Here is a 120247-nt window from a genome sequence, read left to right on the forward strand (position 1 = left end):
TTTAGGCACCCAGCTTTGAGAAATAGACTGATAGTTGCTATTGTAACTATTGTTTGGTGATTTGCTACCTGGGGGCTATAAAAATAAGATGGAATGTAGTAGCAGTGCTGATGGGCTCTGAAGACATCCAACCATCTTCATCCATAGGAGGTTGCCATGATGTGGGACAGAGACCTTTAAGCTTCAGGGTCTTAGTCTCACATTTTGGTATTTGACATGTATCTGTATGTGCCAAACTCTTGTGTGATGGGATGAATGACCACAAAAAATAGTAATTGAAATATCAGAAATGAAACCAGAGTTGAATCCCAAATAGAGAGAATTGCCAGAGATACAGAGAAAACTGGAGGGGAAAGGAAGAGAGAATTGTACATGGCATTTATAAAAATAACTTGAAAATTCCAATACTTTACAAAATCAAGAAAAGGGAAATTGAAATTAAACATCCGAAAATAAATGGAATGCTACACTAATATTTATACACTGTGTATGTCAGAAAGCTGGGATGATATCAAATGAATTTGCATTAAACAAGAAAACAACTTCAGGAAAAACAAAAGAACAATGGCATAATTTAACGAATCTGTATTTGGGTTAGTGCCAGCTGTAGGCGCTTTCAAAAGGATTTCGTACAGAATTATTTTTAAAACTCATTTTCTGGGAAAGTGTAAAATTCTGTTAGTTTAGAATCTCACAGTAAATACTCCAAACATTGAGGGACATATTAATACTATTAATTCTCCTAATTTTGTATAAAATTATATATAAATGTAAGCTGCTTTGCAACAAAGGTTTGGAGCTCTGCCAGTGAGGCTACATTTAATATGTATTATTTATGACATTACAAATGTAAGGACTTGAGGGTGCGTCTTATGGGTGGAATAACTACCATCTCCTGTGCTAAATACCCACAGAGTCTGGGGGCTGAGGAATTTCTTCATCCTCACTGAATCATTATCACTGAATTAATGGCAAAAACCATCAAGCCACTCTATTGAAATATATCCTCCAACACCTCCCCCCCGCTGCAAACTATAGTGATTAGTCACTAACTAACAGGCTCTTCCCTTGTATGTCTAAATGTGTCTTCTCCATACCCATTCTCTGCTGCCTTTGACAGTATCAACCAGCCATTTCTCCTTGAAACCTTCTCTGCCTAGTTTTTCTCTACACTACATTCTGTAGATTCTCTTGGCATTTCCCAAGGAGCTGTTTGGGGCCCTCTCCTTTTTGACCTTCTCTGCACTTGTCATCTGGTTGCCCTCCTTCACTCCCAAAGTTTTTTTTCACCTACCAGATACCAACAGCCCTCAAATCTACTTTTCCCGCTCCGTGACCTCAGCTCTGGTTCCCATTTCACCACTTTCTTAGACTTAATATGAAAATTGAACTTCTCATTTTTCCTACAAAAGCCTCTTCCAATCATGCCTAATTCTCCAATAATTTAACTTTCCACTGCGTTGATACAAGAAAAATCCAGGGGGGCTACATTAATAATAACAACCAGTGTAGTACATCTAAGATATGTCTTCTGTCGTGTAATAGATGGATTTTGCATGTTTAGGCCTTGCTGCTATTTTTATCTTCTAGTATCAATACAAAAGTCATATTAGTAACAACAATTATATTAAAATAGAGAAAGAAAAGCATCAAGCTCACATGTGGGAGAGATTTGCTTTCTACACTGCAATTCTCAAGAGCCAAGCTGGGTGAGGTAATACTGTTCATTGGACAAACTTCTGTTGGTGAAAGAGACAAGCTTTCAAATTACACAGCATGTCTCTTTCACCAATAGCAGTTGGTCCAACAAACAATATTACCTCACCCAGCTTGTCTCTCTAAGATCCTGGGCTAACACAGCTATAACACTGTAAATGATATTCCAAAGGACAGATGAAATTAGATACCCAGAAAAAGCTACTTGGTTCAGAAGAGAACACAATTTTCATTGACTGCAACTGAGTTTCAGTCAGCATACAGCTGATTTACACAAAGGATCTGATTAGTTTAAATGGTTCCATACCTCTATCAGTAACCTCAGTGAAGTTTTTGTTGGTGTTTTTTTAAAAGCAGCTTCCTGATTCTGTACATGACTTTCTTCAGCCATTCATGAGCCAGGATTTTCTACCTGTACAATAAATTTACCAAGCCCGGCAAACTCCACCAGCTTTACACTTTCCTACAAATTATTGCCCTAGCACACTATAATTGGCATAATGTATTTCCTCCATTGTGGTAGAATTAATCTCATCACCATTGTAACTGTTAAAAACCAGAATGCCACACATTGTCAAGGTCTCCAGGTCACTGGTATTATACTTGCCACCCCTACTCCAACAGCTCTATGTCAGTGGGTAGCATAACTCAGCCGAGCTAAAAGCCAGTACCATTCATTTCAGTACTTTAAAGCAACATACCTCATACAGATTAAATAATTTTTTAAAAAAATTTACAGCTGTTATTTTTGGTGCCTGGTCCCTGGTGGGCTATAAAGGAAACGTATGAGACTGGATAGATCCTAGTTGGGAATTCTACTATGTGAGTTTTACTGCTTGGAATTTTGGTCCAGCCAATCTGATTGTTATGTTTTTGCAGCCCATTCTATTATGATGAAACAACAATGGCTGATAACATTTCCTTGTAAATGCTCAAGTATTCCCAGCTGACAACTGTATTTTGGAACTGTTCATATTGTTGCAATGAAATCCTTATCTTTGAAACCATGGACCTGAGTTACAAAGGTCTCTTGTGCTAATGGACTTTTCCTAATATCCAAACAGTGTGAAACTTTCCCAAAGGACCTTTCACCTGGCCAAATTCTAGACTTTGCCTAGAATCTCAGGGTTTCAGCATATTTCTCTGGCTATCTAGCCTCCCACCACAGTCCAATTTTTTGGTTCACCACAAAATCTTTCTTTTTAAAAACTCTTTGTCTCTCTGCCATTGGAGGCACTTCCTGGTCTGTTGCTGGAGAAGCAGAAGGTCAGCAGTACTGAAAATTCACACAAAAATTGTAGGAAAAAAGAAAACTACCTATATATACATTTGAGGGAAATGTTGCTAAAGTAAATGATGATGAATATTCTCAGTGTGAGGAATCAAACACCAAAACAAATATCTATCTGGCTGTTGGCTGCACTGGATGTGTTGTAACAACTCCAGTCTTCTCAATACGCTCTTTGTTCTGTAACGTTGAACGTAGGAGACTGGTTGTATCATATTCTGGGCACCTCCTTCTAGCTGCTTCATGCCTTCACTTGACAATGCACTGAGTGCACTCAGCTCTTGTCAGGGTGAGACCCGGAATAGTATCCCTTCTCCACCAGCACTTAAGAAATGCCCAAGGAAGCAGGCAGGCCAGGTGTTAAGAAAGGAACAGATAAGACAACAAATGAGAGATGGTTCAGTGACCTGAAAGAGGCCAGACAGAAGCTGAAACTTAACATTATAAACAGGAGGTTATGTAGCTCATCTAAAAATAATCATTCTATTTTTGTGTCTTAGCATTCCCAGCTGCTGCCTGCTGACCCAGGAAGAGAGGGCCAACAATGGGAAAATCAAGCCCAGCTTCCCCTCAGCAATGCAAAACACAATACCCTACGCTGGTCCCAATGCCACTTTCTAGACCAATAGGAAAGCTGTTTGCAGGCAGCTAACTGTCTTCTAATTGAATGAACTAACCCGGATATTAAATAAATACAACAAATCCTGCAGAATGACAAATAATCATCAGCTCTGGCTACAGCTTCCCTGCTGTCCATATGACAGTCAACACACAGCTTCCGGTGCCATTTTATAACAAGAAATCTCTAGGGCATCTGACCCCATCCTTTACCTTCCCTTTCCTCCACTCCATTTTATGCATATCATCATCATAGTATGCCATCCGACAACTCAATATAATTGATAGTCTCTGGTTGAGAAGATCCCAGAACTGGAATAATAGTTGATGGTGCACATCAGCGTAAAACAGCAATAGCAGTTATCTGGGAAAAGCCTGGATAAACACGCCAGCACTATGACCACCTTTAACCAGCTCCAAGAGACCTTCACTTTCACGGGTACTAAATTTTCTCAAAAAACTGAGTATCATATTCTGCTATAGAGGAACGGCTGCTGCCATGACCAACAGTTTCAAATGGTTTTCATACTTTGTTTCATGCAGATTGATAAAATTAAAGATGACCCCAAACCAAAGAATTTAGATATCATATCAAACCCACAGCCTCATCCCAAAGATGAGAGGTGCTTGGAACATTTGGGGTTGTTCCAGCTTACCCAGGAGAGAAGGGGTAACCACAAAAAGCAAGATCCAGGACTTTGGTTTGGGTCCAATCAGCAGCTCACATTTTTTCTCCACAATAAAAGTTTAAGTAGCCATGAGTTAGTTCTGTCTTTCCTGGCTGACTATTGGCTCCGTTTTAAGATGCCATGCACACTAAGGGACCCCATACAAATGTTGAACCACCATCATCATCACCAGAAGCAGCAAGAGCACCATTGATTCATTTTAGGGAGCAATCTGTAGTCTTTTGAACCGTTATCCTTACAGAAACATTAATTTAATAAAAGAAAAATACTGTATATCACCATTCTCAAAATATCAGTGTTAATATTGTATTGGTTATTTGTATTCAAGGAACACTTAGCATTTATACATAGTACTTTACTTACTTCAAATCACAAACATTAACTAATGGATGCAACATCATGCTCAGTTTGTGCGGTAGTTTTTGTGAAGTGTGAAAACTGCAGATGAAGATTAGATTCAAACTCTTTTCTACTAGTGAGCCAAGGCTGGATTTCAACTCCAGTCTCTAAATGGCAACAGCCAATGCATTTAGCCTAACAAACAGTGAAAGAATATCAAATAGTAAAGCTGGCTAACAAGGAGCCACCATCCCACAAGATGAAAGTGTGTCTTGTCTACATTATATGAAGCTGTCTCCTATACAGAGTTGGCTCTCAGAGACCTAAGGAGGCAGAAACACATTACCAATAGAAATAATTTTCTATTTCAGCTTTGTTTTTTTAAATTCAGCATATTAAAAGGAAAAGATCTATTAAGATTAAAAAATGTCAAAATACACTCATGTCGCTAATCCCATTCTCCTTGAGAGTCAGAAAGCAAGCATCGTGGCTCAAAACAGCCAAACTCAACACTGACAATCAGAGAGGTTAAAATAATATAGGAACAATAAGAAATGTGCTTTGAACTGTCAGCCCCTTCACTTCGTTAACTGCACTTAGGATTTTATTTACAAATAGAGAAATATGTCCTGTTTCTTGACATTCCTAAAACAAGCAGAAGTACCAACACTAATGAGTTGTGAAAAATATTATACCAGGGCGATCCTAGGCCAATAGGGGATCTGGTACCCTGCCGCTATCCCCCCAACTTCCTTTCCTCCCAGCAATTTACCGTGAAGGAAGACAACTGTAATCCCCATATGTCCTCCAGACTCCTATCAGTTGCAACCCTGGTTCACTGGCACGTGATATGACAGTCAATACAAAGGATTATGGGGCACATCTAAGACCAAGGGGCTGCCAGAACTGAGTTCCATCCGCAGCACCATCCTGCTAGCAGAGACTCGAACACCAGGATCAGTGTTTCAGGTTCCCTTGTTGCTACTGCTCTGGCCTTCATGCCATCTATTCCTGGTCCCTCTGAAAAACAAAACCCACAGACCTTTCAGCAGCATGGCTGTCTATCAGAAGGTGGGTGAAGAGCTGATTGGAGGTTTTCCAGGATAAAACAGCTCAAGACTTTTACCTGATTAAAAAAAAAAAAAAAAAAAGTCACCTCAGTAAAATCCAGTCACTTTAATCCATCAGTATGATGGCAAATGGTAACATACTGTAAACTTCCGATGAAGTGAGCTGTAGCTCACGCTCAAATAAATTGGTTAGTCTCTAAGGTGCCACAAGTCCTCCTTTTCTTTTTGCGAATACAGACTAACACGGCTGTTACTCTGAAACCTGTAAACTTCCAGGGGCTATATTCTGTACCTTTCTATTTCATTTTAACACACATTCCAGGCTAATTGTGGAAAAACCTGTAACTCTGCTTGGAATTGCTTTGTTTCTGTTAAGTTTTTTTGTGTCTGTTTGTTTTAAACTAGAATCAAGATCCTTGACATGCCCCAGGTCATAATCCTTCCCTATTGCACAGCAAGCAGTAAATGCCAGCATGATGATTTAACATGCTTATCTGGAGAGTATGTGATTATAGCCACTTTAAAATTAGTGCAGCTTGGGTATAAAATACTTTATGATGGGTATATTACCAGTGATGCTAGAATTCAAAAGCAAATTTATAGCTTCCAAGGCCAGAAGGGACCATTGTGAATATCTAATCTCACCTCCTGTATAACAGAGATTCATAGAACTTCCCCAAAATACTCCTAGGGCATATCTTTTAGAAAAAATCCAATTTCAATTTAAAAATGGTCAGTGATGAAGAATCCTTGATAAATTGTTCCAATGATTAATTACTCTCGCTATTAAAAATGTGTGCCTTATTGCCAGTCTGAATTTGTCTAGCCTCAACTTCCCAGACACTGGATTGCATTATACCTTACTCTGCTAGACTGAAGAGTCCATTATTAAATATTTGTTCCGCATGTAGATACTTATACACTGTAATCAAGTCACTCCTTAACCTTCTCTTTGTTAAACTAAATAGATTGAGCTCCTTGAGTCTACCACTGTAAGGCATGTTTTCTAAATCCTTTAATCATTCTAATGGCTCTCCCCCCTGCACCTTCTCCTATTTATCAACATCCTTGAATCGTGGACATCAAAACTGGACAGAATACTCCTGCAGTGGGCGCACAAGCGCCAAAAAGAGAGGTAAAATAACTGTCTACTCCTACTCGAGTCCCATTTATGCATCCAGTATTTATGAAATACAGTAAAATATTCTATATGAGCTTTAGCTGCAAGTGATGAAAAAAAGTTATAATATCAAAAGGGACTTTGGATAGTTTTTCAATTCATAGAGACAGGTTATAATATCAAAGTCTAGGATGTGTTGTATTAAAAACCGGATACAACTATTTTTGCAATATACACTAGACTACAGTTTTATCCCAAATATAAAATCATAGATAAAAACAAGTGCAATGCAGATGAACTATAGAATGACCTTGTATGTCTGAATGAGCGTTACAACTAGTGCAACGAGTTCAAGCGGCCTGTTAAAATACTCTTGAAAATATTCCAGTCAGATAGGAGCTCCTGTATTCTATATACATAAGGACTACTTCCAAAATACCCTTATATAGTTGCTATGATGCCAGTTCATTTAAAAAAAAATTAAAAAATAACAATCAGAGTTTAGGTCTTCTATCTTTGCCAAACAGAAAGGAAAGGAGCATTTATAAAGTTAGGGTTGTTTATCAACAGTTATATTATTTGCATGGTGGTAGCACTTAGTGTCTCCAAGCCATGTATCACAGCACCATTGTGCTCGGCGCTGTAAAATAACACAGTTGCAGGACAACAGCTGAGGATGACAAAGTTCAACTAAAGTTACTTATTCTACTAGTGTTACTTGAAGTGTCAAATAGACTAAAAAGACAAGGAGGTAGAAAATAAAGCATGATTGTGTGAATGGGTTTGGGCATCAATTATTAATCTCAACCAAGAATTTTATTTAACACACACCACAAAAAAAAAAAAACAAAAAACAGAATGCTTCAAGGTGCAGACAAATTAAAAAAAATACAGACTTTCAAATTACAAAGGAATACGTGAGGGGGCAGCATCTATGTTTAAATATTCAAGCGTCACCACTGAAAGGGATTCACCTGTGTTACCAACAGTGGCTAGAATGTACAAGCTTGATTTTCAACCTTTTTAAAAACTCACCCCAGTCTAAAAATAGGAAAAGGTTTCAGGCCCCCCAGGCTAGCCATCAAAAGAGGTTGGGTGTGATACCCTTAGACCTGATTGTGACCCCTGAGTTGCGAGTCCATCATGATCAGTGCTTAGGACAACAGGACAGGAGATATAAATTCTTGGTGGATCGAAAGAGCTGCTCCCGGCTTCTCCATCCCCCACAATTCCTCTTTGTGCTTGGGGGCTGTGTATCTCCTGAGCAGTTCATACCCCCTAAAGTGCCCTTCTGGCTGGGGCCTGGGAACCCCATGAGGGCTTCTTCCCCCCAGCTCCTCAAGCAACTGCCAAGATTTCCACAAGTGATTGTGGGTGCCTGGTTTGTATGAAAAGAGCTGGACTTGTGGGGGTTGGGGAAAGGGGTGTTGAGCCCTTGCTTTATCAACAGGCCCCTTTTGTGGGGGATGTCTCATGTTGGGACACCAAAACTGAGGCATCATAACTCACTCATCACTGCAGAAGGCCTTGGCCACTTGTTCTAGGTTCACTGGGGCTGGAACAGTCACCTCCCTGTCCCCAGTTATTCTGGGTCTCTGCCTTCCCAACCAATTCAGTTCACCCCCAACATCATTTTCCCCTTGCAGCGCCCTGACTTCGACTGGGAGTCAAGAGGAGATGGGGTGCTCCTGCTTTGCCTGGATAGGCTACAGGCTGTGGCTGCTGCTGGGCTCAGGGAGCTGCCCTCAACCCCTTGGAGCCCAGGCTAGGCTACTGCTGTCTGGCTTCAGCCTGGCCTCACCTCTCCCCCTTGCTGGTCCGCAGCTGTGGCCAGCTGGGCTGTACAATGTACTAGTGACCATGAAGCGACGCTGTTGTGCAGCTCTCCGGCGCAGCTGCAGCCACACAGAACACAAGGTGGGGTAGGACAGGAGCAGCCAGCCCAGCAGAGCAGAGGAGAAGTGAATGATCAACATTAATCACACTGGTTATGGCTCAGACTAGATTTTGACTGTTTCAATAGGTTTCTGTAGCTACAGCTCTCGAGATGGGGGGGGGGGGTGAGTAATACTGTCCAAAAACGGCAGCTTGGAATTTGCTTTCAAGTAGAGAGCCCTTAGTTCAGGCTGTGGTCAGTTATGCCCAAGTAATGCCCCACTGTTAGGGACTGTTGGTTAAATAATTATTAGACAGCAGGCTGTAGGGTTTTCTGAGTCCCAAAACTTTATTTTTTTTAATAGCCCTAGCACTACACAAACAAGCCTCAGGTGAATGCAGTAGCAGGGGAAGTGCATGTAACTTACAACTTGTGTCAGTATACCTCATATTCCAATTAACTAAGTAGCAATGCTTCAGCAGTGATAAAAAGGTCCAGCAAAAGACTCCTGGCACCACTGAAGAGCACTGTAAGGAAAGAAGGTACATTGCTGCGGTTGAATAGTCAGTATGCTAGGAATGTTATTTCTAGTGCAGTATATAACCATTCCCCCTGCTTTATCTTCCTTCATAGCCCATCACAGACATTGCTGTCAATTACCGCAGACACTAGCTGGAAGCACATGTAATAAACCAAGATTATATACCTATCTTAGGTGATCAGTCACTGACACTAAATGTTTTTAGTAAGCTGTGTCAATCAAAGCCTGTCTACAGATATATGTATGGCAACTGGTTTAGACAGAAGCTGTTTTGTTTCTAAACAAAACTATTTTTGACATTTAAATAGCACAAGCAAGTGCAATCCACACTACTGAAAGAGCTATATTTTACAGGATAAAAATCCAGTATGTTGCAGTTTAGTAGATATGACTTGTCTTTTGCATACCTATTTCTCTCCAAGGATAATCTTTTCCGTTCCAAAGCATATTTCTAGCAGATTTCATTATAACAATAAAACTGTACAGCAGCATGGTGGCAAAGCCTCCATCACCATATTAAAATTCTAAATCAGATGCGGTGCTCTTCCTTTCAGTCTTTAAAGCAAAGAGATGAACATCTGAGGGGACAGAGAGAATCATTTGCAAGTGGCAACGTACTATCTAACAAGTTGTGTTTGGAAAGTATTCCAATTACCATTGAAGGACTGCGTTTCAAAACACCAATTTGTAAGGAAATAACTGTATAATGAAAACAAAAGTGCACAGTTGATCAAAATGTGGAAAATAACCGTATCAAGATGGCTCTGGAGAAGTAATTAGTTCTGCATTTTGCATATTTAATCAAAATCAACAAAATGATCTTGCCCCATGTTGTCACGGGTGAAGGTCAAGCCTACTTTTCATCATGTTTTTATACAAATGCAATAGTGTCTTCATGGCAAATAGATGGCTCATAATTTCTGGGATTAAAGGCAAACAGTTAAATTACCAGTTTCACACAACCAAAAGAGCACTTCTGATCTTTCAGCATATTAGTGTTATGTTGAGAACTAGATTGTGCTTTGGGAAGCAACGGGGGGGGAAGGGGCGCTTTTATTCAGTTTCATAAACAGGAAATATTTTATAGCTTAATTATTTGTTAGTGATTGTAATACATTAGCCCCTATGAGACATACCCAGCTTCTCACAGTGTATTCAGCTACTTTTCCCTGAGCCAAAAAGCAAATTACCAGATTATAGGTGCTTAAATACTGTACTGGGGATGAATTTTGTGAAACCATCAGCGTGATCGTTTCTAGGTAATGAATCCTCGAAAAAATCCTTCTGCACAGTTACATCTTTGAAATGTAGCATGTTTTTAATCTAGTGATTTAAAAACAAAACAAAAAAGCCCGCACCATCCTGCTGGTTAGAACCATAGGTCTGTCTCAGGCTTTGAAGCCCTAGAAGTATTGTTGACTTTTCAAAGAATAATTTTAAAGCAAGTGCAGTTTTCAGCCTAAATTTAGCAAAAGTATTTTTTCAACCAATTATAATTTTGAGTCACAGCAACATGGCTTTTGGGGGTTGGTGTGAGTTTACAGACCCTTTAAGGTGTTGGCTTAACAGTCCATCTGCCACACAAGAAGTTCAGTTGGGCAACATTCCCTGCACTGTCCATTGAACACCTAATCGTGCTAACCGCTCTCGAAGTGAGGCAATAGTTCAGGCTCCATGAACAGTCACACTTTTCTATATATTCAGTGGCTAGTAGCTTTTGTGATGGGAATGCTTATCTACTGGGAACTTGACAGAGCAATCTGATCATTTACTCTTCGCACCCTGAACAGGATTTGAAATGCAACTTGCAGGTGACATGCTCCACATTAGTTACAAATAATCAGCAATTCTAATGAGAAAAACTGCCAGAAATAATTGGTATAGCATCTTATTTCCAGTGGACATCAATAAAATTGAGTGCATAATTTAGATTTATAATTCTGAAATCCATTAACTGTCCAGACAGATAACACTTGTATTTAAATGAAGTGGGTTATGTTTTTTCTTTAAATGAAGAGGAACACTTCAAGTCAGTCAGATTTTGCTATCCCATTTTCTCCCTCAATCCTATCTATTCTATGTATTCCACACAATTTTGAATGAACACTGAATTTCATACTAGTCTACATCATATGTACTGTCAAATGTCCTTTTAAAATGCAGAGGTGCCAACATTAAACAATACTAGACTACTGAAGGCATTTCATTAAAGTGGCGCAGAGTTTTACCAAACTCTATAAATAACACATCAGAAATACTTACATTACAAAGATTTATAATTATAATATGCATAATTTCTAACTTTCCAGCTGCATATTTTAGCATTTTTTCATACTCCTTTAATCATTCCTAGGGTGTGCACCAAATAATGCTTAATATTTTATGTACATCTTTTTCTCAAGAATGTCACCTGATTTTCATGAAGTTGGCTCAGAATCAAGGGGCCTAAAAATTCATGTCCAACTGTGTACCATGTCTGTGTACGCTATTACCACTACTGCCTGGAGAAAGAGGACATGGATTTCAGGCACACTTAGAGTGTAAGAAATTAAACCAAAAGCATTTGTAGGATTTATAAATTTTATTTACACATGGGCCAAGGCTTCTAGGACCCCATACGGCAGGACCCAAGGATTGGTATGTAACCTTTATCCTCCACAAACAGCCTACCAGCATGCAGGTCACATCCTGAGGGTCTGTGTATAGCTGCAGCCTGCCAGCCACACATCGGTCACACTGTGGTTTTCCCCAGGCTTAGTCACCACTTGCAGGGTGACCCCAACACATTCCAGTCCCAGATTTCCCCCCAAAACGTGCATTCTGCACTGTCTAGCCCTCTCCTGGGCAGTCCAGATATATTAGGTCCATTGTCCCTCTAAGGGGACCAATATACAACAGTTTGCTACCCAAAATGGAGTTACCCAGACACAGTTCACAACACTGGATTAGTTTTGATTAAAGAATAAAACAAATAATTTAACTACAAGAAGATAGTTTTTTCTCCTGACGTTCTCAAGCTGACTTGTTTTTTAAAAGGTAGAGAAAAAACACTTGAGACGTACACTGTACATGAATAACATTAAAAAGATGATGAAACCTCAGGTTAAGATTTTTTGTCCAGTTTATTTTACTTAAAGGTCCCAGCTTATAACTTGTCTTGTATTAGGAGCCCAACAACAGAACATGCTTATTATTTTTATTTAACCCTGTTTTCCTCTCAACTATAAGTATTGTTTGCACTATGGCAACCCTAGAAATATCAGTTATATTCCACTAAATCTCTCGCCAAACAATTAAAGTATCTTGTCAGCAATAAGTGTAAACTTCAGCAATTTTTATTACAAACATTAGCAGTTGAGTAAATAGCTTTTTATATCCAAGTGCATAGAAGCCAAAACAAGATATGTTCCTTCAGCTTTCAGCCAAATGTCCATATGATGTATAGCTATCCAGCTGCAACATTGGTCAGCTCTCAGAGTGTTTTGAAGCATTAGTGAGCCTCTGCCGCATCTCTTCAGCATGTGCCCTGCTCTTGGCTCGGTTTTCTTGGTACTGTAAAACAAGGAAATAAATTAATAATAAATAAATTATGTCACTGAATTTAAAATGCAGTACAAGTTTATCACTTGCAAGAAAACAAATGTTTTTGCTTGACAAATTATTAGGGCTGTCAAGCTATTAAAAAAATTAATTGAGCGATTAATTGCACAGTTAAACAACAATAGAATACCATTTATTTAAATATTTTTGGATGTTTTCTACATTTTCAAATATATTGATTTCAATTACAACACAGAATACAAAGTGTACAGTGCTCACTTTGTATTTATTCTTGATTACAAGTATTTGCACTGTAAAAAAAAATAGTATTTTTCAATTCACCTAATACAAGTACTGTAGTGCAATCTCTATATCATGAAAGTTGAACAAATGTAGAATTATGTACTAAAAACCGCATTCAAAAATAAAACAATGTAAAATTTTAGATCCTGCAAGTCCACTCAGTCCAACTTCTTGTTTGCTCAAACAAGTTGCAGCAGATAACGCTGCCCGCTTCTTGTTTACAATGTCACCTGAAAGCGAGAACAGGCATTCGCATGGCACTGTTACAGCCAGCGTCGCAAGATATTTACATGCCAGATGCGGTAAAGATTTGTATGTCCCTTCATGCTTCAAACACCATTCCAGGAGACATGCGTCCATGCTGATGATGGGTTCTGCTCGATAACAATCCAAAGCAGTGTGGACCGACGCATGTTCATTTCATTATCTGAGTCAGATGCCACCAGCAGAAGGTTGATTTTCTTTTTTGGTGGTTTGGGATCTGTACTTTCCACATCGGAGTGTTGCTCTTCTAAAACTTCTGAAAGCATGCTCCACACCTCATCCCTCTCAGATTTTGGAAGGCACTTCAGATTCTTAAACCTTGAGTCGAGTTCTGTAGCTATCTTTAGAAATCTCACATTGGTACCTTCTTTGTGTTTTGTCAAATCTGCAGGGAGTGTTCTTAAAATGAACACCATGTGCTGCTATAAAATACTATTGCTTTTATCAGTTTACAGTGCAAATATTTGTAATAAAAAATACATTTTTATTTCAATTACAACACAGAATACAATATAAATGAAAATGTAGAAAAACATCCAAAATATTTAATAAATTTCAATTGGTATTCTATTGTTTAATAGAGCAATTAAAACTGTGATTAACTGATTATTTTTAATCGCGATTAATTTTTTTTAGTAATTGTGTGAGTTAACTGTGATTAATCGACAGCCCTACAAATTATGTTTGCATTGACAAAATTATTTTCATTATTTCATGTTTTTATTGACTCATTTTCTTTAAAATTAACAAAGGGTCTGTTTCATAAAAAAGAGCATTTTTTCGGTCTGAAGTGAGTACAAAAACTGAATAACAATTCTAGTAAGAGTACAGCATACTTGCTTATGGGGAAAACTTATCTACCAAGCCAACTCATGGATGAGAAATATAGCTATCTTTGGATCATGAAGATACTTAAAGAGGTGCACCTGTGTAGAATGTAAGCACCATGCCATGTCACTGCTCTAGAAAATTCCTCCCTAATGCTAAGATGTCCAGGATGGCTCCTCTACTTTCTGCATCTACATGAAGTTGTCCTCTTTGTAACGTAAGTATCTGTGATCCACGCATATCTGCATTTCTAAACCAAACAGATAAGAGAGCTTTATGCTCCTACTGGTATATTTTGTCAGACAGATGATGGTTATAAATTAGGCTTGGAAAGATTAGATTTTTATTGGTAACTGTCGGGAAACATCCATTTCACCACACAAACAGGTTGATGAAAAAAATTATTTTCACTGATAACTGAAATTTAGAGATAGGCAAAGTAACAAAAATACTGTTGGAGCACTTCGTCTGATTTTAAAATATTTACTTTTTATATCTGGACATGTGATTATGACAATTTGTGTTTTGTTATAAAGCTTTAACTTTTTGAATCTCAAACTATATTGTCATTAAATAATTACTGTCTGACCCCACCTCAATTTCCTGCAACTGAAAATTTAAGTCGAATAGAAAAAAATGCTTAAAAATAAACATTGTTATGATCTTCCAAAATTATTAAAAACAATCTAATTCCACCTAGCCTAGTTATAATGTTCCTTTAGCAGCCCAATGGCTGAGCAACACATTCCCTCACAGCATTTTGGACATTAACAGGAGCCAGCCTGCTAGAACACGCTATATTAACAGAACCTCCCCACAATGACATCTAAAGCCTTGTTTTCATCTTAAAAGATCCAATGATCATGACCAGATGCCTGACAATGTCCTGTTCCAAAAAATCAAATTGGAATAACCCCATGAAGTTCATGAAGTCTGGAACAAATGCACAAGAGATTTGGTCATCTTCAGTGCCTTAGATGACCACAACAGATAGTCTTGGTAACTAACATCAGAACTGGCAAGAGCTCAGTAAGCTCAGGTAGGAACTTGTAGCCTACACGTAATTCAAATTTCATTTTATTCCAGAACATTCATTCATATTTAAATAAATCCCAGACATGTCTGATGATATGGCACAAGTAAGACCACACCTAGAACACTGTGTACATTTCTGGATACCCCAGCGCACAAAGATTTGATACATTTCAGGAAAGAACATCATCATCAAAAGATTGGGGGGTTGGGACAGGAGTGGCAAGGCATTAGATATAATTTCTTCATAAATCAAAACAGCATCATTTAGCACAATTACAAAACCAAGTAAAAGTGATAGTTCTCTGAATATCTGAAAAGTATGAACACCAAAAAGGGGGAAATTGATTAGGATGACTAAAGGAGCATAGTAGAAAGAAAGTGAACAAAGGAAACTTTCCCTTATTCAGCCCACACTTTCTTAACAGCTACTCAAAGGTCTCAATAGAGAAAGACTCAACTGTGCAACAGTCTGCCAAAGAAGTGATGAAAACACTTTCACTTGAGGGATTTCATACTAGATTAGACAATGTACTGACAAATATACTTTTGGGGACAGTCTTCAGCATTAATAGGAGTCTGGACAACTTGACTTAGGTCTTTTCCATCACAGTTTGGGCCCAATTGTGGAAAACAATTTTTATTTTCATGTTAAATTTTGAAAAATGCAGTCTCTGTTAAGCAATTGCCTGTATCTGCAAAGCTTTTCTAACTTTCAAAGAGTAACAAATTGTTTTCTGCTACAGGAGTTTCCATACAGCTGTAAGTCTAAGTATTGCCAGTTTTGTGTTATACATTTTAAAAGCATATCCACAGAGGGTTACTGACTACCAATACCTAATTAGAAAGTGCTTATAGTAAAATGTTTTTTATATTTCTTAAACTCAGCCCTGGTCTACACTAGACAATTAGGTCATTCTAGCAACATTGGTCAGGGCTGTGAATAATCCGCACCTTCCCGAGCTGTGTAGTTAAGCTGACCTAAGTCCCTGTGTAGACAGCACTAGGTCACTAGAGGAATTCTTCCAATTGACCTAGCTACTGCTCTTGGGGAGGTGGATGTCCTACGCCGACGGGAGAATCCTTCCCGTTGGCATAGGAAGTGTCTGCATTGATGTGCTACAACACCACAGCTATGCCGCTGTAGTGTTTTAAATGTAGACAAGCCCTCAGACAACAGTGAAAATCAGTGCAGCTAAAAGCCACTATACAAGTTATTCAAGTCTGCAGTTACTGAATATTTTTGTTAGTGAAAATAAACTATGCGCAAAGATCTCGTCTAAAGGCCCTATCTAAGGAACTCTGTACACCTCATAGCTCCTGCGTGGCATGACACATTAGTTCTCTTCCCAATATTAAATCGGATATCTTTAAAAAAAAGACATTGATGACATATTTGCTATGGATTTCGTATCAGAGGCAACAGCTACTCTTCACCTAAAGGAAAGCACAAGTGTGATATTTAAACAAATTTCTCTTCCAATATAAACACACACTGGGTATCAAGGGCCAATAAAAAAAATATAATTTTCTTTGGATGCAGTCCTTAGGAAGAAGGATCCTCCCAGAATTTGCCTCCACAACTAGTACTGCAGCAATACGTCTTAACAACAAAAGCATTTTGGTTTGCCCCAAAATAAGATTTTGATTAAAGTGAAGTGCATTTATAACAACACAAAACATCACACTGACTTAGATAATATTACATGCAAGTGATATTTGAACAGTTTCAAATCACTTCATACATGATTTCTCCTTGTGTAAGATGTATATTCCACTCACAACCGTCAAGGGACTAAAACAGCTTCCTAAATGAACTAAGACTAGTACCAGAAGAGTTACATTTTAAAAAGCCAACAATGTTTGAGTTAATTTGAAAGATTTTGAAAATAGAAAAATGGGCCTACTTTATGACAGAACATTGCTTTTTACACCTGGCTACCACCGAGGAAATCATGGACCCGGACCTCATTTGAAATCAACAAAACTCCAACCCCTCTCCAATACTAAAGAAAACTATGGCAAATACTATTCCCTCACCTCAAGTACATACATCTTTATAGCATATTGTTTATATTGAGCTTCCCATCATTTTATGTTAGTTGTATTTTTGCTTGAGAAGAGAAGCTTTGTTCTTAAAGTACATTGTTCCTGTTACTATATGCTTATGATTCATGTTGATAAGACACAAGAAAAAAAAATACTATTCTCTGGTATAGTACTTAGATTCTGCTGGTTCTAAAGTACATACTCATTCACAAATGGGCTTTTTTTTTGTTTTTTTCCCCCCCATGTATATTCACAATAGTCGTTTCAAATAAGATATTTTGAAATTGCTAACTGATTACACCAGCAAGCCTTTGACCCTTTCAGGGTGCTACAGTTACACTATTATATCACTGTAGCCATAATTTAAGAGAGCAGATACTTCACAGCCTTTTTTCTTTCAATGGAAGAAAAAATTAGAATTGTACTGGAAAACTGGTAAATTATAGACCTCAGTTGACCTGTGTGTAACCTCTACATTGCAATGCCTCTTGACATACCTTTAATCCGGCCAATTCAATTGTATGTGGGTATCAAAGGGATGTTAAATTGGCTGGGAGACATAAGCCCATTCACCGATGTTGATAAAAAATCAAGGAAAATGTTGTTTGAATGTTTACATCTGTCTATATCCTATACTCAATTAGCCTTAAGATCAAAGATGGATATACACTGCATGGAACTATTGACTATTTCTTGTATTGTCCTCACTTATCTGTCCATGTTTTAATGAATGGCCAGCAATTGCCTAATGTAAATCGGTATAACTGAACTATTTGTGTATGCATGAGAAGTAGGTAGTTAACTTCATACCAAAGGTCTTTGGTTTAACAATGGAGACTCACAAACTGTCTGCATTACCTATTCTTCGTCAGAGAAAAACCCATGCTGTGGCAGTAACCCTCACTGAGCTACTTTCAGCTACAAATACTGGACCATTGGAACAATCCTGCTATCTCTGATTCATTTCTGGACTGCTTGAACTCTGGCAGGGAGAGTTCTAAGCATATGGACAGAGATTCCTGGAATTGATTTTTGGGAAGCCCTAAGGACTTATGAAAAGGATTCTAAACAACTCTATATCTATGCTTTAATCTCTTTAATAACTCAACTGATTAAGAAAAGAAATCTTTGGTTAGTTTACCAAGGAGTGGCTAACAGCTGTTTCTGGTGAGGTCCTAAAGTATCCAGTGACTTGGGGTGAGGGACTGGTCTTTTGGGACTAGAAGAACCCAATGTGTGGTGTTTTTTGGGTTTAATAACCTTACATCATACAGCCCAGGTTGTCTGGATGACGATAAGGGGCTGGAATGCTAAGGAGCCTGTATGTGACTCCGTGGTAAAACTAATATAGTGATCCAGGGGTACACTTCTGTTACTGGCTTGGTAAAATCTAACTGTAGAATATACCACCAGTTTGGGTGTGTCTGTCCTGTTTTCTGACAGCTTGTCCTGAGTTTGGCATTCTTAGCTGTGACCCACTCTAGGCCCATGACAATATCTATTCTTATTTTTCAGTTTTATTTCACTGAGTTTGTATTATAGTTTGAGAAGGTTTTCTAAAGCATGCCATTAGAGTTCAAGTAGATGAGGTGGCATTCTTACAGATTGATAATGTAGGGCAAGCTATTCTGGCTGTTCAGCATTTGGCTTTTCAAAGCCACATTTTCAGAACATGGCCACTAACTTAGCACATACAACTCTGCGTTTGCACAATTCTGCATTCTATCATTTGACACACACAAATTCTGAATATACCAGTTCTCTCATCCAGGCATAACATTACAAGTGTAAAGATCAGAGTGGATCCTGTTGTGATACCTGGGCCTACAAATTTACCCTAATTGTAAGCTCAAGTGTAAAGAGTATATGAAAGTTCATAAATGTTACAATAACTTATAACAACAAATGTTAATAGAAAGTAAGTCAAGTAGCTTTCAATAATGAATGTTATAAACAGATGCAAGGGAACCAGACAAAGACTAAATTAATCTAAACAAAAAAATGACCCCAAATTTGGATCACAAGCCTACCCTGCATCTCCATGAGGTATGCCAAGTTTCAAAGTTAGCTGAGTAATCATGCAGGTTTTGGAGCACTTAGACTCATCCTTTAAACAGAAAGAGCTTCTCAACCCTCACTACCAGAGAGTTGGTGCTCCACTATGATTATTAACTAAACTTTTTCATTTTTCTTTTATCTGCAGTACAGTATTGTAATGAGCAGAGTCCTGAGCAGGAATGTTATACCTATAGGAATCACTTAAGGCCCAATTCTGCGACTCACTGAATAGTTCCCTGAAGCTAAGAACTCATGTTAAGTCGTGCTCAACAGACAGAACTTGGTCGTTACTGTTTCATGTTGTATAATGCACAAATAGGTATCCTATGAAAAGCAAATCCCAACGAAACTGGCTTTATTTTTATTTTTTTTTAAGCAGGAACAATCTGTGAATTGTTAATCAGTTTCTGTTTGGAAACATTTTATTTTGTTAGAGATGCGTGGGGGAGAGGGGGAAGGTATTACATATCTACCTACTTTTGGATCTCTAGAAAAGGCTCCTGCCTTTGGTTTAAAAAAAAACCAAACAACATTGGAGTGGAAGAGGCACTATTTCTTTTGAACATGTCATCACAATGACTTCTGTTTTCATGTGCATGAGAGCTGCATTAACATTTCTGCTGAAGAGCGACCAATGTACTGTCAAGCTTAAAAACACTTACAAAGCAAGCAACAGTGCAACTGCCAAACAAGAGTGTTAATGAAAGAGACCTTTCTGGGTGATATACGGAATGGAAAAAAGTACTATAATTATTTGTGAATCAAAAAGTACATAATGTACTTCTAGGCTATTTAACAGTGCTGCTAACCCAAAGTAAGGGTAGCAAGATAGCAAACAGATAATTACTGATTCAATTTTATGGAAGAATGAATAATATTCTAAACTTTACTTACTGGTGATTTTAACCAGTGCTTTATATAATATCAGAGTCTACATTTAACTGAAAAAGTATCCAAGTTAGGCCACTATCCTGCAACTGGATCCACAAAGGTGGACATCTATGCCCTTATGGCACTCTGTTGGCTTCAGCAGCATTCTGCGCAAGCTCAGAGGTCTGTCCACAGGGATCCATTTTCAGGATTGGAGCCTACTACTGATTACAGAAATAAGACTCCTGGCAGAGGACTTTGATTCGGTATCTTTGCACAGATGGGTCCTAGCCTGGTCTCTCACTTTGCACATACTATTTTCCATGCACAGACCTTTGTCACAACAAATTGTATACTAGATAAAAAGGACACAACTGCACTGTTGCTATCCACTTTAATATAACCTTTGAAAACTTTAAGTATTTCAGTTACATTTTAAGTTAGTACCTTACCTCCTTCTTTAAGCATTTCCGCATCTCACGGTCAAGGTCATTGCAGTGGCCAAAAAATCTCAAAAAGTTGTGCTAAGTATTTATGGGAGAGAAAACACAATTTGCCATGTTATATAATTCAAAGTTTCTGCTTGAAAAGCATTACAGCTTCTTAGAAATTTATTTGTAGCTTATATTGTGTTCTATTCTTCCTTTCACTTCCTCTCTTGTAGAAAAGTCGTTTTGTAATGGATTTGATTTTTTTTTTTTTAAGGTGTGCTGAGTTTCAAGAGAATTTACTCTATCTAAAAATCAGAGCTACTTCTTTGGAAGTGTTGTTACTCTGTTAGGGCCCAAACTTTGGTGGTGCTTACCCTTCTATTTACTTTACTGGGAGTTGTACAACATGCGTTAGAAGGCACTCAACACATTTCAGGATCAGACTCTTAAATAAGATATACAAATTGAAGTCAGACGCATGGCTCATTGGCAACATATTTAAAGCATGTACTTATTAACTTGAAGGCCAATTCTGTAATCTTTACTCACCAAACAGTATAGCTAATTTCAGTGGAACTGCTCGTGTGTGTAAAAGTCTCTGGAACAGATTCTTCCGACTAGAGACGGTTGCAACCATTGCGGAGGGGATGTGCTCAATCCCCAGGATAAGGCACAGTGTACACTGCTTCTCCTTCATAGCTCTAAGAAGTGTAAATCCAGAACTACAGTTTCAGATTAAACTGCATACCATCCTGACCACATAAGAGTGTGCTGCTTGTCCAAAATATCTGCAGCTGCTATACAGAGGGAGACTGGTACTACAGAAGTGGCCATAACCCAAAAGAGAAGAGAAGGTAAGCCCCTCCAACCTACCGTTCAGATCAGCCCTAATTTCCCATTTCATCAAGCCCATGACTTGAGACTGCATTCTCTCTGGTTAGGAGTCAAATCACGGTAATTTCTGAGGCTTCATATATATTTAAATCTTATCTCATTTCAAAGATACTAATGGGGAAACTATGGCCATTGTTCTGATTGGCTGTCTATAGCTATCTTCCCCAAGTAAGTCAAGTGTCTGCCATGAAAGTAAGGCACCTAAAAGAAAACACTTTTTGAAGCAATGTCACATCAGCCAAAGAGCATTGTCCAAAAATATGCCCACAACTCCTAAAAGTGCCATTTTCACAGAATGATAATCAAGATGACAGTACCAAGTGGTTTGGCAGTAGAATGCTACATAAGACATCCAAATTACGCAAAAACCTACAAAAACTCAGATTCAAAAATACTTGCAGCTATAGGCTGGACTGAGTCTGCTTGGTCCACCGTGTGCAGAACACATCAGTAGCAAAATAGAATGTGAAGCAGGAAACAGAGTACAAAGAGGGTTTGGTACACAGGGATGGCTCTAAAAAAAAAAAAAAAGACTGGTCTTTCCTGTAACTCCCTTTTTACCCCAGCTTCCTTACCCATGCCATTCAATATGGAGGTGCTATAAGGAGCACAGAAACTGAAAAAGTATGGCGAAGTCCATGGTATTTTAATGAAGAGCAATACATCTCTGCTAAAGTTTAGTATGCATATATTAGCCTGTATGTGAGTGGTATATAGAGACCATGTTAAATGTTAGTATAAATCATGTTAGTAATTAGTTTTACAAAAATCAGCTTCTATGAAGAAAAAATTTTGACTGTTGGACTCTAGGCTATTTAAAATAGAAACCAGACACTTGCTTCTCATTTAAATTGTACCAAATACTTTTATTTGCATTCCTGTGATTTATAAGCAAACATATTTATACATATGTGGGGTGGGATACCATTAATGCGTGCGTGAAATTTCAGCCAGAGTTACAAATTTCAGAGTTACAGACTCCTGGGAATAGGAGGGGGTAATGAAGATGCTGACAGACACTTCACTGTAGCAGTGCTATAGTTAATTAGCTTATACCTCTGTATTTAATAGGAGGACATCAGATGACACCACATGCAGCAATTGCATGTGAAAAGCCCTCACTCTCCCCAATTTGTACTCTACTACAAGCAAATCATGTTTAAAAAGAACGTTTTCATTTTTAACTAGTACAGACTTTCTTTCATTCGTAACAGAATATACCCTATATTTGCACTTTGATTTTTATGTGAGCTCTCATACCAGGCTTACGCCATTCTTCCCAAGGTGCACTGCTGCAAGCTATTATTCAACATGAATATTCTGCAGAGCATTTAAGATGCAGTAGTTCACTCACACTGTCACCTAAAGTCTCTTCCTTTCATATAAACATTTGGTTCACAGGGTTTCCAACTAAGAAATTTAGTTGACAGACAGAATTAATTCAATAAATTTGGAATGATAACATTTCCACCGAGCCTTATTTAGGGGGAGGGAAGGAATTTGGAAATATTTCACATAAGTGTGTTATGTTACAATACCATCCACCCCATATATCCATGACATAATCCCTTTAGCAAAAGGAATTCTCTTTCTTGTGAATCACATGAACATGCCAATAGCCAACCCTCCCTGAATCCGTCCGCCCTGCAAATTGTTTAAGTAAAATATGAATGGGGAGGAAATGATATCCTGTTTGTGTCTGACTATCACAAGTGAACACCTCCACACACAAATGGTAAGAAAATTCATAGGTCATGACTGCAACTGTTACCCTTAACTCGACACCTTTATGTTTAGAACTGGACACTACAGTTTACCTCACCAGTATAAAATACCACAACAGCAAGCAACTCATCACACAGTATAAAAGGGCCAATATTTAGCACATAAATTAAGCCTTCGTAGGGATGTAAATTTGTTTTAGCATGGTAGTGCGATATTATAGTACCAAATAGTTGTTTACAGTATGTCAAAAATAGACAATATTTTACAAGTACAAAAATGTTATAGATTTACATTTATATTTAGATACAGTGCATCATCCAAGTGCAAACGTGTGCTTACTGTATATATGTACATACATGGACACCAATTATCTCCCAGAGGCTTTTGTCTTCCTGAATTAGAAGAATTCAAAATTCATTTTTTAAAGTAAATATTACACTCCTCTGGCTAGTCTTTTAGTGTTAGCAACCATTTTTTCCAGTATGGGAAAGAGCTAAATTATTTCTAGTGAAGTAGCACAGAAATATTTCCATGCAGACACACTGATTGTCAAAGTTTCAGCCCAAATGTTTTACAACTTCTGTACAACCATACCTGCCCATTTAGAAATCCAAGCATCTATTTTGCAGTTAGCACATTTTAAGTGTGAAACAAAAAAAGGCTTTGAAAAAAACAAAAAACAAATACTGTTCAACTATTAACCACTGTAGATTTTTTGACATGGTACAAAACATATTACAAAACTTCAGTACAGATTCATATTTTTGTATGTCTGTACATACTTTTGATTGAAACACATTAATCCAGTACATCCTCACTTAAAGTCATCCTGGTTAACATTGTTTCATGGCTGATCTATTAGAGAACATGCTCATTTAAAGTTGCGCAATGCTCCCTTATAACGTTGTTTGGCAGCCGCCTGCTTTGTCCACTGCTTGCAGAAAGAGCAGCCCGTTAGAGCTAGCTGGTGGGGGCTTGGAACCAGGGTGGACCGGCAGCCCCCCATCAGCTCCCCACTCTCCTAAGTTCCCTGTGCAGCAGCTTCCCAGCAGACTATCAATTGCCAGGCAGTTCAGCTGTCCCACCCCCGCACTGCTGTGTGCTGCTCCTGCCCTCTGCCTTGGAGCTGCTCCTGGGAGCCTCCTGTTTGCTGTGCAAGGGGTTGGGGGAAGAGGAGTGCTGATGTCAGGCTGTCCCCACCCCACTCCTTTACCTCATCTCGACAGAGCTGGGGCGGAAGGGGGCGGGAGAAACACAACAGGGCTCAGGAGGGAGGGAGCTTGCTGGCAGCAGCTGCTGTCTCAACTTGCTGATCTACTTAAAAAGGCAGTGTACTTAGGTGTCAGCATACTTAAAGGGGCAATGCGCATCTCTCACACATTGTGTGTATCTCTGTCTCTCTCTGCCATGCTGTCTCCCCTCCCTCCATTCCTGCTGCCTTGTAGAGTGTGAGGCTAATTAACAACATGTTAACCCTTGAAGGCTCAGCTGAATGCTAGTTCATCATTTAGCAGTAAAGCATTCCCTGGGAAATATCCCACCCTCTGACTCCATCACCTCAACCAAGCTTCACGATCATTGCTGTGTACAGTATTAAATGGTTTGCTTAAAACTTATACTGTGTGTGTGTGTGTGTGTGTGTGTGTGTCTTTTGTCTGGTAAAAAAAAATTTCCCTGGAACCTAACCCCCTCATTTACATTCATTCTTATGGGGAAACTGGATTTGCTTAACATCGTTTCGCTTAAAGTACCATTTTTCAGGAACATAACTACAACGTTAAGCGAGGAGTTACTGTATTAAAGGTAATCTCAGAATGTAGCAGTTGCAGCATATATCTCAGCCTTATTTAATTATAGCATGCAAGTGTGTGCTATGTGCCTCACAACACAGATAAAGATTGCATGATCCCTGCCTGGAGGAAGCTTACTAATTTCAGACACAATGCAACAAGGGGAGTTACAAGGCATAGAAAGAAGAACAGGGGTAACATCAATAAGATTATGTGCTTACTCAGTGAAGGCTAGTGTATAGCATGAAGGAATAACAAAGCTATTTTTAAACATATAACTAAGATATGGGACTTATTTTATTTCTTGTAGGCATCATACAAGGACTGAGTCTTCACGAGGGATTTTGGAGGAAAAATGGTAACAGCCTTATGGACCGGCTTGTGAAGTTCATTCTATTTGTTACTCCTGGGGGAATTCTACGCCAAAAAAATTTAAATTGTGCAAAATTCTACATATTTTGTCAAAACAACACAATATAATCACCCAGTTTCAATTATTTTGGTAATTTATTTCAAAATACCTGTCAACAAGTATGTCAACAATACAGACAACAGCAAAAAAGATTCTCCCAGGAGTAGAGAGTTAAAGAAACCCCTACAACAACTCAGTTCCAGTTGTGGGGTACTGCAGAGGGCAGTGTGGGGTCCCCAGAGCCCAGACACCTGCATTCCCATCCCCCAAGACCCCAGTTGCAGGGCACCCCCTGGCCCAGTCACCCACACCCCCTTCCCCTAGAGCCGAGCCACAGGGCACCCTCCGGCGCAGAAACCAACCCTTTTCCCCTTCCCCACAGAGCCCAGCTGTGGGACAGTCCCCAGACACCAGCCTCCCCTCCCCACAGAGCCCAGCCATGGGGCAGCCCCCAGACCAGGCACCAGCACTCACAGAGCCTTTAGGATCTCTCCAGGGGACATGGTGTGGTGCAGCCTTGCCCTTCCTCACCCTTTGCCAGTGCTGGTTGGGTCTCCCAAGCCCTCTCCCATCCCCGGAGAATGAGGACCAAAGAGCATACAGCCCTCAGCCCCGCCATGCTGGGTGCTCCACTCACTGCAAGCTGCATTCTACAGAGTCCTGCAGCCCCTAGTGGTGGCCAGAAATTCTGCAGGAAAAACAGGGAATTCTGCAACATTCTGCCTTCTACAGAGGCGCAGAATTCTAACAGGAGTAAAAATGTGTGTAGAAGAGCAGCTAGAAAGTATGGAGACAGCTGTGTGAGAGAAGAGGACAAAATGGGCCCCAAAGCTGGCAACACTGGCAGAACACAAAGTGTGACAGCAGTATGTGAAGGCTGCAGTAGCTGAATCTAGAGCCTATCTAGACAAAGGCAGAGTAACCTGGGGGGAAACATTTAGAAAGAAAGGGATAAACCAACAAATATATTAAAGAAAGAAAGAAAGCCATTTTAGCAAAAAATATTATTTCAATGGGAAAAATAAATAAAGCCAAAAAAAGATTAGAGGATGACTATTATCAGTCCTCTATGGGGGAGCACAATGAAAAAATGACCAGAAAAAGTGAAACCAGTGAAGAAGAAACTGCATGCCACAAGATGTCTGGACATGTTCTCTCCACAACAAACTTCATGCTCTTTCAGATTCATCTCCCTTAGTACATGTTTCCATAGATCTAGTATGAATTATTAATGGAGAGCAAGACATTGATAGGAAATTGTACTCTGTCTGCTTCCGGATATTGCAAATAAAAAGGGGAGGAAATGAGTAACATGAAGTCAGGATAAGAAAAATGTTTCATATGAAACTTCACAATTTCTTTTTAAGACTGCTTACCTGAATTATTCTTGTTTCACAAGTGAACCTTTTCAGGTAATAACAAGGAGTCCGGTGGCACCTTAAAGACTAACAGATTTATTTGAGCATAAGCTTTTGTGGGTAAAAATCCCACTTCTTCAGCTACATGGAGTGAAAATTACAGATGCAGACAAATATACTGACACATGAAGAGAAGGGAGTTACCTCACAAGTGGAGAACCAGTGTTGACAGGGCCAAGATCTTTATTAAGCATTCTTAAAACTACAATACCCACCTGGGGAAGTGAGGAAACAGATTGACAGAACGAGACAGGTACCCAGAAATCACCTACTACAGGACAGGCCCCACAAGGAAAATAATAGAACACCACTGGCCATCACTTACAGCCCCCAGCTAAAACCTCTCCAGCACATTATCAACAATCTACAACCTATCCTGGAAAACGATTCCCCACTCTCCCAGATCTTGGGAGACAGGCCTGTCCTCGCTTACAGACAGTCCCCCAACCTGAAGCAAATACTCACCAGCAACTACACACCATACCATAGATATACTAACCCAGGAATCAATCCCTGTAGCAAATCTCATTGCCTACTCTGTCCCCATATCAACGCTAGCAACACCATCAGAGAACGCAACCAAATCAGCCACACCATCAGAGGCTCATTCACCTGCACGTCTACTAATGTTATATACGCTATCATGTGTCAGCAATGCCCCTCTGCCATGTACATTGGCCAAACCAGACAGTGCCTACGTAAAAGAATAAATGGACACAAATCGGACATCAGGAATGGTAACATACAAAAGCCAGTGGGAGAACACTTCAATCTTCCTGGACATTCTATAAGAGATTTGAAAGTAGCTATACTTGAACAAAAAAACTTCAGAAACAGACTTCAAAGAGAAACAACAGAACGAAAATTCATTTGCAAATTTCACACCATTAATTTGGGCTTGAATAGGAACTGGGAGTGACTGGTTCATTACAGAAGCAGCTTTGCCTCTCCTGGAATTGACACCTCCTCATCTATTGTTGGGAGTGATCTACATCTATCCTGATTGAATTGGCCCTGTCAACACTGGCTCTCCACTTGTGAGGTAACTCCCTTCTCTTCATGTGTCAGTATATTTATGTCTGCATCTGTAATTTTCACTCCATGCATCTGAAGAAGTGGGGCTTTTACCCACGAAAGCTTATGCTCAAATAAATCTGTTAGTCTTTAAGGTGCCACCGGACTCCTTGTTGTTTTTGTGGATACAGTCTAACACGGCTACCCCCTGATATTTTTCAGGTAACGTGCACCTCACTTCAGTTTGAAAGATGTTATTGTACTCCCACAGTATTATTTTATACTATAGGTATGCTATATGCTCTGGAAACTTAGGGGTGAGAGCAAGCTAAAAAAGCAGAATTATTCTTTCCCCTCTCTTCCACTAGCAATCAAATTTATTTGTCAAATAAGACTGATCAAAGAACATACCTTGTTAACTTCTAAACGTGTACAGTTTCAGCTTCACTGTAATATGAAAAGGCTGTAGTCATAAATGACTAACTGTTTATTCAAAGAAAAGGAAGGGTTCCATTACAGCTGCAAGAAAGAGCTGGATGTAAGTGTGTATGTATTCTACCAAATTAAAGCCAAGTTCGTTATCCATCTGCAGCGTAATCAGAAGGAAGTGACATGCTTCTCGCTGCAAATGCAAAAAGAGATCAAACAGTTGCACAAAGGGTCTGAGAGAGGCAACACCTCAACTCTCAGAAGTGAGACTATGCCTGCTGTATATGTGCACTTGAGATATTTCTTTTCTGGTGCAGCATCCTGCCAGGGACTTCATTTGGACAAACAGTAATGAATCCTAATCTTAAGATCTATAAGTATGCCATCTGCAAGCCCAGCTGAGAGACAGAACAGCAAGGGAAAGTTACAAAAATAGCAAGAGTGACAGGATGACAGACCTGAAGACAATGTGAAGAAACTCCCCTGAAAGTATATCATTTCACGTGGAGCCAACCCTTTATGGAAAGTTAGAGGAGAGTTTAGAATGTCTCAGACTGGACATGAAATTGATGAGAACAGATGAGGTAACTAGGAAGACATCAGATTTAGTCATCAAGTATAAAGATTTTGAAGTCAACTTATTTTTATAGATTCAGAGAATGATTGAGGAAATCTGAAATCCTGGCTTCATATTATGGAGTTAAACAGCTTATCAGACCAAGCATGTACCATCCAATTAATGGATATTGCTGAGGAAGACGTGCAATAGAAAAGTAGGATATATTCTTTAGTCATAGATTTGCATGGAATTTGACTGTTACACCAGTTTAAAACTTTGGTCTTGGTCTCTCTTACAATTATTTATCAAACTTCAAGATACATTCAAAAGAAATGCATTGTCATGATAAGCTGAGATGGGTCTCAATCAAACCTTTACGTATCTTCTTTCATATACCATGGAGTCTTGTATTCGCTCTAGAGACTGATTACATTCATGACAACTTCTTGAATTCTGAGATTTTCCTTACGTTTTAAAGTATACTTTGTTGAGATGTTTTGGGATCCACTATCTATATAAAATAAGTGGATTTTCAAGTTTAGTGAGACCTATTATATTTAAATTCCTTGAAGCTGAAGCACACCAATGGACATTGTGTAAGTGAAATTAAGTTCCAGCTTGAAAAGAAATTTTACTGCTTTAAATCTAGTTAACATGGAGTCTGCGATGAGAGTAAAACGCCATCTTTTTTATGGGTCAACTTATGGAAATTCAGTTTTTCCAGGATGGGTGTCACTCTCATAATAGTGAAGTGCTTGTAAAACCCTATGTTCTATAGCTGACAGTTGCAAGAAATACAGGCCTTTTTAAAGCTCTCACTTGGCACAGCAATAGTTTATCTTTCAAAAGTGTCTAAGGTAACATTGCGCAAATAGCATGCTTGACAGCTTCTATCCAACAAATATGAACTTCGTACAGTAGACATGCTTCAGGTCAGCAATGAAATACATTAAACTGAGTTCTGTGGAGATGTTTAACCACACTGCCCAATTCAAGTTATCACTTTTAAGAGTATTGAATTCAGCTACATAGAAGCTTACACTCATGGCAATTTAGTTAAGTAATGGCCAGAGTTTTCAGTGACTCACACACTGAGGGTGAAGTCAGTGAAATATGAAATTCCAAAGTAAGATATTTCAATAAATTCTTTTAAAGTTTAGATAAAAACATCATTTCCTTATGACTGAACTGTCTGTGATAGACATTTTCTCTTCATAGCAGAAACTCAAGAGTGTGCAAACACCTCTCTTTTCATAGTTATGCACAAAGCTGAAAGAACCAATTAAGTCCTTCTTCACCCAAGGAGAAATTGTCTTTCAGTCAAACCAAGAACACATTCTGAAAAAAATATAATCCTTTGCATCAATTTATTACCACTACTCTTAATCCTTTAGCACCTTAAATAGGCAATGAACCCGGGCAACTCACTGTTGCCAAGGAGTTCAAGTAGAAGAGCATATTCAAATCAAGTCCTTTCTAAAGCTAATAGACAGTTTTATTAGACATATTGTGCCAACCTATACAACATAAAATTATAAGAGGAAAGCAGAGTAACAATAATTCCAACAATGAAAGGAATAAAACAGGCTTCTCTGGTCAAAGTTTATTAGCCAAATCAGTTTACACACCACTAGGCAGAACAAACCAAAGGGAACTAATTTTCTTCTCTGTCACCCATTTCACCGGCAATGCTATTTACAGTATTTTTTTAAGGTGATTACAAAATCCACACATTAGGATTCTGCAGTGTCTAAATAAAAATGTGTTTTGGTTTTACTTCTACTGTCCCATTAAACGTGAGCAGCTATCATTTTATTGGCAACCTCCTTTGATATTGCTGCAGTTGATATGGAGAGGAACTTCCTAACATGGTTTTAGTTATTAGGTACCTGGTTAGAATCCTGCTTGCTTTTATTTAACTTGGCTGAGGAAAACTGTATGCCCATGCAACACCTCAGACTACCTAGATCATTTAGACTGCACAGATAAATGAGGCTGCAGAATTTGGAGAAAATACAGAGAATATACCCTGGTACTCTCCATTCCAATTTAAGAATTTGCAGCTATTCTAGGCAAGGCTCCCTCATAATAATTCAAGAATTTAGAGAGAGCACAAGAACAGAAGATTTAAACAGAGCATACTGTGGTCAAATAGTATTAAGTGAGAACTTGAGTAACAAATTCCAGTGGACTTTAAATTGATGAGCAGTGACACAAATGAAGTTGGGGAAAATGGCCGTCTTTAACAGTAATTATCTGTTCCTACATACAGTATAAAGGCAAAACTTATATGGAAATTAATGAAGTGTGCCCTTTAGTACTGGAAGTTATCCTCTAAAGGGCTGCTAGAGAAATTGAGCTGACTATCTAGATTGTGAATGAAAACTAATCTCTTGTGTTTAGTGAGCTAAATTAGGGAAGGTGTGGGTCACACTACTTAATAAGTAGTTTGCGATGATACTGCCCACAGAATTGTTCAAGTTCCCATGAGGACAGAGTTAGAGCTATGACAGTGTCAAAGAGTTTACTACACAATCCCCACTCATTGTTTGGTTGAGTGCACATTTAGGCACCAATAGAAAGTTTTCAGCATATGTAAATTTCAGATTATCTCTATTTTAAAAGGCAGATTGAAGCAATAATCGAAAAAAGGAAAAGTTACCAATTTTTGTAGTTTAAGAATGTATTGTTGCCACAACATTATTTACAGAGGCTCTACAGTCCATCAACCTACATCCAAAGGGTAAGATTCTGATTTCTTATTTATGGTGAGTAATACCTTTATGATATGAGCAGTCCCACTGAACGCAAAGCAGCTATTTGTGGAGTAAAATACCCTGAATAAGGCTATTAATCAGAATCTGGCCCAAAAAACTTGAGTCAGACCTCTGTGTCATCACAAAGGAGGCCATTCCTTAGTCTATTTTCATAGTGGAGCGATATTACAGTCTTATCTGTCCTCATTTTGGTGCAATTACAACCTGTTCAAATAATGTACGATGTATTAATCTGAAAAATATTCCTGTCCATTTTGCTTAATCTTTGTGTGATTTATTTACAAATAAACCAAGATACACCACCAAACAGGAGAATGATTGCACAAACTTATAAAAAAAAATCCCTACATACATTATATCCCAAAGTACACTATAACAACATTGTTTGCATTGGACAGTATATATTAGTATATATTATTACTACAGACAAGGCCAAACAGCCTGCCTGGAGTAGCTGTTGTCCCCTCACTTAACCTCTGACAGCAAGGAAGGAGGAAATTCACATATGGATGGGTCCAGATCTCACCAGCTTTCCTAGCTCTGACTCATTTTCAGGAGGAGATCACACTTTTTTATTAGGTTTAATTAAAATATGTATTTATAAATTAAAAGTTTGAAGTACTGGCGCCTTTTATTGTGAACTAGTGTCTTATTATTTTGAAACATGAGAATGAAATTAAATGAGTAGAGTTTTTAAAGTAACCACAAATTATACAGGGTATGCACAGCTGAAATAGAGGAACCAGAAGTTCTTTCTATATTTTAACTTTCAGTACTATTGTAATGATTTCACATAATTTACGGCATCTGACAGACATATGAAGCCAAAAGAATGTCAGTGGAAGAGTCCCACACTCATGTATTGCCAATCTATCATGAATTAAAACTATTCCACTAATATTTCATATTGAAGGACTTCAAGACCCAATAGGATTGTCACATAAATGCTCAGACCTTTCATTCTCAATTACAGTTCTACTGACACCACTTTGCAGAAGTGGCCCTTGACTATTTAAATACAAATGGATATTTATCAGTTCTTAAATGGGAGTGCCTATTATGCCTCTTCACATCTTAAAGCAAGTGCTGACATGATGCAAATATATTAATTTTTGTCCGGCAGAACATGTCATGTTCTCCCACACTGCTAGTAAAAAACACTTAAAACTAAGTCCATACTTAAGATATTTTGTTGCGATTTATACATCACAGCCATTTTAAAAAACTGGTTAAATGATCAAATTGAAAATCAGATTTCTCCAAATATTTTGCATGTACGAGAAATATAAGTAACATCTAGGAACTACAACTAAAACTAGTTGGAAAAAAAAAATCTAGCAGTTAGCTTTCTATATTTGATTAATTGCTTAGTCAATTTCACCATTTCCCTTCAGTGTTCTTTCAGAGTAGGCTAAGGTTTTGATCAGCCTTAAATTTGATCCCAATACCTTCTATGTTACTAGTCCATTTCAAGTTTATGCAGTTTTGAATGTAACATTTTTATTTCTGAAGCTATTTAAAAATTCTAGTAGAAACATTAGAGGAAAGGAGATGAATGCATTTAGTAGTTTCAATAAATTCTAAAGCAACAGATTCCATGCAAAGATTCAAATGTGATGTTTGAACAACCTGAGATGAAGATATTTCATTCTATGTGTAATAGGGCAAGCCACTGTTTTGCTCATTAAGATTCAATATTTAAATTTATTCTTTGTCTCAGTGAAAACAATTGAAATTAAATGGACTTTTTGTGTCTTGATATAGAAATACTTCTGCATGCAACACTGATTTAGAAAATAATTTAGCAATGATATAGCATACAGCAGATACATTATTTAGTTTTTGAATATAGAGGATGATCCTTCTACATTTAAGATTTACTGCACAGCCAATGAAAATGTAAAGTTTTTTTCCAAGTGGGTGATCTCAAGTTTCTACTTGCTTGAAAAAATGAAGGATCTCTGAGCCACTTCACAGAAATGTGTTTGATTATATATTTAGATGGTGCTGATTGAGCCATATTAAAATATAGAAGTCTAACAGCAGATCTCATTGAAATCCCAGCAACTGTTTAAATTTTCAACTCTCCACATAGTGGGCGTCAGGCACATGTGCAGAGTCAGGCACTTTGCATTTTCTTATCACTGTCAATACACTTAGAGCACCTACTTTCAAACAGACTGAACCATCTGCCTTCTGGATGGCCAGAATATGGTAAATTTAGTGCATGTGTGACAGATGGGAGGAAGAACAGCTCATGGTTGTTCTGCCTGAAGGGGAGATGTCACTTTTTGACGAAATAATATTCTCGCTAATATACTGACCCCCAATTCCCACACACAACTTGTTTAACTTTTCAAAACTCTTACCTCCTTGTGACACTCTTTGAGCAGACTGATAACTACGTTACATTCTTCACTGTGCAGGTGAGGAGACAAGTCTGGATGCATCTTGAGTTAAGGGTAGCTTGTGCAGTTCATGGACTACAGTTTGAAAAATGTGCCACCTGCAAATATTAACATATGAAAGTTCATCTTAAAGTCTAACACATCTCCACTTAGGAAGTCCTTGCAATTCTCTCATAGAAATAAATTAATTTTAATCAAAACCAGAACATAGTGATAGCCTAATTTGTTTATTTAGGTTATAATTTGATTTAACAAAGTAGGCAGTTAAAAATGAAAATGCAGCATATGCCTCTGCCTTTCTGTTATTCATTTATGGACTGCCTACATGATTAAAGTTAAGCACACACTTAAGAGCTTTGTGGGATCAGGGCCCTCTGTGTGTTTCATAGCATTTGAGAGTTGTTGAAGACAAAAGAATCTTTCTCCTTGCTGCTTTCTGTTTCTCCTCCATTTTCTAGCTTCTTTAGAAGATGGTAAAAACTAAAACTATGGTCTGTTTTCACTACACGTCCACTACCCATGTGGGTATAGGGCAGTATACATGTCACCTGGTATTCTGGTATTTCTGTAGTACTTCAAATCACTGGCTTTTTTACTTGTCCCTAGGTATCTGAGTTAAAATGCAAAATTGAATTAACTGATCTTGACTGACTGGAGACGGTGGTAGAGAAAAGGGTCAAATTTTGGAAGCATGTCCCTGTACTTCACTCAGAATTTTGGTTATGAAACACCCACTGCTTTAACAGGAATCACAAAATTAAGCCTTATGCAATACTTTTAAAATGTATCCCAAGGGGTTAACAAACCCACAAACGCAGAAAAATTAAGGCTGAACAGTTATCCTTAATAACTATTGTATCTGCAAGTTTTGCAGTGCATATAGTATTTCAGATAATAGCGTCCTTCAGAAAGCAACATCATCTTTGTCTTGATCCTGCAGAGAAGTCCATAATTCTGTTTCGATTACACTGGGTCCAGTCCTACATTGTGCTGAGCACCTTCAACTCCAATGAAATCACTGGATGTTAACCAAGTAAAAATACTATCCCTTTAGAGATCTTAGAGGAAGAGAGTGGTGGGATATGTTGGGATGCGGGGGGAAAAATCACTGCATAATACTAGAGAAGGGCACACAGCAAGATTGGGGGGGAGGGCACATAAATGGGAGAAGAAAAGACAAAGAAACCGAAGAAGAGGTAGAGAACACAATGCGAGGAAAGAGAAAAAGCCAGTTATGGTGGTATCAACACAGCACCTTTTAATCATTTCACAGATAGACTTATCTATTTTAGTCAAAGATTTAGAAGTATCTGAAGAAAGATTAGTGAGCAAAACCACACACATCCCGAAGCGTGCCAGCATATCAAAATAGAAATGAGCTTTATCCTTTGGTGGACACAGACACATTCTAATTTTGTTTAGCAACTGCAGTACTTGGTGATTAAGAAAAAAAAAAAAATCACATCCTAAAAATAAAATACTGTGTATACAATTTAAAATTTCTTGTTAATTATAAAATAGTTAAAGAAATCTGATTAAGGCCACTTTAGGTTTTGTTTAAAGTGCTGTAACAAAATCTAATATTAAAACAAATGCTCAGTGATTAATTTTAATTTAATGAACAGTTTTGGGAAGGAATTTAGATATTACCCCAAACTGCTTGCAATCCAAATGAACAGTGTCATGCTAACAAAAATAAAAAAAGTAACAATAAGCTTTTTTGTCTAGAGTTAGAGTGAAAACTAAATAGCAAAATGATTAACACAAGTTATATTTGTAAGCTTTTCAGCTCTAACCATTCCCGTTGACACAGCTACTGCCTCTCACAGAGGTGCATTAACTATGCCAATGGGAGAAGCTCTCCTGTCAGCATAGCAGGGTCTTCTCTAAAGCGCTACAGTAGCCCAGCGTTTTAAGTGTAGACCTGTCCTAATAAAAGGGTTGCTCTAAAATATTTATCAAATCTTTTTAGCTAAAAGTGTCTTCTGTATTAGTTACTAAAATTACAAAGAGAGTTAATATATTACATTTTACTACAAGTTATGTTTATAACTTGGCACTTAACAGTGCTTTTTTTCTTCAAAGTGCTTGACAAACATTACTTACATCAAAAAGCCTCAATTTTTAGAGGCTAAAGTTTGCACCAAGTAGTAAATATCAAGATCATATTTGCTACATAAATGTGTATAATAGGAAAAAGGATAAGACTTCTAGAGAGGTTACATGAAAGGATACTAGCTCCACTCCAAGACATGTAATCGTCTGAGTTCATCTTTGACAAATCCCCAAAACAACAAGGAAACTAAAAATAGAAACATATAGTGAATTAGCAGGTAGCAGGTGTCATTAAAGTGGTAACTAAGGGCTTGTCTACATCACGCAGCTTTTAGCAACAAGGCTGTGTCGACATAGCCTTGTCGCTAAAAATCAGCATGTGTAAACGCTCTTTGTCGGCACTTTTCCCGACAAAATACTACCAGACCGGCAAGCAGCGTTAGCTTTGTCAGTAGGAGAGCGCTCCTGATGAAAAAGCTGCATTCACACTGCCACTTGCGTCAGCAAAACTTTTGTCTTTGGCGGCTTTTTTAAGTACCCGTGAAAGACAAAAGTTTTGTCGACAACTTCGCAGTGTAGACATACCCTAAGCCTCATTATCAATTACCGTATTTGGCACAACACACTTTGATTAAAGGTGATCTAAAGAGTTGACATCCGGAATTCAAATACATAATCCATTGACTGAAGTTCTCTATTTAAAAAAATATTCCGTTGCTTATTAGAATGATCTGGCCCGTAGAATGCTACAAGGAAATACAAATTAGATCATCCCCTTTCTAGAAAGAGGCTTTCATGTCACTTCACACCTTAAGTAATGAATGTTCAGATAACTGCTGTTCCTACTGCACACTATTCAACAGCCAGAAATTTGGCGAAGCATAGAATCATAGAATATCAGGGTTGGAAGGGACCCCTGAAGGTCATCTAGTCCAACCCCCTGCTCGAAGCAGGACCAATTCCCAGTTAAATCATCCCAGCCAGGGCTTTGTCAAGCCTGACCTTAAAAACCTCTAAGGAAGGAGATTCTACCACCTCCCTAGGTAACGCGTTCCAGTGTTTCACCACCCTCTTAGTGAAAAAGTTTTTCCTAATATCCAATCTAAACCTCCCCCACTGCAACTTGAGACCATTACTCCTCGTTCTGTCATCTGCTACCATTGAGAACAGTCTAGAGCCATCCTCTTTGGAACCCCCTTTCAGGTAGTTGAAAGCAGCTATCAAATCCCCCCTCATTCTTCTCTTCTGCAGGCTAAACAATCGCAGCTCCCTCAGCCTCTCCTCATAAGTCATGTGTTCTAGACCCCTAATCATTTTTGTTGCCCTTCGCTGGACTCTCTCCAATTTATCCACATCCTTCTTGTAGTGTGGGGCCCAAAACTGGACACAGTACTCCAGATGAGGCCTCACCAATGTCGAATAGAGGGGAACGATCACTTCCCTCGATCTGCTCGCTATGCCCCTACTTATACATCCCAAAATGCCATTGGCCTTCTTGGCAACAAGGGCACACTGCTGACTCATATCCAGCTTCTCGTCCACTGTCACCCCTAGGTCCTTTTCCGCAGAACTGCTGCCTAGCCATTCGGTCCCATGAACTAAACTAAAGTCTACACTACAAATGTCCTCCGGCATACTTACATCAATTGGGGATGTGAAGAGGTTTTGATCCCTGACATAGCTGTGCTGGCAGAAGCCCCTAATGTAGACACAGTTAAACTGGCTAAACAATACTTGTACTGGTATAGCTTGTTTTGTTTGGGGATGACAATATAAACTACACCAGTGAAAGTGCAGCTTTGCAAATATAATTGTGTCTACACTAGGAGAGCTTTGCTGTATAGCATATCAGTATAGCTCAGGGGTTCTCAAACTGGTGGTCATGAGGTTATTACATGGGGGGGGGGGGTCACGAGCTGTCAGCCTCCACCCTAAACCCCACTTTGCCTCCAACATTTAAAATGGTTTTAAATATATAAACAAGTGTTTTTAATTTATAAAGGGGGGGGGTCACACTCAAAAGCTTGCTATATGAAAGGGGTCACCAGTTACAATAGTTTGAGAACCACTGGACTACACCAGTGAACTGCTCCATGAAGAGACATGGCCTAACGCTGAAGATAAATAATCTGTTATGAGAGGGGCCCTCTGTGACCCTAAGAGCATCCCAATGCCACAGGAAAAGGGGCTTCTTGGTATGTAGCAATGTGTCTCAACTGGCCTGCTTACCTTTGTGTGCACCCCACACACTGTTGTCATGATATTTATTTAGAAGGTGTCTTGTATCAAAAACTAGTAACTCACTAGTAACTAGAATATATTCAAACTAGTAACTCACTGATCATTAATATTCTTGCATGGTGTATGTAGGGTTGACATGTAAAAAGCTATGCAGATGTGCTGGAAAATATGTCCCTCAAATATATTTGGCAGTGTTGTTTTCCAGGCTTGACTGCAGTCTCCAATGTAAATTAAGGTATGACCTCAGAAAATGAAAAGCACATTCACATGCAATGTAAAAAAAGCCATCAGGCAAGCAAGTGGGGGAAGATGACCACTTAGTCTCAATGGGGGTGAGTGCTACCATGAGAGGGGGCTGAGCACAGCAGAGAAATGCTTTTGGGAACAATTCTGGGTTACAAGTGTTAGTGAGATCCCCCTGCAAAGAGTAATTGAGCCGTGGAAGCCAGAGTGAGACTTTCTTGCTTGTATGGTGGCTGTTGGTGACATGACTGTGAGCCACAGCTGCATAGAATTTAAGGCACCCAGAGTTGCAAGACTGAACGCCTTACTGGCCTGGGTGAATCCCAAAACATCACACCTTCCACATCAGGGTTAGATTTGCCGAGTAAATGCCTGACCCTGCAATCAGTTCTTCAAAGAACTCCATGTAGGAATAAACATATATACAAGAGTAACTGCTGACAACAGTTGGGATTGAAGGGAATATTGCAAGCTATCAGGGCTCGTCTACATTGGCAACGCTAAAGCGCTGCAGCTTTAACGTGGCTTGTGCAGTCATGGCAGAGTGCTGGGAGAAAGCTTTGGTTATTGGCACATTACAGTGCTGAAACTTGCTGCGCTGAGGGGGGTGTTTTTTTTCACACCACTGAGCGAGAAAGTTGCAGTGCTGTAAATTGCCAGTGTAGACAAGCCCTCACTGTAGTTAGAATAGCTACTTCAGAGTTACCTCAGAGCTTTGGCATCTGACGCTGTTACTAACCTTCCCTTCACAAGCAATTACTCAGAACAAAAACTAGTTAACTTCTCTTTAATGCAAGAGGCTGTGCTTAACTAAGGGCATGGCTACACTTGTGAGTTAGAGCGCATTAAAGCAGCCCCATGTGCTCTAACTCACGACGCGTCCACACTGGCAAGGCACGTAGAGCGCTCTAACTCTGCGGCTAGAGTGCTCCTGGTAATCCACCTCAGCAAGTGGAATAATGTTTGATGACCCCCGCTGGAGCACTGCGGCGCCAGTGTGGACGCCCTGGTCTGATTGGCCTCCAGAAGTCTCCCACAATGCCTGTTCTAGCCACTCTGCTCATCACTTTGAACTCTACTGCCCTGCCCTCAGCGTGACCAACCGTCAGACCTGCCCTTTAAATTCTCTGGGAATTTTGAAAATCCCCTTCCTGTTTGCTCAGCCAAGCATGGAGTGCTCTCAGCGCATCTTTCCAAGTGACCATGCCTCCACGCGCCAGACGATTCCCAGTATGGAGCAATGGCGAGGTGTTGGACCTCATCAGTGTTTGGTGGGAAAAAGCTGTCCAGTCCCAGCTGTGCTCCAGCCGTAGGAATTACGACACCTTTGGGCAGATACGAAGGGACATGATGGAAACGGGCCATGACCAGGATGCACTGCAGTGCAGGGTTAAAGTGAAGGAGCTGTGGAATGCCTATCGCAAAGCCCGCGAGGCAAACTGCCGCTCCGGTGGTGCCCCCGAAACCTGCCGTTTCTACAAAGAGCGGGATGCGATACTTGGGGGACAACCCCACCTCCACTCCAAGGACCACCATGGACACTTCAGAGCCCAGTTCAACAAGGCAGGAGGAGGAGGAGGAAAGCGGGAGCGAGGGTGCTGAGAAGGAAGACACCCTGGAATCCCTAGATGCATGCAGCCAGGAGGAAGGTAGCCAGTCGCGGCGGCCGGTGCTTGGGGAGGGACAAACACCAGAGGAGGTTCCCGGTAAGTGGGTTTTATTTTGGGAAGGAAGTTGGGGTTCGAGGTGAGGAGGGTTAGGGCTGTATGCAGGCCTAGATGCGGAATAGGGCGTTGATGTGCTCTCTCACATCATGGTAATCGGCCTCAGTGATCTCCTCAAAGGTCTCATCCAGAACTTGGGCAATGCGCTTGTGCAGGTTTCTTGGGAGAGCCACTGTGGTCCTTGTCCCAGTCAGGCTAACATGTCCATGCCACTGTGCCATGAGGGGTGGGGGGACCATTGCTGCACACAGGCAAGCTGTATATGGGCCAGGGTGGAAACCGCATTGTAGTAGAAGACTACCCAGGTCAGCAGCGAAATATCTTCCAGGACAAACTCCTGTGGAAAATGTGGGGAAAGTGTTCAGTATAGGGGCCCCCTGCAGCTGTTGGCTCTCCCCAACCTAGAGGACAGTACGGCCATGAAACAATCAGTCCCCCTTGACCATGTGCTTACTCACCATTTTGGGGCCCCCGTGAATTATGTGCACTCGCATTGGGAGGGGCAAATTATGCTATTGGGTAAACTGTGCTTGCCCTTAAGTAGAGGGGAATCATTGCTCTGACTGGTGTGAACAATGATGCCTCTGTTAAGTATTGCATTTTGCCTTTACAGATGCAACCTTAAGATCTCAGCCGCCCATGTTATCACCGGCCGAAAGACTCCAAAGAATAAGGAAAAGATCAAGTAGAAGCAAAGGAGACATGCTGCATAAAGTAATGCAGCAGTCCCTTAATGAGAATGTAAAAGCGCAGGAGTGGAGGGAGTGCGAAAGGAGGATCCACCAGCAGAATAAAGAGTGCTGCCGGAGCTCTGTGCTTTTGTGCCAGCAAAGCATGGATCAGCTAATAAGCATCATGGAGCGCCACGCGGACTCGATCCAGACGCTCATAGCCATGCAGGTGGAGCTCTACCGTGCCTGCCCGCTCCACCCCTCCCCCCGTATCCATAGTCCCCAAACTCTTTCCCTTGTGCCCCCTTGTCACATCCAACCCACTTTCCCCAACATCAGGGTTCTTATCACCACCCAGCTCCCTCCAACACCTGTAGCTTCACCACCCAGCCCTGAAAACTATGACCCTTACCCACTGCACTCAACCCCCATCACCAAGCATTAAAGCCACGCTGAAGTGCAGCACTCATTGCACAGCACTCCAGACAGGAAGGCTGAGTATGATAACAGGACATACGCAAATTTGTGATTGTACCGTTTCCCACCCCACCCCTTTGCCCTTTCTGTTTCCCAAGCATTTGTGTTTCTTTTCAATAAATGAATTTTCTTTTCAATAAATGGATTTTTTGGCTTTGAAAACATTCTTTATTACTGCATAAAGTAAAAGATACCTTAGGCCAGGAAAACAACAGGCACTGCAAGTCAGCGTAGCAAACACAGATTCCTACTAACATTGGAACCACTGTACTTCACTCCCATGCAGGGCACCAAACATTACTGGTGGCTTTCAGCCTCAAATTGCTCCCTCAAGGCATCCCTAATCTTTGAAGCCCCGCGCTGGGCCCCCTCTAATAGCCCTGCTCTCTGGCTGTCCATATTCAGCTTCCAGGTGTTGAACCTCCAAGTTCCACGCCTGAGTGAATCTTTCACTCTTCCCTTCACAAATGTTATGGAGGGTACAGCATGCGGATATAACCGCGGGGATGCTGTCATCTGCCAGGTCCAGCCTCCCATACAGAGAGCGCCAGCGGCCCTTTAAATGGCCAAAAGCACACTCCACAGTCATTCCGCATCGGCTCAGCCTGTTGTTGAGCCGCTCCTTGCTGCTGTTAAGGCTCCCTGTGTAGGGTTTCATGAGCCATGGCATTAAAGGGTAAGCGGGGTCTCCAAGGATCACAATGGGCATTTCAATTTCTCCTATGGTGATCTTCTGGTCTGGGAAAAAAGTCCCAGCTTGCCGCTTCCTGTACAGGCCAGTGTTCCGAAAAATGCATGTGTCATGCACCTTTCCAGGCCAGCCTGCGTTACTGTCAGTGAAATGCCCACAGTGATCCACAAGCGCCTGGAGAACAATAGAGAAATACCCCTTCCGATTAATATACTCGGAGGCTAGGTGGGCTGATGCTAGAATTGGAATATGCGTCCCATCTATCGCCCTTCTGCAGTCAGGGAAACCCACTTGTACAAAGCCAGCCACAATGTCATGCATGTTACCCAGAGTCACAGTTCTTCTGGGCAGGATGTGATTAATGGCCCTGCAAACTTGCATTAACACTACTCCAACGGTAGACTTTCCCATCCAAACTCGTTAGCGTCCGATCGGTAGCTGTCTGGAGTTGTCAGCTTCTAGACTGCAATAGCCACCCGCTTCTCCACTGTCAGGGCAGCTCTCAATCCCGTGTCCTTGCACCGCAGTTTGGGGGCGAGCTCATCACAGAGCCATGAAAGTGGCTTTTCTCATCCGAAAGTTCTGCAGCCACTGCTCGTCATCCCAGACTTCCATGACGATGTGATCCCACCACTCAGTGCTTGTTTCCTGAGCACAAAAGCAGAGTTCCACGGTGGTGAGCATGTCCGTGAATACCACAAGCAATTTTGTGTCATATGTATTACTCGAGTTGATATCATCATCAGAGTCCTCACTGTCAGTTTGGATCTTAAGGAGTAACTCGACTGCCAAAATGTGAAGTGCTGGCGAGACTCGTCAGCATATTCCTCAGCAGTTCAGGCTCCATTCCCGCAGACTGAAAGCAAAGACAGAGCGCACAGTACAAAAAACGTTGAAAGATGGCAATGCGGACGGAAGCACAGGGATTGCTGGGACGCGAACCGATGCATCACGTAGTGTTGGGACAGGACCCAGAATGCCCCCGCACTCCCCACCCCCTTCCCATAAGCCACAGAGCCAGAATAGGAAGAGGGGCTCCGTGGGATAGCTGTCCATAATGCACCACTCCCAATGTTGCTGCCGCAAATGTGGCCACGCAAGTGCGCTTGAAGCTGTCAGTGTGGACAGATTGCAGCGCTTTCCCTTCTGCACTCTCCAAAGGCTGGTTTAGCTCAAAGCGCTCTACATCTGCAAGTGTAGCCATGCCCTAAGGAGGCAACTTCACTGGGACATCTCCCAGAGAAACAGTACTGCCTAATGAAATAAATAGCAATGACTTCTGCCAGAAGCAAAAACTCCACTTAATGAGGATCCATTCAACCAACCAGTGGCAAGGAGTTAATACCTGGTGAATCACCCTATAATAGAAATCCTAAAATCCAGTCCCTATTAGAAATTGTCATAAAAATAGAGGGACAAAAGGTCAAAAGTCATTTTTCAACATCTCCATCCTTAGCTATGTCACTACCATTACCTTTGATTAAAACTGAAAGGATCTTCAAATATCAAATACTATTAATCATTTATGTTTTGTTTTTTTTGGTACTTCACTCCCTTGGACAATGAAAACAGAATCGTCAATTTCACTGTAAATTACTCACATTACAATAGCTTAGCACTGCCACATTTGGGGCACAAACAACTCATTTTTATGTTTAAAGCCAACCCCTTCCCTCACTATAAAACAAAATATTTTAATTGAAATTCTCTTCATTCAAGTTTTTGAAATTTTCTTTTTGAAAGCCACACAGAAAAGCTGAATTTTGGGTCCAAAAGTATCTAGCAGTGTCCCTTTAAGGAGGAAGGAAAGAGTCAGTATTTTATACAAGGTGGTATTTTATTTAATTTTTAGTTGTCATTTTAAGAAATAATCTCTCCTCTCACTGAGGCTACTTAGGTCACTTAGATCTTGTTTAAACTAAGCTTTCCCCCCCAGGAATGGCAGAGAATTCTACGACTTTTCAGCCCCAATAGGTATCATGAGTGAGAATGCTAGTGTAAACCACGCTCTAGGCAACCACTACTGTTCTAACCACTTTATCATGAAAGCTGACATTTTAAGCATCATTAGAGGACAGTTAGACCTTCAGGTTAAACAACAGTGCTTATAATGATGATATTCAGCTAAAGTCCTGTCTGCACTAGAGCTCCCACTATTTCTACCAAATGTGCAACTGAGCGGGTGATGGGAAGTTTGGGGCCAGAAAGATTAGAACCTCTCAATCAAGCCAATATGCTGCCCAGCAGGGACTCTAAGCCAGTGCTTCTCAAGCTATCTGATGTGGGGGACCAGCAATTTTTTTTCCCAATGTGTGCGCAGACCGGCAGCCGATGGCTCGCGGACCAGACCACCACTTTGAGTAGTACTGCTCTAAGCCTTAAGGGCATGTCTACACAGCAAAGAAAAATCCCTGGCTGGCCCATGCTAGCTGACTCGGCTCCGGGGCTCAGGATGCAGCGCTGTTTCACTGCTGTGCAAACTTCCAAGCTTGAGCTGGAACCTGGGCTTCCCACCCTGCAGGGTCCTAGAGCCCAGAATTTTACACAGCAATAAAACAGCCCCACAGCCCAAGCCCAGCACGGGCCAGCCAGGGGTGTCTAGTTTCTGTGTAGACATACCCTAACAGTCTATAATGCTCACAAAAGAAATTTACATAAATCCAAGCAACATAGAAGCCTCTTAATTTTCCAGCCTCTGAAATAGTCTCCCTGTTGCCACAATGAGAAAAAAAACCAGTTACCTACCTTTCTTAACTGTTGTTCTTCTAGATGTGTTGCTCATGTCCATTCCGTGTTAGATGTGCACACGCTGCGTGTACCACTGTTAGAAATTTTTCCCCTGGTGGTATCCATAGGGTTGGCTCTGGCGCCCTCTGGAGTGCCGTGCTCATGCGCCAGTATACGAGGCACTGCCAGCCCTACACCCTCTCAGTTCCTTCTTGCTGTCAGCTCCAATGGCGGGTAGGAGGGTGGATCATGGAATGAACATGAGCAACATAACTCGAAGAACAACCGTTACAAAAGGTAGCTAATCATTTTTTCCTCTTTGAGCACTTGCTCATGTCGATTCCACGTTACGTAACTCACAAGCAGTATCCCAGGAGGTGGGCTCGGAGTTCACTGTCTTGCAGCCTGCAGCACAGCTCTACCGAAGCTTGAGTCTTTCTGCACCTGCAGGGTAATGGCATAATGGGACGCAAATGGACACGGCGCACACACCCCAAACATGGAATCAACGTTAGCAAGCACTTGAAGAATATTTACATTATTTGAAGTGTTTTAAACACTCCTCCACATTAATATAATTGCTGTGGTATTTTCTTTCAAGCCCCTGCTCCACATTACTGTGTGGAAGTCTAATACTACACTATACCCCTAATGCAGCAAAATTTGAACTGCACAAATTGCTAAATGTTCCTGTCAGCAAATTAACAAGTGATCCTAAAACTGCAGATGACAGACTCAATATCTGCATCCAACTAAGGCCAGGTCTACACTATAAACTTACAATGGTATAACTACAGCATAATGGTATCAAAAATCCACACTCCTGAGTGTCATAGTTCTACCAACCTAACCCCTTGTGTAGACAACTGAGTTGACAGGATGGCTTCTCCCATTGACACAGCTACCGCCTCTCGCGGAAGTGGAGTACCTATACCAAAGAGAGAAGTCCTCCCATCGGCATAGGTATCGTCTTCATTGAAGCGCTGCACCAGTGCTGCTGTTCCACTGCAGCCTTTACACGTAGACATGCCATAAGTGATTCAAGTAAGAACTCTGCCATGCCACTACCAATTTTTGGTTGCACACCATAGTAAGTCAGTGTTTCTAATTTGTAGAGCCCTGCGCAGATATATATAAAGTGGATATTTGTGGATTTGCAGGACTCTACTAATTTGTCCACGGATTTTCCTCATAGCATTGGCTAACATTTTTGAGAGCTCTTCAGTGATTTTGTACTAGTATAATAGGTGTAAGACTGACTGGTGGTGTGTGCCAGTGATTTGATAATCAGCTTGCAGTCTCAATCAGTCTTCTGCCAGAGGTGTCATCTTGATCAGCTCTCTCGGGTCTTGTCTACACTACAAAGTTTTGTCAGGAGGTGTACACACTACAAAACTATTTTTGGTGGCAAAACTCTGCTGGTTTGCCGACAAAATAAAACCACCTCAATGAGAGGCATAAAGCCTTTTGCAGCGAAGTTAAAGTGAGAAAGCATCAGTGTAGACACTGTTTGTTTTGTTGACAGAACTGGCTTCCACCAGTATCCCACAATGCTGTGACCGCTCTGCTCACTGTTTTGATCTCTGCTGCCCTGCAGGAATGCACCCCTCCCCTTTCAAAGCTCTGGGAAGCATCTGACAGCTGAGCATGCTGCTTCCTTTGGGAAACAAAGAACAAATCATTGGAATGCTCCTGTTCTGTCCTGCACTAGGAACACAGCGGCAGGCAGACTGCTGCTGTGGAGGGGGGAGGGACTGCTGTGCTGCTTTGACATTCCTCAGCACGGAGAGCTCACAACAGAGCTGCTCAGGATACTGCTCCCAGCAGCTTCAGGAAGGGAATCACAGAATCATAGGCAGGCAGGCTGACAGAGTGGGCTGCTTCCGGAGAGACTGCTGTGCCGAGCAGGGGGCTGATGTGGGGGGTTGGGGGGAGGATGTCCCAGGTTAGATCGGTCTTCCTGCTGTCTCCCCTGCCCCAGACACACCACTTTCCTCTCTACCACATCCCCCACTTCAGCTGAAAAAGCAGCTGATAATCTACTAGGATGCCCCTGGAACCATGGGATTGAGAAACCTGCATCATGTGACACTGTCCCTGCCCCATGAGGCATTGCAAACCCTTCCCAAAGCACCCTGCGGCCAGTTGCATAGTGGGATAGCTACCACAGTGCACTGGTCTCTATGTCGATGTAAGAGCTGCTAGTGTGGACAGGCTCTGCCGACACACAGAGCTAGTGTGGACATGCAACAGCAGTTTTAATGAAAGCACTTTTATTAAAGCGGCATAACTTTTGCCAACAAAACTTTGTAGTGTAGACAAGGCCTCAGAAATTGAAAGCACTGACTAAGCCCTGGTCTACACTGGGGGGGAGGGGGCGGCTTCCGACCTAAGATACGCAACTTCAGCTACGTGAATAGGTGAAGTCGGCATATCTTAGGTTGACTTAGCTGGCTGTGAGGATGGCGGCGAGTCGACCGCTTCCGCTCCCCCGTCGACACCGCTTCCGCCTCTCACGAGCTGGAGTTCCGGAGTCAATGGGGAGCACATTTGGGGATCGATGTCTCATGTCTAGACGAGACGCGATAAATGGATCACTACCCACCAATCCAGCAGGTAGTGAAGACCTACCCTAACAATCCAATGAAGGAAACAGAAGAACAGAAGGGAGGGAAGGGAAGCATGACAATAAAAAGGTCATTCCCATTCTCCATTTAGAATGGATTAGTGGCGTAATTCCTATAAAGAAACTATTTTCATATGAAGTGAGAAAAGGCCCTAAAAGCATAAACAGATGTCTGTTCAAGGCTACATTTCCCCAATTAAGTCTTCTAGTGCCCAGATCTTATTCACGAGTTGTTCCACTGACTTCACCTAGGATTTACAGAATACATAATCACTCAACTTTGTAACATTAGTGCTCTTGAATTCTCTCTTATCAGATAATGTTCAGTCATTAACTTACCAAATAAAGTTGTGTTCAGCCAAAGTAAAAAAACTGTTAATCATTCCTGAAAAACATTTAGATACCCCTGACGCAATGAACTCTTTAAATGGGAGAAGACTAACCAGATACCCTCATTGTAACATATTTCATGATAGGCCACAACACGAGTATGCTTGCAGTTCATCATTAAATTCTTTAAAGCTCAGTCAGCCATCTCAAATTGCATTGTTGCTTATGTGTACCAAGTTAACATATTTATAATATGGGTAAAATAAGCCACCTAAAATGATGGATGGAAGACTTAATTAGCATCTGTTAAATGTTTTGAGATCTTTGAATGACTGGTGCTTTAAATGCTAAGTATTATGTAGGTTCACGAGTAAGCCTATGAGAGAGAGGGGAGCTGATGATCTCATGTCACAGACCTACATGTAAGAAAATGCACAATGACTTGTGGTCAGGAACACTATTTGACAGGAGAAGTTTCAAGAGTAACAAAGGAAGCATTGGGGGAAGGTTGCTAGTTTCATTGCAAAAACCCTAAAAAGTTATTCTAAGATAGTAACTAGCTTGTCAGTAGTGAATAAATCAATGTAGACAGAATTTTAACACAGATGAAAACTTACTAAGATATTAAGAACAGAGTGATGCTGAAAGATTTTTTGGCAATAAATGTCTGGAAAGAACTTTTTTTATATGTATAAATTCCTCTGAGAGATCTATTACCAGAAATGCTGGATAAAGAATATCAAGGGAAACAAGCAATTGCTCTGAAAGAAATATTAGCAGTAAAGCACAAGGATAATATTAGGAAAGTAGAGCAATTGCTCTGGGAGAAAAATGGGCTTTAAAATGCCAGGCAAACACCATTAAGATCTGAAGTGATTATTTGGATAGACGTATAAAAGATGAAGTCTGTGCATTTATTTAGAGACGCTAGTATATTTCATCATGGGGCAGCACTAACTAGTGAGACAGGACACAAATTGGTAAGCTCCTAGGATTTCTCTTTAAGAATATTGCCTGAAATGTGTTAATTTTCCATATTTCTCTCTCCATATTTGGCAACCACTATACAGATAATAGTTATGTAATGAGTTTGGTGCAGAATGCCAAAGGAGCTAAAGGTAAACACTGACGGGTCAGTTTCCTCCCAACTTTCTGAACAAGCTTTTAATGGAACAGACTAAATTAAAAATGACCATGCAGGTATCAGTGCTTTTTACTGTATGCTCACTTGGATAAGATGAGGGAGATGGGAAAAGAAGATAGGTCATATTTGGGAATCTCAAAGCTAAGGTAGGTACTCTGAGAAACGATCATCCTTAATGGATGACTATATTTTCTGGCCTCAAAGATACAGCCCACGCTCCAAAAATCTGAATCACTCTTAAGGTCTATAATTTTCTTTGCCATAATTTAGCACTGCTGGGTATTATTTGCTCTAAGTAAATTGCCCCTACATGGGCCCACCAGAGGGAACCAAGTGGAAGGATGTAATCCGCTTTATGGAGATTTGGGTATCTAAACTATTAAATTTTAACACTACACACTATCAAATATGTCCAGGAAGTATTCAAAATCCCAATGAGAAGCAAACGGGGAGAGGGAGGTGGTAAAATAAGGACACCTTTGTTTCAGTTAAGAGACAGGACTGACAGTGCAAGAGATCCATCTGATTTATTGGTTGGACATCTTCCTAGAACAACATGAGCCTGGCTACATAAGACAATGTGTCCAAAATACACTATTTAAAAACAAAAAAGAAATCTAATACAAAATCATGGTCCTATATTCCGACAAATTCAGTATCATGTGAATGGAACTCCTTTTTTTTAGGATGCTGGATCTGCAGAAAAGCTCCTGAATAGAATAATGAAAAAAGCCAAGGCAAAAAAGACTAATCAGAAGCTGTAGTCTCAGGAGGATAATGACTGCTTCAAAAAATACACAGCGGTTCAAGTTTAATTTTAAACTAGACAGGAAACTACTAGAAACAGACTATTTACAGAGAAAGACTGTGAGATGTAGTAATTTTTAAAAATTATTTGTACTGTAGTAGCACCGAGGAATCCCAGACAAGGGTCTGGGCGCCATTGTGCTAGACACAAAGACACACCCTGTCTTCAATGGCTTTCAAATCCTGGAGCCAAGAGGACAGGACAGGTGAACTAAAGAGAAACAGGGTGCGAATGAGTAGGAGATAACAAAATTAACAACTTAGAAAACTAGAACTTTCAGTTCGCCACTTGCCCAACCAATGCGAGACAGTAGTGATTTGCAGGCATCATGGCAGAGGTAGACTTTAAGTAAGGGTTTAGAAAAAGGTGATAGCTTAATGAGTTTTGAATGGGAGTTCTTCCCATGCAATAGAGAGCTGTAGGGGAGAAAGACAGGTGGACAATCAAAGATGCCATTGCTGGTGTGGAAGTATAACATTGTATAAGTATAGCGTTGTATAAGGGGACATGCTGGATACATTGTACATGACAGGGCATGCCAAAACATGTTACAAAGTATCTGAGGGAGCACATGTAGGGACAGTTAGCTTTTGAATGGAGAAGCAATTAAGATAGAGCCAGCACGTCTAAGAAGCAGGCATCAGAATGGAAGGTGTGAAGGGCAATTAGTTAAGTTAACTGGAAGTTGTTAAAGGAGATTGTTAAGGGTGGCAGGTAATTGAAGATACGTGACTGATCTCAGGGATCTCGAAGGGTGGTGACTAAAATCTTTTTTCTGTAACTTCTCTGTAACTTGTTCTCCAAAAACTGTATAAATTAAGAGACACAAGCCCCACTCGGGGGGCTCACTTCTAAATGTATTAGCAGAGCAGCTTTGCTAATAAAACAGAGTGGTCTGATAAATTGTGAGTCTGAGTCAAACTTTGACACTGGCAAAGCAAAAATGGAGGCTGATTACTAATTTACTGAGCTATCTGGTAGATAGGGCCGGGGTAAATGGTGAAGGTCCTTAAATGCAAAGACAAAGAGCTATTCTTTGATGCAATGGAGAGAGGGCCATGGATAGAACAACCAGTTAGGAATATGATCCTAGCAGTATTTTGAATGGAGTTCAATGAAGCCGGTGTTAAGGCCAGCTGTACAGAGAGCAGATGCCAAATCTTTTAAAAAATGTTGTATCGATACAAGTAGCAAGACATAGTCACACTAAATTGTTCCCTTCTTGGAAGTTTCCAAACAAGATAGCAATCTTTACTTTAATTAAGAGCAAGAAGCTATTTGAAACTTGATTCAAAACACAGTGCATGGACAGTAAGCATAGCTTATAAACAGTTCTAACAGGGAGTTTCTTATTCTTCAATGGATTATATTTTAATTCTTGTCAAATTACAATGGCATGAGTGTCAGTGCTTTTGCCTTTTTTCAAGCTGTAAATTGTTAGGATTTGGAATTAAATTATGAGGTAGTAATACTGAAAAAGCAGGTGATCTGAGATTATAAAAATTAAAGAAACCTATGTGTAACTGAACACATCCTAGAGTAACTAATCAGAGATAGAGAAAGATGCAAAAAATCTATTCAGGTTCCTATAAAGCACCCATCACCGGAGTGTTTGAGAACCTCAGAGCTTAATACACTAGGGCCTTTTCTCAGGAAAAATAGAATTCCACTAGAAAATGTATTTACTAGGGTGTAGCAGGGTGCCACTCCCCTTCCAGTCTGGGTACGCCACCATGCCTTAGTTTCCCATCCTCCTGGGCTCTAGAAATATTCATATCCCAACCACGGGTCATTCATTTAACATTCTTCCCCTTCTCAACGTTTGCTTTATTAAGCCACAACAAGAAAACAGTTTACTTGACTCACCTACAGCTTAATCAGTTCCTACCCTGGTCATCTGGGTTTCACAAGTCAGTCCATTTACCTTGCCCAGACACCCCACAGTCCTTCCAGCCCTATCGGCAAGGTTTCCCTAGACACTGGAGAACATGCCAACAGTGACTCCTTCCTCTCTTATGTCTTCCAGCAACTTACATCTTATATGAAGCGAGAAAGGAAACCTTCCTTTTCTCTAAACTGTTTCCATCCCCTCCCAAATGCCTTTGCAATCACTCCAAACAGCTGTGTCCCTTTTTAGACAGTGCTTCCTTGCTAGCCCAGAGAGGAGATCTATATATTCTGTCACAAGAGAATAACCATGACCAGCTAAACATCTATATATTGTCACCCCAACCATGACCAGCTAAACATTTTTAAATAAGACTTGTCCCTGTCATCACTAGGTACTAAAGATATGTGTAACATCATATTAGTTGAAATTGGTTAGTTAACATTTTCTAACGATATATTTTCACAGTATAGACTTGGTCTCAGAGTATAAGGATGCCACAGCAAAGAGCACGCAATAAGGGCAAGATAGTCCAATTGCAATTCTGTTGTGGAAGAGCTTTCACCTATCACAGCTCTCCATCTACCATAGCCAGAAAGAATGTCTATTTTGTTTTTTCTGGGCCTGCTGTGCTGCTATATGCAATATTGACAGTATACCTACACTATCCCCCTCTGATGTCCATTTATAGCATCCATACCACACAACCTATGGTGGACATTAGTCAATACTAACTGAAGAGCAGGAGAAAGACTGGATGGCTAAGCGAACTACTAAGACACAAGAGAATCTTTCATCTGAAGGTCACAGGATCAAATATAGTAGCAGCCAAAAGTCATTAACATATGGCATCTCTTCAGTTCCCCCACAAAGAAGTTAACAATTGAAGCATACTGACTAGACAGTGTGGGGAAGCTGCTGCTGATGCCTATGTTGTACGTGTTCTGCTGATAATTTCATATATTCAGTTCTCTCAATTTGGCACCCCTAATGAGCATAAAAGTTTATTTTAAAATAATTGCAGAGGGACAGGAGAAGTCCACCCTCTAATAAGATTTATCTTCTCACTACCTCCCTCCACACAAAAAAACCACACTGAGTTGAAAGTGAAACACCAATAGAGAAGTTTATCAACAGCAGCACTACAATACTCACTCCAAGCAATTTCTCACCACTCCATGGCTGTTGGAATCTGATTTGTTCCAAGTTAATGATCATCAGTCAGTATGGGTAACTAGAGTCACAATAGAATCATAGGACTGGGAGGGACCTCAAGAGGTCATCTAGTCCAGCTCCCTGAACTCATGGCAGGGCGAAGTATTATCTAGACCCGGGGTCGGCAACCTTTCAGAAGTGGTGTGCCGAGTCTTCATTTATTCACTTTATTTTAAGGTTTCGCATGCCAGTCATACATTTTAACGTTTTTTAGAAGGTCTCTCTCTGTAAGTCTATATATTATATAACTAAACTATTGTCATATGTAAAGTAAACAAGGTTTTCAAAATGTTTAAGAAGCTTCATTTAAAAGTAAAATGCTGATCTTACGCTGCCGACCCGCTCAGCCCGCTGCCAGCCTGGGGTTCCATTCACCTAGGCCGGCAGCAGGCTGAGCGGGACCTGCGGCCGGGACCCCGGCTGGCAAGGGGCCGGCAGCCAGAACCCCAGACCAGCAGTGGGCTGAGCGGCTCAGCCCGCTTCCAGTCTGGGGTTCCATCCGCACCAGGGTCCTGGCTGCCAGCCCCTCTCAGCCCGCTGCCGGTCTGGGATCCCAGCCTTGCCCACACAGAGTCGGTACCTACCTTCTCCCTGGTTCTAGCCCATTCTCTTCCTCTCTCTCTGCACTGAGCTAAGGGTGGGAGTGCACTGAGCACAGGGCTGGGGGTGAAGAAGCAGGCTGGGGGTTGGGGTGTAGGGTCTGGCCAGGAGCTAGAATGAGGGAGCGGGGCTCAGGGTTGGGGCAGGAGGTTTGGGTGTGGAGTACTTACCTGGGCAGCTCCCATTTGGTGTGAGGGGTGCAGGTGGGAATGGGGCGGGGGGTGCAGGAGCTCCCGTTTGGTGCTCAGGGTGGGGGTGGGAATGTGGGGGGTGCAAGAGTCAGGGCAGGGGGCTGCGGGCGTCTGAGGAGCGTGCAGGAGTCAGGGCATGGGGGGGCTGGGTATGTGTGGAGGGTGCTTGAGTCAGGGCTGGGGTCGGGGGGGGCAGGGGTCAGGACAGAGGGGTGGGAGTGTGTGTGGGGGTGCAGGGGTCAGGGCAGGGGGCTGGAGTGTGTGTGGGGGGTGTAGGGGTCAGGGCAGTGGGTGTGGGCTAGGGTCGTGCGGGCGCTCCCAGCCACCTGCCCAGAGCGGCTCACAGCAGGGGGTTGAAGGGGGTATGCCCTGATTCCACCCCCTTCCCCAAAACCCCGTCCCCCACCTCTTCTCCACCTCCTCCCCGGAGCAGTGAATGCACTGTGTCTCCGCTTCTCCCACTCCTTCACAAGGGCCATCAGCTGATCGGCGGCAGGGAGGGAGAGGAGGAGGGGCAGGAACCCAGCACGCTGGGGGAAGAGGTGGGGAGGGGGGAGCTTGCCTGCCCTGCAGCAGCAGCCGGCAGGACCAAGCTTCTTCACCCTGCCCCCGCTGGGGGGGCGGCACACGGAGAAGAGCGGGCCAGGGCGGGCAGGATTTTTAATGGCACACTGCTGCCTGCCGGGGTCCCGGCCTGGGTTCGGCAGTGGGCTGAGCGGGGCCAGCGGCTGGGGCCCGGCAGGCAGCTGCGTGCCATTAAAAATCAGCTCGCGTGCCATCTTTGGCACGAGTGCCATAGGTTGCCAACCCCTGATCTAGACCATCCCTGAGAGGTGTTTGTCTAATCTCCAAGGATGGAGATTCCACATCCTCCCTGAGCAATTTATTCCAGTGCTTTACCACCCTGACAGTTAGGAAGTTTTTCCCAATGTCCAACCTAAACCACCTTTACTGCAATTTAAGCCCATTGCTTCTTGGCCTATCCACAGAGGTTAAGGAGAACAATTTTTCTCCCTCCTCTTTATAACAACCTTTTATGTACTTGAAAACTGTTATGTCTCTTCTCATTCTTCTCTTCTCCAGACTAAACAACCCCAATGTTTTCAATCTTCACTCATAGGTCATGTTCTCTAGAACTTTAATCATTTTTGTTGCTCTTCTCTGGACTTTCTCCAATTTGTCCATCTCTTTCCTGAAATGTGGCACCCATAACTGGATACAATACTCCAGTTGAGGCCTAATCAGCAAAGAGTACAGCAGAATAATTGCTTCTTGTGTCTTTCTTACAACACTCCTGATAATGCATCCCAGAAGGATACCTAAAAACTCTCTCTCATTAGCACTGACCAGAAAACTCTACCTCTCCTCTGATAGAGTTGTACTCTTATTGAATTTTTCTGCCAATTTTGCTGGTACTGTACTTCACTCACTCACTCACCTTTCAGTGAAGCCTTTTCTTCTAGTTACTGTTTTATTCACCTCCACTTATATGTCCAGAGAGAACTTGAGCAGGACTGTTCCCTGCGCTTCAAGAGGAGATTTAAAATGGTGTCAAGCTCATATCTTCAACTTCAAGATATTCAACAACACTACACAAATTTTACTCCTGACTTACTTGAGAAAGGGAGAAGTTTTGTAGTACAGCATTATTATTACATTTGTTTTTACCTCCTTACAGGAAAAAAGGAGTAGTCTTCAGCTCCTCAGGGACTGTCTGTTAAACCTTTTTTGCCAAAGAAAACCCAAATTCAGAAATCCTTCTGAATATATTTTTTAAAAATTCCAATGACTAATATCTCCATTTAAAGTCATAAGAGCCCCTATAGCAACAATCCTGAAACATATAGATATATTAAGCTCATAAAGACCTCCCCATAAAAAGTTTTCTTGATTTTCCCAAGCTACCAAGAAATGAATTATATCTATTCTTTCTATTCAGTTCAACAAAACTCATATTGAAACAATGTTGTGTGCAAAAGAAACCTGCAAGTGTAGGGAAGTTCATGATAAGATACTAAACTAGACAAAAAAAAACCAAACAGGTGGATTTGCAGTACCCAAATATTGGACCAAGTAATTGAGCATGCTGCCATCTGCTACACTTTCCCTGCTAGGGTATGGGGCAAGAAATCAGGAACTAGGTTGAATCAGCATTTCCATCTGGTCCCCACCCAGACCCCAACATGGGGCCAGAAGCAATCCGAGTCAGGTGTTAGGTGGAAGAAGACCAGGAGATCTGGCTCCTTCACTTTCCAGACCCAAGCATGGGTTTGAGAAGCAACAGAAACCTAGAGAGCTCCTTCCCTCCCTCCCCATACACCTTCATAAGACCAGACACAGCTACATAGGATGAAAGCAGAGGCACCAACTTTCTAATTTCCCAACCTCTGCTCTACCCCAGGCCTCGCCCCCATCCCTTCTCCCAAGTCCCCACCACTACCCTGCCTCTTCCTGCCCCCACTACTCCCCCTCCCCCCAGCACCTCCTGCACACCACTGAACAGCTGGTCACCAGCAGGCAGAAGGTGCTGGGAGGGAGGAGGAGGAGCTGATTGGCAGGACCATTGGTGGGTGCTGAGCACTCTATTTTTTTCCCGGTGAGTGCTCCAGCCCTGGAGTACCCACAGAGTCAGCACCTATGGATGAAAGTTCCTTAATCACAGATTCCTCCGCAGTTCTCAACAAGCAGCTTAGAAGTTAGCAGGTCTTATTTCAGTACTGCTGCTGTTAGGCAGACATGCACCCAGAGGGAGATGGCCACAAGTATGTTTTATATTGCTGCTCATGGGCCACCTATCTGCCCTTGCTGACCCTTATAACATCAGCAGGGAAACTGGAAAAAACCCTATGTGAATCTTTTAAAAAAAAAAAAATCAATTGAGGACATGCTGTTTAAAAGGATACCCTAAAAAACTTGCATTTAAAAACAATTAATTTAAAAAATTCAGGTTGATGGTGTCCTTTAACCTTTAATCAAAAGGGTAGAAAATGCCCTATGACGTCTAAATAAAATGTTTACTGTTCCCTAATAATACGTAATTCCCATTAAAGGGAAGCTCTCAGGTTAAAATATATTTTTAAAAAGCATTACTGTTAAAAACACTTAAATTTTAAGTAGTATTTTTAGTATCACTGACACTGTTTGTTCAGCTATTTTCCATTGACTAATCTATTTTCATTGTCCAACATCAGCAAGTTTCACTTTGTTCTAGTGCATGAGAAACGATGTTCCCATATTTGGATGGAAGGCACTGAAGGAGAAAGTTCAAATCCAGATAAACTGCTTTCCTTGATTCCCCTGCCACCCACACACACTTCATTAAAATAACAGGTTTCAGAGTAACAGCCGTGTTAGTCTGTATCCGCAAAAAGAAAAGGAGTACTTGTGGCACCTTAGAGACTAACCAATTTATTTGAGCATGAGCTTTCGTGAGCTACAGCTCACTTCATCGGATGCATACCGTGGAAACTGCAGCAGACATTATATACACACAGAGATCATGAAACAATACCTCCTCCCACCCCACTCTCCTGTTGGTAATAGCTTATCTAAAGTGATCATCAAGTTGGGCCATTTCCAGCACAAATCCAGGTTTTCTCACCCTCCACCCCGCCACACACAAACTCACTCTCCTGCTGGTAATAGCCCATCCAAAGTGACAACTCTCTTCACAATGTGCATGATAATCAAGGTGGGCCATTTCCTGCATAAATCCAGGTTCTCTCACACCCTCACCCCCCTCCAAAAACCACACACACAAACTCACTCTCCTGCTGGTAATAGCTCATCCAAAGTGAGCTTTTTTTTCCCCGGGGACACACACACACATACACACAAACTCACTCTCCTGCTAGCAATAGCTCATCCAAACTGACCACTCTCCAAGTTTAAATCCAAGTTTAACAAGAACGTCGCGGGGGGGATAGGAAAAAACAAGGGGAAATAGGCAGGAAATGGCCCACCTTGATTATCATGCACATTGTGAAGAGAGTTGTCACTTTGGATGGGCTATTACCAGCAGGAGAGTGAGTTTGTGTGTGGCGGGGTGGAGGGTGAGAAAACCTGGATTTGTGCTGGAAATGGCCCAACTTGATGATCACTTTAGATAAGCTATTACCAACAGGAGAGTGGGGTGGGAGGAGGTATTGTTTCATGATCTCTGTGTGTATATAATGTCTGCCGCAGTTTCCACGGTATGCATCCGATGAAGTGAGCTGTAGCTCACGAAAGCTCATGCTCAAATAAATTGGTTAGTCTCTAAGGTGCCACAAGTACTCCTTTTCTTTTTACTTCATTAAAATATTTGTTAATAGTAGGCTTTGTGATGCCTTTTTACCTAAACCTACTGACACGGTCTATATAAACATGTTGCACACACACATATTAAGGAAACAAAGAATGCTTATGATATTTCTCAGCTTTTGGAGACAGAGAAAAGCCCAGGGGGTTTAATTCTGCCCCTGATTTATTTTCACCTAGGGAAACCCTTGCATTTATATAGATTCTACCTTAAACCCTGCCTCCATGTTTTTCATCTAGCATAACACAAAAACCAGCAACAAGTTTAAACATCTCAGCTGACCCACAGTACATTTTTATTATATCTGAGCTCCATGTGGTATTAGATTGTTTGATCATCAGTGCTGCTTTTAAAGCATTTGCAACATATTTTACAAAAAGGATAAGGATGTCCACATGGTGGTGTATTAGCCATGAAAAGTAAGAACTAATTATGACTCTAGGGGAGAGAGTGTAGCTAACCAAATTAGCTATAGTAATTTATTTTTCACGATTGATAGTTTATTTTTTCATTTTTCAATAGAAGTGCAAAACAGATTGGTCAGTATTTGTTTTTTGAGTTTTCACTAACAATACTGTTTGGCTTTCTAGCACTGTTTTTATTAACTTTAATTAATGTGTTCATTCTGTTATACACAACTTTAAAGACAAAAAAATTAGATATTGGACCTACGCTACTTGTTAGTATTACTTTAAAACATCTATCATGTCAAGGATGCAAAGTTGTAGATTATATTAACCGTTAATTTTCATACAAATTACTAAAAAAAAAATATATGTAACAATGGATATGTGCTTGCAAACTTCATAAAAGCAGCCAGTAATTAAGTTTCCATTCAAGTAACATTGATTCATTTCCCAGAGAACTCAAAGTTAACGACAATCTGCCCTTAACTTTGAGTGATCTGGGTGTATACTCTGCTATGTCAGAATATATAAAATCACACTATTCTATTATAGTTAGACACCATATCAGTCAAATTAAGAATAACCCCTACATTTTCCAGCAAATGCACTATATTACAGTTAATTTGTATGTTGTATTGGGATACATCCGTGAAAACCGGGATGCATACATCTTATACATTAGGCTAGGATGTACTAAGGAAGTACTGTTTCTACTGAACACAAACTGACAAATGGTCACTGCTTTATTTACTATTTATTATCAGATCAAACTGTAAGGGTGTATTTTCATCACTTTTGCTGACAGGTGTTTTGCCAGGCCATTCTCTAAGTGTCAAGATGCATTCATTAGATCAGAATCACAGAAGGACAACAGTTCATGTAATGGAATTTTTTTTCTTGAATGCTTTCAACATTTTATTGCCACATACAGTGAATCATGCTTTGGAAATCAATGTTGTATAACAAAAGTTTATTGCAGCTAGCTCTGTCTCTCTTTCGCTTTGTAGTCACTCTTATTCACATTCTTTTATAAGACTGTTTTTCCCTCTAATTGTCAAGTAATCCTTAAAGACAGGAAATGGTTTGTTAAATTCACTGACACCCATATTGATGACATACCATGCCCCAATAGGAATGCAAGCCACCCTGGAATGAAGAGACCCCAAGGATGGGCTCCGCATATGAACATAAACCGAAGAAGAGGTACACAGAGGAGGGAGCTGGCCAATGTGGATAAACTGCTCCCATACTTTTAGGCTTAAGCTGTACCTAAACATACATAGATAGACCAAAGTAGACAATAGGTGGACAGTAGCCAAAGCCGAGCCACCAGACACTTTTGAGAAGTCCGCAATATCTTTTTTACTTACTTATTCTAATTATTGTTATTGCCAGGTGAAACATGTTTCTCTTGGAGTCTGGACCTCGCCTTTACCTTGACCAAGAAATTTGGACGAGGACAAAAAATAACTGACCATTCCCGATCGACACCGTGCTTCAATTTACTGCCATGCTACCCGCTCCAGCATGCGGGAGATAAACCTGCAGCGTGACTGCAACCATAGCTAGAGAAGGAAGGAGGGCTGGTTTGTTTTAAGGCAGGAGCCCCCTTTTCTCCTGTGGTAGGGGCCTGGAGAGATTCATTCTCCCCTCTTCAGGGGGTCAACCCTCTTTTCTTGCGCGTGCCTGGGCACACGGGGGGGCCTATCTCCGGCAGAGGGGGGAGTGAGCCCCTTCTCCTCCCCGAGAGAGGATGGGAGGGGTTACTTCCCCCCGCCACGCTCGGACAGGTGCGCAGGCAGGGGGAGGGGCCACCCACTTCTCCCGTGTCGACGCAAGTAGAACCGGAGAGGAGGGAACAGCTCCGTGGCGGGGCGAGAAGAGGAGCAAGCGCCCCTGAGCCAGAGGGGAGGGGGAGTTAACAGGCGGGACTCAGGGCGGCCAGCCCCTCCCCTCGCAGCCTCCTTTCACTTACTCCAATCCCGGGGAGAAGAAAACTCCGTCAGGAAAAAGAGCCGGGCCCCAGCAACAGCCGCGCTTCACCAAAGGGAGAGAAGGTCATGACCCGGAAGAAGATAGGACGTCGGGAGGGAAGGCCCTTCGAAGGAGCGTCACAGGGGGCGGAGCCGGCGGCAGGACGCCGCTCTCACACAGGGCACGTCCCAACGGGGGCGGAGGGAGAGGCGAAACAGCGCTTGCGATTGGGCCATTCAAATGTAGGAAGCTGGATGATTGGGCGCTTCGAAGGTGCGGGCGCGACTTGGCGGGAAAGAGCGGGCAGTTTAGGGAGCCCGAAAAAGAACCCCGCTGCTGTGGTGACATGTCCGCGAGCGGCCGGCGCCGCCGGGGCGCCCTTGACAGGTGAGCTGGGAGGGGCTCTGGCCCTGAGGAAATGCTCTTGGGGTGTCCTGCCTGGGACTGTGACTGACCCCCATTTCCTGCGGGAGGGGATGCCCCGCTGCCGCGCCTCCCCAGCCGCGTAGCTTGAAGGGGCCCCAGCGGCGGGTATGCCCGGGGCCTTCCCACGACGGCTCTGCCGGCGGAGTCGCTCCCTCGTGTGGCAGACAGCGCCTTCGGGGGACCGGCTCCCCCAAACCTCGGCCTTCCCCGCTCCGAGCAGGCGCGTCTTCCTCCCTCCGCGGACCCCGCCGCTTGTCCGCGACCCCCTCGCCCCTCCTTAGAGCCAGCCCCAGGGGACGGATGTTAGGCCGCGGACGGCGAGAAGGGTTGTCCCCGGCAGGGAGCGGCCCTGCTCTGGCTGCACCGCCGGGCTTTCTCGTGCCCTCCGTAAAGCGGGGCAGTAGCTTGGAGGAGTTTACTACGGGAACTCGGACTTTGTCCTTTGGCCAGTCTCGGAGCAGCCTGGGCGGTGACTCCCCGAGGCTAGAACAGGGGCATTTTCTCGCTGTCACGGTGGCCTTAAGGTGCAGCTGATGTGATGCTCCCTCAAAGGAGCGGATGTCCTAAGTCTCGGAAATACGCTGATTCTTTGCAGTGTGTACGAGGAACATTGGAATTGCCAATCAGGCCAATGATATGTCTCCAACAGTGGCCAGTACCAGAGCACAGGCCAGTTGGAGTGATCCACACCCCATCTTCCCTCGTCATTGGCTTATAACTCTTTAATATTGCTTTTTAAAGTGGCTTCACAATGGATGAGACAGTTGCTGAGTATATCAGAAGGACAGTGCTGAAAATCCCACGCCATGAAATCATGGAAATGCTTACGATGTGGGACTTCCTCTCCAAGACGCAGCTGCAGACCATAAACGTGCATCAGATAAAGGAAAGAATTTCCCAAGAAGTGGTGCAGCTTTGTGAGGTGATAACATCCATTGTGAATGGTCTGTCAGGCTGAAACATTTTCATTATATTTGCATAGCAGGATGGCATACTAGAAGCGTGTATTGGTGTTTTTGTAATGTGTGACACACATTTAAGAAGGAAAATGTTCTCATTCTCACATTAACTTTATTTTCTTTATTTCTCATATTGGAAACTATTAACCTGTGCCTGGATTATAGTGCATGAATACTGAGTTGGCCTAACTGATTTTGCTGGGTACACAGCTGGTCCACAGGAAGGCACAGTTGTACTCAATTCTTCCTTGCTCTTTAATTGAATCATATATTAGAGCCTGCTATTGTTAAATCTTTGAGTAATTGTTATGTATTATGGCACTGGGTAGATTCTAGTCATTCAATAGGGATGAAGCTGTTTTGGAGTTCATCTGTATTTGTGAATCTGAATGTTAAACATAAACAATTCTATCTGGACATTTAGAAGGCTAAGATGTACCTATGTTACTCCTAAAATGCTGTCTCTCTTAAGGAGTAGAAAGCCTATAGTTTTTTATTCTTCTGGAATTCTGTAGTGTTATTTCTGAGGTGTGCTGTTTTTGTTTTGACAAACAAGCACATTGGATGGAATAATTTCCTCTGCAAGATTTGTTTTCACTTTACTTGGTGTAAAACAAAATTTCTTCATATGACGCTACCTGTGATAATGTTCCACACTTGGGGCCTGATCTTACAATTGCATTTGCATGGGCAGACCCTGGGCTAGCCTCTGTGGAGTCTGTTATCATATGTGCCCTTAAATTCTACTGTTTGTTGCACAGTTTCAAGGGCATTGAAATCTGTTGGTTCCACAGATTGCTTGTCTATAGTATTAATATGCAAGCTACAGGTGCAAGCCAAAAAGACTTACTGAACGCCATAAATAGTATTATTAAACTACTTTTAATGGGATAACAAATGTCAGGTTTAAAATAGCTACGGTGTTTTGTAGAACCTTCTTTACCTATGTTCCTAAGAGCATCTGAGATTCTTCAGATGGCATGAAATTTTAAAAACTAAATAAAATTGATGGGAGGAAAATCATAGTTCACCTTTTACCTGGTTTGGATAATGAAACACTAGTCATTTTCTCTTCTGTTTATAATAAAGTTTAGTTAATTTCACTTATTAAGTCTTGTGTACTAGTTCAGAATAGCAATGTTTAAATTGCAACCTCTGTAGAGGGAGTGCATAAATACACTCAAATAGCTTTCTTTAAAAAATATATAATTGAAAACATGGCTAATACTGGATTTGGCAAAACCTTTTTTTGACTATATGCTCTTTGTGACAGGGAGTTTGTCTTCCTGTGTTTAGAAACTGCCTAGCATTCTGTCGCCATTAATGCAATCTAAGTAATGTTAACAGTACCTACATTCTGGGGCTAAAATTCCAGACAGCGTTTCTTTAAGCTGCAATTTTAATGAAGTTCTATAAAGAATTCTGGCTCCACAGTTCACCATGCACTGTAAATATTTTCTTGCAGGAAAACTCTGCAAGTATCAAGCAAGCAGCCATCCTAGACATGATTTGTAAGTTAAAAATACCTTTTCTTTATCTTTTGTCTGACATTCTCAAATAACTTCTAATTCATAGAATTGCCCTTATGAGATATTGGTATGTTAAGAATGGTCTGACCCGGTATGGTCAATGGTCCATCTAGCCCAGGATCCTGTCTTTTGACAGTGGCCAGTGCCAGATGCTTCAGAAGAAAGGAACAGAACAGGCAACTTATTAGGCGATTCATCCCCTGTTGTCCAGTCTCCACTTCTGGCAGTCAGAGGTTATGGGGAACACCCAGAGCATGGGGTTGCATCCCAGACATTCTTGGCTGATAGCCACTGATGGACTTAGCCTTCGCGAACTTATCTAATTCTTTTTTGAACCCAGTTAAATTTTTTGGCCTTCCCAACATCCCCAGGCAATGAGTTTCACAGGTTGATTGTGTGTTATGTGAAGTACTTCCTTATGTTTGTTTTAAAACTGCTGTCTATTAATTTTGTTGGGTGACATCCTGGTTCTTGTGATATGTGAAGTGATAAATGACACATCTGTATTCACTTTCTCCACTCTGTTCATGATTTTATAAACATCTGTCATATTATCGATCATATCCTTAGTCATCTCTTTTTCTGAGCTGAACAATTTGTCTGTTTTTAATCTTTCCTCATATGGAAGTTATTCCATACCCTCAATCAATTCTAATATCTTTTTTGAGATGGGGTGACCAGACCTGTATACAGTATTCAACGTGTGGGTGTACCATGGATTTATATGGTGGCATTATGATATTTTTTTGTCTTTTCTATCTCTTTTTTTCCTACTGGTTCCTAAAAGTGTTAGCTTTTTTGAGTGCTGTGCACATTGAGCTGATGTTTTCAGATAACTGTCCACAATGACTCCAAGGTCTTTCTTCTTGAGTGGTAACAGCTAATTTAGAGCCCATCATTTAGACTGTATGGTTGGGATTATGTTTTCCAATGTGTTATTTTGCACTTATCAACATTGAATTTCATCTACTATTTTGTTGCCCAGTCATCCAATTTTGTGAGATCCCTTTGTAACTCTTTACAGTCTGTTTCAGACTTAACTATCTTACATAATTTTATATCGTCTGCATACTTTTCCCACCTCGCTGTTTACCCCCTTTTCCAGATCACATATGAATATGTTGAACAGCACTGTTCCCAGGACAGATCCCTGTGGGACCCTGCTATTACCTCTCTCCACTGTGGAAACTGACCATTTATTCCTACCCTTTGTTTCCTGCCTTTTTAACCAATTACTGATCCAAGAGAGGACCTTCCCTGTTATCCCATGACTGTTTGCTTAAGAGCCTTTGGTGAGGGACCTTGTCGAAGCTTTCTGAAAGTCCGAGCATACTATATCAACTGGATCACTTTGTCCATAAGCTTGTTGACACCTTCAAAAAATTGTAATACATTGGTGTGACATGATTCCCCTTTACAAAAGCCATGTTGACTTCCCCAACATATCATGTTGATCTGTGTGTCAGATAATTCTGTTCTTTACTGTAGTTTCAGATAATTTTCCTGATGCTGAAGTTAGTCCTGTAATTACCAGGATCGCCTCTGGAGCCTGTTTTAAAAATTGGCATTATGTTAGCTATCCACCAGTCATAGGAGGGCCTGGGGGTTGCCCCACGGCTGGGCTCTGGGGGAGAGGGGGTTGGATGCTGGGGGCTGCCCCGTAGCTGGGCTCTGGGCTTCGGCCACCCTGCAGCTGGGCTCTGGGAGGGGGCTGGTGTCTGGAGGCCACCCTGGGGCTGGGTGCAGAGGCCAGGGGACCGCTCTGGGTGTCTGGGCTGGGGGGTGCCCTGCGGCTTAGCTCGGATGGGGGTGGAGGGAGGTCCAGGGTGTCTGAGTTCTGGTGGCCTCACACAGCCCCCTCCAGCACCTCCCAACTGGAACTGAGTTTTGTAGGGGTTTCTTTAACTCTACTCCTAGAGGAATCTTTTTTGCTGTTGTCTGTGTTGTTGACTGGTATTTTGAAATAAATTACCAAAATTGAAACTGGAGTGATTATATTGTGGTGTTTTGACACAATATGCAGAATTTTGCAGAATTTTTAATTTTTTGGCGCCAAATTCCCCCAGGAGTAATATGGGTGTTAGTTTAATTCAGACAGCAGTGTATGGCAGATCAGCTTCTGCAAATCCAGATGGATCTCTAAATTCAACATAATTATAATTTGAACATTAAGAATTGTATATAATTTTTGTTTATGTGGAAAACTGAAGTATGAGTGATTCCAAAATTGCTGTCTTGTTAATTTTTTGTTGCGTGTGGCTCTAGCTGTTTCCTATACACTGATAACTCTATGTACTTAGAAGTTGGCAAACTCTTGTAAGTCTTTCTTTTTTTCTCTAATTGCCCTAAACAACAGAATTCAAGTTAAGAAAGAGTTTTGGTAACTTGCATGTAATCCTTTTTAAAGAGTGAATTGGGAGGAGGTTACCTGTTCATTAATTAGTTAACAAAAAATTCAACCAATTTTAATGTCTCCTATATAAAAATGCCTTTTTTACTTGTAGACTAGAAGCTACCTGCAGCTTAGGACAGTCTTGATCACTAAGACTTTTTTTTTTTTTTTTTTTAAATATGAGGACAATTGTTTGAAAGTGATCTGATCACAAATAATGTATGTCAATAGTTTACTCAAAACAGTTATGTTCCATGTTGACTGCATCATTGGGCAACTTTTTTATCTCCCCAGACAACCACACCTATCGGAACAAGAAGATTTGGACTGTTTACCAAATGACCAAAGCAGTGGGTAGGTAAACATCTTTCTCTAAAGATATCACCTCTACAGGATTCTCACTCATAGGAAAGGTCCTTCATTTTTGGTTTTTATATACCCCACTCCTACCCAACCCCAGGAAATTTCCTTAGTTTTATAAATGCTGCTGTTTGGTTTGTACTGGTTCCTCCTACTCCCTCAATTTTGGACGAATCAGGGGCATGAAAATACTGATTGTTAGGAAAATCCAATATATTATATTAGGTAGATGTATTTATGTTGTTAATAAATTAGTCTATCTGTTAAGGTGAGACAATATAAGGGAAGAGACATGTATGCACGTGTGTGTGTGTGTGTGTGTGGTATGTCAGTGCTCACGTCCTAAAAAAAGAAGTCCCGAAACTCCCCAGAGAGATTAAACTGACACTATATGATCTATTTAATAGTTAAAATAAATGTTTAAATTCTTGGGTTGATGCTACATCACTGTAATACCGTTTTGCTGTAACAGACCAAATTATGTCTAACAGTCATAATTTTGTGTTTACAGTAAGTGGTATCTCTTCTTGTATAACAGGTGAAGAAACTGACGCTTTTAACTTGGCAGATTTCAAATACAAATTTAAGAGAAGTCTTCAGTCAGCTCTGAAAAATGTAAGAATAAAACTGTTTTAAATGAGTTGCAACTCTGTAATATAAAGGGTGGTTATTATATCGTCTTTAGATAATTCTTGATTTGTCCCTGCTTTTTAACCAAAACTTGAAGTAAATCTGTAAATTGCTGGAGTCATGGGGGATTGTATTTGAAATACCAAGGAGAAACTATATATACTGCCCCAGTAATAGTGTTTACCTTCAGACTTGCTTTTTCTGGTTGAGGGAAGTGAAAAGTGGCAGAGTTCTGTCTTAAAATATAGTGTTACCTGTTTCAGGCTCCAGAGAAATACAATTGTATTTCCAATTTTGTATATTTTCAGTACTAAGGAACACTCTGCTATTATTACTGAGTAGATAAACAAGTTTGAGCCTGTACTTCAGAAAATACACAAACTAGATAAATATAGCTGAATCAGGCTTCAAAAAGCATTGCTAGATACAAAAATGGAACGTTGCTCATATAGGCCAGAAGAGTGCAGTGTTTCAGGACAAATACATCTGAGACTTTAAAGCTAGAGTGGTCATGTGGCCTAGATGTAATTGATACTGTTCTAATCTGTCAATCAATAAGACAATCTGTTAACTAATAATATATAAATAAACATGTCTCTCACCAAACAATCTGAGTGGAACTTGAAGTAGCCATGTAATTTTTTTTATCAATAAGCAGAAAACAGAGGGTGGAAGTGGGAGGATGTATGCACGATTCTGAAGTTAGCACCAGTAGTAAAAATGGAGTCAGAAATAGTAAACTGCTCTTGCACATGGTCTCTAGCTTATGCTTCAATTTATTATCCCTAATGGGCATATTTTGTGTGTTTTGAAGTTTTGGCCCCGATACTGTTATATTTTTGGTGAAATTTTATATTGTCTAGTAGACAGTGGTGTTCTTGGGTCACATACTATATAAAGTAGTGTCCAACATGTGACCTAGGGAGCTACTCATGGCTATAAGGAATGAATGTGTAGGAAAATTATCTGATTATCAATTGAATGTGTTCCTTTCATCGGTATATGAAACACTTGTCACTATTGGAGGGGGACACTGCTTCCTTAGCAGACTCGGGAGCATTGTGAGCAGCTGTTTTCTTTCTTGATGCAACTGCTGAGCAGTTTGCCTGCATTGCAAGGGAGGGAGAAAAAAATGACTGACTGGCCAATTGCCTCCTTCCCCCTCTTCCCTCATTAGAAGCAGTATAGGAGCTTGACTGGCTCTGCCTGAACCTAGGAGAGCACATAGCAAAGGCTGGCTTCCCTTCCCCACATAGCCACTCAGGGTAACTTGGTATTGGTGAGTGAAATTGAAAACCAATAACCAGTTGAACAGCAACCTGAGTGGTAAAAGGAAATGGAACAGGGCAGAGAAACTACCCCAAGGCATTGACTGTGGACCTTGACCTCTTTGAAACATGTTCAGTCCTGAGGCTGAAAAGCGACTACTGTAATGTAACCTCACACCTGTAAAATGGGTAGTGAAATAGACTCATTAGAATGGAAGCACTTGGGTTACTGTCACTCGTGTTCCACATACAATACAAAGATATTGCTGCTATCTACCTTTGCTTCCAATAAGGGTGCTTACATTTTAAAAAAAAAAAAGATGCCTTCTAATGTAAAGATATTTTCTAAACATTACAGGTTAAATTCCATCTGGTGAAAGAACCTTGTGAAAGTCAATGGGATATGTTTCTCTTTCATCAGCAGTGGCATATCACATGTTCATGTATAATGCATCAACACAGGGGAACAGTTAACCCACACAACCTTAATTTTGGTGTCTCCTAATTTGAGTGCCTAACTAAATTATAGCTTTTGATTTTTCTAATCAGGTGACGATCAACTTCAGAGAATATGAGGATAATGCAATATGGATTCGAATTGCTTGGGGAACACAGTATACAAAGCCAAATCAGTACAAAGCTACTTATGTTGTGTATCACTCACAAACTCCCTATGTCTTCATTTCCAGTCTTAGGAACCGCATACCTCTGCTTTGTCAGGTATAGAGCAAACGTGACTGTTATAGATCTCCATCATGTTGTTTCTAGTTATCAAAAGAGGGTTGTTGAAAGTGTGAGGAAACATCACACTGGAAAATCTGGAATGTAGTTGTTTGGTCTGGAAACATAACACAATCTTTAGATTAGATCCCTAAATGGAGTTCACTATGGGCGTTCAGAGGCACAAGTGCATATGTGCATTATTTGTGCTCCTCTCGTATACCACTTTAAAATCCATACCAAAACTCCTTAAATACAAACCATGTAGAATAACTGCCTTTAAGCTTTTTCTCTTTATAGAAAGTTAATTTAATAAAGTGAGTTTGTGCTTTTACTAGACTATATAATTTTAAATCTCTGAACTGGATATGCTTGTGTTGAGGATATGTTAACTTGAAAGGTATCTTTACTTCACATCTTTAAACTGAATTGCTACAAGTGGCCATATGATGGGTCTTAAAAGCTGGCTTAGAGTAGAAGTGATAGTTACTGACAAAAATAGAGGTCATGTCCTATTATTGCCTATTAAAACCACTTATTATTGGCACTTGTCCCTATTACCTGTGTGACCCTCTTGGAGACTGGCAGTGGATGTTCTAGGTACAGTAGAATCTCAGAGTTATGAACACCTTGGGAATGGAGGTTGTTTGTAACTCTGAACAAAACGTTATGGTGGTTCTTTCAAAAGTTTACAACTGAACATTGCCTTAATACAGCTTTGAAACTTTACTTTGCAGAAGAAAAATGTTGCTTTCCTGTTATTTTTAGTAGTAGTTTACTGTACTGTATTTGCTTGCTTTTTTTTTTTTTTGTGTGTCGGTCTCTGGTTCTGTCTGATTGCATACTTCCAGTTCCAAATGAGGTTTTGTGGTTGACTGATCAATTCATAACTCTAGTGATAGTAACTCTCAGGTTCTAGTATATTCAAAATCTGAAAGCAAATTGCACGTACTGTTTTGTATGTTCTTAAAGTGACCACCTAAGCTTCTGAGGCCTTGTACTATGAGAACTGGATGTACTGGCTCAAAGAATGGGTATACTGAGTGTCCAAATTATTGACATTAAGATCATGGGGCAATCTCTGAGATCTTAGTTCAAATTCTTGGAAATTTACCTTTCCAGTAACATAACCTTTAACTTCTAATAATCCAGGAGAAAGACCTGGGTGTATTAGTCAATTACAAGATGACTGTCCTGTAATTCATTATAGAATGAATCAGGCCAGGTATTTCCAGGAGTGATAGGGAAGTATTAATGCCATTGTATAAAGCACTGGTAAGACCTCCTTTGGAATACTGTGTACAGTTCTAGTGGCCCATGTTCAAGAAAGACTAATACAAACTGGAACGGGTTCAAAGAGAGACTACTAAGATGATCACAGGAATGGAGAATCTGTTTTATGAGAGGAGGTTAAAAGAGTTTGGCTTGTTTAACTTAGGAAAATGAAGGCTATGGGGGGATATGCTCGTGCTCTATAAATATATCATGGAGTAAACACCAGGGAGGGAGAAGAGTTGTTTAGGCTAAAGGCTTCTAGCCATCAGAATAGTGTAGTTTTGGAACAGCCTTCCAATACAAGGGTGCAGCCAAGTGAGCAAATAACCTACCTAGTTTTAAGATGGAGCTTGATAAGTTTATAAACAAGATTATGTGACTAGTTTGTCTGTGATACCAAGGGACTGGACTCAATCCATGAAGTCCCTTCCAGTTCTGTATTAATAAGTTCATATCTTACTGTGCAGAGAATCAAGCTATCCCTAAGTATGCACAACATGGTGATGCAGAGCTTAAACTACAGTTCTATTTTTTATTTATGTGTTTATTTTGGTGGTTGGGATCTTCTTTCTTTCAACTGTAAATTCTCTACATTACTGCAAAGATCATATGACTTTATAACAGCCTGTTTAACTTTGCATTTTTCAGATATGAGAATCCTTTTTGGTGATAGTGACTGAACCTACAACTTAACAGCTGTATAAAAATGTTGCATTAGCCAGAAATGTTACGTTTTATTGTAAATATAATGGTGACTTAAGAAGTAATGATAAAAATAATTTCAATTTTTATTTAAAGGCACTGGTTCATGCTTCCAATTACCATGACATCCATGAAATGGAGCTCCGAAGCCGTTGTTTAGACTCCCTTAAAGATATTGTGTTCAAGAGGTATAGCCAGGTGAGCCACTTTTCAAGTTTATTCTAAGGTAAGTCTTGGTTTTTTGTTTCAGGCCTGGCTCTAAACTTCCTAGCAGGTGGGGAAAACCTCTCCCAAGAATTCATCATGTTACAAGTAATACTGAACTACTGAGGTGGACAGCCTTTCAGTAAGGTAACATAAAATGGTGATCTAAAACCTAGTTTCCCACCTACCGCTTTTTAGAGGCATTCCTGAATTACCAATTAAACTATAACATAGAATTGGATAAAATGATTTAATCTTAAAATTTCGTATTATTACTACTTCATTGGTCTCAATAAAGTACTGACTTGGCAACTATTAGAATAGGTATTTACTCTGCTTGTCTAAAGAACACTTCCAAATAGAGAAATGTTTTCTGAGTATAGTCAGGGAAAACATCACTTTCCAAAACTAGGATTTCGGATTCTTAACTTCCCATAATTGGTAAGAGCAAGGAGAGCACTCTGTTTCAGAAGGTTTTCAAAAAAACCTGAAAACTATTTCTAGTGAGAGCTCCTAGAACTGGAAATAAACTGATTGTAAAGACCTTATCTTGTCTCCTCCCACACTTTTTTGTATTTTGTTTTTAGACTTTCCAAACATATCACCCAAGACCTCTACAAGAAAGCAATGTTGCTCCAGAAAAGGGTATATGCTTATTTTTTTTAAAATGTATGGCCTTTTAAAATAAGCTTTGCTCTGAAATATCATTCCTTTTCCGGTTTGCGTTCCAACCTCTTTTAAATGTTTCTTGTTATAAAGTGCCACATAATTCTTATATTACATTCATAGTATAGTACAGTACATACACTGCATTGATTGCTGCTTGCCAGACTACACCTCCACCCTTTCCAAGGCTGGCTGAGTTCTGTTTACGAACTCACCGAACATCATTTGGACACTTATGTCATGGTTCTGATTCTTATACTAGCTTGGCCGGTCAGATAGACTCCACTATCTTACAGTAACTGTCTTTGAAATGTTTTGTCCACCTGGCTCCTGTGACCTGACCTCCATTCCCGCTCATTCTCAGTACAGATTGATTCTAAAGACAAATTAGCAAGTGGTTGGGGCCACACTGCTCTAATTGCCCTTGGGTGGGAGAACATGTCGAGCACAAGCACAGCCCCAGTGAATGCTGCTGGTCAAAAGATTTTGGTCTTGTACATATGAGGTGTGTGTTCATGATAAGTAGGATCCACGTGGACAAAACATTCAAGGTAGACTTCATACAGCTGCTGTAAAGTTTCTTTCCTTTGTGAGATAACATGCTTGTTTGATTTCTGGCTGGCTTCTGCAGGGTTGCCTTAACTAAGAAATCCAACGTGCAGTTCTGAAGCTGTTAGCTTTGCATAAAATGAGAACTTTTGTCGAATTATGACTTTCGTTAAGAAATTGTTTTTCCTAAGCTTGTTTCTTTGGTCGGAAAATAATATTTTCACTTATTTATATGACTTACCTAGGATTCTTTTGGGTGTTTGGAAAAACAGCTAATGAAATCTAGGTAATTCCCAGAAAGAAATCTTCATAGGCTAATTACTTTTTAAATGTCAGACTTCTAAAAGCCTGGGTGGACTGATGCTCCTAAAATTAAGCTGCTTATAACATTTGCTTAGAGTTAGGCATGCAAGCATTCACTCCCACATCCACAAAGTACACAATGCTAAACTTTTTTCCTTTTTTGGTCTGGCTATTTTGTTAGTTTAGAGTTGGTTTTAAGTGGTGAATCTTCATATTTCACTAGCTATCTGCCAGATGATCATTTTGTGCATTCTCTAGAACTTGTATTCTATTCTGGGTATGTCACATCTAAAAATCATTCCCAAAGAAATGGAATGTGTACATAATAGCTAAACAGTGCCACATGAAAGTTAACAGGGTGTGTTGTTCGTTTTGTTTTTTTCCCCCTCCTCCAGTGGATCCGAGGGTAATTCAAGAAAATAAAAGGGAAAAAGAGAGAATCCAGAGTGTGAATCAGGAGGTCTTTGGTGAGGGTCTCCAACCAAAAATAGAATTTGCACAATATAAGGTGATAAACACGTTTAATCCTTTTAATTTGGTTAAAACGACTAATCAGTAGATGTGTTTAAGCACAATTGTAAAAAAATTCTCTAGTTTTTCTTTCAAACTTTTGCACAGAACGTTACTTGAGTTTTTTCATAAACTAGTTACAATTATAGATTTCTAATGCAGAGCTCTTGTTGCATTCATGCAATCTAGTGCCCAAAGAAGTTACATTTAAAATTCTGGATCATATTTCAGTCTTGCACGACCCATGCTAATTGAGTAATAGTGACTTTTTAATTTGATCATAATCTTGAGAGCAAAGTATTTTGGCTGTTGTACTATAATCAAATGAGATTTTAAGTACTGGTGAAATGGAAGTCCAGATTATACAGAGTACTTATAAAACCAACTACCAATACAGGTAACACTCAATAGATCGTTGAAAAATATCTGTTCATAACTAAGGCTATGTTTTAGTCATGGGTATTTTTAGTAAAAGTCATGGACAGGTCACAAGCAGTAAACAAAAATTCACAGCTCCATGACCAGTCCATGACTTGTACTATATACCCCTGACTAAATCTTGGTCAGGCGGGGGGGAGGGAGCGGAGGCAGCATGCAGAGCTGGGAAGGAGGAACATGTCCCCACTTTTGGGGAGCTCCCTGAGGTAAGTGCCACCCAGGGCCCTTACCCGCTCCTGCATCCCTGCCCTGAGCCCCCTCCCACACCCAAACTCCTGCTGCTGGGGGAGGGGGATGTGGTGGCCCGAGACTGCCCCAGCAGCAGCAAGTGCAGCTGGCCCAGGATCTGCCTGAGCTGCTCAGGCGGCCCCTAGGCCAGCCACTGCAGAGGTCACAGAAGGTCACGGAATCCATGACCTCTGGGACAGACTCGCAGCCTTATTCATAACAAAACCAATTCTTAATGTATCTTTGGGGATTCCAAGAGATGACCCTTAATGTTTTATCATATACACTGGACATAATTGCGGTTTTTTTTTTTTTAGTGGAGAATTGTTTGTCACATGGGGGCACCCCTGATTTCATTAAAAAGGTATTCTTCCACCTAGAAATGTGTTTACATTAGCAAACAGGTTGTTGAAAGGCATAAATAAAATAATTCTAATAGGCCCTGTTAACAAACTTTTAAAATGTATGCCCAAGACTTGAAGTCAGAAGTTAATCAAAGCAGCATGTTAGTGTTTTAAAGGAGCAGCTGCACCAACTATAGCTGTGGTAGGAACTGGCTTGAAGTGACTTGAGCCATGCTTGAGAGAAAAATCCAGACTGGAAATATCCAGCTAGGAAAGGCGCAAAGGAAGACACGGGCAGCCAAAACACTTGAGGGAGGAAAAAGGCCAAAGATTGTGGAAGTGGAAATGTGCAGTGAGGAACTGGAGTGAAAGCCTCAGAGGATTGGGATATCTGTCCCAATTCAGGCCAGAATTGGATTGTCTAGAGCAGTGGTTCTCAAACTGTGGGTTGGGCCCCCAAAGTGGGTCGCGACCCCGTTTTAATGGGGTTGCCAGAGCTGGCATTAGACTTGCTGGGGCCGAAGCCTGAGCCCCACCGCCTGGGGCCAGAGCCGCAGCACAAGGGCTTCAGCCCTGGGTGGTGGGTTTCAGGTTACAGGCTCCCATTTGGGGCTGAAGCCCTTGGGCCTTGGTCCCTCTGCCTGGAGCAGTGGGGATCAGGCTTTGGTTTTGGCCCCCCGGCCCAGGGCGGCAGGGCTTGGGTGGGCTCAGGCTTCAGTCCCCGCTCCTGGAGTCGTGTGGTAACTTTTGTTGTTAGAAGGAGGTTGTGGTGAAATTAAGTTTGAAAACCCCTGACTAGAGACTCTAGAATAAACAATGTAGACTTTTCATATCTAATGTCCTAAAATTAAACAACTCATTCTTCTGATACTTGTACTCCCTGCCTAATGTATTCTCTAGCATATCTAACAATCTCACAGGAGGCGATAGATTTTTTCTTAGCTAAAACTTGTGATTGGAATGTCTTCTCCCACAACCTAGTTAATGAGAATATTAATCATTTCTGTGGTGTTTAATTCAAAAGGGGTTAAAAGGCCTCTAAACTTAAATCATGCTTATGTCTGAAAATGTTTACCTATTACGGTTCCAAGCAACACTTAAAATGATTATAACTGAAAGAGATTAGAGAATTTAATTTGTTTATTTTATGCACTAATCAGTTTTCTGTTTGCATGAGTCCTCCATTCAGGAAATGGGGAGAAAATCTTTTTTTAAATAAGAAATTGATTATGAAACAATAAAAGCTGACAAGTTAAGGGCAAGTATGGTAGCTGAAATATCTTTTAAATAGGGCTGTGGATTAATAGAGTTAACTTACGCGATTAACTAAAAATTAATCGCAATTAAAAAAATGAATTTTGATTTTAATCATACTGTTAAGCAATAGAACATCAATTGAAATTTATTAATTATTTGTGAGTTTTTCTAATATAGTGATTTTAATTAAAACACAGAATACAAAGTGTATAGTGTATACAAAGTGCTCACTTTATATTTTTAATTGCAAATATTTGCACTGTAAAAATGATAAAAGAAATAGAATTTTTCAATTTACCTCATACAAGTACTGTAGTGCAGTCTCTTTATTGTGAAAGTGTAACTTACAAATGTAGATTGTTTTGGTTTTGAGTGAAGTTATGTAACAAAAAAAAATATAAAACTTTAGAGCCTACAAGTCCACTCACTACTTCTTGTTCTGCCAATCACTCAGACAAACAAGTTTGTTTACATTTATGGGAGATGATGCTCATTTCTTATTTACAATGTCACCTGACAGTGAGGACAGGCTGTCTCATGGCACTTTTGTAGCCAGCATTGGAAGGTATTTACATGCTGGATATGCTAAACATTCATATGCCCCTTCATGCCTCTGCCACCATTCCAGAGGACATGCTTCTATGCTGACGATGCTTGTTTTTATTAAAAAAAAAAATGCATTACTTAAATTTGTGACTGAACTTCTCGGGGGGAGAATTGTATGTCTCCTGCTCTGTTTTACCTGGGTTCTGACACACTTCGTGTTCTAACAGTCACAGATGATAACATAGCACATCTTCATTTTAAGAACACTTCCACTGCAGATTTGACGAAACGCAAAAAAGGTACCAATATGAGATTTCTAGCACTTGTGAGATAGCAACAGCACTTGACCCAAGGTTTAAATATCTGAAGTGCCTTCCAAATCTGAGAGGGATGAGGTGTGGAGCATGCTTTCCAGAAGTCTTAAAAGCAACACTCCAATGCGGAAACTATAGAACCCGAACCACCAAAAAAGAAAAGCAACCTTCTGCTGGTGGCATCTGACTTAGATGATGAAAATGAACATCCTTCAGTCTGCACTGCTTTGGATCGTTATTGAGCAGAACCAGTCATCAGCATGGACACGTTCTTTGGAATGGGAGTCGAAGCATGAAGGGACGTATGACTCTTTAGCGCATCTGGCATGTAACTATCTTGCGACACCGGCTACAACAGTGCAATGTGAACGCCTGCTCTCCCTTTCAGGTGACATTGTAAACAAGAAGTGGGCAACATTGTCTCCCATCAACGTAAACAAACGTGTTTGAGCGATAGGCTAAACAAGAAGTAGGAGTGAGTGGACTTGTAGGCTCTAAAGTTTTACATGGTTTTATTTTTGAATGTAGTTTTTTTTACATAATTCTATATTTGTAAGTTCAACTTTCATGATAAAGAGCTTACACTATAGTACTTGTATTAGGTGAACTGAAAAATGCTATTTTGTGTTTTTGAAAATATAGTGAGGACTGTACACTTTGTATTCTGTTTTGTAATTGAAATCAATATATTTGAAATGTAGAAAACATCCAAAAAATATTTTTAACAGTGCAATTAATCACGATTAATTTTTTTAATCTCTTGGCAGCCCTACTTTTAAATTAAGAATTTAATGTTTTTAACCTTTGTAGTTTCCTTTAATACTTAAAAATAAATGAAATAAAGACGACTGGTCTATTTTCAATTTTAAAGAAGGGCAACTGGATATCTGGTTAGAAGGGATGAGGGCCTGAGGAGGTCACCACTTAGCACCAGGAAATGCTTGACTTATGGTTTAGCACAACAGTTATTACAACCAAGTTTTAAATAGCAATTGCCCATTTTTGTATGGTGTTAAACTGAAGGGCATGTTGCCATAAATTGTTTACAGATCTCCTCCCAGTTGAGAGAAGAGAGGACACATCCAACAAAAAAGCAGGGCTTTAGTTTTAATATTGCCTTGTTTTTTAATAGTTTGTACATAAAGGCATATCCTTCTTATGACCCCTGAATGCTTTGTGTTCACAGCTTGAAACAATGTTTAAAGGTGAACCTGAAATGGACATTCTAACTGAAAAAGAACCATTCAGATGTATAGTCAAATTTTCCAGTCCCCATCTTTTAGAAGCATTGAAATCCTTAGCACCAGCAGGTGAGTGCTATAATATTAATAGGTGAACTATTTTACTATGTTGTCTTCCATTTAGCTTGCAAATCTTTCATAAGTGATATTTGAGTGGTTAATCTGATTCTGTGTACATATAAATAGAAATTTAGTGAACTACAAGAATTCTTCTGTAGATAACCTTAGCAGATGAGGCCAGATTAGACATGTAAACTCATGCTTTTGTGCAGATTTTCTTACAGAATTACAGTGATTGAATGTGGTTACTCAATTTATACCTTTAATCTAAATCATATGTGAAAGATAGAATGGTGGATGAGTTAGGCTATAATTCCTTTTTTTTTTTTTTTCCCTCCTTCCCTCCAGGTATGGCTGATGCACCTCTTTCACCATTACTTACATGCATACCACAAAAAGCCAGGAACTATTTTAAAATTAAAGAGCGAAAAGGCATACTTTCAACAAGCTGTGTAGGCCCCTGACTTTTTTTTTTTTTTTTTTTACTGCAAAGACTCATTCACCGAGAATTGTGTATATAATGTGTATTTAATTACTGTATTTAATCAAAAGATAAATTTCAGAACCATTTTTAAAACTAATTTATTCTTTGGTAATCCCTTGTATCATTTTAAATGACAGTCTACATTTAAGGTTATACTTTTTCCCTACTGTTCATTTTTAACAAATGGGTTAGCCAATGAGATTGACTAAATGGTCTGTCGTCTAGCAGATAACTGAAACAGTAAATTCAGCTAATTAAATTAGTTCATTGAAGTTCTTCTGTGAATCATAATGTATTCGGTGGATGCACACAATAAATTAGAGAACGGATCTAATCAGAATGCAATAAGTCAAGTAATGTAGCAGATTAGCGTTCTTTCAGTGTACTAGCACCATTTAACAAAATGGTTATGCCCACAGTCTGTCATCTAGCATCAGACATTAATTCTGAGTGAGAATGTCAGGAGACCAATCTACTTGGAAAACTAACATTCTAGCCTGGCCTTGATGTTTTCATTTTTCAACAGAAGACTTCCTTCCTGTGACAATATTCTATTGTCATGACTTCATTTATAGTGAGATGCATTTTTTTTTAAATTTTTTTTAAATGAGGTTATGGGCTTCTGATGACTAGCAAAAGCTGGTATCAAACATTTGGTGCATATTTTTCATATCCTTAAAATGGTGTTAAATATCTAACAAACAGATGTGATACTTAATGTACAGTAGGTTTTTAATAATTTATTTTATCAAATGACTGAGTAACTCGGTATCTAAACAATTAAAGTTAGTTACTTAAGTTTCCCCATAAGTAAAAGACACTGAAACTTTCTGTTGAAGCAAATTACTTTTTAAGAGTAAATTATAAAGCAGTAACACTCTGGAGATTAAGGGCCTACAAAGTGCATCATTAGGGCTGAACACATCCCTGCTTACTACAATATCTTTAATATAGTTGGTAAGGGGGAAAAAATCTGGTGACTACTAAATATGAGTTGCTGTTCATGATGTGTGAAATAAGTTAGACATGAGATATGCAAAACCCAAGCTATATACAATTAGACAAATCTCTGGGCACTTATCTGACAACAAATACTAACTGTAATAAACTATATAAATGGCTGAGGTAATCCACTGAATGGTCTCATTTGGGCCCCAGTTTAGCAATATATCAAAGCCCATGCCCAACTTTGAACATGTCAGTAGTCCCACTGACTTCAGTAGAACTATTCATGTGCATACAGTTTGGCATGTGTTTTTGTACCTCACTGAATGGTGGTCTTATCTTGAAAGGACTATCTGCTACTAATGAAGTCCAATAGCAAAGTTTCTATCTGACCTGAATGGATGTAAGATCAGAACCAATGTTTGTAATCACTAATCTTTCTAGGGTCTGATCCTGCCACACTCCTTGTACACTAAAACTTGACTTTGTATTCATAAAGATTGCAGAACCAAGCAAATGTAGTGTTCAAGCAGAAATAGGGTTTGCAGTAAAGTTCTAAGTGTTCATAATTAAATAGCCATTTTGAATTTCACCCATTTAATATTTTAAGCTACAGATGTAATTTACTTGGTTTGAAGAATACTTGTATTGTTCAAAATGTCTCTTAGATTCTGTATTGGTTAGCAATTTATTGTGATGTATTTTGTGTATTCAAATTTTTTATTTGCTTAGATAATGTCCATATGCAAAGAGGATTTTTCAGAAAGGTTGTGGTATAGTATACCAAACTATTTTGTTAAGTTTTGTGTGATTTTTTGTTTTTGTTACATTTGAAAGAACCAATAAAAATTTAAAGTAGAACTTGGCAGAAGTTTGGCTTGAGATACTTCAGTATGATACATTTATATTGAGTATTTTTTGTAATGATTATAAACTGAATCCTGTGTACTGTACACTATTGGACCTATCCTGCTATTTTATAAGTACATTTCTTTTAACTAAAATTCAGCGGAATTGAAAGTGTTTAAGTGTAATATTAAGCTATTATTACTTTTAAGAGTCTGTTTTAATCCATGATCGAAACTAAAACCTGTCTACAATCCCCATAAGAAGGGAAAGACTACTTATAAAAGCATAATCCACAAAAGATGAATGAAAGTTCCCTATCTCAAGTATTTCTTATCTTCAGCAATTTCTCAGCAGATTTAATGTCCCTAAATATACTTTCTTTCTTTCTAGAATGAAACTAACATGTTAAAACATTACGGTTGCAAAGTCAAGCACTCAAAAGTTAGGAAATGCCAGAATTAAGGTTACCTGTGCAACTTTAATTTGGCTCCCTTGTGTGTATACACTGATATAATCTTTAATTAGTTGATCACATACTATTTTTGCTACAGAACCCCTGCCTTATTCAATGCGCAGGATAGATGGTACTCTCTTAAGGAGGAACTATTTATTTTGTTACCTCCTTGTTCAGTGAGTGAGCCCATTCCTTATTTACTGCACACTGACAAGCTGTAGGCTTTTCTTTTGACAGTGAGTGAGGAATGCACTTAGTCTTCTGACCTCCAACCATCACACAGAATGATCACTTGCTTTGAAATCAGCATTTTCTGTTTTAAGTCCTTAACTTGTACAATGCTAGTAAAGGATTTTTTTCTTTGATGGATTATTTAGTTACAGGTGTATACACAATGTATACACGGTGCTTCTGAAGCATTTGGCATTGGCCACTGTAGAGAGACGGGATACTGGGCTAGATGGACCATGGGCCTGACCCAGTATGGCCATTCTTACGTTCTTATGTAAATGTTTACCATTACATTATAACAGGATAGATAAGTGAAAAAAATGCAAATAGCATCCCATTAGTTTTCATGAAGTCTAAACACCCAATACATTCTTGTACATCTAACCATTACTTTGATCTATACTAATACACAAGTGAATTGACCTGAATACACTCTAGCATGACCTGGTCTGTCACCATCACAGTAGTGTCTTCCACATTCAATGCCCGGTTTGGTTGGCATGTCCTACGGTCATTGTTTAAGTAGGACTTCTAGTACCCACCTCCAAGCAGACAGACAACTGCTTGTTAGTCCCCAAGTCTACTTCTCTGGGATTCTATATTGGCAAAAGAACTGAGGAATGGTTGGGCTGGCTCTGCCCTTTATCTTCTCTGGTGGGGGTGCAGCACAAGCGTGACCTCAAGAATCTGATCTCACACACATGATGCCCATGTTCATCAAGAGTGGAATCCATGTGGCTAACACATCTTGAAGAACCACAGTTACTGTAGAGAAAATAATATTTATGTATCTAACTCAGTTTTCTCTCACGCATCTGATTTTCATATAACATTTATTTTATTTTTTTAAATAGGGTAATGTTGTACATATAATTTATTAGCCATACGTTTTAAGTGGATTAAACTAATGTTTTGAAATGGAGTATTTCTGTTAATGCTTGAAGGAAAAACCTTGCTGTCAATTTCTAAATTGTTATAACCCTCAGGAATGTTCTGAGCCTGGATCATTATGTAGTTAATTAAAAGGATTTCACTAGTCATATGAGATCACAATGAACATATATTCAGTGTATTCCTTTACAGACTTAAGGATTTTTTTAAAGGTTGCTTTTGCTGTGCAAATGCATAATCGGAAGAGGAAAATGAAAAGGCGCAATCCTGCGTCTACAGACCCTTATTTGCATAAAGATTACATTGTAGGGTTGTATAATCCAGAGTTATGGATATGACAGGGCCAATGAGAAATGTGAGAGAGTTGGAAAGAATAGTTTATTTTGTATTTGCAGCATTTATACAGTCTTCCAAGAACTCTCTACCTTATTTTGTCATCCATTTACATAATATACTACATGATAGAGAGAGATTATATCATCTGGTATATCTTATGTAAGCTATACTTTAAATATATGTGAGAATTAGGTATTTTTTAATTATTACTTTTTTTACCAGTAATATGTTTGGGAGTTAGAGGTTAAGGGGTAGAATCAAAGCTGAATCTGGCACAAAAGCATAGGAATGGATCTGGATTAGTGAAGGGATGGGATGGGTTAAGAATCCTGAAAACAACTATCCTGTGTGCTTGTAAATTGATCAAACCGATAGATATAGATATATAAAAAATTCAGCTATATTTCAAAATATGATTACAGATGGAAAGAGAGATGACCTACGTAGTTTAATCAACCCAAATTGGTGCAGAGCAGATAAAAGAGGCAAAGAGATGTGTGAATGGTGATCTCAGAGAGAGAAAATGAAGGTTTAGGAAGTGAATGTGGGGATGTAGTGGTAGATAAATTATAGATAGCCTTGAAGTTGAAGGGAGGTTTAAATCCTGCCATGTCATTTGTCTCAGTGCTCTTCTGCTTCATAAATCTCCACACGCTTACCAATGCACAGGGCCATGTGTGTTCTATGATTCCATGGCTGTGTAATTTGTAAGGGCATTCACCCTTTGCCATAGAAGAGCATTCACAATCTCCATTTTAAGTGCTTTTAAATTTGAGTTTTTAACCTTTATGGCTGTTGAGATATATTTGAAATGGAGTGTTGTCTTCCTGAGTCTGTAAAGAGCCAAGAAAGACAAAATCAGAGACCTGTAAGTCTAGAAGGGACCTAGAAAAGTCATCTAGCCCAACTCCTTCCATTTGAGGCAGGGCTAACTGTGAATAGTCCATCCCTAACAGTTGTTTGTATAACGTATTCTTAAACACCTCCAATGATGGGGTACTTGGGGCTGTTGCAAATGGGTAGCCATTGCTGGGGGGGGGGGGAATTACTGGGTTAATGGGGGAGCCCCAGCTGTTGCTGCCAAGGGAACACTGCAGGGCTCCTGCTTCCCACCATGCCCTTATTTCCTTCTCTTCCCTACCCCTTCCCCTGCCCCATCCTCTTCTCTTCCCCCTGCCCTATCCCATCCCCCTTCCTTCGCTACTGCCTCTTTCCCTCACCTCATTCTATTTTCCCCATATTCCCTAAACCCTTTGCCCTGTCCTATTGTACAGAAAACAGGATAGTGACCATATAAGGTGCCAAGCACACGCTGAAGAGGAAGATGACAGGCCGTAGGACCCAGGAGGCACTGTGCAGCTGCAGAGGCAGTAAGCATCCAGCAGAAGCAGCAGCTCTGGACCACCCCCTCTGCTCTTCCAATGCCCCTCTCCAAACTACACCCAGGGACTCTGGCCCTGATCTTGCGCTGCCCCATTTTTGTGCCCCCGCCGGCTCTGTATCCTGAGTGGCTGCCCCTCTCACCCCACCCTAGTTATGACGTTACGTTGTGCCATCCTTTCATGCTGCAACCACTGGTTGATGCTACCCAGTTAGCTCATGTAACAATCTCTATCCCCCATTGCCTTTGTGGTGTCATGGCTTCTTAACCCCACATCATTAATTGCTTCACCCTCTAATGATAATTTGATCCCTCATCATCTATTGTATCATGACAATGATCTTTGCACTCCTGTCAGCCTGCTGCTTTGCAGTGTGGTAATGTTTTGACCTCATCTTAACCTGTGGCCTGGTGATGTTAAGGCACCGTACTGGGTCAGTGACCCACGGAGCAAGGATTATGGCTACCACGTGTCCAGTTTTCGACCAGAACGCCCAGTCAAAAAGGTCTTCTGGCAGCTCTGGTCAGCATTACTGACCGAGCGTTTAAAAGTCCAGCGGTGCAGATGGATAAGGCGGGCTCCCTACCTGCTATGGCTCCACACGGCTCTGGGAAGCAGTGGCATGTCCCCCCTCCAGCTCCTACATGTAGGGGCAGCTGGGGGTGCCGTACACTGCCCCTGCCCCAAGTGCCAGCTCCTCAGCTTCCAGTGGCCAGGAACCACAGCCAATAGGAGCTGTGGGGTTGGCACCTGTGGATGGGGCACAGTGCAGCAGAGCTGCCTGGCCGCACCTCTGCTTAGGAGCTGCAGCAGGGGACGGACATGCCGCTGCTTCCTGGAGCTGTCTGAGGTAAGCGCTGCCCCAGCCCTGCACCCCTCGCACCCCCTGAACCCCTCAATCCCAGCCTGGAGTCCCGTCCTATGCCCCAAACCCCTCATCTCCAGCCCCAACCCAGAGCCCACATCCCTCACCACTACCCCCTGTGCCCCAACACTCTGCCCCTCCCGCCCTCCGAACCCCTGGGTCCCAGCCTCACCCCAGAGCCCGCGCGCCGAGCTGGAGCCCTCACTCCCCACCCCACGGTGAGAAGAGAGTGACGGTTATTCGGGAACGAGGCGAACCGGGCCGGCCCCGCGGGAGACGGAAAACTGAAGATTGGACGATGCCAGGCGGAGCGAAAGAGCATCTGTGGGCGGAGCCAGGGCCGAGGGGCGTGACCAGCGCCGAGCCTCGTCGCGCTCCTTATGAATATTCAAATTACAAGATGACTAATGCTGAGCTGCCTCCGTCGCGCTCCCGGAAGTTCTGCTGCTGCTAGGCCGGTTTGTTTGTAAGTGGCCGAAAACAACATGGCGGCGCCAGGTGCTGCGGCGGCAGAGCGCGCACGGGGCGGAGCGGGGCCGGGGTGGCCCCGGGCTTCGGCCTCTGTCACGGAGCGTCCTGTGCCCCGGGAGCTCGTGCGGCCGTCGGTGACGGAGCTGTCCCGGGCCGTGCGGACCAACATTCTGTGCACGGTGCCCGGCTGCGGCAAGGTCCTGCCCAACAGCCCGGCCCTGACCATGCACCTGAGCAAGGCCCACCGGGTCCAGGTACTGACCCTCCCCGGCCCTGGGTCTGGGTACAATCCTCCCCTGCCCTGGGCATGGCCCCGCGGGTCCGGACACCGACCCTCCCCTGTCCTGAGTGCGCACCTGGGCATAGCCCAGCGGCTCTGGGTACCGCCCTGCCCCTGCCCTGAGCAAGGCCCACTGGGTTCAGGTACTGACCCGCCTTGGGTCTGGGTACAATCCTCCCCTGCCCTGGGCATCGCCCAGTGGGTCCGGATACCGACCCTCCCCTGTCCTGAGTGCGCACCTCGGCATAGCCCAGCAGCTCTGGGTACCGCCCTGCTCCTGCCCTGAGCATGCACCTGAGCGAGGCCCACCGGGTCCAGGTACTGACCCTCCCCGGCCCTGGGTCTGGGTACAATCCTCCTCTGCCCTGGGCATAGCCCAGCGGGTCCGGATACCGACCCTCCCCTGTCCTGAGTGCGCACCTTGGCATAGCCCAGCGGCTCTGGGTACCGCCCTACCCCTGCCCTGAGCAAGGCCCACTGGGTTCAGGTACTGACCTGCCTTGGGTCTGGATACAATCCTCCTCTGCCCTGGGCATAGCCCAGTGGGTCCGGATACCGACCCTCCCCTGTCCTGAGTGCGCACCTCGGCATAGCCCAGCGGCTCTGGGTACCGCGCTGCCCCTGCCCTGAGCATGCACCTGAGCGAGGCCCACCGGGTCCAGGTACTGACCCTCCCCGGCCCTGGGTCTGGGTACAATCCTCCCCTGCCCTGGGCATGGCCCCGCGGGTCCCGGTACGGCCCCACTCCTACTCTGAGCTTGCACCTAGGCATGATCCGGTGTGTTCTGGTACTGACCCTCCCCTGTCCTGAGTGTCACCTGAGCAAGGCCCACCTCCCTTAGCCCCCTGGGTCCAGGTACCAAAACCCTCATATTTCCCACTCCCAGCTCTGAGCAAGGCTCAGCTGTTTCAGGTACTGACCCTCTCCCAGCCTAGCTGGTTTGGGTACCTGACTCCTCATATCCCTTCCCTCACCACCAAGCAAATCAACAACGTGCAGTGGATCCGGAGATCAACACATCCCTGGCTCGCTGGGTCTGGGTACCAAAGCTCCCCTACCCTTATCATGTACCTGAGCAAGGCGCATGAGGCCCATGTACCAAGCCCCTCATATTCTCTACCCCCAGCGCTGAGTGTGTACCTGAGCAAGCCTGACCACGTCCAGGTACTGACCCCCAGCCCACTGGGTCTGGATATCTAACCCCCCCTGCCCTTAGCATGTTCCTGAGCAAGACCCTCCAGGTCCAGGTGCTGAACCCCATATTTTGCCTGTTCCAGAGCGTGCACCTGAACAAGTCTAACCAGGCCCTCCCCTCCACCCTTTAAAAATCCCCTAACCCTTGTCCAAGGAAGGCCCCCGTATTGAACCTCCCTCCCACAAATGCATGTCCCAAACACCTTCCTGGCCTTTAGCATACACCTAAGCAAGGCCATGGAATCAAACTCCCCCATGCCATATCCCCACTCCCCAGCCCAGCACTGTGCATGATGTAAGCAAGTGTAGATCCAGATACCCCTTCCTGCTTGTCCCCGTTATTCCTCACCCCTTGAGATCTTGGTCCTGAGAATGCACCATGTCCAGCTGTTCAGAGGCACCAACTTTCTACTTTCCCAGGGGGTGCTTGACCCCTGCTCCACTCCAGGCCCTGCCCCCACTCCACCCCTTCCCTCAAGGCCCCACCCCATCTCTTCCCACTCTCGTTCTGCCCCATTGTGAGTATACCCCGCCCCGCCCCTCCCCTCCTCCCCCGCAGTTGCAGCTGATTGTGGCAGGGAGGAGGCACTGATCAGCAGGGTCTGCCAGGGTGTGGGAGGCACCAGGAGAGAGGAGCTGAACACCCACTATTTTTTTCCCCCATGGGTGCTCCAGCCCTGGAGCACCCATGCCGCTCTTGGCATGCACCTGAGACAATTGATTCCAAGTACCAAAATCCGTGAGTCTGTTCTTGAGTTAGATCCACTTGGTCCTGATATTTACTGCACCTTTGGTGCCCACAGCCCTGATCATGCAGGAAAGTAATACACACCAGGTCTACATACTGACCCATGCTCCCAACCTGACCCCAAGTGTGTACTTGAGCATTTACTGCCTACTGTTTGTCCAGCACTACATCTGTGTCCCCTGAGTCCTTCTTGCCTTCTGATTTATCTAACATCATCTAGATGGGGAGCTCACATTCCCAGTTTTGAAGCCCTCTGCAAGGGATAGTTAGCATTCTTTAGAAACAGTAAACTGTCCAATTGTTTCTAAAGCCACTGTTGTTCAAAGGGTACTGTAAAGATTTATATAGGTGTTGATGGGCTGTTCTAGATTAGTGTATCATGTTTATTCTATTACAATGGGAAGAATGATGCATTTTCTAGCAACAGCTTTTTTGATTAAAACACCCTTCAGTGTGAAATATATAAACTTGATTAACAGTATATGCGTACTTAGTGTTTGGTTTGTCTCTGTGTAGTATTTGTGTGTGATATCTTTTAATATTCTTCAATCTTTTTTTAATATAAGAGATACTGTTAAGAGTAGCTTGGGTTTTTTCTTTCTAAAGATCATTCATCCTTTTATTCATTTTTTGTATTGCTGTGGCACCTGGAGACCCTGGCCACATTGTGCTACAGGAATACAAACATATAGTTCCCCAGGCACCAAAACCTCCTATTTTCTCAGGGAAATAGTTAATTTTTTTTTTATTATTGGTCAAGTTGGCCTATGTGGATCTTGGCTCAAAAGCAGTTAGAAGGAATTGAGTGGCGTTAGCTGATGCGTCCTGCGGTTAAGGGACACAAGGGATAGATAGGGTTTGTGCGCAGTTTCAGCAGACATTCTTCCAAACATTCTGAGCTTGTGCTCTGAGGGGCACGCAGCACTCCTGGATCCACGTGGCCCATCGTTTTGAACCACAGTTACTGCAGTATTTAACTGTTGTGTTCCAGGTTTGCTATCAAGGAAGAAAATACAATGCGTTCTTTCCCCACATAAACTGCTGTAATAGCTCTCAGAACTGTTATCACAGTGCCGTGTATGCTTAGGAGATTGCTTGTACTCAGCTTTCCATTTGGTAATAGTTCAGGCTAGTATTGGAACAGTGTGTGGCTCAGACACACAGTGTCTATGGAGATGGGATTTTTAGAAATAAACTGTCATTAGACTCTCTATATCTGGTCGTGACTGATTGAATGATACTTTAGAGCAGAGATGGGCAAACTATGGCCCGTGGGCCACATGCGGCCCGTGGGACCGTCCTGCCCAGCCCTTGAGCTCCTGGCTGGAGAGGCTAGCCCCCAACCCCTCCCCCGCTGTCCCTCCGCCGAAGCCTCACCGCGCCACCAGTGTGGGAGGGGGCTGCACTGTAGGGGCGCGGGAGAGCAGGAAGGGAGGCTCACTACAGCCTCAGGGGAGCAGGCGGGAGCTGCGGGTGGCGGGAGTGTGGTGAATGTGGGCGGAGGGCTCAGGAGGAGCACCGGGCGGCCGCGCAGCCGGCTGGAGAGAAGCAGCGGGAAACCGTCGCTTCTCTCCAGCTGTGCGGCTGCCCCTGCTCCTTCTGAGCCCTCCACTCATGTTCACAGGGCTATATTCTGAAAGGGGCTTTAGAGGGGAGGTTGGATAGGGGGTGGGGTAGAGGGGGCCTGTCAGGGGGCATGGGTGTGGATAGGGATCGGGGCAGTCAGGGAGCAGGGGGGGTTGGATAAGGGGTGGGGTCCCAGGGGGGCGGTTAGGGGTAGGGAGTCCCAGGAGGGGGGCCTTCCATACAGTTTTGGAACCCCGATGTGGCCCTCAGGCCAAAAAGTGTGCCCACCCCTGCTTTAGAGCTACATACAGATAGTCCCAACTACGGAAACTTTTTACCAATATATGTAGAGCTGCCTCTTCCATATTCAGCATTGTTTTACAGCTTACCTCTCTTACTAAACCCTTTTAGCAGTTAAGTCCAGATTGCTAAATAAATGCCTAAAAAAGCAGATAGTCACCTAAGAGAGTCAGTGATAGCGAGGTGTCTAGGCACTTCTCAGAATTCTGCTAAGTGACTATCTGCTTCTTTAGGCACCTACTTTAGGCATATACCAGGGGTTCTCAAACTTCATTGCACCACAGCCCCCTTCTGACAACAAAATTTACTACACGACCCCAGGAGGGGGTACTGAAGCCTGAGCACACCTGAGCCCCACTGATCTGGCTGGGGAGATCAAAGCCAAAACCCAAGTCCCACTGTCCTGGGTAGGGGGGCCAAAGATGAATCCCAAGCCCCACTGCCTCGGGCAGGGGGGCCAAAGCCCCTCCACCATTGGCTGAAGTCCTCATTGCTTTGGCTCTGGGCGGTTGGGCTTGGGCCCCAGCAAATCTAATGCCAGTCTTGGTGACCCCATTAAAATGGGGTTGTGACCCACTTTGGGGTCCTGACCCACAGTTTGAGAACCGATGTACTATATCTTTACAAAATAAATAAATAATCTGACCCTTAGTAGCATGGTGGTGGTGGATTGTGGTGTAACAAGAGAATGATCTCGGAACTTAGTGGTTTTTAGATTTCTCTGACTGCACTTTATTTTGATACTTTCAGGAGTCAAAGGAAAAGAGGTGAAAGTAAAAACTTTGTCCCAAAATTCCACAAAACATTTAATTGATAAAGTTCAAGAATCCATCAGGTTCTCTTTTGGTGAAATGACATAGTTGACCATCTCATTCATTAGATTCTTTGTACTTAATTGTATGGACTTATAGCATTAGTAAAACTTACTTGCAACAACATGTCTTTTACTAGAAACCAGGTTTGAACGCTTAGAAATATAAGTTACTTGACGAAGTTGTATAGCATTGATTATGTTCCATTTATTGAAGACATAACTTATCTTGGTTTGACAACTGTTAATGGTTCATTCGCTTTGACAAAAAGGAGCTCATTAATGTGGCGTCTGTTTATTCCTGTTTGTGGGATTTGCCTCATGTTATGTTGCAGGAACTTTCTGGAAAACCATGCCTGTTGGAGCTGCATGAGCGCCCTTCTCACTTAAGATGTTTGAAGCAGAAGTTATAAAAACATTGTGCAGTCCCAAACTACCTCAGTTTGTGCATTTCTGTGGTCAGGTGCAGGGACCTTCTCTCTGTTCCCAGGGTGATTTCTTCGGGTCTTTTTAATCCAAAACTCAATTTCTTGTGTTGCACTATATTTTAATTGGGGTCAGTGTTAAATAGCTTTCACTGTTGTACTGGTAGGTTTTTATTTTGGCCCGAAGGTTCTCTGGCTAGTACCAAAATGTCTGTCAGGGCTCTGGGGTCTCAGGTAAAAAAGGTGTATTTAAGCAGTGTGTGATGTGTCCCTCTATATTCTGGAGACAGATGTGGGTACCTGCTATTCTGCCTGGGGTTGTAAACCATTACTTGGATTGCATTGATAAGCAGCAGAGGCTCTGTGCCTTCATCAGGGAGGCGTTATGGGTCTGGTCCCTGGATCCAACATCAGATTAGCAGTCTCCCCCTGTGAAAAGAGCCATCAGATCAAGTCAAATTTAATTTCACATTGAAGAAGTTGGTACCAGAGAGAGATCTCCAGGGTTGTAGTGCCTGGAGTTTGGCTCCCCAGCCAGTTCCAGGATCTGGAGAGACAGAAGAGGTGCTATTTTTGTCTTTATGCTTCCCAGCAGCACTCTGTTTTGCTTGGGTACAGCTGAGAATTTTAGCCCAAAATTCCTTCTTTGCTAGTAACCTGCTACTATCCGTAAGTGTCCATGCTCAGGTGGCTGAAATATGTGGAAAGCAGAGTAATGTGGTTGAGACTGAAGGAATCTTCCTTAGTGAGGGAGATGCCTCTTCCAGAGACAACTAAGCAGAATCTGTCCCTATTGGTATTCTGGTTCTGTAGTATATTGCTGTGAACATCTAGTCTGCATACAAGCACACACACAAAGTTTATTAAGTGGCACATGGAACTCTAGTTCTTTACTTTTACTTGCTTCAGCAACTCTGATGGCAGTGTGATTGTTCCAGGCAAATATAAACTGTAAAGTAGAAATCTTACTGGTTGGAAATGCCAAGCATAATGCAATTCTGAAAATTAAAACCACATTGTATTGGAACACTAAATATTTAGTGAAATGCAGTGTAGAGGCTGGAGCTTTAGATCCATTCATTTTGGACTCTAAAAAGTTAAGAAATAGCAGGTGTAAATTGTTTAGATTTTGAAAGTATTTTCTCTATGCTGGGGAGAATTTAATATTTGAAGTAAAATAATAGTATACTGCTCTAGGATCATCCGTTGTGATTCCTGGGGAGTTCTGCTGGTATAGGTACAAAATAGTATCTGAACAGATAAGCAACTCCATTTGAGCTGAGTAATCTACCAATTCACTTAACAAAGAGTTTTTAGCTTGAATGTCAAGGCTGGTAAACTAAATGTTGAGCAAAATTTAATCTGTATTCTGAACACTGTATTAATAGTACAGGCCCATTTGCCAACTTTTAATAAAAATGTACTTTTTCAGGATGGAAAAATAAATGCATCAATAAGAAAGGGTTTGAAAACTACACAGAAATTCTACTGCTGTCCTATTGAAGGCTGCCCTAGAGGACCAAACAGACCATTTTCCCAATTTTCACTTGTAAAACAGGTATTTATTTTTTTTCTGGACTACTTTTCTTTGAGTAATAGTATAAGAGGAATCTGGGGACAACATGGGCTAAATCTTCAAGAGTGCATATACCTTCCTGTATCCAAACACATGTGCCAGACATCCCAATGTGTATACTCAAGTTGCAGAGCAAGTGTGTGGAGAAAGGTTTCAGAGTAACAGCCGTGTTAGTCTGTATTGGCAAAAAGAAAAGGAGTACTTGTGGCACCTTAGAGACTAACCAATTTATTTGAGCATGAGCTTTCGTGAACTACAGCTCACTTCATCGGATGCATACTGTGGAAACTGCAGAAGACATTATATACATAGAGACCATGAAACAATACCTCCTCCCACCCCACTGTCCTGCTGGTAATAGCTTATCTAAAGTGATCATCAAGTTGGGCCATTTCCAGCACAAATCCAGGTTTTCTCACCCTCCGCCCCCCCACCCCACCACACACACAAACTCACTCTCCTGCTGGTAATAGCCCATCCAAAGTGACCACTCTCTGTTTCATGGTCTCTGTGTATATAATGTCTTCTGCAGTTTCCACAGTATGCATCCGATGAAGTGAGCTGTAGCGCACGAAAGCTCATGCTCAAATAAATTGGTTAGTCTCTAAGGTGCCACAAGTACTCCTTTTCTTTTTGTGTGGAGAAAACCCAGTCTGTGTGCAGATGGCAGTTTGCACATCCGCTTTGGAAGACTTGGGTCTTTGTGTCTGTCAGTCACTGGCATGTTCTCATTTAAAAAAAAAAAACTGATAATAAATGAATGTTAGAAAAGATCATTCATATAAGATTTTTCTAAAGAGCTGACCTATGGCTAACATTTTTTCTATAAATGTCCAGTTATAACAAAAAGAAGTCCAAGCGCAATAAGCTGGATTTAAATTATTAGCCATCTTAAATGGATAAGAAATAAGGCTAACTCCTGTACTTTTGTCTCAGGAGTTGATGTCTTTACACAGTTGACTTTCTGTTGCATGTTCATCAGGATTATCTCTTGCTAAGAAAATGTCACTTATGCATTCTTTATGAAAAGTATTAAATTCTATTGAAAACCCAACTGCCAACATTTGTGACTCATCTTCAGTGTCAGTCAGCTGCATGATCCAGCATGGCAGTGATGTGGTCTAGTGGCTAGAGCTGTGGGCCATAAATAAAGGGTTCTATTTACTTGTTCTGGGAACTTTGGACAACTCACTTAGCCTCTCCTCTTTGTTCCAGTTCTTTATTGAAAGAGAGAGCGTGCCTCTCTCAGGATGGGTATTTTGATGATTTAACTAACGTTTATAAACAGCAAGATTCTTGAATGAGGGGCACTGTGGGCTTGATCCTGTGCCCACTGAAGTCAATAGCAAACCTCCCATTGATGTCAATGGTACAGGAAGCCCAGTAAATGTTAAGTGGCAGTAGTTAATCTATAGCTAAAAGCTGTGGGGAATTGATGACATAAAATTAATGACAAGGTGTATGAGATTGCCAACAAGTTCATTCTCTGGTATTGTATGAAGACTTACTCCCAAGTAAAACAATGAAAATCAATTTGCAGATCAAATGATGGTGTAAAATCATAGTTATTTGTACAAAAATACTTTAAATAATGAAATTAAATAATGAAAACTAATTTAAGCAACTTTTCATTGTTTATTTTGCCCTCATCTCAACTTTGATAGTGAAACTAGACTTCTCTTCATTCTGTAGTTCTCATGCCTCTAGAATAGTATTGTATAGTTTGTGCCTTGAGCAGTGCAAGAAAATGTTTAAATCTTTTTTTCAGTGAAAAGCCTAAATATTTCTATTGAATTCTTAAAACTGTTTCTGATTAAGGATAGTTTTCTTACTCTTCTCCAGGACTAGCGTATCTCCTAAATTGTTTTGCGTATGCTAACACTGTATCTGTCTTGTAAAGAAATGACCTCTTAACCAATTATTTTGTATTGCTAACCTGTCTAACTTTCACTGTGAATTTTAGCACTTTATGAAAATGCATGCTGAAAAGAAGCACAAATGTGATAAATGTAGCAACTCGTATGGCACGGAATGGGACTTGAAACGACATATAGAAGACTGTGGCAAGACTTTCCAGTGTACTTGTGGGTGCCCTTATGCCAGCAGAACAGCATTACTGTCTCATGTTTACAGAACTGGCCATGAGATCCCTGCAGAACACAGGTAACAGTGAAGCTATTGTTGATTAAGTGGTTTAATTTATTGTATATTAAGTATTATGGCATCTTCCTACACATGCCCCATAATTAACACCTTTCGGTTGATGGGAGGTGGGCCTGTCTCCTACCTATATGCAGTTAACTCCCACTAACACTAATGCAGTTTGCAGCTTCTTCCTTCCATTGCTTACAGCAGTTCTAGATCCATTGATGGCAATGGGAATTGAGTGTCCAGTACTATGTAAGATCAAGCTTCTAGTGTCTAGCACAAGAAGTGCTACCAGCTATGGTCCTCTTATTGCTGGTGACATTTATTGCATTTGTTGTTAGAACTAAGAGTGATTCTCGTTGGAACTGTGCATCCTGCGGTCCTATGAAATTAGAAAGGGAATGTTCTTGGACGGGGAATGTGCACACGCAGTGTAGTTCTGTAGCCTGAAGTAGGCAACGTTCATTAAATATTTTTACTTGTAACAGCACCATATGTGTCAGCACCATATGTGTCAGTTGCTTTCATTAGTAAGACAATAAGATAAGTATCAAAAATTGCCATCTATAAAACGTGTATAAATCTTCCTAGTAGTGTGCATGCATGAAGCAATCTATTTACTGAATCCTACTATATCTTGTCTTGCAGAGTGAGATGCTGCAAGATTATAATACTTGTGCATTCTTGTATGCAAGGGATAGAAAACCTAGTCTCCAATTTTCTATAAGACTGTAACTGCCTACTTTGGAAAAGTCTTTTAACATTTTCTTAAACACCACAACCCAAAATGCTGAGAGGTTACTCTTTTAGCATTTTCTTCATTCTCTTCCTTATTAAAGTGAAAAAAGGTCATGGTCAGGATTGGTTTTTCTGCCAGTGCAGACCTACGGAAGGATTTAACTTATACCTCCATTCCCACAAGGTCTAGTGTCATGATTGAAAGAGTTGGGAGGGAAGATTTTGTTGTTGGTCTCTAAACTGTGAGATAAATTCTGAATGTATCATGTTTACAGGGATCCACCTAGTAAGAAAAGGAAAATGTGCACTGTGGTTTCCAATCAGCACTTGGCAGAGAAAGCGAGTGAAGCGTTCATCAATGCACGCATCAGTAGTACTTGCACTCAGGAATTGGAATCATCTGAGATGAAGCTAATGGCCTCCTTTGAAGGCTCCTGCAGTTCTAATATCAGTAAGCAAACGCTCTCACAGCCAAAGTGTACACCGAAAATGCTTTTGCCAAAGCCCAAAGTAGCTTTGGTTAAACTTCCAGTAATGCAGTTTGCTCACTTGCCTATTTTTGTATCAGCAACAGATTCCTCTGTCAAACCTGTTGTGGTGGCTGTTGATAATCAAGGCTCTGTTATGAGTACTGTTCACTTATTACCTCAGTCTATAGGAATTCTGATACCAGCATTAGAGGCTGAAGCACTTGTATTTAAAAACACTGTGCCTATTTCAAAAACGGCAAATTCTGGTGATGTTGAACCGATTAGCAACAGTGTCCAAGTCAATTTGAGTAAGGTAACATCAAATAATACAGTACAAGAGCTGGGGAGCATTTGTCACAAGAATAAAATCTCTTCAATAAATGTACAAACTGACTTATCTTACGTTTCACAGAACTTTGTGCCATCTGCAGCCTGGACTCCTGATTCTTCTGTATCCTCTTGCTCTCAGACAGACCTGACATTCAGTTCACAAATTTCGCTACCGGTTAGCGTTCAGACTCAGACATTGTTGCCCAGTTCTAAACTGACTTCATCCATAGCTGCCCAGACTGATGCTTTTGCTCAGGCTTGTTTCCAGTCATCTGGCGTTTCTAGAGAGACCCAAACCAACAGAACACAGAACTGTATTGAAGAGAGAGTACAAATGGACCAGGCTGTAATGTGCAATGACATTTTTGACAGTGTTCATTCGGTTTACAATGTTTCAACCCAGATTGGGCTCCCGGAAAACAATTTAATGGCTGCAAACATGGATCAAGGATTGCTACAAAGAAGTAACTGCAAGACCCTGAGTCAGGATACAATAAAAACTGAATCCATTATCAACTTCAATACACAGACTACTATACTCCCACAGCAAAATATGACGGATAATCAAACCCAGACAATGGACTTACTAAGTGATCTGGAAAACATCTTTTCAGGTAACATGCCTGGTCAGACATTGGATAATCGTGGTCTTTTGTCTGACGCTAGCTCTGGTGCTGATACACATCTGCCATCTGGCCCTACACAGAGCACGGGAATAGACTTTGACATTGAAGAGTTCTTTTCAGCTTCCAATATTCAAACCCAAACTGAGGAGAGTGAACTTGGTAACCTGAACTCTGAGCCGGTCTTGGAATCTCTGGACATTGAAACACAGACTGACTTATTTTTTTCAGATAGTGCCACTCAATCCTATAGCTGCAGAGGAAATTCTAACTTTTTAGGTTTGGAAATGTTTGATACCCAGACACAGACAGACTTAAATTCCTTCTTAGACAGTAGCACCCATTTGCCTTTGGGAAGTATTTTGAAGCAGTCCAGCTTCTCCATGAGCACTGACTCGTCTGATACTGAAACCCAGACAGAAATACCCTCTGCTGCTAAACATATAGCTAGTCAAAATATAGAAAATAAAGTCCAGCTGAATAGTGCTGAAACACAGACTATGGATAGCTGCTTTGAGACCCTTGGAAGCCTATTCCTTACCAGCAATGAGACACAGACAGCTATGGATGACTTTCTTCTGGCTGACTTGGCCTGGAATACAATGGAGTCACAGTTCAGTTCAGTAGAAACACAGACCTGTGCAGAATTGTGTTCCTTGGTTTGTCAGAAGTTTGGAACAAGCCACTGAGTGCTACTTAATAAAATTGTTTTCCTTGTGGTTTGAAACTAAATTATTGGGGTGGGGAGCGGGAGAAGGGACTGACCAAGTTATCTACATTGAATGTAGTTGCCCACATGCAGTTGGTCTAAGAAAACCTTTTCATGCATAAGGTACTTCAGCTGTTGTATATGTAACTTAAACATAGAATATGTGTACATGCTTGTAACCTGTTAATGTAAGTTTGAACTTTAAAGTGAATGTTCTCGTGGTGCCTACCATTGTTGATCTGTGTTACAAAGCTATATCAACATGTCGATTGAACCTCAGTTCAGGCTTTTATATTTGTCTATACCTATATGCTTCTGGCTCAGACCTAGGCCTACTTTTGCATCAAGACAGTAAGCCTATCTAATTCTGACACATCTCGCTCACCAAAAAAGCCCTTATTGGCATAAGCTGCTTTTTGTTTTTTAAAGTCTTAAATTTGACAAGATTATAATATGGCGAGGTTTACCAGTCCTGTACAAAAATAGATGTTGAGGAATGTATTAGTAGATGTAGTTTCCAAGCAGTTGTCCCAAAAATGAACCTGTAACACAAATTTGCTGATTATTGCGTATATAATTTAAAGTGCAACTAATGTGGGTAGCGACACTTGTTTTTACTTCTCTCTGAATTGGTATAATCAGCGTTGCTGTTAAGGGGGTATAAAAAGAACGTTTGAGATACTTAACTCTTAAAGTTATTACGCAGTAACTTCACTGCACATACTGTAATAAAACAGACAGCATACAGGGCTAAAGTATTTTTGGACTTTTCAAGGAGGGATTTGTGTTCCTAAACTATGATTTTTTTTTTTTTTGATTTTTTTTTTTCAAGAAACTCTGGTTCTGATGAAAACAAAATCAAGGACATTCTAAATATTCGAATGTCTGTCTGAGTGAAAGATCAGAAGAAATCATCAGGTTACATTGCAATTCACCTACCAATAGCACAGTATTTGCTAATTTGAGGAACAGTATATTGGTTATACTATAACTACCAACCTTACCAAAGACCTTAGGAAACTTGTAATGACTGAATTCTCTGATATCCTGTTGATTAAATTACTACTCTTAAATCTTACTCTTCTAGAACAAGACTAGGTAGAACTCTGAAAGTTCAGAGTGTTTGAGGCTGCTGACTTCCCTGTATAGCAGCAGGTACTTTGTTCCTCTGCACAGTGGGCTCTGCAGCCCCTCATGCCCCTGGCTTCACTGTAAAGCATTCCCCTTCAGCGGTTACCTGTTAAAAGCTGATGAAGCTCAAAAAAGTATGGAGATTTTCTTCATCTACTGTCGTCTCCTATCTGGTCAGTTACAACAGTCATCTATTTCAATGGAGAGGCAGTTATTCTGATGCGAATTTCTGCTCTGTGAGCCAGTCTTCAGCCTTGCATCACTTTTTTCCCCATCTTTTAGTATTTCTGAGGTTACTAACTTTTGTATTTTCTTGTAACTTTATTTCAGGAGCATCCAGTTCTGCCTTGAAGGTCAGTCTGGAAGGCTGGTTGCAGCTGTGCCTTGCCTTAGAGCACCTGTGTGTGCCATCCAGAAATCTTTGGAACCGATTCCATGCTCCCCTGTCTCCAGTTTATGGAAAAGGCACAGCTCTGAAGATCAGCGTGTAAAAGGCACAATCCTCTATCTGTGTTGGTAGGAGACTCAAAGTGCAACTGGTTTGCTGCAGCCTGAGTGGTGGTGGCAATTGCAGATGGAATTTGAGGTTCCATTGATGTTTGGAGCACTGCAGTGGGGTCAGAATGCCTCAACACACTAGCAAGATCTGTCGTCTTAGTGTGTTGTCAGAGCTTGGCACACTAGAGGAATTTGTAATGTTGTGGCCTAGGTTGCCTTACCATTTCATTGGAGTATGATGAACGTGCAGGGCACTGACAGCACCGTTGATCTATCAGGGCTTTCTGTGCCATTGGAGCTTGATGCACTAGCAGATAATCTTGGATCACATCAGAGCTGGGTGCTACAGTGATACTCTCCCAGCACAGGCACATCTTGTTCCTACTCGTTCCTGTTCCTACTTCCAATATGCTGGGTCAGTGCTATTTGGTGGCGTCTCAAAACAGAGGCTTGGTGTATTTCTGGTTAGCATGCCAGTCGGTATCTTTGAGGGGACTTGGAGCATTGGCCTGTTTGTCTACAAACATACCAGGCATCGACGCTATGGAGTAACTTACATGATATACAGGTGCATTGCCCAGCTGTTCCCCTGCTGCACTAGGCAGATGTTCACCCATAGCACTAGTGCCGACGAAGTGAGTTTGAGGTGCTGATGGTTGGTACACCGTAGAGCCTTCTTTATGGGGGAGTTCTTCATGGTGGTGGCTTGAATTGCTTTGCCTCAGAGCATTTCAGACCGCCTTTACCCAACCCCAACTTCTGCATGATTGTTTCTTGTAGTAGACCAAAACGTTGTTGTGACGGGGATAGCTTAGTATGATGTGCAGTGAATGTATTGCATACCTGAGCTCCCAGGCACACCAATTCTATGCCTCTGCAGCCCACTCTTCAGGCCAGTGTTTCATAGTTGCATTTTGGGGCGCTGCTGTAGTGTGCCAATCAGTAAGGCATTGTCTGTATCTACCTTGGAGCATTGGACAGATGAGGAAGTCAGATACATAGACATCAGTGTATCATGGGGCCACTCCCAGGCACAAGATCAACTTGTTGGAGAGGTTTGCCCATCTGTGTCTGCCTTTGAGAAGATAAGGTTTGGGCTTTGCACTAAAGCGCCCAGCTTGAGCTGTCCAGTGGCCTTGAGTCCTGCAGTCTTCATAAACTGAGAGGAAGCGTGAGACATGGTGTTCTAACTGGGAGTATTTGCCAGTAGGTGGCAGATACCAGTTAAGACCATAGTGAAACTTGAATTTTGATTTTTGCAATAGTATTCTGGTACTTGTGATTGGATGTACCACAAGACATGATTTCAGTGGGCCTGAAGTCCAAGGAGGAACAAAATACATAATTCATATCGACAAATGATGAAGACTGAGCCTGTCTCCCTTAACTGTGGTCACCAGACCTTCATTCAAATTCCATTAAGTCAAAGTATGCAGCTTCCTGTGCTGTCCAATTGGTAATTGCCTTTAGATAACCACATTCTCTACTTGTAGATGTCTTTGGGATGCATGTTGGCTACATGAGCTCATTGCAGTCTCTGGTCTCTTCTTTGGTTGCCTTGGGGCATGTTTACTAATCTAGGGTCATTACTGAACTCTAGAGTTTTGGCTTCTCTTTCAGACTTTTGTATCTTCTCCTCAATGTTGTGTGTTGCCTCTCACTAAGCTGATGTATGTCCAGTTACTTTATTGACTAGAGGAGTAACTCTTTTGGCTGCAGCAGAAAGGAAGAGGCTGGATTAAGCACTCAGCATATCCCTGCAAGTATATCCTTAGTTGGTCATTTTAAAGGTCATGTGCAGATCCCAGAGCAACTCCTTAGCACATTTTGTTCACTGGTGGTAATAAGGACCCAAGATCCTGCTTTCAGTTTTGCAAAGGAACACTTGCTTACCCACAGGAAGAGGGGAGGTATTGGGCATATGTTTGACACTAATCAGTCACTCATCTGTGTAGAAGTTTTTGTTTCTGGAGTCCTGATGGAAGTGATCTATAGCCCGTCCTTTCTGGGCACAGCTCCCAGCCCAAAACTGAGAATGTTTCCCTCTTTACTATGGAGGACTTAACCAATATGCTAGCTGAAGGTGACTGTTCTGTTGCAGGATATTACTTTTCTTTCAGTCTTTTCATGGGAAAGCTTTTGACTTTTCCTGCTTTCTTAAATGTGCTATTGTCAAGCCAACAGACTCAGCTGGTGGGCATCTCTGCCCCTACTTGAAATTGTGTAATGCAAACAACAGATCCTTCTACATACCTGCCTTGTAATGTGCATGCCCTATGCTGCTTGTCACCTGTTTAATATCTCCCTGACGTTCTCAGATGTGGAAGTGTCCTGGAATTGTCCACAATCCTGAGTGTACTAAACTGCCTTTTGCTATTCTAGTTCTCCATGATTTGGTGAGTCTGCTGCTTTGTGGAAACTCCCTTCAAGTTTCTTTCCTCTAGAAGCAGGAGCCCAGTCAGCGTGGTATACTGAGAGAAGAGAAAACTACTTACATGTAATTCTGGTTCTCTGAAGATATAGTATGACTGGATTCCTTCTCACCCATCCAATTCCTGTGAGAGACAGATGAAGTATGGCTGGATTCATCCATCCTGTCTTTTACTATTTGTAGCAATGTTTATGCTTTGGTTTTAAGAGTTATTTCCCACTGGCTTACTGTAGAACTAGCGAATGCATTTCTTAGTGTATAGATGGCTGCGGCCATCCAACTGATGCATTGATTATACTGACATCTCAAAGTGAAAGTTAGATACATAAGTTCTCATAGGTAATTGCTTCAATCTCTTGCTCAAAAAAACTAGCAACTGGAGAACAAGCAGGCTGTACGGAGGTGGAACGTACCACCTGCCGTGGAAGAGATGATGATGTGGGGACTCAGCAGCCCTGCACAGCTTGACATTTTGGAAGTTTAGGCTTTGTTCCAGAAGCCCAAAACTCAAGAGTGGGGATCAATTTCTGTGACATGTTCAGTGTGTGGAATTACAGCAGGTAAGTTTCCCACTACTAGCCCCCCAAGTACTACTAGCCACCTCACAGGCTCGTGATGCCGAGCTGCAGGTTATCCTTTCTTTGGTTTAAGCCTAAACCTTTTTACAAAGGGGTGAATTGTGCATGCACTGTTACCAGTGACTATGGCCTAAAGGAAACCAGCAGCATTTTTCAATAGAAATTAGTTTACACTGCTGGTTCCCATGAACAGTTGTCTTATTTCAGTTCTCTAAAATATGCAGTTACAGAGCACAGTAATATGACAGGGCTTCAATGCTGAATTTGGCCCCATTTCTCCCAGCCCCGCAGGATTAACATTTGGCTATTACCTTAAATGAGTATGGTATTATCACAATTTGAATTTGTTAAATAAAATCCAGTGGCATGAAAACAATTTAACAGTAAATATACCTTGTTTTGATGGACATGGGTCACTTTAGTCCCAGAGTTACCTACAGTCAAAACAAATGTGATGTGTTCATTCTGATTGTAGAAAATTATTTACATTGGAAATTATGAAAATGGGGCTGTGGAAAATTCCTTACACGAAAGGAATGGATTCCACATCATTAAGATATCCCTAGTTCTGGATTTATTAATTAACACTTGTAATAGACGAGAGAGGTCACAACCAAATTTGGCCCTGTTGTGCTAGGCACTGAACAAATACATTAAAACTTGATTTGAAATCTTCAATTAATATTTTTCTCTTCCAAACTAATTTTTTTCTTTTTTCAATTTCAATTTTTCTTGCATTGCCCTTCCAAAATGATTTGCACTACCTTAAGTGTGTCAGTCAGCAAAACTGATTTTATGCAGGATTCTTTCTCAGTATTGTTAACAGTGACTTAGATGTTTCACTACCCTTTTGTTGGCTGTAATGGGCTGGCTGGTGAATAAAGGGAGACTTTGTTTTTGGTACCCAAAATAGCCGATGGTTTCCCCATAGCCTCTCCACACAGACTTTTTTCCAAATAGTCATACTTGCACATCCTGCTTTATCCCAATTTCTCACCCTTGCAACTATTGGATCTCACAATTTTGTGTTAGACCACTCTGAACTGCACTCAAATGGGCTGTGATTGGTCACCTAATCATGAATCACATGACCTGTTTGTTTGTGGGAAAAACTTGAATGTAGGATTTGCCACTATGGATCAGCCAACTGGTTAATCAAATCCAGTATTCTACTGCTGGCAATGCTTATTACCTGATCTTTCAAAGGAAAATGAAAAACCCTAAAATGCTCTAGGGCCTGATCCAAAGCCATTGGAATAGATAGTATCTCCGTTGCTCTCAGTGGGCTTTTGGATCAGACCTTTAGAAAACCATATAATACTTTTCTCTCGGCCAGAGATGAATTCTTCCCTGGTCTGTCACAATCATTTTACTGTGCCCTGAAGCATGAGTTAAGATGAAGGTGCTCTACTTTCCTTGGCTGGCTGTAAATAAAGTTGAATGTTATCTTGTCTGTCTAAAGCATTCAGTTTTTCAAAGGGTGGTAAAAGCAATCCAGAGACAAGTCTATATTGTCTCTTGGATACATCCACATAACCCTCATGGCATGCAGATTCCCTGAGAGAAACACCAGGGACAAAACATTTAAATAGAGGAGTAATGCAATTGTGGACACTTCTAACTTATGTACATTAGAGATTTGGATGCTTTTATTGTAAATAGGGTATTTTGCATCTACCTGGGCAGAGAAGTGGCATACTGGTAACGTGCATGTATGTAGCTATTTGGACATGAACATATGCATATATCAACTTCAAAACAAAAAAACTGGCTTTAGCTTCTGAAAGAATACTGACACTTGTATGCAAATTAAACATATTGCACTTTCATTCATTAACACAAAGGAGACATAAACAAAAGTGCACTTTTCAGGGCACAGCCCCTTTCTTATATTCTTCAAAATATAAGCAAAAAGACAGCTGAAAAACTAGATATGTCAAACGTAACAATGAGTTGCCTTGCATTTTTATTGATGTCACTATATATTGGTAAAAGTTTACGTTAAGCCCTGATAACAGAGAGGAGGCATGTTTGTTTATACTGTGGAGATATGCAGGCACCCATTTATGTGTATACACTTGTAAATACTTATTTGAGCTATTTGATAGCATGAAAAAACACTTTGTTTAAATTGCAGGGAAGTGTTTGTTTCCTCAGCCTGACAGAAATTGGCAGTCTAGGATAAATTGAATTCTCTTAAATATACATGTACACTTTTATGTACGTAAAGTAGCTGCTGTGTAGAAACTCTTCTCTTCGACGTTATCTGAAATCCTAAAGCAGCATAAAGCATTTATATTCAGTTAAGAGTTAAACAGCTTAAAGAAACTAAGACTGTAAAACTGGTCATGCTGAACTTGTTCAAGCTATAAACCATTCCAGATCCACATCTGTTTTTTCCCAATTTACTTTTTTATAAATTTCCCTTGAAAATGTTACCTCCAAGTACACACGTGCCATGCCTTTTTTAAAAGTCTAAATTCTGCTGTTACTCATGTGTACATATAAATTACCTTTCAGAGTAGCAGCCATGTTAGTCTGTATCCGCAAAAAGAAAAGGAGTACTTGTTGCACCTTAGAGACTAGCAAATTTATTTGAGCATAAGGTAATAGAGCATGTTTCTAACTTAACAAAATGACTGTGTTCTGCTATTTTAGGTCCTGGTCCTGCCAGGTACATTTTGGTACATTTTTAACGTTAAGCATGTGAATAATGTAATTTATTTCAGTGGTACTGCTCACATTCTTAACTTTTAAGTGCATATGTGTTGGAAAGGTTGAGGTTTTAAATTAAAAGGTTATCTAATATAAAATCATGGGTGTAGAATGTACTTGAATAATATGAGTATGCTTTGTTCGGTCAATGTAAATCATTTTCATTTGCTAAAGGAATATCTGGTGCTGAAATTACAATACTGAGGTCAACCAAATTATGTTTAAATGATCTTTTATCATGAAAGTTGCGCAGAGTAATTCTCCAGTTTCCTTTGCTTTAATCTAATTTGGGGATGCTCTTTGTCATTTTGACAACACAATCTGCACGTGAAGATTTCCGTTGTTCCAAATAAACATACTCCAAAATGTCAATTTTGAGGTGGGCCTTTGAGTCTCACTTTGATTTGTTGAAATATGCTGCTGTGCTTGTGTTTCAACAAACCTACTGCAAACAGGCTTTCATTCCTAATGCTCTCTGTAAACCTAGGTAGTAAATATCCAGGGGTAGGGGGTATGTTAGTGACCATGCACTTCCATGCATGGAGCAAATTTGCAGGAATTTCAGTGGTTCTCAAAATCTCTGAAGCTTTTTTTAAACTAGTTGATGTGAATTAAAGTCTACATGCTTGAACGGCAAACAAGTCAGTGGAAGGATTTGCCAGCCTACAGCTAGAGTGAGTACTATTATTAAAATTCCTTTGCTATGCAATTAGTAGACTCAAAGGGCCAGATTGTTCAACTCTGTATTGACCTGCATTCAGGTTGATGTAAAGTTTGTCTGTTTGGTATGTGCATCACTCTTCCAGTTCACCAAGAACTAGAGTAGTGGACATCCCCAAATGAGTTTTCTGCTACTTAAAAATATCAGCAATCTGCTGAGCAGTTTCTGATTTATACAGTCCCATAAATCATCCTTTATACTGCCTTTAGGTGGAAAACATTAGATAACTTCAGAAGCAATACATCAAGTGGATTAGTAAGTTTCAAACAGTGGCCTCCATTTTGGAATGTGCAGTTTTGCCAATGCATGTTTCAAGCACTGGGTTGCAGAGCAGACCGTACTCTACATATATTTGCAAGAGCACATATGGAAGGAGTGGGCTATGAGCCATGTTTTCAACAGGCCTTATTTTCATTTTTAACCACTTATTAGAATTTAGCCACTGATTATGTTTCACTTACATTTAAAATTATTTGGAATGGATCAGCACAAAACTCCATGGATGAGTCTGTTCCAAAGCGTATTGAAGTAGCTAGATTTGTCAACCACATTTGAAATATCATCAGAAGAGTCTGTTTCGTCCCCTCACTGTATGATGTTTGAGCTTCTAGTCGGGTGACCAGATAGCAAGTGTGAAAAATCAGGATGCAGGGTGGGGGTCAGCATTTATAGAAGAAAAAGCCCCAACTATCAGGACTGTCCTTATAAAATCAGGACATGTGGTCACCCTAGCTTCTAGTGGACAAACTTCTGTTTCAGAAGGATGGTCCTATTTGGCTTTTGCCATTTTAGCCAATTAAATTGTAATAAACAGCCAGAACAAGTGGGTTTTTTGTTTTATATAAAATTTACAAGTGGCATCCCAAAGAAGAAACGTCTTAATAGTTGTAAAACTGTTTAGTATAATGCATGCAAAAAAAACCTGTGCCAAAAGTTTTTTTTTTGCATTTGTCTCATGTTACCTTCTAAAGTTGTACTGTTACATACATAAAGCTACAAGTAAGTTATTCGTAAGTGTTACAATGCTTTTCACCAATGAAGAATTTCAGTAATCTTGTAAATGATGCATAATACGTTGGAGTAAAGTTAATTTCAATCTGATTTTTGTCTTGTATTTATTGTATGACTCTGCCTAAATTGGCAATGGAAAGTACATGCTGTTTGGGAAAGCAGTAGAGTATCACTTATAAGAGCTATAAAAGAAATGAAAAATGGTGGCTGTTTTTGAAAGAAGACAGTTCTATATGGTATTCCGCATCCTTCAGCCTCTGGTGAAGAAGAAACTGTTATGATATTCTACATACAAATTGAGCTGCGTTGGAATAATTGGATGCTGGTTTGGACCACTTGTTCTTTCTCTCACATGCCCAATGCAGGTTTTCCACCAACTTAGTACTTTTTGGGGGGGTAAAACAGTTTAATTTCCAATTTTTGCCCCAATATTCTGTACCAATATCCTGCCTAAGTCCCCACTTAGAGCATTAAGAACAAATGAAAGTAAATGTTCAACTGTTTTGCTCTAGTACAGATGCTGTTAGCAGGGCTGTGAATGTATGTGAAACTTCTGCCTACACAGACGGCCATAATTGGGTCAGATCTTGTTCTTGTAAGTTAGGACAGTGCTCAACCCCTGAAGTGTTAGCACTGCATTTGCCCAGCGTGGCTGCCCTTTGCCCATGTCAAACTATCTGTTTAAAGGCATGCTATGGCTGGAAATACACTTCTTTAAAAAAAATATATATAATTACCATTTGTTCTCATGCCCTAATACATGGATGCAATATTTTGGTTGTAAGCCTCTGCAAGGAAATGTAGAGTGCGTAGCGATGCCTTTCAATTACTCCAATAAATTGAAATTAATTGTATCGAGTGTTTTCATGAAACACAATATGGGTCTGGTCAACTTTTAAAAAGTGTGTTATTTTGGAGCCCTGACTATCTGTAACCTTCCCTTTGTTCTAGAGATGGTGTTGGAACTTCTCCGAAATCATCATGTATAGTCTGAAGTCAATGCTCAATCATTAGCTAGATTTTAAATCCTAGTTTAAAATATTTTAACTATTTTACATAATTATATATGCCTACATCTATCGGCTGCCCTCACCTGCTACCAATGACCACGATATGTCTTGTGGGGTCAAATTCTGTTCAGTTAGACTAGTGCAGTTACTCCAGTTTTATATCTGCTAAACGGAATAGATTTGGTCCAATGAGCTCAAATCAGTTTATTGCTGTGAGGTTACATTGTCCCAAAAAGAAGTGCGGAAGGGGGCAGCCAGTTTAAAAGGCAACATAGGGATTGTGAGTTAGCTGACTCTTAAGGAAGGCAATAACTCTTCTGGGATAAGTGGACCTGTAATTTGTGACCTGCTACCTTGCTTGGCCTCACTGAGAGTCTGGTCTTTTCTGTTATTGTTAATGAAAGCAGCCCTAGCCATGTTGTGTTCAGTGTTCTGCACTCCCCTTCTTTGTAGAAATTGCACGCTGGTAAGTTGACTGTTCTCTCAAGGCAATAGCATTAGAACTAGTTGCAGTGTTTGTCTTACAAAGAACACAATGCTAGTGATGCTTCTTGGAGTCATCTTGCAGGAAAAAAGTTACTAAATTAGCAACTGTTGTGTAACTTTCTGTAACTGTTGTGCTTCAAGGTGCTTTGCACATGTCTATTCCACTGTAGGTGTCTGGGGGCTCCAGTGCGCAGTTGTCAGTTTTTACTCTTAGCAGTACGCATCAGGGAGGCCCAAGCACCTTCTATTGTGTCTTGCACACCATGCAGGCATAAAAGGCCAAGCTGCCCCAGATCGCCCTCAGTTCCTTACTGCTGGAATGACTCCAATAGAGAGGGGAAAGAGGAGGTGGTGGTTGTGGAATGGACATGTGCAACACGTTTAGAAGAACAACCATTCTGGAAAGAACCATTCTGATGTCCGGTCCACTGCAGGTGACTCATGCTATCCCATCTGGAGGTGGGTTTGGAGTCAATTTGAACAGGGACTGAAGTACCGTTCGTCCAGATTTAACAATCTAGAGACTGCGGAGAGATTGCATAGTGGGAGGCAAATGTGTGACAATGCTGAAGAGGTTGCTACTCTGCAAAGTACAGGTGCATGAGCCAGAAATGCCATAAAGTCAGCTTTGGATCTAGTCAAATGACCCAATACTCTATCCTGAGGGTTCATGTTAGCCAACTGGTCACCTAGGCGAATACAACTAGATATCTACAACAAAAATCCTTTGCATGGAAACCAGGCAGCCCTTTGTTCTGTCGCAAATACAACAATAAATTGAGACAAAGACTGGAAAAGCTTTTTAGTCTGTTCCAATAGAATGCTAACACTCTTCCAACATCTAGAGTTTGGAATGACTCCTCTCCCTTATTACCATGAGGCTTTGGGAAAAAGGTTAAGAAAACTGGTTGCTTGTATAGAAAGAGGAGATGACTTTGTCTCATTTAAAAAAACAAAAAAAACCTTGGATGTGGACAAAGGTAGACTTTGTCTGCATTAAAAAAAACATATGGAGGATCTGATACTAATGCCCTGAACTCCCCTATTCACCTGGCCGATAGAATGGCTATTAAAAATGCTACTTTCTTTGAAAGGTGTAACAGGTTGCTAGAGACTCAAAGGTGGGACCCATCAGCTTTGTTAAGGCTAAATTCAGTCTCCATGCTGGAATAGGACTCTGTACACGTGGAAACAGCCTATCCAAACCCTTTAAAAAACTTACAAAATCAGGTTGGAAAAAAAGGAGTGGCTATCCACACAAGGATGGAATGCTGTTATAGCTGCTAGGTGTACCCTAATGGAGCTAACTACTAATCTTTGATGTTTCAGATAGAAAAGATAGTGCAACACTTGCTGAATAGAAGTAAGAATGGGGGCGACCCCTTTCAGCCTTGACCAAGTGGAAAAATTCTCTCTTAGTCAGGTAAGTTGTCCTCATTGATTGTTTTGTACTATTCAGCACTACTTCCTGCACTTCTCTGGAGCAGGACCTCTCTGCTGATGTTAGCCATGAAGTCTCCAGGCCGTCAGGTGAAGAGCATGAAGGTTGGAATGGAAGAGGTGGCTGTGATTTGGCAAAACTAGGTCTGTGTGAAGGAGGAGTAACAGGGACTGACTGAGAGGTCTGAGAGCTGTGAAAACCAGCATTGGTGGGGCCAAGCCATGGCCTTTAGCATAACACTGGCCTTGTCCTGTTTGGCCTTGTGCAGAACTCTTGTCAGAAGAGGGATGGGAGAAAAGCGTGCAATACAAAAGCATCCATCAATGAACCTGGGCTGTGTCCTGCTCTGAAGCAGAACTGGTGACATTGTGTTGTCCCTTGTTGTAAATAGATCTACTTGGAAGGTTCCCCAGAGCTGGAAAATGGACCTTGCTATGTTTGGGCAAAGGGAGCAGTCATGGATAAGCAACCTGCTCAGGTGATCTGCCAGCATATTCTGAGTCCCCAGGAGGTGGGCCATTTTCAAAGTATAGAGTTACTGATGCAGAAGTCCCAGAGCAGGATTGCTTCCCAACAGAATAGTGAGGTCTGGGCTCCTCCTACATATTTACATAAAATATAGTGGTTGTATTGCTGGTGAGCAACAGTATGCCCCTTCCCCTAATGCAAGGAAGGAACGTCATGGAAACTAAATGGATAGCCCACACGTCCCTGATGTTTGTGCATACTGAGCTCTTCGGGAGACTAGAGACCCTGCATCTGCAGGTGGCTCAGCTGAGCCCTCCCCATCCCAGGTCCAATGCATCTGTGACTAAATTAAGAGTGTGAGATGGGGCAAAAAAACTCCCATGCATACATTGGTCGAGTCCATCCACCAATCCATAGAATATTGGATGTGAATTGGTACGTGCATTAACATGTCCGTGTGGTGCTTTCTTGGAGAATATACTTCTGCCACCTGGCTGTGAAGGAATTTGAGGTGCAGTCTAACACACTGGACCATATAAGTGCATGCTGACATGTGCCCCAGCAGCCTTAAACAACAACTCATCATGGTGAGAGGATAAGCCTTGCTTTAAAGTCCAGAATGAGGCTTTGCATTGTATGAAATCTTGTCTGCAGCAGTAAGGCCCTGGCTGTTGTCAAGTTCAGGACCACTCCAATAAATTTTATTTTCTGTTCTAAAGATGGGACTGACTTGTCTGAGTTGATCAGGAGGACTAGCATGTCAAAGGTGGATCAGATTTTGCGAATGCTGGACACCAGCTGTGACCTGGATCGACCGCTTATCAGCCAGTTGCCCAGGTAAGGGAATACATGGGCCCCTAACCTCTGGAGGAATGTTGCCACCACTGCTATACAGTTTGTAAAAACATGTGAGGCTGTTGAGAACCCCAAGGGGGGAGGACCATGAACTGATAATGGTGGCCACTGATAGTCAATCTCAGAAACTTTGTGTCCCTGATGAATTGCCACATGAAAGTAGGGTGTGGCCCTGCCTGTGTGCGCGTGCGCTGCAAGAGGCCGGAGACCCTAATTCAGCAAAACAGGGAGAGGGAATCCAGGCTGGTAGAGCAGGAGGGGCCCAGTGAAACCCCAGTACATCAGGTGACCTCCCTGAAAGAGAGTCTAACTCGTCACACCTTTCATCTGGGAGTTTCTTTTAACTTCAGAACAGTATCTCAGAGGGTGAAATTGTAGCATCCCAGCAAGTCTTGCTGGTTTGCAATACCCTTCTGGAATAAAGCCGTAATCTGCCTGTGGAATGACGCTTCCTCCCAAATAAGTCAGGATTCTCTCCGTCTGAATTTTTTGGGGTTGAAGCCTGGTGCCATGGTCTGTCTTTTTCATTAGCTGCTGGCACTGCAAGGGAGCCTGGAGGATGATGGTTACATAGGTGCTCAAACCCTGGGAGGGGACATAGTGTCATCTCTCTGCTCTTTTCACAGTCAGTAGTAGGGATGCTGGAGTCTGCCAGAGGACCTTGGTACGCTGTTAGCCTCATTTATCGGCAGAGCTATTCTAGCTTGAGCCGCAGATGTCTGAATGTCCACCAGCTTGTGGATTTTTCCCAGACCACGTCTGAGTGGATATCTATGGCCATAGCCATCTCCTCAACAACTCCTGAGGAATCGTAAAATCATCCAGAGGTGAAGAAATAGGCTCTGCTACAGTTGCCTCATTCATGGATGAGGAAGAAGATGTTAACAGTACAGGGGATGGTCCAGTGCCGCTTCTCTTGTGGCTGTTTATGAAAGGGATCCTGACTCTGCTTGGTGCCAGGCTCAGTACGGACACTATAGTGCTTGTGGGGACGATGCTCCTGATACCCAGCAGATGAAGCCAGCTGAGATGGCTCCAGGGACATTCTTGATTTTAGGGAGGTCGTCCCAGGGGTTCCAAAAGGGCCATTGGTATGGCCCAGTCCTCAAACATGCATAGTCCAAAGGTCCCTTCTATAAGTTCCCAGCTGATACTGATGCAGAAATCAGGGCCCTCCTCCGGATGGGACCGACTAGGTTGGGATACGTAGGATCTCACTTCAAAATCTGGTGAGGAAGAAGCTGCTTCTTGAGATCAAGCTGATGCCATGCCGATTGGTGCCAGTGAAGAAGCTCAGACTCTAAAGACAGGGGTGCCTGGGAGATCTGTGGCTTTCCCCTAGATGGTGCTAGCCTAACTGGCACCCTGGAGCTGCTCAGTGAGGAGGTGAAGGTGCTGAAAGGTGTCTTAGCCAATGGTGTCAGGTGAGTCTCTTGAACCGGTGATGGCAGCACCAAGAGTTTCAACAACTCTCTGATGGCATCAAACACCTCAGGAGTGTATGGTACTGGGAAGACACATGGCACAAGGAGATGCCAGTGAAGGTGCTCCAATAGCTGGTCTCAACAGGCCTACGCTGGGCTTTGGATTCAATGAACTCTCCTGTTTAGAAGTGCTTCCTCCTTTAAACACCCTCCTCAGTCTTTAGAGGACCTTATCCTGTTTGAGTCTCTTGAGGACCCTGGTACCAAGTCCAATTTCCAATGTCTCTTCATTGGCACCTGTGAGGCCGATCTGCCTCTCAGTATCAGTAGACTGGAAATGTACTACTGACTGACGCCGCTGTGATGGGTACCCTGACCGAGGTAGAGTAGTGAGATGGAGGCCGTAGTGCCAATTCAGTAGGCGGATATTTTAATTTGGCTGCCCGGTCTATCTTTTGAATGCGGTTTGAAAACCTTACAAACGCCACACTTGTCACTCACATGAGCTTCCCACAAGCACTCAAGGCAGTTGGGGTGAAGGTCATTATTAGGCATTGTCTTGCCACAAGAGTGGCAGAGCTTGAAATCTGGAGAACATGGCATATCACCAATACTGGGCCCAGCACCAAACTGGTTGCCAGAACCACACAAAACCACAAAAACTTATTTTTTAAATTCACAACACTATCTACAGGTCCTATATACAGATATCAAGTAAAGACTTGCAGAAGCAAGGACCGGGAGCTTTAAACTGTCATGGGTGGTAGGAAGGAACTGAAGAGGGTCTCTGGCAGCTTAGCTCTTTATGCCTACACGGTGTGTGTGTGAGAGAGAAAGCACAGAGTGCTCAGGCTGACCTGATGGTTTGTGCTCAGGGTAAAAACTGTGCACTGGAGCACCCAAACACCTACTGCAGAACAGACATGTGAAATCTCTCGAAGAATGAGACTTTTGGAAGTGAGGGACCAAAAAAGGTGGTGCATTGATTTTTATTTGATCCATCTCTGTATTGTTCATGCTGTCAACAAGTCACTTTTCACCCTCTTGCTTTTAGTACTATGATATAGGAAGCAGGTTCAGTTGCAGCAGTATTGAGACTTCTCTCATTTCCCCGGATGGACATTGCTTTCCTCTTCTTAACAGAAGGTTCTAGATAGAAACAGGGAGCTGTTTTTTTCAGCTGAAGCAGAACCAGTAATGTCTTTAAGGTCATACATCTCAGGCTTTCATGAGGATTACCATGGCTTACATGTAGCAGGCTCATATCTTTACATTTCAGGGCTTTTTTTATGATCTTTTTCAGTTGCCTTTTGTTGTACTTGTTTGTTGGCAAGTTCTTGGTACTCTTTTCACCTTGAAGAGTCTGAGTAGCATGCAATTTGCCATTACTCCGTTCTCCTTTAGTGCTATCTGTCATAGGAGCAAAATTGAGAGAGTGTCTGCAACAGACTGGAACCTTTTCTTTTCCTGAAACTGTATCTCCTACAGCATGTGTAGTTAATTTGCAATTAGGCTTTGATCGATCTTTTATAGACTTGGTTGCCTGGGCCAATTCTTTTTTGGTAGATAGTGCTATATCTATGTGAGGTAAGTGAGTGACTGTTTCCTTTGTCTTTGGTTTTTTAGACTTATTTTGTACTTGGTAGCAGGTGAAGGGAGCATCTTTACAGCAGCCTTTTACCTGGAGGTACAAAAGCATGTTAAATGCACATTAATATAAGTGGATTTTATAACAGTAAAAATAAAAATCATTAATGCAGTAGCTAAGTACATTTGTGGTGTTGATATTAATTGATTATAATTCTTCAAATGCTCTTTAGAACCAAAGCACCTGAAATTTACTAAGGACTTTTTTACTCTTGACCTCCCTTATAAAAGTTATTTTCAGCTCTTCCTGCAAGTCCTAAATCTGCAGAGACATTTTTGTGGTCCTTTTCATCCTTTTTGTGGTCATATAAAGAGATGACTGTTGTGCACGTTTTGGGGCAGTTATGTAGGGACATGACTTTCACAGATTTCCATGACTTTTCAACATCTCATATCGTCCTGCAAAAGAAAAACTTTTCCTTCCAACCCAAATCAACCCGAGGTTAATTTTGCAAAGGCTCGCTTGAATTTTTCTGATCTGCCATGAAATCCTCACCTGTAAGTGCAATTGTCTAGGAAGCTGAAACTAACTCAGAGAAACTCTTGTGGTGTTCCGCACCTTTGCACAGTCTCCAAGTTCACCCACGCAGCTACAATTGCATTCTACTCTCTGAGCCAAATTCTGATCTCAGCCTTGCCACAGTAAATCCAAAACAACTCCACAAAAGATAGTGGAGGGAAGGAAGGGTGGTTCTGTGGTTGGAGAAAAGGATTTAGAGGCAAAAGAGCTGAGTTTTAGTCTTGGTTCTGTCACAGGCTTACAGTGTGCAATACTTCTAACGTAAAAAATTCTTGATTTTTTTTTCAGTTGGAGGTAATTGACATTGGAGTCTGGCCTGCTGTCTCTGAAAAATGAGTGCTATAGAGTAGCTGTAACAATTCTTAACATCTTAGTGCCAAATTTTGCTGTTTATAATGATATAAATAAGTAACTGAGCAGTTTTTGGCCTCTACACAGTTTGATGTTATCCTGAGGTTTGGTTGGCACATTTATTACCCCCTTTTCTCCCTGTCTCAATTCTCTGACCAAAATGGAAGGTGCTAGTCAAACTCTCTAACTGTAGGAAATTAATGTCCTTTTGCCTTTCTGATCTTTACTTTGTTTTTGTTTGGAGTTTTTAAATATTTGCATTCATAAGTGTTACATGTAGTTTACCAAAGCTGCAATTAAAATGCCTAATAAATTTATAAAATCTAAATTAGATCTACAAGAATGGGGAGGGGGTGTGAATGTGAAACTAATTATCACAAATACAATAAATACTCTTGCTGAAAATGAAATACAAAAGTTAAGGAAAAAATCAAGGTGTTTAAAAATGAATTTACAGATATTTTTAGTAATTCTTTATCTAATACACCCATAAAACTTAGACGTTGCAGAAGCAAGGCTCATAACTTTCTGCTGTAACCAGTGTCTTTTTCCTATCATCTGTCAAATAAATTACTATCAGTAGTGCTGACATCCAGTTAATGCAAGTTTATTTAATTACTATACTGAACATGGATGGTGTGGCTTTCTCCTTCTAATCAGTCATTTTTCTATTTTCTCTTTGAAGCGTCAGTGTTTTCAATTGTCTGATAGACACCACCTTTTCTCTTTTCAGGCCATGGAAATGTCAGTAATTTCACAGGTCCTTATATAATATTTAAATAGTGCTATCTAGTGAAAAGTGTACACAGTACTGTCTGAAGACTGGAAAGCAGATGTTTGGACTGATTCGCTCTTTCTACATGTTTTGGTTATTTGTGAAGGATCTAATTTAGTCTTAATGATTTTCTGATGTTTCTTTTGCAGCATATTTTTAAAATTAAGTACAATGTTGGGGACTAGTAAAGAGACACCAGCATCCTACTTGTAGTGCTTATTCAAATATATCTTAAATATCTCTGCTCACATAAATGTCAGTTTATTTCTAGAGAAAAGGATATTTTACATTTAAATACAGTGTTATGGTATAAATCACTAGAGAATTTACTACCACTGCTACTTTTAATTAAGACCATAAAAATAAGGCAGATTGCATCTGTTGTCCTTCTGGCTAGGGTGTTTCTACCTAAAAGCACAAGACAAGTGCAGATATAGAACAGGGCACATATTGTAAAACGAGTTAGTCTATTATAAAATGGATGTTGGGGGGAGAGAGAGATAACTGACCTACCGAATGATGTCTCTATTCTGACCGATATTATCATACATGTGCAACTGTACTACTGTGATAAAATTGCATAGTTAAGACAGACCCCTGGACTTTCTACTGCCTTGATTCTTGTAAACAAAATACAATAGATATTTCCTCTAAAAAACAGTGGTGGAAATCATTAAGACTATTTACAGCCGGTTCTGTTTTTGAATAAATAACCGTGTATTCTCATTCCTGTTTTAAAAGCATGAGAGCACCAAGTGGAAAAATGAACTATCTTGCTACAGTATTTGTGATCTAAAGTTATAATACAAAGCTCTCAATTCTTCTGTTATGCCAGATGCACCAAAAAATCCATTACTTCACAGAATGGAATGTAGGTAAGAAGAATTTATTTTCATTGTCCTGGCTAGATTTCTAGTTAAATGTATCTTTCTTGTGGTAGTTCACATATGTCTACAACTTCTACCAGTAAACAAGCACCACAGCATATCAGATGTCTTCAAAACTAGTCATTATAAAAAGAACTCTTCTAAATGTTTAAGGAAAGGTGAGGGAGGAAGGAAGGAATCTTACATTGGAAATACAGGGACAAATCCTACAGTCAATATTCAGGCTAAAGCCTCGTTGAAATAAAACACCAGGTCTTGTAAGAGATAATGGCTCAGTAATTTTGCCCCAGTACACTCTGCAAAAGCCAGGCTATCTGATGATTTTGTTCCCATTTGAAGATGACCCCACTACTCCTGACCCAAACTCATATAAATAATTATCTTAGAACTATGTATTCTCTAAATTTATCGCAAGGTATTGAATTTGCCACTAGTGACTGCTTTCAAAGGGGCTTATTTTCCATAATCACTCTTCAGGAAAAGGAAGTAAAATAAAGGAAGTTTTTTTTAAAAAAGGCATTTATTCATCTCCAGTTACAGCTGAATACCTAACACCTAGTGTGGTATGGGTTCCCCTCTCACCACAACTAGCTGAACATTCAGTAGGTGGCACTCTTCCCTCCACACTAGAACCACTATATTGTATTTCAAGTGATCTCTTGCAGCTGTTCAAGATCAAATAGAAGGCCTGACCACTTCACAAATGAACAGTAGTGACATAAGCCATTGCACTCTGCTTTAGTTCCCACAATAACTTCTATTGGAAAACAGCATTATTCACATCTGCCCTAAACTATTATGCAACAGTGATGTGTGTTGTTGAAGGGCTGCTGTATTTCTCCCCTAGAGGTTACTGCACATCAATAGTGGGCAATTTCTTCATGTAGTTTTTTAAAATAAAGAAGTCCTTTCATTACTTAGCCTTTGCTTCTAGTTACTGCCTAGAAAGAGCTTGCTTTCTCTCTCTGGATCTAAAGCAGTGCATACATGAGGGTGAGTAAATAGTTAATATGTAGAAGTCTGTAAACTGCTTTGAAAGTATCATACTATAAAAATATGAATTCTGGATTTAACTTTAATCTCCTATGACTGATTCTCTGAATCTTAAATCAGCTAGATGGTAAGTTTAGAGCTCTGGCGTAAGAGTGGAACTTGTGATATTTGGGAATTTTTAACTCGTATTATCGTCCCTATTACTTCCAAGTTACCGTCAAATGCATCAAAAAGGGGGAGAGAATAAGTAAGTGGCTGCCAGTCACAGGAAATCTTTGACTACTGAGAAACATGCAGTCATTTTGAATGTGGATAACTTTTATCGAAGCTATTCTAAATTGTGAATGCAAATTTAACCTGTATTTTATGGAGGAAACTGTGACAGCTAATTAATCAAAATGAAATGTACATTTAACACAGACAAAACTTGATATCCAAGTCCCTCTGTTTAATAACAGATGAGTCTGGCTTCTGTTAATAAAACATGAAAACAAAACAAGGAAGCATACCCAAAAAAATACTAATAGTACTTAAATCAATAAGTAGAAAGGTGGTAAGTGAACATTTAACCATGCCACTGTGAAAGAGCTGCTGTTCCTGGGGCTACTTGACTAGTTCTGCTGCTCTTTTAAGTCCCAGTTCTGCAAAGCATTTAAGCAAATATTCAGCCCCATGGATCTCTATTAAACTGAAGCACATATTTAAAATAAAGAACATTCTTAAATGGCTTGCTGAATAGGGATGAACTCAAGATTGTGCTAAAATGCATTGTTGATCCAGGTTCCCCATGACCATACTTAGGCCTTGTCTGCATGAACAATTAGACTGTGGGGCAAGCTGGGGTGCGAATCTGTCCCACACCAGTCTGCCCTGCTCTAAACTGTCTGTGTGCATTAACGATTGTTAAAGTGCTTTGAGCTAAGGAGGACTAACTCAAAGCACTCTGACAAACTTAACATATAGCAGCAGGGTGTACATGGACAGGTAAGAGCATGGCAGGCTAGTGTAGCATAGATTCAGACTGTGGCAAGCTGGGATGTGAATCTATGCTACACTAGCCTGCCATGCTCTTAACTGTCTGTGTGCATTAACGATTGTTAAAGTGCTTTGAGCTAAGGAGGACTAACTCAAAGCACTCTGACAAACTTAACATATAGCAGCAGGGTGTACATGGATAGTTTAGAGCAGGGCAGACTGGTGTGGGATAGATTCGCACCCCAGCTTGCCCCACAGTCTAATTGTTCATGAGGGCTGCACCTGAATGAGGTGAATGCACTTAGTTCCAGTAGAACTTTAAATAAATTAATATGGGGCAATGGGGATTTAGCATACTGTCTACCATAGACAGAGATAGTTAATCTATAAGCTGGAAATTAAATTATTTGGAAGTAACGCATAGTATTATAAACTGATACATATAAGTAGCACCTACAGAAATTAACAAATGGACAGTCTCTGCTCACAAGGAGCCCAAGTACAATGTATCTTCAATCTTTTTCTCATCATATAATGAGTTCAAACAAATAGAAGAAAATGACATGAAGTTACAGTATAAAAATGTTAGGTCAGTCTAGAAGACATTGCGGTTATTGCAACATGGCTGACCGTTAAGGAAGGGAATAGTCCAGGAAGCAGTTGCACCGCTTGTGTGTTTGATTCATTTCCTTGCTTGGCGTCTGAGAGACTTCTGTTTTTAATACTGTTGGTGAAAGGACCTCTGATCTCATCATATTTTGTGTACTGTATTCCTTTTGTATGCAGATACTGCATGTTAGCAAGATGACTGTACTTTCTCAAAGAAACAGAATTAGAAGTGGTTATAATTTTTCTATCTGGCCAAAGAGCACAGGGCCAGTGTAACTGCTCAGGGCCTCCTTGCAGGAATGATGCTTTTGGAAGCTTTGGGACAAAGGATGATGGTTCGTGAATTTGTTTCTCCTTCACTGTATCATGAATGATACAGTCAGTTTGTTTCCCCCCCTTTTGTTCTATTGTTTTAGTACCCTTACTACTGGAAGCAGTCTCAGCTGAAGTAGCATTGAGCATTTTCTGATTTGCCTGGGAGATAGCTGCTTTATTCTTCTTAAAAGAAGGATCTGCACTATCTTTTGGAGTTGCATCTTTCACTGGTGGCAATACCAGCAAAGACTTTAAGTTTGAAGATTCAGAGCTATCTGGAGCAGGCATGGTAGGCTCAGGGGTCTTTACAGCTTTACTTTTAAGGGCTTCTGGGTTTTTCATTTTTTCTGGGTGCCATATACTGTATTCCTTTATTGGCAAACTTTTCTTTTCACCTTGAAATGTTTGAATAGAACACAACTTGCCATTACAGCTTTCTCCCTTAGTTCCATCTGTTGTAGAACAATTGGAAGACTCACTAGAATGGACTGGAACCTCTTTCTTTTCTGAAACGGTATCATCTATAGCACATGTGCTTAATTTGCAAACAGATTTTGATTGATCTCTTGTAGTCTTGGTTTCTTGGCTCTCACTTTTGTCATTAGTTTGCCTCATATCTAAGCAAAACAGGCAACTGTTGACGGTTTCATTTGCCCTTGATTTCTTAGCTTGCTTTTGCAACTGAACGCAAGCAAACGGAGCAGCTTTACCCCAGCCTTGTACCTGGGAACAGAGAAATATGTTAAATCTAAATACTAGTTGCTTCTTCACAAAAAAAAAAAAAAATTAACTATGTACAATGTAACAGTAATTATTAACTAATAGCATTTATGATGCTACTTAAGTTTATTGTTTGGGCCAAATTAACAAGTAGTTTTTTATTCTTAGCCAGGCCCGCTTAAAAAAACCCTGTATTCAAAGAAGTTTTTTATTGACAGGAAAACCAGTAGACTCCACAGATTTTTTTCATCCCTGTTCTAGTTTTATGCTTGCAGTGCTGTTCTACAGAGTCCTACACTGCAAGCCTCAGAGGCGATATCCAAGACCATGAAAAATCCAATTTCCATTACATTATATTATCTTTTGAAAGAAAAACATGTTCTCTTCCTCCAAAAGTCTTGGATCTGAGAGATTACTATAGCTTTCCTTAGTTTCCACTTCTTTACTAAACTGAGTACAGAACAGAATTGTGATGTTTCTTTTATGATCCATGTACAAAACAAATGCATTTCTAGTGCCATTTCAATCAAACAATCAAAACAACATAAGTTCCACTGCTGACAACTAGACTGCTGACTAGGAGTGGATTTTACTTAGCTTTTGATTCACTAATATTAATCTCTTGCAGGCTTCAACAGGACAACCTTCCAGTTGAGAGGAGAAAACCACATCACCTGCTACTGACTGCTTAAAATTAAGAGCTCAAAAACTGAAATACCATTTTACAAGATCCCTCTTCAGAGCTCTACACTAGCAGCCTACCTCTGCATAATTAAATGTGAAAATTTAAGACAGACTCTTACCAAACATAGAAGTAGTGACCATAAACTAGAGGTGGAAACAGGACACAAAAAGCACATCACCTACACAGAGAAGTGATTTCGCAACCAATCTGGGAGAAGAGAAAAGCTTCTTTTTGCGCCACAGTCCAAAGTGCAAGGAAGTGGGAAAGACTTGCTTATATTATGAGAAAACCATTTACATTAAAAAGCAATGAGTGGGAAGAGACATGAATTTGAATGGGACCTGATCTGGGAGTCATGCTCAAAGGCCACCTAGCTGCTTAGGCCCCAGACCTGATTTATGCAGCCAAATACCTACCTTCCCCTGGCTTGTGAATCACTTTGGGGCCGAGGTAGGAGATAAGCATCTGGATGCCCCAGAGTCTAAAAACTTAAGCATCTAGGGAACTTTTACAGTGGAAAGTTAGGCAGAGTTGGCTTAAGCATCTACAGCAGTGGTTTTCAACCTTATTTTCATCTGTAGCCCCCTACAAGTTTTCAAATGGAAGTGTCTCTCTCCTAGTCCCCAACATTGTACTTTAGAAATTCACCTTTGGAAATTGAACCTGTGGTCCACGGACCCCTACCATAGAAGTCTTAGACTGAAAACTGACTGAATAGAATTCAATTATAAACGTTGCACATGCTCAGCACAGCATTTGATGCAGCGTGAGAAAGGGCGCTGAACTGTGAGCTTCTATGGTAATGATGATACTTCCAGGTTTTGACCTGTGGGTGGGGGTATTCACATACTTTTGATTGGTCAGAAAAACAGAGTGCCTTTCC

At 41.2% G+C, this 120247-nt stretch overlaps 3 protein-coding genes across 11 annotated transcripts; 2 read left to right on the forward strand and 1 right to left on the reverse strand.

Annotated features, from left to right (window-relative positions):
- Window positions 1–12360: 12360 nt before the first annotated feature.
- Window positions 12361–60493, reverse strand: CMC2 (C-X9-C motif containing 2). Of its 5 annotated transcripts, none has more exons than XM_077830962.1 (5): window positions 60372–60493; window positions 36294–36360; window positions 34020–34090; window positions 20654–20725; window positions 12361–12809 (listed from the first exon to the last, which is right to left on the reverse strand). In XM_077830962.1, the coding sequence occupies exons 2-5, from the start codon at window positions 36328–36330 to the stop codon at window positions 12723–12725; spliced, it is 267 nt and encodes an 88-aa protein (XP_077687088.1). In that variant the 5' UTR covers window positions 36331–36360; window positions 60372–60493; the 3' UTR covers window positions 12361–12722. The 5 variants fall into 5 exon arrangements, with proteins under 5 accessions (XP_077687088.1, XP_077687091.1, XP_077687090.1 ...); XM_077830965.1 differs by lacking the exon at window positions 60372–60493 and adding an exon at window positions 55128–55195; XM_077830964.1 differs by lacking the exon at window positions 60372–60493 and adding an exon at window positions 45248–45427.
- A 135-nt stretch (window positions 60494–60628) lies between these two features.
- Window positions 60629–78047, forward strand: CENPN (centromere protein N). 2 transcript variants are annotated; one of them, XM_077831296.1, is made up of 11 exons: window positions 60629–60757; window positions 61538–61718; window positions 63221–63266; window positions 65971–66030; window positions 66575–66651; window positions 68484–68654; window positions 70728–70829; window positions 71423–71480; window positions 72749–72861; window positions 77177–77300; window positions 77640–78047. In XM_077831296.1, the coding sequence occupies exons 1-11, from the start codon at window positions 60717–60719 to the stop codon at window positions 77753–77755; spliced, it is 1089 nt and encodes a 362-aa protein (XP_077687422.1). In that variant the 5' UTR covers window positions 60629–60716; the 3' UTR covers window positions 77756–78047. The 2 variants fall into 2 exon arrangements, with proteins under 2 accessions (XP_077687422.1, XP_077687423.1); XM_077831297.1 differs by lacking the exon at window positions 68484–68654.
- Window positions 78048–84198: 6151 nt separating this feature from the next.
- ATMIN (ATM interactor) lies at window positions 84199–105293 on the forward strand. Of its 4 annotated transcripts, none has more exons than XR_013347615.1 (5): window positions 84199–84453; window positions 90957–91082; window positions 93064–93263; window positions 94262–99203; window positions 100130–105293. XR_013347615.1 is itself a non-coding variant. In XM_077830882.1 (4 exons), exons 1-4 carry the CDS (start codon window positions 84214–84216, stop codon window positions 96096–96098), a joined length of 2403 nt encoding a protein of 800 aa, XP_077687008.1. In that variant the 5' UTR covers window positions 84199–84213; the 3' UTR covers window positions 96099–105293. The 4 variants fall into 4 exon arrangements, 1 of the variants encoding a protein (XP_077687008.1); XR_013347616.1 differs by having other exon boundaries at window positions 94262–97765; XR_013347614.1 differs by having other exon boundaries at window positions 94262–96241; window positions 97580–105293.
- The last annotated feature ends 14954 nt before the right edge of the window (window positions 105294–120247 follow it).

This window comes from Eretmochelys imbricata, chromosome 12, assembly GCF_965152235.1.
Source record: "Eretmochelys imbricata isolate rEreImb1 chromosome 12, rEreImb1.hap1, whole genome shotgun sequence".
NCBI classification, from domain to species: Eukaryota; Metazoa; Chordata; order Testudines; family Cheloniidae; genus Eretmochelys; species Eretmochelys imbricata.

Excerpts from the sequence above, each read along its gene's own strand:
- CMC2 (XM_077830962.1), bottom strand. The coding sequence starts at position 36,330 with ATGAACTCAGACGATTACATGTCTTGGAGTGGAGCTA. Across the intron at positions 34,091-36,293 it reads CATGTCTTGGAGTGGAGCTA|ACTTGTCTCCTCACCTGCAC; the intron begins GTATCCTTTCAT and ends AGATGCATCCAG. Across the intron at positions 12,810-20,653 it reads GGAAATGCTTAAAGAAGGAG|TACCAAGAAAACCGAGCCAA; the intron begins GTAAGGTACTAA and ends CTTGTTTTACAG.
- CENPN (XM_077831296.1), top strand. The coding sequence starts at position 60,717 with ATGTCCGCGAGCGGCCGGCGCCGCCGGGGCGCCCTTGACAG. Across the intron at positions 66,031-66,574 it reads CCAAATGACCAAAGCAGTGG|GTGAAGAAACTGACGCTTTT; the intron begins GTAGGTAAACAT and ends CTTGTATAACAG. Across the intron at positions 72,862-77,176 it reads TAGAATTTGCACAATATAAG|CTTGAAACAATGTTTAAAGG; the intron begins GTGATAAACACG and ends TTGTGTTCACAG.
- ATMIN (XM_077830882.1), top strand. The coding sequence starts at position 84,214 with ATGGCGGCGCCAGGTGCTGCGGCGGCAGAGCGCGCACGGGGCGGAGCG. Across the intron at positions 84,454-90,956 it reads GCAAGGCCCACCGGGTCCAG|GATGGAAAAATAAATGCATC; the intron begins GTACTGACCCTC and ends GTACTTTTTCAG. Across the intron at positions 91,083-93,063 it reads AATTTTCACTTGTAAAACAG|CACTTTATGAAAATGCATGC; the intron begins GTATTTATTTTT and ends TGTGAATTTTAG.